At 38.4% G+C, this 144,179-nt stretch overlaps 1 long non-coding RNA gene and 1 other non-coding gene across 4 annotated transcripts; one reads left to right on the top strand and one right to left on the bottom strand.

Moving 5' to 3' along the window:
- The first annotated feature begins 43,751 nt into the window (after positions 1-43,751).
- Positions 43,752-139,683, top strand: LOC140617826 (uncharacterized). Of its 3 annotated transcripts, XR_012017968.1 has the most exons (10): positions 43,752-43,820; positions 52,324-52,406; positions 60,622-60,707; positions 62,194-62,289; positions 66,921-67,014; positions 71,167-71,325; positions 94,557-94,625; positions 99,484-99,594; positions 109,090-109,171; positions 139,022-139,683. It is a non-coding gene; the product is annotated as an uncharacterized lncRNA (long non-coding RNA). The 3 variants fall into 3 exon arrangements; XR_012017967.1 differs by lacking the exons at positions 94,557-94,625; positions 99,484-99,594; positions 109,090-109,171; positions 139,022-139,683 and having other exon boundaries at positions 71,167-71,427; XR_012017969.1 differs by lacking the exons at positions 43,752-43,820; positions 94,557-94,625; positions 99,484-99,594; positions 109,090-109,171; positions 139,022-139,683 and adding an exon at positions 49,795-49,900 and having other exon boundaries at positions 71,167-71,427.
- On the bottom strand, positions 133,089-133,170 carry TRNAS-GCU (transfer RNA serine (anticodon GCU)). Its single transcript has one exon. It is a non-coding gene; the product is annotated as a tRNA-Ser (tRNA).
- Positions 139,684-144,179: the final 4,496 nt, after the last annotated feature.

The following is a 144,179-nucleotide window of genomic DNA, read 5'->3' as shown; positions in this document are numbered from 1 at the left end:
ACATCTGACAGGTAACATTAGTAATACCATTCACCATCAGAAGGCCATGGGAAGCTAGAAATAGAATGTTTTCTCAGGTAAAGCTCATGGTAAGGATAGGCAAAACTGGCATTAGTCCCACCATCTCAAACCATGCATCAAACTTTTGAGGTCAGGCAAAATTGAAAACACATTTGAAGAAGTTAATTCCCCCTTAATTTTGAAACCCATGTGTATTTCAAGGAAAATTTAATCCGTGTGTTTCTAATTCATTTACACTCAACTCATCAAAATGTTATTTTGAAAGAATTATTTCATTTTTGTATCCAGGAAATATGAATCCCTTTAACAAGATTCTTCAAGGTTTGAAAAAATGTCATTCAGTGAAGTAGTCATGTTTGGCCAGCTGTACTTAAGACTTGTAAACAAAGGTAGAGGAAGGCAGTGAGATTTCTAAAACTTGGCCTCTTGTGTTTCAGTGGGCTGTATGACTTGCTGGTTAGTTAAGCACTGGTGATCAAAGGTACCATATAACTGGTGATTCCATCCCTTTCTCCACCATTTTAATAGTGGGTTTCTCAGTGACTATTACACTTGACATAGAATGTGTTGAGTTGACCCTTAGCTTAATTTTCCTTAAGAGGTGGATACATATATCTCCCTCAAGTGTCTAAATGAAGGTATTGTATGGGTAGAAATTAGCAGGACAGCTGATAGAAGCTATGATTTGTGTTGTTCTATAAGAAATGCCTGCGGATGCTAAATCTCTCTAAGCAAGAGAAACTCTGGGAAAGAAGAGAAGAAGGAAGTGGGTAATTTCACATAATTAATTTAATTTGTAAAGAAACATAGTGGATGGGATTAGTTTTAATTTTACATACAATTTCTGGGATGAGAAACAAAGCACTTTTATTAGATCAAAGCTTGGAAATGCAGCAGATAAAATACTAGTTTGAAATATGGAAGAAAAGGGGATTAGCTTTCAATGTTTGTGTTTCTAAAATATGACAATTATTATAAGAGTCCAAGTCAAAATGTGTTCACAACTCCTGGTGAGGTCAGAGTGTGGTGAGAGAAATTCCTTTAGTTTCTGAAAGTAAAGGCGTAAAGCTTTGCCTTGCTTGAGGTGTCTTTTGTTTTATTTTGTTTTGTTTTTTAGTAACCATGAGGGAAAACTGAATTTGCTGAGCTTCCTTTTTTTGGGCAGCTTCCATGGGAACTGCTGAACAATAGCAGCCAAGGCAATTATCATGAGCAATTACCTATTGCACAGCCACCCAAGAGGCCAGCCACCTTTTGCTAGTGATGCATTTCAAATAGTGGTAGGACAAGCCCTTTGGGCAGAGTGCCTTTGAAGGGATTCCCAGAGTTAATTAGCAGAAGAGAGACTAGCAGGCATACTTTCTTTGCACTTCAATTGCAACAGGATAAAGTATTAGTGGATCTTACAGAGCTCTTTAACAAGAAATATGACACTACTAGTTACTTATATGGTAGGTAGCAGTAGTTGGCAGCCAGGTTCCTGTCAAGGCAACAAGAAGACAGGTGAAATCTCTAAAATGATTCTTCCGTGAGTTCTCCTTCATTTGTCATGGTAAATGCTAACTAACTTCATTTCATTTTTTTTTTCCCCTGGTGGTGGTGGTAGCTCTTCTCTAAAGAGGTTAGTGAAAGCACTTGTTTTGGTATTATTGGCTCCCTGTGATGGCTACTAGAGAAACTTGTGAGGTCCGTGTGGAAGGGTGTACTAACACTAAATATCTAGTACAAATCTGGGTTGAGGAAAAGATGTGAGGCAGAGAAATACAGGATATTTTTTGGAAACATGGAAGACAGTTCTGAACCTTTCTGTTCATCTCTAATGCTTTTCTGAGTAGAATGGCAGGAGAATTTTCCAAATATCACATGACAGTAAGATTAATGAGCCCTGGTTCATTCTTGGAGATGACAGTTGATTATTGGTATACTGGGACAATTGAAATGAATTGAAGGTCATTCAGTGAGTCTCTATGGCAATTTCAGTGGAAATAAATATGAGGAAAAAGGAACCATAAAATGTTAAAGTGAATTTACCCACAAAAACATCTTAGTCTCATTTTTTCTACAGTGTAAAAGGTCATGATGATGTGAATTTTTTAAAAAAGATTTATTTATTCATTTTAGGGTGTGGGAGAGGCAGAAAGAGACAGAGAGAGAGAGAGAAAGAGGGAGAGAATCCCAGGTAGACTCCCTGATGAGCATGGAGCCCAATGCAAGGCTTGATCCCACCACTCTGAGATCACAACCTGAGCCAAAATCAAGAATCAGATGCCCAACCGACTGAGCCACTTAGGCGTCCCATGATGATGTGAGTTTTAATCTCAACTGCCTATCTTCATATGTGAATCCAGTTTTCTTACATAGACAATAATTATAACTTTAAATGGTCATACCAATATCTTCCTTCAGATATGATGAAACAGGTAAGTTTACCATGGTAGTTTCTATAAAGACTAGCATATGGCTTAGAGCCCTGTAGATCCTCAAGAAACATTAGCTCTGTCTCAATTACATGAATATACAGATTTTTCAGCTAGATGGTATGGTTAGGATTATGTTTCATATAATTATGTGATGGTTTTGAAAGGTAATTCTGTGTTAATGATTTCATACTCAATTCAGTCTCCAAAATACCTTAATTCCAAATTCAAACTTAATCATAAACATATGGTCTGCTTCTTATTTAACATTATAAAAGAATGAGTATATGATCATAGGTTTATATTTTTGGAACGTGCTCTGGTGGCCATTACAATCAGAATAATTTCTGAAACTATTTTTATGCATCTGCTTCTGGAGAATTGATTGGAAGTAATAAAATGCCCTTGTAGATCTTTGTTTTATTTAGATTTGATTACCTTATTAAAATTGAGAATGTGATTTTTGTTCTCTTCATAAAGCTACACAATTATGCTTCACCAGTGGTTATAAAAAAATAAAATGTGGATTTGATCGCAAGTCAGGTCCTGCTGCTTATGTGGTTTCTGCAAACATACAGTCCCCACTCAAACTTATGAATGCTCTGGGTCATGGGTGCTGAACATTGGAGCAGCAGTTCCAGTTTGTCGTGTCGTGTCTGAGAATCTGTAACTGAACATATGTGACAATATGAAGTCACTGTGCAAGTGACCCTTGATGAAGGGAAGGAGCTAACCCATTGGAAGTCTTTGTTGTGCTCTCAGGATACTTCTCTAGGAGATCATTCACCTTCTCCCCATTTCCCTTGGATCCTCCTTCCTCTGCCATTCTTCATTCCCTTCTTAAGAAGACTCATCCATCGGCAGGTTCTGTTCTCACTGAAGTATGCTGGGAACTCTCATTTTCTGCCTGCTAATGTTGCCCAAATTGACACTTCTTTTTTTTTTTTTTTTAAGATTTTATTCATCCATTCATGAAAGACACACACACAGAGAGAGAGAGAGAGAGAGAGAGAGGCAGAGACACAGGCAGAGGGAGAAGCAGGCTCCAGGGAGCCCGATGAGGGACTCGATCCCGTGTCCCCAGGATCACACCCTGGGCTGAAGGCAGGCACTAAACCGCTGAGCCACCTGAGCTGCCCCAAACTGACACTTCTAATGATGGCCTCCCTCCTCAATGCTAGAACCACATTTCCTGTCCAATCTTCTCTCAGACATTAGTGTGTGTTGACATGTATGGGTATGACACTGGGTACCACTTATGACCGTAGCCCCTTATGAGCGAATGAATGAATAAACAACAAATGGAGAATAAATGAATGCCACGTGATCACTGACACATGATGCTGAGTCCATCATCAAACTTCTCAATTGTTCTCTGCCCTCTTTTACAGCTGTTAAAGATGTGTTTGTCCCTCATGATGACTCACAGAGTAGGGAGTTTGTGTGTGTGTGTGTGTGTGTGTGTGTGTGTGTGTGTGTGTGTTGGGAGAGGTTAATGGATCAGGATTTTCTCCTACTTTTCCCTGAAGAAGTTTGTCAAATAGATGACTTCACTTGATGCTGGCCTGGCCAGTCCTCTGCACATACCCTGAGTCACTGGGGCCACGGGAGTGCTTTCTTTTTCAGTCTGAAGGTTAGTGCTGGTTGGATATTGTTTACTGGCCTAGGACAGGGGGTCAGGGCGAGGAATGGCAATACCTATAGGTAGGGGATCTTCCTTGTAGATGTTCCTGGGTGGGGGTTACCTTATAGAGTGATGACACTCTAGATTGGTGATCTAGACACTCATCAGATATATCTCAGATGTCCTCTTTGAAGTGCAAAGCTAGGTACAGAATGGCTCTTAGTAAACATCACATTAACAAATAATAAATTAATAAATAATTTGTAAATTGAATAAATAAATGTTTGATAATTTTGTCAGATTAGATACATTTCGAGAATGGATCACTGTCCCATCATTCAGAAATGAAAGAGATATTTGACTTTCTGTTTATCATACATGAGCCCTTACAGATAACTTCAGAAAAATATCAATGGAATTCACACAGGTTTTGAGGGCCTTTGACTCTACATGGCAAAGACTTCATTGCTTACTACACTGGCCATTAGCCACATGGCTTTGAACAGTTGAAATGTGATTAGTTTGACTAAGGACCTAATTAGTAATTTTATTTAACTTTAATTATTTTAAAATTTATGCTTAAGAATGGGTGGTTGGTTTAATCATTGGAAAACTTTAAAGTAGTTTTAGAATAACTTTTGTATGTGAATCTACCTTTTCAACTGTAAATTTTATGCAATCTCAATATGGGCCAAATATTTCCAATGAATCCTAATTGAAACATAAGTGTACAAATCTTACTAAATTTCCAAGACTTAGTTTGAAAATAAGAATGTAAGAATATAAAATCAATAATTTTGGTGTTGATTACATGTTAAAATGATAATATTGGGGGTATATTGGGTTATATACCATATATTATAAATTAATTTACCTGTTTCTTTTTCGTTTTAATATGGCTCCTGGAAAAGTTGACACTGTCTTTGTGAGCATGTTGTATTTCTGAGACAGCATTGCTCTAGGATTTGTATGAAAATGCCTTTCTGTGAGGCCATAACAGAATTTCAGGGGTGGCTTTGTCCTCACCACAGACCATTTTCAGTTAGAGGTTTGCTCTAGATTGAAGCAGGAAATTTCTGGCTTTTTGTTTGTGTGTGGAATGAGAATGAGTGTAGTGTTAGAACCAAGCAACAGCTGTAAGTGAGACATTCGTGCTCTCAAGGTCATTACCATAGGTTAATTTTTACAAAGTACTGGTGTGATGGTTAATTTTATGTGTCAAATTGATTTACTTAATGTGTGCTCTGATAGCTGGTAAAACATTTCTGGGCATATATGTAAGGGTTTTTCTGGAAGAGATTAGCATTCAATTCAATAGATTGGTAAAAAGATTCACCCTCATCAATTAGGGCAGCATTAATTTGGGACCCCAATGGAATAAAAAGGCAACAGAAGGCTGAATTCTCACTCTTCTTAAGTTGGGACACCTATCCTTTTTTTGTCTTCAGACATGGAGGCTCCCACTTCTTGGGCCTTCAGACTCTGGGACTTACACTATTGGCCCTTTGGTTCTTACCTTAGACATCAGACTAAATTATGTCACTGGCTTTCCTAGTTTTCCAGTTTGCAGATTGCAGACTGTGGGACTTTTTAGCTTCCAAAACCAAGTGAGCCACTTTCTATCATGAATGTCCTCTTCTGTCTATCTATCTCCTATTGGTTCTGTTTCTTTGATTAATGCACTATGCCAATGTTCTAAGTTCAATACAGCATTGTGTCCTCTCAGCAACTAACCCTACAAGATAGGTTCTATGGTTGTTATTACACAGAAAAGGAAATGGAGAGTTAGAGCAGTTAAGTGAGTTGCCTAGGACTCAAAGCTATAATTTGAACTCAAGTTTGTCAAACCCCAATTTTTCTTTTCCCACTTCTTCCACTGGAGGGAGATGGACCAACTGGCCCTACACGATGGCACAGGCATTGGGCACTGGCCCAATGTCCAGCTCTTTAATTTCACTCTTACCCTTGTCCTGAAACCCAAGGTTTGGGGTGAGACTGACTTGGGTTCAAATCCCAGCTCTGCCCTGTTCTAGAAAATTGTTTAGCCTTTCTATTTTCATTTGTCTTGTCCTGAAAAAGGGCCAAGGAAAACCACAACTTGGAGGAATACATGAGTGAGTTCATGTGGACTGTCACAGTCCTGGCTTATAACCTGTTTGCTCATTGTTTCCTGCAATGAGGTCAAAAGAGACTTCCCAGAATGTAAGTGTATTTCTATACTATTTCTAATGTCAAATTTCCATTTTTTAGACTTTGAAGTTAATGACTAAGAAGGCCACCGTGCATGAGGTCAGCTGCCTCCTTTTTCCTGCACTCTGGCGCTAACAACACTGTGTTATGCTCTATCCAAGAGAAAACGTCATCATGGGCCTCATACTTACACCAGATGCATGGGAGAAAGCTCTCCTTCACACTGCACAGACCCTGTTGGAGGCAGCATTGGTATTAGAAGTCACTCCCATCCCTACATTTTATCAAGAAGAAAGTGAGGGACCTCAGGGCCAATCGCTCTGTGTACAGATGAACAGATGACCCAGGACCAGACCCAGGGTCAGGAGGTCTCTTGGGCTCCTGGTCCTCTCATCAGTGCTCTTTCCTCCACATCCTTCAGGCTGCCAGCTGTGCAGGTGTGTGTGCACCAGTGTGTGTGAGAGAGAATGTGTGTTAAAGAGTACGAGTGTGACAGTTTGTGACAGAGTATAAGTATGACTGTGTGTGAGAATCTGTGAGCATGTGTGTGTGCACAGTGTGTGGAACTATGTGTTCATGAAAGTTTGTGTGTCAGAGTGTGTGAGAGTTTTGTGGGCTGAATATTAGTGTTCCCTCAAATTCATATGTCGAGGTCCTAACCCCCACTAAAATGGTATTAGGATATAGGCTTTTTGGGAGGTAGTTAGGTTAGATAAGGTCGTGGGAGTGGAGTCCCCACGATGGGATTAGTGCCCTTAAAGGAGAAGGAAAGACAACAGAGCGCTCTCTCTGCTGTTGAGGACACAGTAAAAAGGCCACTGTCTACAATCCAGGAAGAGAGCTCTCACCAAGAATGGAATCTGCCAGCTCTTTGGTCTTGGATGTCCCAGCCTCCAAAATGGTGAGAATAAAGGTCTGTCATTTAAGCCTTTGGATCTAGGGTTTTGTTATATTTTGTAATGAATGCCTGAGCTAAGACAGAGACAGTGTGTGAGTGTATGAGAGATAAGTATGTAAGAAAGTGTGTGTGTTTATGTGCATATTCGAACCTTTTAAAAAAAGTTGGAGATAGCATACCCTTTTACCCACTAAATACTTTGGTGTGTGTGTTTGTTTTAAAATATTTACTTATTTATTCATGAGAGACAGAGAGGGAGGCAGAGACACAGGCAGAAAGAGAAGCAGGCTCCCCGTGGGGAGCTTAAGGTGGACTTGATCCCAGGATTCCAGGATCACACCCTGAGCCAAAGGCAGACACTCAACCTCTGAGCCACCCAGGTGTCTCATTTGGTGCATATTTATAAAGAAAAAGGGCATTCCTTTACATAACCACAACAGAATACCAACATTAGTAAATTTAACATCAGTATATTACTATGGTTCAGTTCACAGATCATATTTACATTTTATCGGGTCCTCCATAAAATAATGCCCTTTAGAGCTTTGTCTCTTTAATTTTGGACACTCCTTGGTTTTGTGTATGTGTGACTTGATGTTGGCATTTTTGGGGAGTATGAGCGAGTTCATTTGATTAAATATTTATCCATTTGGCTTTGAACATTTGAGTATCTAAATGAATAGTGACAGGCTCTGGTCCCAGGTAAGATGGATTGAGCCCACTTCATCTCTCCCTTGGAATGTGACCGTGATTCCTGGACAAATGCACAGAGCAGCCTCTGAAGACTCAGAGAAGTAAATCATAGAAGGACATCAGAATGTAAAGTACCACTGAATAGGAGGTGAATTTACCATCAGTTAAAAATCTCTGTTCCAAAAAAAAAAAAAAAAAAATCTCTGTTCCTTCTTCTGCCTGGCCCTGGCTGTAGCACAGTGGCAGAAGTGCACATTAGAGCAGGACAACTGAAGTCCCAGCTTTGTCCTCAGTGAGCCAAAACAGGAAGCTCCAGGGAACTGGGAAACACTGGAGGTGATAGTAAGGGAGGAATTCTAGAAAGCGATCCATAAAGTTGACATGGGTTTCTTGTAATCAGCACGAAGATACTGAGAGCTGACCAGGGAGACAGAGCATCACCCAGTGCTGGACTACCACCTGGTGACACATATGTGTGTTGAAACACTGCCAAAGTTCTTTACTGAGTTTTGATTTTTTTTTTTTAATCACAGACTTTATTTTTTGTAGAGAAGTTTTAGGTTAAAAAAAAATTGAGCAGATAGGACAGGGAATTCCCTTATATCACCTGTCCTCCCTTCATAGTTTCTCTTGTTAATTATATCTTGCTTTGGTGTGGCACATCTGTTAAAATTGATAAGCCGATATTAAAACATTATTATTAACTAAATATATAGTTTATATTAGGTTTAATTCTTAGTGTGGTACATTCTGTGGGTTTTGGCACAGAATAGTTTCACTGCCCTAAAAATTTCCCCTGTTGCACTTATTCATCCTTCCTCCTCCCCCTAATTCTTGGCAACTGATCTTTTCACTGTTTCCATAATTTCATTTTTTCCAGAATGACATATAGTTGGAATCATACAGTATATAGCCTCTTTAGATTGGCTTCTTTCATTTAGCAATATTCACGTAAAGTTCTTCTAGTCTTTCCTTGGCTTTAGGGCTCATTTCTTTTTATCACTGAATAATATTCCATTATATGGATGTACCACAGTTTATCCATTCATCTTTTCTGAAGTGGCTGTACCATTTTGCATTCTCACTAGCAGTGAATGAAGACTTCTTTTTATTCTACATCTTTCCCAGGATTTTGTATTATCAGTTTTTTTTTAAATTTTAGTAATTCTAATGAATGTATAATGGTATCTCTTGCTATTTTAATTTGCAATTTTTAAATGACATAGATTGGTGAGCACCTTTTCCTATACTGATTTGCTGTATGTATATCTTCTCTGGTGAGATATTTGTTCATATCTTTTGCCCATTTTTAGATTGATTGTTTTCATATTGTCCAGTTTAAGAGTTCTTTGCATATTATAGATATAAGGCCTTTATTATAATATGTTTTACAAATATTTACTCTCAGTTTGTAGCTTGTCTTTTGCAGAGCAAGTAGTTTTTAATTTAATAAAGTCCAATTTATCAATTTCTTTCTTTCATTGTACTTTTGGTATTGTACTTAAAAACTAATTGCTGGGACACCTGAGTGGCTCAGTGGTTGAGTGTCTGCCTTTGGCTCAGGGCATGATTCCAGGTTCTGGGATCGAGTCCCACCTCAGGCTCCGTGGGAAGAGCCTGTTTCTCCCTCTGCCTGTGTTTCTGCCTCTCTCTCTCTCTCTCTCCCTGTGTGTGTGTGTGTGTGTGTGTGTGTGTGATGAATAAATAAATAAAATCTTAAAAAAAAAACCTTATTGCCAAACTCAGGATACCTAGATTTTATTTTATTTTATTTTCTAGAATTTTTATCATTCTGTATTTTACATTTAGTCTATGATCCATTTTGAGTTATTTTGTTAAAACTGTAGGCTCTGTATCTACATTCTTCTTCTTTTTCCTCCCCTTTCTAATGCCCTTCTCCTCCTTCTTCCTCTATCCTATTCTCCTTCCTCTTCTTGTTCCCTTTCTTCTCCTTCTTCTTCTTCCCTCCTCCAATTTCTTCTTCTTCTTCTTCTTCTTCTTCTTCTTCTTCTTCTTCTTCTTCTTCTTCTTCTTCTTCTTCTTTCTTCTTCTTTCTTCTTCTTCTTCTTCTTCTTTTTTCCTTCTTCCTCTTCTTCCTCTTCCTCTTCATCCTTCTTCTTCTTCCTCTTCATCCTTCTTCTTCTTCTTCTTCTTCTTCTTCTTCTTCTCCTCCTCCTCCTCCTCCTCCTCCTCCTCATGCCCAATTGTTCCAGCACTATGTGTTGAAAAACTATACTTTCTCTATTGAATTGCCCTACAAAAGCTTTGAAAATGGAATTAACATTAGTACTGTAGCATACAAGAGACAAATTGAAATATATGGGTTAATATAACCTGATCAAATACTGCTAAAATATAACATCAACATTTTCTGTGGGATTAGAGAAGATCCAGAATTTTGTAACAAAATAAAATGTGTAAGATATATTTCAAAATTCCACAGCATGTGAAGAACTGGGGAAATTTCTGGTGCATGGGTAAAGACAACAGATGACATTACACAGATGCTGGGACTGTCTAACAAAGATTTTTAAAAGCAGCTAATATAAAATTGCTCCAATAAACAGTTTTGAAAAAAACAAAAACAAAAACAAAAAGCAGTTTTGAATGCTCTTCAAATGAACAGAAAAATAGAAAGTCTTAGTAAACAAACAGAAGTTATAAAGAAGACACTAACTTAATAGATTTAATAACAGTAAGGAGACAGAAGAGAAAAGAGACTATAAAATTAAAGATAGATCAAAGAAATTATTAAATCTGAACAACAGAGAGAAAATTTAAGATAAAAAAGAAAAGCATCATGCGCTTTGGGACCATAACAAAAGGGCCAACACTCGTGTCGTCAGAGCCTAGAAAGAGAGGAGAAAAACTGTGGTGCAGAAAAAAATATTTGAAGAAATAATGGCTGAAAACTTCTTGTGTTTGATGAATGCAAAAAACTTACAATTTCAAGAACTGAGCAAAGCCAAACCATGATGAGACCAAAGAAACTCATGCCCAGGCCCATTATAATTGAACTCCTAAATAGTAAAGGGAAAGAAAAATCTTAAAATAGCTAGTGAAAAGTAATGTGTCAAATATTGAGACACCTGAGAACTACAAAGTGTAGAAGGAAGTGTGACACATTTTTTAAATGCTAAGAGAAAAATACTGTAAAATCAGCATTTTTTTAATCCAGTGAAAATGTCCTTTGGAGATGAATAATAACTAACAATATACTTAGTTAAAGGAAAACTAAGAGAAATTATTGCTATCATATCTGAACTAAAAGAATTGCCATTAAAAATTTCATACAGAAGAGAAATAACAAGAAATAGAACTCAGCATTTCAGGAATAAAAGAAGAGATGGTAATGGTAGAGACCTAGGTAAATATAACAAGCTATTCTTCTCCCTTGAGTTCTTTAAAATATGTTTAATGGTTTAAAGCAAAAATATAAATATCTGAGTAGGTCTTCAATGAGTATGCATGTAATATATAAAACAACTATAATGTGAAGGATGGAAGGTAAAGGACACTACATGGTGATACCCTTTCTACATTTCATATAAAGTGTTGAGTTTTGGGTTCTAAGTTGATTATGGAAAGTTAACCATGTATATTATAATCTGCAGAGGAACCATTAACTTTTATGTAAAAAGTACAGTAAAAAACAGAAAAGTTAAAATGGCATACTAAGAAATATTTAAACAACCCAAAGGAGAAACAGGAAAGGGGAAATGCAAGAATGAAAAACAGAAAATAACTAAAATATATCAGTAATTACATGAAACCCAGATGATTGAAACACACCAATAAAATGACTACTGTTAGAATAGATAAAACACATGACCTGGCTATCTGCTATCTCCAAGAATATTTCTTCAAATCTAGATAAGGTAAAAAGATGAAAGTAGATATGCCACCAAATGCTAATCAAGAGAAAACTAAAATGTCTATATCCATATCTGAAAAAAGTACAATTCAGAGTGAAGAACATTACCAAGGATAAAGAGAGACATTATACAATGCTAAAAATGGTCATTTGACAAGTAGTTGTCAAAATGTTAAATGTGTATGTACCTGAAAACAAAATCTGCAAAGTATGTAAAGAAAAACTGAGAGAACTGAAAAAACTAAATCGGCCAACCTACAATTACAGTCAGATATTTCAATAGCCCTTTATTCATAGTTGATAGAACAAGAAGGTACAAATCATCAAGGTTATGGTACACTTGTACAACACTACTGACCCATTTGATCTGATTGCTACTTCTACAGCACACCACACAGCAACAGCAGAATATATGTTCTCAGATGGACATGGAAAGGAACATTTACCAAGCCCAATCACATTCTAGACTAGCAAACGAACCCCTATAAAGTTAAAAGGACTGAAGTCTTACAAAGTGTGTTCTGTGACCACAGTGGTCACAGTAACATAAAAATAAGGGGAAAATGTCCCCAATTTTTGAAATTAAGCAGCATACTTTTAAATAAACCCATGGGTCAAGAGAAAGTTTCAGAAAAATGTAAAAAAAATTTTAACTGAACAAAAATGAAAATGCAACATACTGAAATTTGTAGGACACAGGTAAATTGGTACTTACAAGGAAATTGGTAGCATTGAATGTTTAAACTAGAAAAAGAGAAAAAAATTCAAATCCATAAGTAGAGAAGAGAAATAATTTAAGGCTTGAACTCAGTGAAATAGAAAAGAGAATAGAGAAAATCAATGAAAACAAAACTGGTTCTTCAAATACTAACACATACATAAACTTCTAGACAGATGGACACAGATTAGCAATGTTGGCAATTGAAGAGGGGGTGTCATTACAGATGACACAGATATTAAAAGGAAAATAAATGGATGATATGCATATCTCTAGGCACAAAAGTTAGACATCTTAGAACAGGATAAAGTTTGGTTCTGGACATGGAGATCCCATGCCTTCTTCTTTTGTACTCATATCCCAGATCCCCTCTAGGTAACCAATCTTCCTCACCCCTCCTGCCACATGCTTTGGGTGGATCCCATTCTCTGGTCCAGAACTTGAGCTTTGTTTGACTTAGGTTGGGATAATCCAAGCACTGCATTCACCTGGCTGTCGAGCTTCTTTGAGGAGAGAGAGGGAATGGACATAAGAATCCAAGAGAAGGTTGGCATGATAGAGCCCTGTACTGAGGGAGAGCTGGGAGTCCAGAAATGAGTCCAACAAGGGTAAGGCAGAGATAAGAGATGGAGAATCACTATGTCATGTCCTGACACCAATTTGGAGCATTTGAGTCTATCCCCCACCTACTCAGTTATATGAATCAATACAGAACTTCCTGTTTCCCTTCACTTTCTTTCTTCTCTCTCTCCACCCCCTTAAGCCCATTTGAATAGAATTTTCAGGGAATAAACACTAGAGTGATATGGTGGTCTATGCTTCTTTAGGTTTTGTTGAATGCAGAAATCTTTCAGTGTTGGTATGGGAATCCATTATTGTCTACTTTGAGTGGTTAGAGCCTACTAATAATGTGTCCACTGTGGTGACTGATTTCTATTTTCATGGAGAAAAGGTTTCGCAAACTTTTTAAAAAGTACTGTTCATTTCTCATTTTGTTTAAAAATGAGAAAAAGATATAGCAACAGCTACTAGTAGAGACACTGCAGTTGAAGTGCAATCTTTGGGTTGGCTTGGTCTTTCTGCCTCTTTTCCTGCCTGCTCCTATGTCCTCCCTCAAGCACAGTTCTAGAATTTATCATCTAAACTAGGTCATTTTAGAGAATAAAAGAAGACACCCATAATAAATTTATTCTGATGAGAAAGGCTTACAAAGAGACAACTCCAGGCAAAACTGGGACAATGATCACTCTGGTTCTATATGGTAGGAATTGAAAGGAGAACAAAGTATAGTGAAGTCAGAACACACAGGTTCCAGCACCATTTCTAACACCCGCCAGCTGTGGGATCCTCCACAAGTGTCTTAACCTCGACCTGAGCCTCAGATTTCTCCATTAGTGAATTGGAAAGGGCAGCAAGTGCTACCTCACTGGAGACTGTGGTAGGATCATAGTTATGAAAGTCTTTGCCAACCATGAGGCTCAATGTAATGGTGGTTTTTATTATATGAACTAACTGATATAATTAGGTTGACTCAAACAATGTGCTTGCACTTAATTGCACACAATGGATGAGTTCTCAGAAAAAAAGCCCAGTATGAATAAGAGCTTTGTAAACTGCCTCTTATTCAGAAAGCTCACTGTTAAACAATATTCTCTGAGAAATTCTTCTGTAAACTTCAGAACTTTCTGAGGAATGAACAATCACCCACGCTTACATATTCTAGGTGGGGATGTGCTTTACTCAGAAGCACATCCCCAATGCTCTCAATGTCTATCTCTCCAGCTAGACCTGGAGAGCGAGGGTTTTCACAAATGCTAGATTATCTGGCCAAGATGCAGCCTGGAGGGAAGACTCCAATGAAAACTTCTTGGGGGCCCAATATGACCATGAAGAAAAAAACACAACATACATCCTTGAAAAACAGGGCCCCATCATTAATTTATTTCACATTGTGCCTCCATGGTACCAGGCTCCAGTGAGCTAATGTATATAAGACACAGCTGTAGACAAGAAGCAACCTGCACATACTGGTTGCATGACCAGTGCTCAAATAGCCGCACTCAGTTGTTCATTGTCAGGTTTCTAGTACCTTCTATGCGTCCGTAGTCCTGGTAAATCTAGGCCTGCCCAGCCTCCTGGAGGGACAGTCAGAAAATGCTTCCTATTCACATTAGCACAGTGCCAAACTGGTTGCTCCTTCCCCATGTGTGTGCCGCCATCTGGGACAACTTAGCTATTGTCTGTTGGGGCCTTTGAAGCTTGATTATAGGAGAAGGGAAAACATCAGCTACAATAGAGTTGTCTGCCCTGTTTGGGGACACCAGTGCAATCTTTTTTCTCTCTCTCTCTCTTTTAAAATTCACATATTTTTGATCATCTGCACATAAGGCCAAATATTTGGTAGTAGAACGTCATCTTGAATCCTTTCTCTTGAATGGAATGAGCCCCACATGCGGCTGTTTTCCAGCCCCCATAAAACCAGTTTTGTGAACATGATCATGTTGATAAAAGATTTATTCCAATCCTCTCATTCTATTTTTACTCACTGAATGCCAAAAGGATCTGAAATTTCAAAGCATAAATCAAAGTATAAATGCTGATAACATAGTTTTCCCGCTTCCTTAGCTTCATGTCCCCACTCTGCCTCCTTTCTCCTTAGGAAACAGTCATGGTTGTAAATAACATTTGTTGTTTTCAGTGGTAAAACTTTCATGTTCTGTAATAGGAAATTAAGTCAAAAAAGTCCTTAAAATGATATCTTATATTGCATATTAGCATATTCCTGCATAAGTGTTGTTGTATTAAAATAGGACCAAATCTGTGCTATACTGTGAAGTGAGGGTGGGCATGGCTAAATCACAAAGTCATATCTACTTTGGTAAAATAATAACAAATGTGTACATGATTCCAATGATATATCCCAAGTAATTAACAGCCATCATTTTCATGAGATGGAGTTGGAGAACACCTTTATTTCCAAGTTCTTTGTCTCCTTCTATCTACTTAATTGGATTTTTGAATTATTTTACAATGAATTTGTGTTACATTTGTAATAAAACATGCTGATAAGTTTAAAAAAATTAATGAAAGCCTAACATTACAGAAACTTAATTTATACCCAGAAATTGAGTGTCAGGGTAGGGCACAATGAGGGTAACCATGGCAATGTCACAAAACACCAAATAACCCATACACACTTAATGCCTTTTTAGGGCCAGAATTTTGTACATATATTCAAATATCTTTCATATTCAGGTATTGTTAAGTTATGAAATCAGTGTAGCCACTGTAGTGGAGGTTATCGAATGTCCCTCCTCTTCCTTTTCTCTTAGTAATATTTTCTTTCCATTAAGCAGAGTGTGTCCCTTCATCTGTAGGTCTAGGTGTCCAGACACTCTTGAGGAGGGGCATAGCCATCTGAGGGAATTCTGGTCAGGTATGTGAATGGTGGTGGTGAGAGCCATTTCTGAATATGCCCTTCTCCTTCCTCCATCTCTTGGTTCTATGTATGGTCTTGGGAGCTGAAGCAATCTCTTACACCCTGAGATATAATCCATGTCACAAGAACTAAGGCAGTTGGGACCTTGACGCTGCTGAGCCACCATATTAGCCCTGAGTTGCCTATGCATAAACACTGAAGCAAGAGAGAAACAATAGCAGCTGAACCAGTGTCCTAATTAATAATAGCATAGTATACTAGTATAATTTTATAATGCATAATAATACATAGTGGGTAGACCCCCTTCTGCTGCTCATTCTTCCTTCCTTCCTTCCTTCCTTCCTTCCTTCCTTCCTTCCTTCCTTCCTTCCTTCCTTCCTTCCTTCCTCCATCCCCTTGCAGGAAATAGCACACCTCACTTCCCAGTCTGAGCAGGTGCAGGGCACTGCTGGGCCTTGGCACACCTGTAGATTCTCAGTTTCCCTGAAACACAGATATAAGTTTCTAACCTAGAAGATACTTGAAGAGTCTCTTAAAGTCACTGTACAGAGACATTTCCTTTGTTTTAGCAATTTAATTTGATAAAATTTGGGAAATGAAATGTTAGTAACTGGGTATGACTCTAATAGGGTCAAAGTTGAATACCTGGTGGTCCATGAGGCTCACTCAACTTGCAAGTGCAAGTGAACAGCACAGATAAGAATACTACGAACACCATACAAAGGAAAAATCAGGGACAAGGAGACAGGACATTGAAGATATAGGAGAGTTCAGGGGAACAAGCAACCCAAGAGGGAAGAAAAGAAAAGGAATCTATCCCAGGGAGTATTATAGGCAAAGGTACAACAATAGGAAAGAGTGTCATACAGTGGAGACCATGACAGTGGGGACAATTGGCCTGGCTGAGCCAAGAGATCATGTGAAGGCAAAGGCTCTGGAAAGGTGAAGACAGGTATTGGGCTATCTTAGACAGAAGATTTTATTTCTTTGACACAAAATGCAGCTCTGTCAAACAGATTTGAGTTGTGATAGAATGTTAGACTATAAAATTTCAGGTATGTCTAAGATCCCCAAGACCATATACAGGATAAATTTCACCTACATGGCATCAAAATAGGTAGGTCATACACCTCCCCAACCAGGAAACAAAAGTCGTTAATAAACTGGTTTTCCACAACTTCTCCTTCACAAGACTGTGGCTGGAGTTTCAACTCTTATCTAAGTCCTCCCACATAAATGATGGAATCCAAGTAATTGGGCCAGTATTATCTATTACCATTGTCTCTGCCCTTGTGTTGTGCCAGGTTGCTAAAGGGGTGCCTCACCATTCCAAAAATGGGAGTCCCAGAACTGCTATCCAGAGTCTCCACAGCCATGTGCTATTTGGCCTCACACCAACCCACTAAAGTGGCTCTCTTTTCCCCTATAACAGACTGTGTCCCTTTCTCTTTCCTTATTAGTCCATAGGAAAAGCCTCTTTCTTTTTAAATATTCTTTTTATTTGAGAAAGAGAGAGAGCACAAGCACTGGGGAGAGACAGAAGGAGAGGGAGAAGCAGGCTCCCAGCTGAGCAGAGAGCAGGGTGTGGAGCTCAATCCCAGGATCCCAGGATCATGACCTGAGCTAAAGGCAGACACTTAACTGACTGAACCACCCAGGTGCCCCAAGAGAAGCCTCTTTCTGATCTTTAAATTTCTCTACTAAAATCATAGGCCAAGTTATATCTTTTGGACAGTTTTGGTTTTACCAGGCAAGGGAACATTGTTAGTCCTTTCTTGATCTCTCTCCATCTGGTGGAGAAGACAGTTCTTTACCATCCTGCCATAGAGTTTCTACTGCCATTTCAACTCTCAGCTCATTTTCCCCTGGTTTTAGTGACCTTTGTGATTTATGTTATGTTGAGTTCCACTGTGTGGATAATTTATTACCCCTGCTTACTCAAAACCACGTTTTGATGTGTGTAATTTTTGCTTTGTTGTCTCCAGTGGTAATGTTTCAAATGGGTAGCCTTGTTAATGCACAGACCACTGGGTCTCTCCCCAGGGTTTCTGCAGGTCTGGGATGGAGCCCAAGAATGTGCATTTTTAACAAGTTCCTGAGTGGACTGCGGGATCCCATTTTGAAAACTGTTCTAGAGTACACTTGCCCTAATAAAGCCTTTATGCCTTTGTTGTGCTATAGGGACTTCTGTGGTACATTCAGGTATCTTGTGGTTCTTCTTTTGCTGTGTTGATTTTTGGATAGCATGTGGAGGGAAGCTGTTGTCACCAAAGTATGGAGAGGAGCGAGATATAGTTGGCATAAGAGGCTCAGGAAGGCCTGACAGGACAGCAATGCCCTTCTCCTCAGAGCACCCCTGTGAGCCCAGGCAGCTGAGTCATTAAATAAAAATCCTTAGGAAACATTGACATTGGATCCCCACTCAATGTTTGTTCTACAAACTTGGAATGCTTGCTCCATCCAGAAACCTCAAAATTACTTTGCCATTAACACCTGTGATGAGTGGCAGGGCTTGCGTCATTAAGATTACCAGAGGAAAACGGCGGCCTCATCTTGAAGTTAGGAAGTATTAAGAATTAATGAGGTATCAGTACTCATAGTTTGATAAACTGCAAAGTGCCTTTCCCATACCTCTACTCCCTTTGCTGCCTCTGTCCTCTGGCCCCTTGACATAAGACATTTTAGAAGACCAAATGGCAAGTGTAGGGCTTTAGATGTCACTAGGAGAATGGGAAAGAGTAAAGATTTTGCAATTTTGGCAGAGGGTCATGAAAACATTATGACTTAGTTCATATGTTTTGAGGGATCAGACCGCACAACACTTGCACTTGCTGGTTACACCAAGTGAGTCAGATTGGATAGAAAGGATAATTTGTTGGAATGGATACATGTCAGTGACCCCATGAAAGAAGCTGTTGGTGATCCCTGACAGTGGGGGTTACAGGCAACCTGAGGGCTGGTCTCAGGAAAACAGCTGTATTGTAACATTGAGAGCCTGCCTCTAGAATGCTGTGACCTGCCACTGGGAAGCTTTGTGGGTCTGGAAATAGTCACGATATTTGTACATTGCCCGTTAAAGAGCATGTGGCCATTCTCTTGTTCATTATGGATTGCATGTGAAACCCTTCAGAGGTCTTTGTTCTACTCTGTTATTGGGATGGGGTAGTTTTGATGAATCATGCAATCCATGTTCAGCAGTGTTTCCTTGTATTGTATTTTCTTCAAGTCTTTGGAAGATACATTTCCCATCGTGATTCACTGTAGCTCAAAGCTCTTTATAGGTGCTCCCCATGGGTATCTTTTCAAAGTTCTTTTAAAGAAGTTGGTAAGTGTTATAATAATATCCCTTTTGGATATGTATTATTATGATATGATATATGACATGAATATATTATTTATTACATGTGGATGTTATGAAGATGAATGCTAATAATTATTTAAAGATCTTTTCAAATATTATTTTTTTTTCTTTTCAAATATTAATTCATTAATTCAAACCAATCTAATGAAGTCATTGCCATTTCTATCCCCATTTTACAGATGAGGGAACTGAGACACAGTCTGTAATTTGCCCCAGGTCACATGGTAAGTGGTAGCCAGGGCTTAAAGTCCACATCAGATCCCATTCCACATCAGATCCCATGCTCTTAACTACTACATGAAACTACTGATTATTTTGCTGATGAGATTTGATTGGCAGAAGCTGCTTGCAAGCTTGTTACTGAACTCACTGGAATCGAAAGCACATGTGTGTTTCTGGACAGAGGTGAAGGGAGGGAGCCCTACACTTCTTTCCATTGTTTTAGAATCAAATACAAATTCTTTATTGTGGCCTTCCTGGGTTACCTACCCAGCCTCCCTTCCCAGCCACATAGGACAGTCTGAAGCCTGCCAGGGGCATCAATACTCTTTACCTTTGCTAATAACATCTCCTCATCCTAGAATGGCTTTCAGTCCTTTGTTTGTGTACCTTTAACTAGGGCAAATTCCCTGCGGAGTTTCCCAGTTTGAGTGCCACACATGGTTGCTAATATGATGAGGTAATGAACACTCAGAACAATTGGGCATAGTCAACAGCTGCTGGAGCCTTATTATGGTTCTTTCCAGACCTACCTGTTTATTTAATGTGCTGTATAAAGATTACCTTTCTCTTTGCCTTTATTTGAGTTACTCTGTGCCCAAGGAGCTGATCTATATGGACTTTCAAACTATGGTCCCTTGAAAAAGATCAGAGAGCAGCAGTGAGAGGTAGAGGTATTCTTCCACTCCCTTCCAGACTTGGTGCCACAGTTCTGGCAGCAGCTGTGTCCTTTCCTTCTCTAAGCTGGCTTCACCTGGAAGCCCCTCCTCTGGCTCCAGGTCTTCAGTGGAAGTAGTAGCTTCCCACTGTGCTTGTCTCTGGCGTGGGGCGGCGGGGGCGGGGCGTGGTTTCCAGCCTTGCTGGATCACGCTGCTTACAACTCTGTCTGCTGCTCTTTCATCAAAATCTCTATGCTTGAACCATTAGGGTACATTCTCTCTCCTGTTGGGACTCTGAACCCTGCAACTCCTTCCTCCCAAACTATTTCTGGCCTTGTTTTCTAACTCCCAAAGGGTCACTACCCACATAGCTCAGGTCACACTTAAAGGAACACAAGGCATCCTTAAAACAATCAGAATTACAATGCAGACTTAAGCATTCACAAATTCTTAGAAAGGTATGGTGTTAGATTTCTTCTACTTCTCTTCCTATCACACTCTTTGAGGTAGGTAGGTCTTAAGTTCATGTTAGAGTATAATGCATATTCTTCCATTATCCAAAACACAACTCAGCAGTCATTAGGTTACTCCTCTTCCCTTAATGTCAGTGTGCTGCTTGTTGACGTGCTTGTCTTCTCAGTAAACCTATTAGCTCCACTGGGGAAGGATAATTATTTTTAGGATTTGTTAAAAAAAATATTTCTTGAATGTGTGCATGTATGCAATACAGTTGGTAAGAGTTGGGGTCCATCTTGCAGCTGCAAGACAAAGATAATGGGTCCCTACCCTGATCCTCTAAACTTCAAAATGGAGCAGCTCTCCTTCCTGTGGTCCCAGTGGTGTACTACAGCAGATTCAGAGGTCTGATTCTCCCTTTAGTTAGTTTCCCTCTGTGCCATGTTAGGAGGACAATGGAGCATTGAACACTTCACCTCAGCTGGGCAAGCTGCTGAGCAAAGAAGTCAGGGTTCCCGACATCCAGCCCAATGCTCTCTTGACTAAACCACATCGGCTGTTTTCCTCTGCCCTGCCTTGGACCACTCAGCTCTTCTCGACTCAGACACCACTGATCCCTATCCTGGGATACACTCCCACCTGCTCCCTGGAGCCAAGTTTTATTAGTCGTGTGGCTTTTCTTGGAATGCTCAGTCACTTTGGAGCTCTGGCTCCTCATCCCAAGGCAGAAGGATTTGCGTAGATGAATTCCCACCACGAGGGACCAGTGTGAATCTCCAAGCCCTCAATGCCAGCCAGGGACTGTGAGTTTTCTGCAACTGCTTTACTCTGTGCACAGATGACAGGAAGTAGAAATCCAAGTTTGTAGAATATAACCCTTCTTCATAGTAGACTATTTTAGAGCTAAAGTTATTCGCTGGTACATAAAAAAAGTAAACAGAAAATTCATAAACTGTAGAATTTGGAGGAGAATTTTTTAAGCTAGAAACCTGAAGGGGGGAAAAAGGTCACAAAAACAGGGTAAATCGTTATGGCAAACACTTTAGACCAAAATAGCCAGTATATTGCACCTGGGATATGGACTTCGCTGCTGGTGAGGAGGCTATAATAAACTAAATTGATCAAAACAGGGTTTGGAGATAGAAAAGTATTTAATTTTTTGTTATTCTTCTGTGAAAAAGGTATGATATAAGGTTAGACTTGTCTGAACAAATATTTGAAATTTTGCTGTCTGATGCTACTGTTTCTGGGCTTTACATTAGATGTCGGTTATGAAATGTGCTTTTCAGTATATATGTATATATACATATATAATATATATTTATACATACAAATATATATACACATAATAATATATATAATATATGTATATCTTTTCTGGTTGATCCATGATAGTAAAAATGATTAGTGGAGTTGAAATCTGCAGCAATGCACAGATCTCTTGCTACAGTGTTTAGGATAGCTGAAATATGCAATAATTGATTTTAACATGTGCTGTAATTGGTTCCATATGCATCGCTGTCAACTGTGATGCATCATAATTAAACTGACATGTTCAAAAACTGGCCACCGAAATGAGCGCTCACTGAATTTTCCAACTGTGCACAGCTGCTGCTTCTTTGCCCCTCGTTTCCCACTCAGGACCCAGATTACTGGGTTTCATTTCACTGCTAGTCTTCTCCATGGAGAGGAGGAGAATTTTAAATAACCTCCTTGAGTGAATTCAGGTTCTTTCCCCAACTTCATTTTTACATGGCCACATATTTTAATAGTGATAGATCGATATGTAATTTCCTAAGTCACCATAAATCAGATCTAAAATTGGTGAATGTGGTAAAGAATTTAGTATAAGACACAGCAACAGATCATAAAAGTTCCATATTTTAGCCCCTTCACCTCCATTCAAACCATGCTTGAATTCTTAGGAGGAAATTCACTTGGAGGAAGAAAGTGTGTGGCACACACCTACTTCTGGTCCTTTTTTTTTTTTTAAAGATTTTATTTATTTATTCATGAGAAACACAGAGAGAAAGGCAGAGGGAGAAGCAGGCTCCATGCAGAGAGCCCCACGTGGGACTTGATCCCGGGTCTCCAGGATCAGGCCCTGAGCTGAACTCAGGCGCTAAACCATTGAGCCACCCAGGGATCCCCTACTTCTAGTCCGTATCACATAAATGAAATGTTCTTACTTGTGACCATCTGCCTTTCTTATTTCTTTGATCATCAGAATGCTTACATGCACTCAGGATGGCATTACCTTGATAGTCTGATTATCTTTCCTTTCTTCTTTTGTAAAAGCAACATGATATAATTGAAAAGGCATTGAATTAGGATCTGGATATTCTGTGGTCAAGTTCCAGCTCTGTTACCTTTGGTAGTGTTGGTAAGTCCTCTGAGTGTTAGCTTTCTGCCTGGAAAAATGGAAGTGATAATACTTTATTATCTCACGATTTGGAATGATGGATGATATACAAACATGACAAGATACAGTAGCTCTTCAGTTCTTGGAATCTGTATTCTGAATCAGCATGAACAATGTTTGTCTTTGGACTTTGTGTTACCATAAGTTGATGCATTAATTCAATGAAGAACTGCATCTCTCCCAACTCCACCCCGTCCCTGAAGTCACACCTCCTCTAATCCATTAATCACTCAGGTAGGTTCTGTGATGGCAAAATATTTAATAACAAAATTAGTTCACCACCCATACATAGTTGATCAGCGTGTCATTGGCCCACAACACTATTTCTGTGATGAGGAGCGTGGTAGCCCTCTCCCCATTATTTCCTTTGGGAGCACAATCCTACTACTTATTTTAATTATGTGACACTCGTAGGGACCCCTAGTTTTCTTACAGTGAATTAGGCCTGGTCAGTCATGATTTCTTCTCTGTCTGTCAATAGAACACAGTCTAAGCTGTGAACTCAGTAAGAGTTCTTCCATAAGTTTGGTTGCCAATAGTTATGAATCAAGCTTCTCCTATCTCCTAGGAAATGAGCCGTGAGGACATAAACCTGGTGAATATCCATCACAAGAAGGACACCATGCTGTCCACCTCATGAAGGAAGATGAGGTTAAGTTCCACACATGTGGAAGAACAGAATTGATAGGAAATGCTAACTAATGGCTTCTGTGAGTGTTAGGAGGGCAGAAATTATTACAGTTCCTATTGTCTTATTTCTTGGCAAAATCTCATAAGAGCCAAACTGTCTGAAGTCAAGGAAGAACTGGATTGAACAGGGATGGTGGTCCTTTAATTCCGTCTTCTCAAGTATTACCATCTGAAGGGGAAGAGCCTCTATTTTGCATCCAAGATCTGTGTGCAGGGTTGACTGCTACTTAAAAGACATCCTTGACTCCTTTGACTACCAGAATGTTTCTCATTACCTCACTCCCTCATTACTACAGTATTGGGGCCACAGACTTGTCTATTAGTTTGAAGCAACATTTGAATGATGTGTAGTATATCTGTGGTGGTTCTCAATCCCCCAGAGAACTTGTGAAAACTCAAATTGCTGGGTCTGACTCCTAGACAGTCTGATCCAATCCATCTGGTTGGAGTGGATAGTCTGCATTTTTACCAAGTTTCTAGGTTAGAATGAGGTTGCTGTAATGAATGTCAAATTAGACTGAACTTGAGTTGAGTGACTCAGGTCTTGGCACTGAGGCAATTCACCAACCCTCTGTGGGCCTCACTTTAACCATCTATAACACAGTGTGTTTAGATAATCTTTAACTTTCCTTTAAGATACTCTAAATGTACCAATAAGTCATCAAGTTCCATTTGGGAGGATTATGCTGTCACGAGGAAGCTTTTCTCCCTCCCCCCCCCCTTAAGACAGCTATTATTTAAAAAGACAATATCATTTCTTCAGAAAGAGTATATTTGGTCAGAGAGCAGCAACAGAATGGGGTACATATTAGATGATATGAATTAAGAGGTCCCCACAAATTGATCTGGCATTATGCAACATTTTTATCTGAAGTTTTACTGTTTATAATAATTTCTTTATTTATCAGATACTAGTTCTAGAATTGAGGCAACCACAGCTCAGTACTTTCTCAACAAGGAAGAGTAGAGAGGGCTGGAGGAATAGTAGTGGGGCAGTAAGAGCTTAGGGGAAGGAAGAGAGAACCTCCCAATGCAAAACATGTTTTCCTACTTCTCCTACTGTTATATTTTGCACTTCCCTAGGAGATCCTCTGTGTGTGCAGGCAAGAGAAGGACTGATAAGCCACATCTAGAACTCAAGAAGAGTTATTATAGAAGAAATGAATTGTGTCAGCATTTAGGAGATCCCACTTAAATTTGAAAAGAGAGAGAGAAAACATATCTGAAGGAATCTTCTGAAGTGGAAAGGAGAGAAAAATTATTGAGTCTGACTTTTCTCTCTCACTCCAAGTGCTGGAACAAGCCACCTATGTCCTACCAGCAACATATAATGGCCATTTTGTAAGTGTAAATGAGAAACTGGCTATAACAAGTCTTCTTTTCCTCTCCCTTTACTTTGGAGGAAGAATAAGTGATGGATGTAAAGAAAAATATCTAATAGTAATTTAGAAAATAATTTCTTTTCACACAAGAGCCACTTAATGATGGCCTAAAGGCATTTAAGCGTAGTAATTGATGAATATCACAGTATAGAAACTAATTCATTCAATATATATGTGTGGGTGGCCTCGTACATCGCAGCAGTGGTGAGACCCCAGAAAGCCAAACCATAACAAGATCATCTCCATCTTTAAGGGGCTTCCAGTCTAGATGGGAAGATAACAAGTAAACAGGCAGTTTTATGAGGTCCAATAGGAATGAGCACAGGGCACACGAGAGAAGTGCAGTCAGTCATGCAGAGTGGGAATGTCAGCAAAGACCCCAGTGGAGAGTCATGGCCCCAAGCATGAGTGGAGTTTAAGTCAGACAAAAAATGCTACTCTTTTCAGACTCTGTAGCAGATACATATTCAAAGAGGTAAATTCATAAAACTTTAATAATTTTGTATGACTGATGGCTAGAATTGGCTGGAAGGGAAAACAGAGGCACCTTTTGAATTTATTTTAACACATTGGCTCAGACAGAACAGATTCTGATTCTCAAAAAGCTTTCCTTTTAGTTGGTGGGGAGGAATGGTGGATCATAGAATGAACTGTGTCTACCCGCAGCTAAGAAACTGGGTAGGTTCTGGGTTCTTTGTGTCTCCTGTTGAAGATTCTTTCTTCTACATATCTCATGTTCTTTTTTGATGTTTTGCCTCATTTTCTAGGCATGGCTATGTCATTACCTCCACCCCTAACTCCTTCTTTTCTACCTTTACTTTGAAGTGAATACCATATAGTCTCCTTCTCTAGGTGAAAATGTATTTTCCAAATAGATAGCATAAGCATGAAAAAGTCTGTAGGGGAGTATGATTTTTAAAGGAAAAGGAGAAGGGAAAATCAGGAGTTTGATACAGGTTACAGAACATTTTTTTTTCTAGTTTTAGAGTACCTAGATCCTTTTCTTAAATGCTGGTTGATGGAATTATATTAGGCCAAACAAATTTAGGTTCTTGGGTTCTCTCCTCTTTGAAGGGGAAGAATTTTTGTGCAGTAGGAGAACCATTCCTGAATGATCTAGAAACCTTTTGGTATGCTTTCTACCCTTATATTTATCTTTAAACTTAATCCATTCTGAGAAACAGAGTAACTACATGGAAAAATCTATACCTTAGAGGATAGATTTCCAACCAATCTTGGGAAACATAAAACCTACATCATGGTGATCATAGCCACCATTATTTCCAACATAATGATCACTGCTGAATATTGGATACTTCTTGGCACTGGGAAGGCAAATAATTTAAAATCATGGCTTCTGCCCTCAAGAGAGAAGTCATATTGTTGGAAGACTAACATCCACATGCAAAGGTTTAATAATAAAAAGTAGCTCTTGGTAAGTCACTATGGACCTATTAATTGCTTCTGAGTTTGAGGCACATCCATTTTATACTTTTTCAGGCTTCAGAATCCAGCAGGTATTGAATGTATCACTGTCTGGGTATGACTAACCAGAGAAATGAGGTTTCTGTTTTAACTCTCCTTAGCATTTTGCTTTCAGCTCTAGAACTTCCAAAGGAACAACCTGATTTGGGACAAATTTGATATATTGTTGGAAATTATCAAGTTACATATAATGTTCCATACATTATTTAGTATTTTGTAAAAAGTTCTCTGGAATTAAGCTGACTATAGCCTATAGCATACAATATGAACATCTATTTATCCTGTGGCCTGTGATTAAAGACAGGCCCAAAACAATAAACAGTCCTCTAAAATAATGTCAGAGCAACAGAGATTTGGGAAATGAACAAAACAGACATGCCCATTAACTGATGTTTCCATGGCCGGCTCTGAGGTAGGGAATAGCTTGGTAAGAATGAGGAGAGCTCCCCTGAGCCCCAGTCCAACAGGCTTTCAAGATATGTGATGGTTGTTTATATCAGTGCTTCTCATACTTCTATGTGCACATGAGTCTCCTGGAAATGTTTGAAATTCACATTCATATTCAGTGGGTCTAGGTGGGCCTGGGTTTCTGGGTGGCCAACAAGCTCCAGCTGTGCTGATGCCTCCATCCTCAGGCTACACACTCTGAGTAGCAAGAGTCTAGAATACAGTGAAAGAGATTAGAAGGGCAGTATGAAAACAAGAGTCTATCTGCTCAACAAACTGCACCAGTGATTGGATGTCCAGATGCCCAGTTAAGGTAGCTGGGAGAGAGAACCAGCTCCTGCTGGAAGGAGCAAAGCCAGGCTCATCTCCTGGAGCTGCCAAAGATGTTGAACCTGGCTGCACATCAGGCCCTTGGGACCTGCTAGGCTCTCCCTGCTTGTACATAATCAGGACTTGGGTAGGTTGGATGCTGTAGCAGAGACAGTGATGCTCTGTCATTTTATGGAGGAGCTCTGGTGCTTCTCAAACTTCAGTGGGCCTGGAAATCACCTGGGGAGCCTGTTAGCAGGTAGCTCCTGAGTCAGTGGTCTGAGTGGGATGTAATTCTTCATTCCCAGCTAGCTCTCAGTAGATGCTGAAGCTGCTGATGCCAGGCTCCATTCCAACAGAAAGAGGCAGGGAGTTTGAATGACCATCCTCAGGTACCTTCTGAGTCAGGCAGGAGGTATCTCTCAGGCCCAAGTGGGATGCCCAGATCTACAGGCTCCAGGGAGCTGGGTAGCTGTGTGAAATTTGAAATCTCAGTGCCAAGTGGGATGGGACAGGGCCCAGTTAAAGGCATCATCTCCTTGTAGCAACTGTAGTAGGCCAGACCAGGTTATATACTGGTGGGTTTTCTGGAGTTTGTGGATTTGGGTATTACTGATTTGTTAAAGGTAGAAGAATAGTGTTGAGTATTAAGAAAGTGTTAGAAACAGGGAAGTAAAGTCAATCCAAATCCCCTCTGCCTCTGACTCCTCAGCCCTCAACACCATCCTGCCTTTTGTTGGCGTGTTATGAGCCCTTAGGCTGATTTCCAAGGTTCCCCAAGTTCAAGTGTGAAAAAGCCAACTAATCTCCTGGAAAATCTCCTAATGCATATTTTTCTTAAAAAATATGGGTCAATTTTAAACTTCATACTCTAAACCATGCTCAATGGCATTATCATTGTGGATACACACTCTTATTTTCCAGAAGAGTCTCCCTTTCCCTGGCTGGGTGTTGATTCAGAATGGAAATTGTCAGGACAAGTCAAGTACTACTATACCATTAACTCAGTGCATTAAAAGTAGGAAGGCTGATTCTTCACTTTTCGTTTTGGCTGTCAGGTCTGATTTGAGCTTATTTCTCATTGAGTATTCCATATCAAAGACTGGGATAATAGAATTACAGAACATTAGGGTATGCAATCTGAAAGACACCCTGGAGATCATTTAGCACTGCTTGCTCACTTTACAAATGAGTGAATTGTATTTTTCACCCTAAAGAGCTTGAGCAGATACTCGGTTTTTGAGATGCATGTTTAGTTGCTGTTCCCATGTAGGGAGTTCTGTGTGTAGGTGAAAGAAGCCAAGAATAGATTTCTCCTTTTTAGTCATCCTTGATATTGGCTTTAGCTTCATCAAAGTCTGTCACATATACCCTCTGGACAGCATGCCTTTCGCAATAATATGCAAATGCCTTGGCTTCTGACATTAGTTGGAAAAGAAGTGTGATGTTTTCACTTAAAGGACATTTTATACAGTTTAATAGCAACTGCATCTCTGGCATTTATAACAGATGTTATCCTAGTGCAGGCAACTTCTTCTAAGTAATGTAGCTGGATTTTAGCTGCTGAAATTTTCTGTATCATTTGGGGATCATATTTCATCTCAGACTTTTGAACGTGACAGATTGTCCACCTGGATTTCATTTTGCCACATTTTATTGATGGCCTGACTCAGATCTTTCAAGTTTGTACTAACTGACCCTGAAGGGGTAGCTTGTTGTTTAAATTTTATGACACAGAGACGTAAACTGCCTGCAAATTATGCAACACAATGGTGATGAACAATGAGTGTTAGAACTTTTTATTAATATTGATTGCCTACAGTTAAGGAATTAGTAATAACTGTTACACTGTACCCATTCCTAGGACAAAAATCTCCAATTAACTTTACTACAAGCACATGTGTAACAAGTGAGAACCACATTTTTGTTTGCAAATCCAAGCTCCATGGAGTGATGCTGTGCTGTTCCCCTTATGCCTTCTGGTTGCTACTCTGGTTCCATAAATAATGGCTCATTTCCCCTTCCTTGTCCTGTTATTCTAACTTAATGCAACTATGCAAATCAGTGTAGATTTATCATTCAAGACCTGGATGACAAAAGTTGGAAGCTACAGACAGAAGACAAATGTAAATGTAGGAACATTCCTACAAGTTCCTAGGCAGCACTCCTCAAAGACTGTCAGATCATGAAAATCAAGGACAGTCCAAAAAGTGGTCAATGGTCTGCAGAAGGTAAAGGTGACATGACAGCTAAATGGAATGTGGTGTCTGGATGGAGTTCTGGGATAGAAAAGGGGCATGACAGAGAAAACTAAGGAAACCTGAATCAAGTATGGACTTTAGTCCATAAAGATGTGTTGACGTGTATTCACTAGTTGCGACAACGTGCCATACAAATGTATGATGTTGCCAATAGGGGAAACTGGTTTGAGGTATACATGTACTTTCTATACTATCTTCACCAGTTTTCTGTAAATATAAAACTATCCTGTAGTGGAGTGTCCTAAAAATAATAGTTAGATATCATGTCCATTCAGCCCCTGATGCTCTTTATTATTGAAATAGAATTATAAAAGTGGATGTCAAGAGAGTATATTGTTCTGTTGGTCTTCACCTCCATCATTGTGTTCAATCCTCAGAACAATTCTATGAGATATTTATTATTATCCTCAATTCACAGCTTTAAAAATGGAGAAACTGAGGTTCAGAGAAGGTAATCTCTTCTATATTTACTGAAGTTCTGTGGCTTAAAAGAGGCAGGGCTGCAATTTGTTCATTTCACTCTAAAGTGCCCATTTATTTTAATTCCCCATTTGGTCCCCAGAATCATGATTTCAAGAGATGGAACAGAGGTCAGGGAAAATGGTGAGGGATAGGAGGATAGGGAGGGCAGGCTGCAGGGAACTTAGTAGCTCTGAGCCAGGCTTCCAGAGCCATTAGAGTTTCCTGAGGAGGCTCATTCAGCCTCTATTTTTCCCAAGGGCTAGGGTCCAGATCAACTCTAGATGAGCTTTCCCGTCCCCTCGAATTTCATGCAACAAATATTAAAAAAGAAATCTCCCCTGCAATGACTGTGGGTACAGTACGCCCCAGTGTGCAGAGGAGCAGTTAATTGCTCTATCAGCAGCTCTGATTTAACTGGAAGGGAGCACATATAACTTCAAGGGATCCAAGCAAAGCTCATATTGCTTCTTCTTCAAGAATCTCCATCTGGAGTTACACAGTTGGGTCATTGGTGAGGTTAAGAATGTTCAGATCCTTGGGCCCAGAGATTCTGACTCAGTAGATAAAAGGAGGGCTTAGAAATCTGTATTCAAAATTGCTTCTTGACGTTGTAACAGTTTTAAGTGTTCTGAATCTGAACCTCAGAAGATCCATTCTTGTTCTTGCCTGAAAGGAGTGTCAAACCCCACTCAACACTGTTGGCTCTTGAGTAATTCACTGTCTGGACTAGGAGTCTAGGAACTAACTATACCTGTGCTAAATAACCCATAGCCCCACCTACTTTGTAAATAAATTTTTATTGGACACAAGCATGATACTCCTTTACTTTAGTCTATGGTTGCTTTACTTGCCACTATGGGATAGTAGGGGAGTTGTGACAGTCTAAGGTAATTATGTAGCCCTTTACAGAGAAGGTTTATGACCTATGATGTAGAGGACAGAAAGGTATCTGGATTAAATAATTAGTCACAGTGAAAGGCAAAGGTAGTCCAGCTGCGATCAAGCCTCATTGTAACTAATATCCTGGGGTGTTTATTTAAAAATACCCAGCCTGAGGCCTACCCTTAAAAATCCTGATTTAGGTGAGGCTGAGGCCCAGAAAGACACATTTCCAGTGATGCTTTAGGATGTGGCTCTAGGCATCAAGAGTATTGGCCTTTATGATGATGAGTGGAGCTGGGTCCCTGACAATCTTTAAAAGCTTGGATATGTCTTGCTGCATATTATAGTGGAGCCTAAATTTATAAATAAAGCTAAATATCACTAGTTATCAAAATGAGGGATTAAAACATAAAGCATTAAATCTGTCACACTCAAGATATGAAAAGGAAACAGAAAATTTGGACAAGAAATAAGTGAACAGATATTTAGTAAATGTTTGATGAATAATGAAGGATTGCATTCTTTCTGACATGCCTTTTTAAAGATTTTATTTATTTATTTATTTGAGATATATATAGAGAAACACAAGTTGGGGGAGGGGCAGAGGAAGATGGAAAAGCAGATGCCCCACTGAGCAGGGATCCCAATACAGGGCTCGATCTTAGGACGTTGAGATCATGACCTGAGCCAAAGGCAGATGCTTAATCAACGGAGCCACCCAGGTGCCCCTTGACATGCTTATAAGAGCTTTTTTGAGACGTTCTAGACACAAAATAAACCATACTTACTTAAAGTGCATAATTTGATTTCCTTTATCATATGAAACCGTCATCACAATCAAGATAATGAACAAATTGATCACCCCCAAAAGTTTCTTTGTGCACCATTGTGCATCCCTCCCTTTACCTTTTCCTGCAACTGCTCCCCCCACACTGCCACCCCCCCACTCTGCAAGAGGCAACCACCCATTTGCTTTATACCTTTATAGACCTGTAAGTTAATTAGAATTTTCTTGATTTTATATAAATAGAACTACATAGGGTATACTCTTTGTTTGTTTTCTTTCATTCATCATAATTATTCTGAGATCTATCCATGCTATCACATGTATCAATATTCCTTTTCCTTTTGATCACTGAGTAATATTCTATTGTACAGTTATACCACAATTTGTTTATGCATTCACCCGTTGAACATTTGGTTTGTTTGCAGTTTTAGGCTATTACAAACTAAGTGACTATGAACATTCATTACCAGTCTTTTTATGGATATATGGTTTCATTTTTCCTGGACCAAATGTAATGTGTATATTTAACTTTTTTTTTATATTTAACTTTTGAAGAAACTACCATTTTCCAGAGTGATTGCATCATTTTATATCCTACCAGTGGTGTATGGGTCCATATTCTTGCCAACATTTGATATAATCAATCTGTAGAATCTGTAGCCATTTTAACATATGTGTAGTGCTTTATCACTGTGGCTTTAAATTGCATTTCCCTAGAGACTAATGATGTTGATAACTTTTCACGTGATTACCACTTATATATCTTCTTTGATGGTGTCTGTTTTGCACACCTGTTATTTTTTTTTAGAGTTGTTGAATTTTGAGTGTTCTGTATTCTGTACAACTCCTTTATCAGACATATGTTTTGCAGATATGTTTCCCCAGTCTGTGGCTTGCCTTTTCATTCTTTTGTGAATGTGACAGTATAATCTGAAAGCAAAACTTTTAATTTTGATGAAGTACAATGACCAATTTACTCTTCATGGATTATGCTTTTGCTGCTATAGCTAAGAAATCTTTGCATAACTAAAGGCCACAAAGGTTTTATCCTATATTTTCTTTTTTTAAAAAAAGATTTATTTATTTATTTATTCATGATAGGGAGAGAGAGAGAGAGAGAAAGAAAGAGAGAGGCAGAGACACAGGCAGAGAGAGAAGCAGGCTCCATGCAGGGAGCCTGACGTGGGACTCGATCCTGGGACTACAGGACTGCGCCCTGGGCCAAAGGCAGGTGCTAAACCACTGAGCCACCCAGAGATCCCCTTAACCTGTATTTTCTAGAAGCTTTATAGTTTTAGGTTTTATATTAAGGTCTACAATCCATCTTGAATTTGTTTTTGTATGTGGTATGAAGTATGGATTTGAAGTTCAATTTTTTTTTGTATATGGCTATCCAATTGCTCCATACCATTTGTTGATATTTGTTATGGGCTTAGTGCCTTGTAAAGAGGCCCAGAGACCTCCCTCATCCCTTCCATCTTGTGAGGACATAAGATGGTCCTATGAACCATGAAGCAGGATCTGACCAAACACTGAATGTGCTGGTGCCCTGATCTTAGACTTCTCAGCTTCCTGAACTGTGAAAAATAAATTTCTGTTTAGAAGAAAAAAATACCAAAAAGCCCTATTTATTATCCAGTGAATTGCCTTTGTACCTTTGTAGAAAATCAATTGTCCAGATGTATGTGGGTCTACTTCTGGATTCTCTGTTCTGTTTCATTCATCTATTTGTCTGTCTTTGCACTAACTATACTATGTTGACTATTGTGGTTTTTATTATTTTTATTTATTTATTTATTTTTTTTAAATTTTATTTATTTATGATAGTCACAGAGAGAGAGAGAGAGAGAGAGAGAGAGAGGGGCAGAGACAGAAGCAGGCTCCATGCACCGGGAGCCCGACGTGGGATTCGATCCTGGGTCTCCAGGATCGCGCCCTAGGCCAAAGGCAAGCGCCAAACCGCTGCGCCACCTAGGGATCCCTAATGTTATGGGACTCACATTTCCCATTTGTTTTTTTTTGTTTTTTTTGTTTTTAATTTTTATTTATTTATGATAGTCACACAGAGAGAAAGAGAGAGAGGCAGAGACACAGGCAGAGGGAGAAGCAGGTTCCACGCACCAGGAGCCCGATGTGGGATTCGATCCCAGGTCTCCAGGATCGCGCCCTGGGCCAAAGGCAGGCGCCAAACCGCTGCGCCACCCAGGGATCGACTATTGTGGTTTTTAAATAATTCTTAAAATTGGCAAGTTTTAGCCCACTACCCATTTTCTTCCTTTTCAAAGTTATTTTGACTCATCTAGTCCTTTGCATTTCCAAATGGATTTTAGCATCAGTTTGCCAATTTCCATAGAAAATGCTGTTGGAAAAAAAAAAAATTAAAAAAAAAAAAAAAGAAAAAAAAAAGAAAAAAAAAAAGAAAATGCTGTTGGGATTTTGATATTTTTGTCAGTGAAGATAATGGCACTTTTGCAAAGGTTCAGTGACTCCTTCACTCAATTATCATTTTGCTAGCCACCTACCATTTCTCCTTCACTTTTGAAAGATAGTTTTGCTGGATATAGAATTCATGGTTGACAGGATTTCCCCACCCCCTGCAACTTTAAAAATTATCATTGCCCTCCCTCTGACCATCATGATTTCTGATGGGAAATCAGCTGATTATCTCTTTGAGGATTATGTTTAGGTGAAGAGTTATTTTTCTCTTGCTACTCTCAAGATTTTCTCTTTGTCCTTGGCTTTTGACAATTTGGTTAGAATGTGTCTTGGTGTGGATTTCTTTCATTTGTCACTCTTGTGTTTCATTGAGCTTTTTAATGTATACATTCAAGTCTTTTATCAAATTTTGGAAATTTTTGGCAATTAATTTCTTCAAATATTCTCCCTTCCCCCTTTTATGTCTCATCTCTTTGATTCCACCATGTACATGTTATACACTTGATAGGATAGTGTCTCAAAAATGTCTTAGACTTTGTTTATTCATTCTTTTTTCTTTTTTTTTAAATTTATTTTTTATTGGTGTTCAATTTACTAACATACAGAATAACCCCCAGTGCCCGTCACCCATTCACTCCCACCCCCCGCCCTCCTCCCCTTCTACCACCCCTAGTTCGTTTCCCAGTTAGCAGTCTTTACGTTCTGTCTCCCTTTCTGATATTTCCCACACATTTCTTCTCCCTTCCCTTATATTCCCTTTCACTATTATTTATATTCCCCAAATGAATGAGAACATATAATGCTTGTCCTTCTCCGACTGACTTACTTCACTCAGCATAATACCCTCCAGTTCCATCCACGTTGAAGCAAATGGTGGGTATTTGTCATTTCTAATAGCTTTCTCCCTTCAGACTGGATAATTTCAATTGATCTATCTTCAAGTTAATTGATTCTTTCTTCTGTTTGCTCAAATTTTTTTAAATTGAAATCCTGTAGTGAGTTTTTTTTAAAGATTTTATTTATTTATTCATGAGAGACACACACACACACAGAGAGAGAGAGAGAGAGAGAGAGAGAGAGAGAGAGACAGGCAGAGGGAGAAGCAGGCTCCATGCAGGGACCCTGACATGGGACTCGATCCCGGATCTCCAGGATCAGGCCCTGGGCTGAAGGTGGCGCTAAACCACTGAGCCACCCAGGCTGCCCCTGTAGTGAGTTTTTGTTTCTGTTATTATACCGTCAGCTCCAGAATTTCTGGTTCCTTTTAATAATTTTTGTCTTTTTATTGATATTTCCTATTTGTACATACATTGTTCTCCTGGTTTTCTGGAGTTTGCTGGATTTGTATTTTTTAAAAATTCACCAAGAGACTTTAATGTGTTTGAAATACTCCTGCTTTATGAAAACTTTTGTATTATCTTATGCATAAAAGATCTCCCAAGGACTTCTGGGAGCTGGAGATGAAGAAACTAACAGATGACTCTCCAAGATTTCCATATCAGTTTCAACAGAGCAGAGTCAGCTTGATTTGTCTATTTTTTAAATTTTTGCTCTTGAGTTCCATAAAAGCTTTATTAAAAAAAATAATTCCAGGATGGCTAAAATCAAAAAGGCAAGAAATAATGTGTTGGAAAGGATGCAGAGAAGAAGGAAACATCGTGTACTGTTGGTGGGAATATAAACTAGTCCAGCCACTGTGGAAGACAGTGTAGAGGTTCCCTCAAAATATTAAAAATAGAAGTATCATATGATCCAATAATTCCACTACTGGGTATTTACAGAAAAAAATAAAAAACATTAATTCAAAAAGATATATGCAGGGATACCTGGGTATCTCAGTCAGTTAAGTGCCTGCTTTTGGCCTCAGGTCATGATCTCAAGGTCCTGGGATTGAGCCCCATGTTGGGATCCCTGCTCAGGGGAGAGTCTGCTTCTTATCTTTCCTCTGCTCCCTCCTAAATGCTTGTGCTCTCCTTCTCTCTCTAATAAATAAATAAGGATATTAGAAAACACACAAAAAGAAATATACAGCCTTGTGTTTACTGTAGCATTATTGACAATAGCCAAGATATGGAAACAAGCTAAGTATCCATCAATAGACAAATGGATAAGTAAGATGTGATGTATACATATATGTATATATATATGGAAGACATGATATATATATATATTTTACATATACACAAATGACAAAGGAAGATATGATATATATATGTATATATATGGAAGATATATATGTCTATATATACACATATATATTGATGTGATATATAGATGAATGGGTAAGATGTAATATGTATATACATATATATCATGTAAATAATACATACATATCACATAAATACAAATAAAATGGAATATTATGCAGCCATTAAAAAGATGTGATTATGCCATTTACAACATAAATGAATCTAGATGGTATTATGCTAACTGAAATAAATCAGAGAAAGACAAATAACCACATGATTTCACTCAGGAATCTAAAAAACAAAGAAAACAAATGAACAAACAAAAAGCAGAATCAAATCTGTAAATACAGAGAACAAACTGGTGGTAGCGAGTGGAGGGGGATGGAGGGATCAGAAAAATGGATGGAGAGTGGGGAATACAGGCTTCCAGTTATGGAATGAATAAGTCATGGAGATGAAAGGCACAGCATAAGGAATATAGTCAATGGTATTGTAATTAGCTTTATATGGTGACAGATAGTAGTTATATATGTGGTAAACATAGCATAGCTTATAGAGAAGTTGAATCACTATGTTGCACCACCAAAACTAAAGTAATATTGTGTCTCAAGTATATTCAAATAAAAAATTTTAATTAAAAATTCCATTTTAAAAAATAAGTTAACTTCACTACTTATGTGTAGCTGGCCTTTTTTTTTTTTCCAGCAAGGGACTTTAACCAACAGGATCATATTTACCAGACAATCTCCAAACCTCAATCAGCCTTAGTGTGTCACCAGCGGAGTCCAGTGGAGAAAAAACTGGGCTAGTCTGGGTGTCCATCTTTCCTACTCAAGAATCTCACTCTCTCAACCCTCTCCATTACTTGATTATGGTAGGGCTCATTTTTAAAAAATGTTTTTACTTAAATCCCAATTAGTTAACATACCATATTATATTAGTTTCAGGTGTACAAGATAGTGATACCATTCCATACACCACCTGCTACTCATCACAAGTGCACTCCTTAATTCCTATCACTGATTTAACTCGACCCCTACCCATCTCCCCTCTGGTAACCTTCTGTTTGTTCTCTGTAGTTGAGTCTGTTTCTTAATATGTGTTTCTCTCTCTCTTCCCCCACTTTTGCTTGTTTGTTTTAGTCCTTAAATTTCACACATGAATGAAATTATATGGTATTTATCTTTCTCTGACTTATTTCACTTTGCATTATACTTTCTAGCTCCATCCATGTTGTTGCAAATAGCAAGATTTCATTCTTTTTTATGATGGAATATATATATGTGTGTGTGTGTGTGTGTGTGTGTGTGTGTGTATATATATATATATATATATATATATATATATATATATATATATATATATATATATATAATATCTCCTTTACCATTCATCAATCAGTAGGCATTTGGGCTGTGTCCATAATTTGGCTATTGTAAATAATGCTGCTATAAACATTGGGGTACACGAATCCCTTTGAAATAGTGTTTTTATATTCTTTAGGTAAATAACCAGTAGTGCAATTGCTGGATTGTAGGGGTGTTCTATTTTTAACTTTTTGAGGAATCTCCATACTGTTTTCCACAGTTGCTTCACCAGTTTGCATTCCCACCAGTAGTGCATAGGTGTTCCTTTTTTTCTCTATATCCTCACCAACACCCATTGTTTCTTGTGTTGTTGAGTTTAGCCATTCTGAAAGGTGTGAGGTGGTATCTCATTGTAGTTTTGATTTGCATTTCCCTGATGGTAAGTGATGATAAACATCTTTTTATGTGTCTGTTGTCCATCTGGATGTCTTTTTTGGAGAAATGTCTGTTCATGTGTTCTCCATTTTTTAATTGGGTTCTTTGTTTTTTGGGTGTTGAGTTTTAGAGTTGTTTATATATTTGTGGTAGAGCTCTTCTACTCAAAGTCACATGTTCTATAAAACTGTTGGGCATTGTGCAGAGTGACATAATCATTTTTATGGCTACATTCATTGAGGGTTGCTTTTTTTAAAAAGATTTTATTTATTTATTCATGAGATAGAGAGAGAGAGAGAGGCAAAGAGAGAAGTGGGCTCCATGGAGCCCAATGTGGGACTCCATCCCGGGACTCCAGGATCATGCCCTGGGTGAAGGTGATGTTAAACCACTGGGCCACCTGGGCTGCCCATTGAGGGTTGCTTCTTAGCATAAAATTAAAAAGTATGGGCTCTGGCCACAAGCCCACTCAGCTCTGACACTTCTTTGTTATGTGGCTTTCAGAGTTACTTAACCTCTCATAAACCTACCTATAAAATTAGAACAGTAAGACCATATACTTCACTGAATAGTTATAATTAAGTTATAAAATGCACATAGAGACTGAGAACTATCCAGGGCATACTATAAGCATTTAATGAATGATAGTCCAATGTGAAAACTAAATAAAATACTAGTTACCTCCTGGAGGGGTTTGCCTTTAACATCAGACTTGATAAAAATGTCAGAAGATTTTAAGTGTGACTAAACCAATATTCATAAATAAACATGCTCATATATATACGCACATATAGTTGCTCCACATCCTCACCAGCATTTGATATTGTCTGTGTTCAAAAATTTCGCTATTCAGAGAAAGATTCATAAGATACCTTATTGTTATTTTAATTTTAATTTTCCTCATGACATATGCTTACTTACTCTTTGTTTATCTTCTTTGATAAGCTGTCTCTTAAGATGATAGGCCCATTTTCAATCAGATTGTTGGGTTTTAAGAGTTCTTTGCATATTATGGATAATAATAATTTATCAGATGTATCTTTTGCAGATATTTCCTCCCAGTCTCTCCTTTTTTTTTCTCAATCTCTTGACATTTTCCTTTGCAGAATAAAGGTTTTTAATTTTAAATAAAGTCTAACTTATCAACTATTTCTTTCATAGATCATGGTTTTGATGTTGTATCTAAAGTTATCTAATGTCGGGATCCCTGGGTGGTGCAGCGGTTTAGCGCCTGCCTTTGGCCCAGGGCGCGATCCTGGAGACCCGGGATCGAATCCCACGTCAGGCTCCCGGTGCATGGAGCCTGCTTCTGCCTCTGCCTGTGTCTCTGCCTCTCTCTCTCTCTGTGACTATCATAAATAAATTAAAAAAAAATTAAAGTTATCTAATGTCATTGAGATTTTCTTCTAATGTGATCTTCTAGAAGTTTCATGGTTTTGTGTTTTATATTTGGGTCATACGATTAATTTTGAATTAACTTTTATGAAGGGTGTAAAATCTGTGTCTGATTTCTTTCTCTTTTTTTTTTAACTTGTGTGTTGTTCCAAGACCTTTTAATACCTTTTTATTACCTTTGCTCCCTTGTCAAAGATATTGGATTATATTTATGTAGGTCTATTTCTGGGCTTTCTATTCTGTTCCATTGATTTATTTGTTTATTCTTCCATGAATATCACACTGTTTTGGTTACTGTACCATTATTATAAAACTTGATATCAGATCATGTCAGTTCTCCAATTTTATTCTTCAATATTGTGAATTTTAGGTCCTTTGCTTCTGTATATAAACTTTAAAGTCACTTTGTTGCTATCCATAAAAAAGCTTTCTGGGATTTTTATTGGAATTTCATTGAATACCTAGGTCAAATTGGGAAAAACTGACCTCTTGATATTTTCTTATCCATGAATAGGTTATTTATTTGTTCTTTGATTTCATTCATCAGAGTTTTGCAGTTTTTCTTATATAGATCTTGTACATAATTTGTTAGATTTATACTTAAGTGCTAATATAAGTGGTGCTGTTTTAAAATTCATATTCCCTTTGTTCATTGTTAGTATTTAAGGACACATTTGACTATTTTTTTTTTACATTTGACTTTTTTATATTAACCTGCAGCCTTGCTGTTATTATTTACTACTTCCAGCCTGTTGCTTTTGTTGATTCTTAAAGATTTCCTACATAAATAATTATGCCATTTGTGAATACAGATAGTTTTATTTCTTCCTTCTCAATCTGTATACCTTTTGTTTCTTTATCTTATTATGTTATCTAGGACTTCCACTATGATATTGAAAAGCAGTAGTGAGAGGGAGCATCCTTGCTTTGTTCCTGGTCTGAATGGGAAATCTTCAAGTTAGTCATCATTAATATGATGTTAGCTATAGACTTTTGTAGATACTCTATTTTGTAGATACTCTTTACCAAGGTGAGGAAGTTCCCCTCTATTTTTATTTTGCTAAGAGTATTTATTATTAATGAGTGTTGTATTTTGTCAAATGCTTTTCTTACATCTATTAATATTATCATATGATTTTTCTTCTTTAGCCTATTGATGTAGGGGGTTACATATTATTGATTTTTGAGTGTTGAGTAAGCCCTCCATAACTAGGATAATTCCACTTGGTTGTGGTATATAATCACTTTTATATATTGTTGGATTAAATATTTTAATGTTTTGCTGATGATTTTTACATCTATGTTTATGAGAGATGTTAGTCTGTAGTTTTCTTTTCTTGTAATATTTTCATCTAGTATTGGCATTAGAGTAATCCTGGTCTTATAAAGTCAGTCAAGAACTACACATTCTGCTTTTCTTCTCTGAAACAAATTACAGAGAATGGATATAATTTATTCCTTAAATGTTTGATAGAATTCACAGTGAATCCATCTTGTCCTGTTGCTTTCTGTTTGGAAGATTATTAATTATTGATTCAATTTCTTTAATATATTTATGACTACTCAGATAGTCTATTCTGTGAATTTTGGCAAATTATATCTTTCAGGGAATTGGACCATCTCAAGTAGATTATCAAATTTGTGGGCATAGAGTTGTTTGTAGTATTTCTTTATTATCCTTTTACTGTATGTAGAACTTATAATAACATCCTTTCATTCTTAATGTTAGTAATTTGTGTCCTCTCACTTTTTTTCTTAGTGGACCTGGCTGATGTTTATCAATTTTATTGATCTTCAAAAAAAAAAAAAAAGCAGCTTTGTATTTTGTTGATTAGCTTTATTGATTTCCTGTTCTCAGTTTCAAAATTAATTTCATTACTTTCTGCTCTATTTTTTCTCCCATTTATTTTAGATTTAATTTGCTCTTCTTTTTTTAATTTCCTAAGGTGGAAACCTAAATTACTGATTTTAGATCTTTTTTCTGATATAGTTATTCAATGCTATATATTTCCTTCTATGTACTGCTTCTACCTCATCAACAATTTTGATGTTCTGTTTCCATTTTTATTTATTTTTAAGTTACTCTTGATATTCCTTCTTTGACACATGTTTTTTATTGTGTGTTTAATCTCCATGTATTTTGGGATTTTTTCAGTTACTGGTTTTTAGTTTAATTGCATTGTGGTCTGATAGCAGACGTTTTATGATTTTTGTTTTTTTACATTTGTCATGGTATGTTTTATGATTCAGAATGTGATCTATCTTGGTGAATGTTCCTGGTGAACTTGAGAAGGATGTGTATTCTGCTGTTGTTGGATAAAGTCATCTACAGATGTTGAGTATTCTCCGTTAATTGATGGTGGTGTTAAGTTCAACTGTTCTTACTGATACTTTGCTGTACCTATTCATTTTTGATGGAAGGCTGTTGAATTCTTCAACTATGATAGTGCATTCCTCTCTTTCTCCTTGCAGTTCTATTAGTTTTTGCACTGTGTAGTTTAACACTCTGTTGCTAGGTGCATACACATTAAAGATTGCTATGACTTCTTGAGGAAATTGACACATTTATCATTACGTAGTGCCCTTCTTTGTCTCTGATAACTTTTCTTGCTTTGAAGTCTACTCTGTCTGAAATTAATATAGCTATTTCTGTTTTATTTTCATTAATGTTAACATGGTATATTTTTCTCTACTCATTTACTTTAAAAAAAGATTTATTTCTTTACTTGAGAGAAAGAGAGAGACAGAGAGAGACAGAGGGTGGGGGAGCAGAGGGAGAGGGAGAATCTTAAGCAGATTCCCCACTGATTGCAAAGCCCAACAAGGAGCTCAATCTCATGACCCAGAGATCATGACCCAGGATGAAATCCAAAGTCAGGCACTTAACCCACTGAGCCACTGAAGCACTCCTCTATCCATTTGCTTTTAAATATTTAAAGTAGGCTTCTTGTAGACAACCTATAGTTGGGTCTTGGTTTTTGATTCATGTTGATAATCTCTGTCTTTTAATTGGTGCACTTATTGATTATTGATATAATTGGATTAATATCTACCATATTCATTACTATTTCCTATTAGTAACCCTTTGCTTTGTTTCTATTTTTGTCCTCCACTCTTTTTCTGTATTTTGTGGTTTTAATTGGGCATTTTATATAATTCCATTTTATCTCTTTTCTTAGCTAATCAGGTATACTTAAAAAAATCTTTTTAGTAGTTGTCTTAGTGTTTGCAATATAAATTTATAACAAATCCAAATCCACTTTGAAATAACAATATAACACGTCATAGGTGATGTGAGTACCCTATAATAAAGTAATATTTTATTTCACTTTTTCATTTCCTGATGGCCTTTCTTTCTTTATTTACCTTTCTGTCTGTATACCATTTATATTTCTGTTCCATATAATTTTCCTTTTTTCTAAAGAATTTATCCTAACATTTCTTTCAAGGCAGGTATACTGGCAACAAATTCCCTCAATTTTTGTTTGCCTGAGAAATGCTTTCTGCCTCCTTCACTTTTCCTGCCAAAATCACAGGTGATTTTTCTCTGATATTTACTGTCGGAACCTGGTTTAATTAACTCTTGGAGGTAAATCCTATCATATATAGGGCCCCTTTATAACTGGATCCCCTGAAGCTTTTAACTCTCAGAGTTGTCTGCACTGAGCTTTCAACAATTCTTCAATTACAGTTCAGGTACTCCATCCCTGGTATTGATTCCCATGGTGGTTTCCACTTGGAAGTCTCTGCTCTGGTAGCTGCATTCACTTTTTCCAGAGCAAGAGATTCAGGAAAGAGAGAGAGAGAGAGAGAGAGAGAGAGAACACAAACCTTTATAACTTTATTTCAGGGATAGCATACCATCATTTATGTCATATGCCTTAGTCACACAGACGAACTCTGGGAAGAGATAGAAGGAGACTCTACAAGGGTAAGAATTCCAAGAGGCAGAGATCACTGAGGACCATCTCAGCTAAGATGACAGTGGCTAAGACAACACTATACAATTATTGGGCTGGGAAGGACCCTGAAGGTCAACTCAAGAAAGTTGATTTGTCCCTGGACCTCACAATTGCCACATTTTGCCAGCAGTTGAAAATGTGGGATAAGGATGAATGTTATGTTCTACTTCTTCATTTTACTGAGAAAGAAATAGGGACACTGAGAAAGAAAGTAAAGCGACTCATCCATCTACAGTCATTTGGAAGGGACAATTGAGGCTTTTATGGTCATTCTTACTCCACTGATCTTCCAATGAGATAAGATGATCTCATAATGCTTTCACATTATGATCACTATAATGATATCCATATTCCACAGAGAGTCCAAAGCAAGGCAAAGGAGTTGCCCTCATGAAACCAAGTTAGTGTTTCAACTTCTATTCTCCCTCTCTCATCCTTGCTGAGACTAGATAGCACATCTTAGTTATAAGAAATAAATAGCAATTTAAATTTTAAACATAATTTCTTCTCTTAGCTATGAAAAGGACACATCTAAGGAAAACTCAAAGCATGTCAGGAGGGACATAAAAACTTTTGCTTCCTAATAGACAAGTTTACGATACTTTAAATGTTTTCAGTCTGTAACAAGTTAAAAATAAATGTGTCCATCTGCTTTTTTTTTTAATCTGTCTTTTTTTTTTGCCGTATGATGTCCTCGCTTTAGGAAGAATTAAAAAAAAACAGTGTGTTTTATGAAAATATAGATTAAAAATGTCCAGGGATGTAATTATTGGACCACTTTCCTTCAAATGCAATAGTATGAAGTTAACAAAAATAGTTGTAATTCCTGAAAAAATACTTTTTATATTAATGCCCTGCTTTTTATCTTTAAAGGCTTTTTTGGACAGTTCTGCCTAATTAAAAAATATATGAAACCTTGCTAGATGCTCTGGCAGAGCCATTTCTCTGAGGTGGTGATATTTCTGTCCAGCTACCACTAAAGCAGGTGGAAGGCATCTAGAGTCAGTGTGCTTTTCAGATTTTAGTGTAGCCTGAAATTAAGTTGGGGTAAAGAAAAATTGCAAAGAAGGCCAAGGACAAGTGTAAGTAGCTCTGACCACAGTGAAGTAAGGATAGAGTAGTCTTAATTTTCAAGACAATCATTGGGGTCAATCGTATGTCTTCTTGAGTTGTATTGGGAAGCCAAAACATTAGCAGAGAAATGTCTTAGGATTCAAAGAAAATCCTGAATAATTTGACAACAGAATATTCTCAGACAGCTTTTCTTTTTAAAATCAGGACTCCTGCCCTGTCACACACTCGCAACCTCACTCTCACTGATATTTACCCCAAGTGGGCCTGTGTTAATTTAGTTCTTAGGTTCCAGTTATTGGGTTCTCTGACTGAAGTCATAACTCATGGGGTTTTACTGATGTGTGAGGTGCTGCCTAACCTGGAGTAGGTTCACCATAAGCGTTTTTTTTGAAACAGCCCAAGAAGAGACTAAAAGTCACAACATGGTATCACAAACAGAAGTCCCCTTTCAATGACCTATACCACAGCCTCATTTAACCTATTTGTCAGTGAGCAGCATAGGGTCAGTCTTTTAGGGTTTTTGAGTCACTATAACAAAATACTACAGACTGGATGGCACATGAACCACAGATTTATTTCTCATAGTTTCGGAGGCTAAGAAGTTCACTATCAAGGCAATGACATGTCAAATTCTGTTGAGAGCTCTTTTTCTGATTCATAGTAGGTGTCTTCTTGCTGTGTCCTCCACATGGCAGAAGGAAAGCCTCTTTCCTAAGGCACTAATCCCATTTATGAAGGCTCCACCCTCATGATTTAAGGCACTTCCCCAGGGCCCCACCTCTAAATACCATCACACCAGGCATTAGGATTTCAACATATGAATTTTGATGGGGCACATACATTCAAACCATAGCAGAGAGATTTTTGAAGAAATGATGGAACAGAGGGAACTGTGGGATGGGAGGTAAAATGTCTATTTTTTGTCTACTATACATCATTTCTGCATATATATGGTGCTTAAGTCAGGATTAGTGTCCAATTAGCCTGCAAATGCTGAAACTACATGACCTGTAAATCAGCATGCTTTTACAGGAATTGTATTTCAGTTTTACATCAGATATGCCTTAATTTGAAACTCCTAATTAACGAGTGAATACTCATTAGTTTTTAGTATGGTATTACATGAAGACAACGATTAATGTTTTCTTGTAAAAAAAAACAGTAACAAAATACAGACCATGAGTCAAATTTTGGCCAGTTTGGCAATAACATTTTTGTGTAAATGGACTTTAAAGTTTAATAGATAAATTGGATAATATATTTTTTTGGTTGAATAGTTCCCTACAAAATCACACAAAAGGATTATACATATGTTGGTAGAAATAACCCAGAGAACCAAGTAACACACAAAAGCTTTCCTACAACAGAAGATGGTTATGCTATAAATAGTTTAAGATGAGCTTTCCTTTGAGTGACTATTTTATCTGGTATTAGGTAGTTTTTATTCAGTAACTTATGTTCTGTTCTCTATTACTGAATATTTATTGTATTTTCACTTAGAGTAAAATTGATTTTAAAAAGAAATAGTAAGAAGTTTTGTTGCTGTTAGTTTCCTTTTGTAAATAAATATTTACCCAAAGCATAAAATTTCTCTTTGAACTAGAGAGGTTTCAAATGAGAGAAATGCTCCAAGTCACAGCTCATGTCTGCATGTGACTGCCCACTCAAATGTCTTTATAACATATGTATAGTCATTTAAATAAATAAATGTATTGTCATTTAAATAAATAAATAAATAATAAATAAATAAAATGTATCAGTGTAATATCAAATACAAATAGATGCACATGTGATATATGCATACTTATTCTGTCCAAGTGTACTGGGACATCTCTTAAAACATTCTGAATTTACTAGGCTTGTCTGTTTTTAGATCAACTAAAGCCATAGGCATTTTTGGGGTTATAATTTGGTTATCTGACATTCATGATTTTTTCTGTGATGAATTAAATATGGTTATTTATGTGAAAAATCCTAACAAGATAATGGAGTATTATACACAAGACTTTTTGTAATTAAGACACTATTATTCAAATATCTATTAAAACTACTTAACTAAAATAATTACCAATCACTCTAAAGCAACATAATCCATGTTAAAAATTTTGTATTCCCATTAATTTAGCAAGCAATTTCTAGAAAATAATCCTATGAATGTTTGCAAAGTAATGCTGTTTATGGAAGCAAAAATTGGAAATGATATAAATGTCCAGAAATAGGGGATTAGTTAGATATTATGTTGTGAGAGACAATGTTCATACTACTATATTAAGCAAAAAACCAGATTACATATGCATCCTTTGACCAATTTGACTGTGTTATTTTCAGTTTCTAAAATATATATATTCAATGTTCATATAGTTCCTAAATGTAAAGAATCATACATGTCATGTCCATACATATATGGACATATATGGACAATACACCTATGTATTATGTACATGTATAGCATGAAAGTGATTAATTGTCATCATTGGGAAATAGCACTTTGTTATCTGAGAATTTATTGTGCTCATACTTTCTGAGGGAAAATGAATTTGTCTATATTTACTTATTTATTTTGCCTGAATGTTTTCACTGATTAAAACGTCCCTGCACCCTAAAGTCTACTCAGTCTCAGATGTTGGCAGTGGCGCAACCCACAAACCTTCATGACCTTTATATGCAGTCATTCTTTGTTTTGAGTATAAAACAAGAAATGTAAAGAAGCACTTGCCTGGGGCCTGAATTGTGTTAATCTCAAGATGGAAGGATCATGTTGTGGCATATGTTCGCTAACCTTGGTTTGTTGGTGGCATTTGGGACTTCTAAAGTGTGATCGCTCCTGCTCAAGTAAAAGGGTAGTAGGGTTTATATATAATATTTAATCCCATTAGCTACATGAGAAATTTTAAAAAATCTTTTCTCTATATTCCTTTATAACTTTTCCCATTCTTTTAAAAAAATCTATTTTTGTCTTTGCATCTATGTGTCTTATAGACAGCATACAGTTGAATCATTTTTTAAAATCTAGTCTGACATACTGACTTTTGATTAGATCCATTCACATTTAATTCTACAATTTATGTAGTTAGGTTTATATCTACCATTTTAGTTTTTCTTTTCTGTCTCATATCTTTTTTGTTCTTCTATTTCTTTTTTGCTGCTTTATTTTTGCTAAATGAATATTTTCTTTTTTTTGTGAATATTTTCTTATAGCTTTTTAGTTCCACTAAGTGATATTTTCACTATATTTTTAGAGATTTTTTTTTTTAAACTGGTCACTCTGTAGGGTTTGTTTTATACATCTTAATTTAGAATTAGCTTCAGATTTATACTTGCATTATTGTAGTTATATATAGAAACATACACTGTATACATTCAATTTCCTTTTTAGTGTTATTATGTGAATTATACCTATTAGTACTAAAACTCAACAATGCACTGTAATTGTTACTTTATTGTCTATGGTTATTTCCTTAGGCACAGTGCAGCTTTGCTACCCCTTATCTCTTTTGTGCTGTCACTGACAAATATGTTATACATATATTACGTTTCTATATGTGAAAAGTCCAATATTATATACATATTACCTCTTACAATTGCTTTTTAAATCACATGTAAAAAGAAATTAGAAAAATATGCATTTATTCTGTTTCATGTAATGACAAAATTACTTTTACTACTGTTCTTTGTTTTTTTTGTGTGTCAACTGAAATACGTGTCTAGTGTTACTTGCTTTCATTATAAAGAACTTGCTTCAGCATTTCTTGTATGCCTGTCTGATAACAAGATTCTCCCAGTTTTATTTTGTTAGGTTTTTTTTTAATCTGAAGATAAATCACCTTTATTGTTGAGTGATATAGAATATCATTTGCTTTGCTGGATTCCTTTTTTTTAAAGATTTTATTTATTTATTCATGAGAGACAGAGAGAGAGAGAGAGAGAGAGAGAGAGAGAGAGGCAGAGACACAGGCAGAGGGAGAAGCAGGCTCCATGCAGGGAGCCTGACGTGGGACTCAATCCTGGGCCTCCAGGTCCACACCCTGGGCTGAAGGTGGCGCTAAACTGCTGAGCAACCCAGGCCGCCGGGACTCCTTTTTTTTTTTTTTTTTTAATTTATTTTTTATTGGTGTTCAATTTACTAACATACAGAATAACCCCCAGTGCCCGTCACCCATTCACTCCCACCCCCCGCCCTCCTCCCCTTCTACCACCCCTAGTTCGTTTCCCAGAGTTAGCAGTCTTTACGTTCTGTCTCCCTTTCTGATATTTCCCACACATTTCTTCTCCCTTCCCTTATATTCCCTTTCACTATTATTGATATTCCCCAAATGAATGAGAACATATAATGTTTGTCCTTCTCCGACTGACTTACTTCACTCAGCATAATACCCTCCAGTTCCATCCACGTTGAAGCAAATGGTGGGTATTTGTCATTTCTAATAGCTGAGTAATATTCCATTGTATACATAAACCACATCTTCTTTATCCATTCATCTTTCGATGGACACCGAGGCTCCTTCCACAGTTTGGCTATCGTGGCCATTGCTGCTATAAACATCGGGGTGCAGGTGTCCCGGCGTTTCATTGCATTTGTATCTTTGGGGTAAATCCCCAACAGTGCAATTGCTGGGTCGTAGGGCAGGTATATTTTTAACTGTTTGAGGAACCTCCACACAGTTTTCCAGAGTGGCTGCACCAGTTCACAGGCCCACCAACAGTGTAAGAGGGTTCCCTTTTCTCCGCATCCTCTCCAACTTTTAAAGCACTTCTTTGAGTATGCCATGACTTGGCCTTCTGTGTTCATTATTCTTGCTGAAAAGTCATCTGTTGATATTATTGGGGTTTCATCATAAGTAATTTTTTTTTTCTGGTTTCAAGATTTCTCCTTGCCTGTGTCTTTCAGCATTTCATTATGGTTTATCAGTTTGTGGATCTTTTGTGTTTGTCCTACTTGATATCCTAAATTGTTTTTTAATAAATTTAGGGAGTTTTCTGCAATTACTTCTATGAATATTTTTCTGCTCCTTTTTCTCTCTCTTCTCCTTCAGGTGCACCTATGTTGGTATATTTTCTGTTCATTTTCCTTCATTCTTTCCTCTCTGTTTTCCAGTTTGCACCATCTCTTTCAGTTTGTCTTCAAGTTTGCTAATATTTTCCTCCACCAGTTCAAATGTACCATTGAGATCCTTCCAGCGAATTTTAAAATTTAAAATTTCCCTTATTGTACTTTGAATTCCAGAATTTCCATTCGATTCTCTTTTAGAATTTTTCCTCTTTAATGATACTCTCTTTGATGTGACATTGTCATCATACACCTTCCTTTACTTCTTTCTTCATGCTTTTCTTTAGTTCTCTGATGTATTTATAATGGCTGCTTTAACATCTTTTTCTTTTAAGTCCCATATCTGACTACTTTCACAGGTAGTTTATGTTACCTGTTTTTTTCCGGTACATAAATCATCCTTTTCTGTTTCTTTGCATGCCTCAGTTTGTTGTTGTTGTTGGAAACTGGATATTTTAGATAACATATTGTGGTAACTCTGGATAGTAATCCTCTCCCAACCTCAGGCTTGTTATTGTTATTTATGTATTTATTTTAGTGGCTGGCTGAATTATTTTGGTAAAGTCTATTTATTCCACACGCTGTAAAGCCTGTTTCTTCTAAAAAGGATGTAGTTTGCGGGGGGTATATGGGGATTGGGATGACAGTAATATTACTAGGCCTCTCCTTTCCACTTTCTCTGTTATACTGCACTAATGCTGGGTGATTTCTCTATTGTTTTCAATAATGCCTTGGGGAAATCACTCTACAAAGTAATCCAATCACATGTGGCTCCTTTGAAGGAATAGTTTCTGATGTCCATGCGTGATATTTGTTCTTACTCCAGGGAGACTCCTCTCAGTTGTCAATTCCTTGTTTTTTTCCAGCAAACTAACTAACCTAAAGTCTAGGCTGTATTTACATTAAATCCAAAATTATTCTCTCAGTTGCTTTCCACCACAGATTCCATTGTTCTGAGAGCCACCTTAGGTTTGAGCTTTTCTCCATGTTCTGTGCCCAATGATATAATTTCTTTGGGAAAAGATGGGGGGCTGTTTTATAGCCTGGCTTCCCTCCTTGTGCAAATTCTCTGAGCCAGTAATCTGAAGCTGATGGTAATGGGGAAACGGAAAGATTCCTTCCAATATATTATCTAAAGTGTCCAGTTTCCAACAACTCCAGTAGGTTAGCACTAGGTGGAGAGTGACAACAGTCTGAGGTCCTCTTGGTTTGTCCCTCCTATCATGAAGCCACCACTTAATGAGCCAGATAAAGGGTGATTATGGTTTCCCTATTTTCAGCATGCAGTGTTCATGATAGAGCTTTCTTTCTACAAGTAGGTGCTTTTCTCAAAAAGGGAGCACTTTCCTGGGCCTTAGCTTCAGCAATAAGAAGCTGGAAGCAGGATGAGAAATGAAGTCTTGCTTCTTTTGGGAAGAGAACCCTCTGACTGGGAGCTGGGGCAGAGAGAAAATCCTGTATTCTTGGCCTTGCTGAATTGGGAAAAGAGAAAAGAAGGTGCAGCCTTGATTTATCTACCACACAGTCACTTTTCTTACTGAATTTTCATAGATTTTCTTCATTTGCTATTTTTCTTTTAGACCTTTTCCAGGAACTTTATATGGTTTTTTAAAAACCATTTTCATCAGTTTCTCTGGGGGAGCATGTCACAAGAGTTCCCTATGCTGTCATCCAGGACTTGTTTTCCCCTTGTCTTTCTTTTTTTAAAGATAGTTTTGCTGGATATAGGATTCTTGGGTGACAGATTCTGTCCCCCACCCCAGCACTTTGAGTATGTTGCCCACTTCTTTCTACTCTCCATATTTTCTTCTTCTTTTCTAATCCTCCATAATTTCTGAGAAGTCAGTTATTGATCTTTTGGGGCTTCCCTTGTATGTGAAGATCTGTTTTACCCTATTGTTTTTAAGATTTCATCTTTGTCTTTGTCCCAAAACATTTTGACTATGATATATCGAATGTGGATCTTTTTGTGTTTATCCTGCTTGGAATTTGTTAAGCTTTTGGTTATACAGATTAATGGTCTTCTTCATATGTGGACATTTTCAACCATCATTTCCTTAGGTACTTTTTCTGTCTTTTTTTTTTTAACCTCTTCTCTTCTTCTAATACTCTTATTACATGTATATTGGTATGCTGACAGGTTTCCCATAACCCTGAGGATTGATTCATTTTTCATCCCTTTTTTCTCTGTTATTCAGATTTAATAATCTTGAATGATCTATTTTCTAGTTTTACAGTTCCTTTCTCTTCCCCTAGCAGAGCAAGTTTTTTGAGCCCTTCTGAATTTTTTAATATCAGATACTATACTTTCCAATGCCAGAATTTCCATTTGTTTTTGTAAGTTTCTCTTTATTGATAATCTCTACTTAATAAGTCATTGTTATCAGAACTTCCCTTAATTCTCTAAACATGGTTTCCTTTCATTTTTTCAAGTTATTATAACAGCAGTTTTGGAGAATTTTATCTCTGCATAAAACAACTTGGACCCTCTCAAAAGCAGTCTCTATTGCCCACTTTTTTCCTCTATAAGGTTCACACTATCTTGTTTATTTGCATGCCTCTTTTTTTTTTTTCTGAAAAGTGAACATTTAAAATAGTATATTGTAGCAACTCTAGATTTGATTAGTGGCCTCTTCTCCTTCCTAGAGGCTTGTTGATGTTGCTGGTTTTTATTAGTTTGTGTAGTGTTTGCTTGGACTAATTCCTAAAAATCTATTTCTTCCAAAGTGAGCTGCCAGTGATGTCACTGCTCAATCCCCCTCACCCTGTTTTTGTTTTTAAGGCTGGATTCCTAGAAGTCACCGCTGCCTCAGCATAGCTTAATGTTTATCCAGTCATTGGTTAGAGTTCATGCCCTTCCAACTGGTAAGAGTTTTGTATTTTGCTGATGGATCTGTGAATAGCTTGGGGAATTATTTGAAGCCCACTCCACATTTAACCAGAGACTAGTGGGAAATATCAGAAAGGGAGACAGAACATGAGAGACTCCTAACTCTGGGAAACGATCTAGGGGTGGTGGAAGGGGAGGTGAGCGGGGGGTGGGGGTGACTGGGTGACGCGCACTGAGAGGGGCACTTGATGGGATGAGCACTGGGTGTTATTCTATATGTTGGCAAATTGAACACCAATAAAAAATAAATTTATATGTAAAAAAAATAACCAGAGACTAGTAGTTCTCAAGTGCCTAATCTGGTTGCGCCTGAATGGATGTAGCCTCATGCATATGCAGAGTCTTCAGAACCTAGGGGATTGAGGTGATCTTAGCAAGGACCATTAAAAAAAAAAAAATCTCTTTTCCTGTTCCCTCTGTTAACTTCAGGCTGGTCAGCTATTTTGTTTTTTGCAACTAGTTTTATTGAGCTATTAGCTTTCTGATCACTAAGATCTCCATTATTTTCAATAGTGCTTTAAGACATGAGTTTCTCCAGGTATTGCTCCCCACAAATGATCCCCATAACAGATTTGTGGAACTACCAGTGTTTCCATGTTGCTTCTTCTCATGCGCAGAACCTCTAGTACGTTACTGGATCAGAAATGGATATAGAGGTGGTGACCTACTTCTTCCGGAATGATACTTTCACCTTAGGAGTGGGATTTGGGAGGGGGAGGGCCAAGTATAGCCAGTAATATTCTCAGCCTGCCCCCTCTCAAGTGGAACTTAGGTCATACAAGCAGCAACTAAGGAGGGGCAGTGATGAAGTCCCCAGTATTCTTGGTCTACAAAGATTTGGATAAATTCTCCTCCAGGGGAGTAGGAGCTGGCTGGGGGAAGGGAACCCTTGTCTTCTTGGCTGCACCTTCCTAGAATAGAGGGAAGGAGACCTGGCAACTCCTATTGGGGTGAAATCATATCCCTATAACTGGAAGCTGGGCTAGAATAAAAGGAACCCCTATTCTCTTGGTCACACCCACAAGGAGTAGAGCTTTAGGAACATAAATGGGGTTGGGGGTGGCTGATGGAAACAAGTACTGATTCAGACAACATAGACACCCAGTCTTCTTTCCAAGGTTTAGTGTATTTTATTGAATAAGTTCTTCCAATTTGCTGTATGAACCTAGGTCAGTTTACAGAGACTTTAAATGATTATGATTTATAATTTTTACAAGTTAAATAGTTTCACTCTGGGGAGAATCTGTGGAAGTGCTCATATAATCATTCCAAAAGCTCTAATTACATCCTTAGTTTTTCATATAATAGTGTATCTCAGGCACTCATTTTTCAAAGGAGCATTTTTTCCTTTTAATGAAAAATGGTATCTAAAGATCATAGTTCAGTTGATAGGTTTGCTTATTTGTTTTGAGCATATCATTGTATCCAGTCCTTTTCAGTTTATACAACTAGGAAAATTTTTTAAAGATAAAATACATCGTGAGGTCATATTGTAAAGTTTAACTCAGGAAAAACCTTTATTTTTTAAAAAGATAAATAGATCATGAGGTCATTTTGGAAAGCCTTATTCTCAAAAAGACCAACACAACACCGTATTTTATCCCTCCAAACACATGCAACAGTATCATTATCACCAGTAATACAATAATAGAAAAAATCCCTTTAACTTGTTTTTTAGTTCTTTTTGTCCTTAGGTGATATCCAACTAGCGATGTACAGTCAAATAATGTGTTAAAGTGGCAATAGCTATTCTCAGAGTGCTTATGCCACTAATTACATAACCAAGTTTGATTTTTAGGGTTCATTTTATTTCTTTGTTTATTCAAATTATGTACAAATATTTACATGCTTTCAAAATCAGATCTATAATACAAAATGATTTCAAAGTAGTTTAATTTGTAACCCTGATCCTCCACCTTATTATCCCCCTCCTCCATAGGTCAACATTTAACTTTTTTCATTTTATTTTTCTAGTGCTTCTTAAAAAGGAAAATCTACATAAGCCTGTATTCCTATTATTTTCTTTCCTGAATATCATGAGAATAAAACACATTTTTTCTGTAATTTGCTTTTTTCCTTTTTAATAATGCACCTTAGAATACAGACTATATAATACATAGAAATATCCCTCATTTGTTATCATTTATTTGCTAGTATTGATTTTCCCCTCCATATTCCTGAATGATTTTGAAGACAGGCATACCTCGGAGATATCGTGAGTTCAGTTCCAGAACACTGCCATAAAGCGAATATTGCAGTAGAGTGAGTCAAATTTTTTGGTTTTCCGGTGCATATCGAAGTTCTGTTGGTATTATACTGGAGTCTATAAATGTGTAAAATGTACATACTTTTAACTAAAAATACTTTATTGCTTAAAAAATACTAACCATCATCTGAGCTTTCAGTGAGTCATAATTACTGATCACAGGTTACCATAACAAATATAATAATAATGAAAAATTTGAGACATTGTGAGAATCACCATAGTGTTATACAGAGACACAGCATGAGCAAATGCTCTTGGAAAAATGGTGCCCACAGACCTGCTTGATTCAGGGTTGCCACAAACCTTCAATTTGTAAAACAACAACAACAACAACAACAACAACAACAACAACAACAAAAATGCAGTATCTGTGAAGTTCAATAAAGTGAAGTGCAATAAAATGAGATATACCTCCATAAGTGACTTGCCGGTGTAGGGTCAGGGAGAATACAGTGCCGTGGGGACCTAAGCCATGGAGATGCAGACTGGTTTCTGGGATCCTGCTGCAGCCAAGCAGTTCACATTAATTTCTTTCACATGTTGGACACCTTATAGTACTCCAACCAACGAAGGGGCTAAAAAAGTTCAAATAGCATTGCATCAGAGAGATAGAGCTAATATTGCCAAAAATTTTTCCCTCTTTAAAGGTAAATTTTTAGTAATTTAGGGTCTGTTTTTGTTTTTGGAATTTTTATCTTTGAGATTTTATTTTCCTTCACCAGTTAATTTAGTATTATTGAAATTCAGAATTCGGGATCAATTAATCTTTGTTATAATCATTAACCACCACTATGGCAAATTTTGACACTTTCATGAGCAAGTCATTTAATTTTTAAAGTCAGTTCAAGATTGAACACCTGAGTTCATCTATGTGTTGTCTGAGTTCAGAGTATGTCTGCAAATTGTGTTCTGCACCTGGAAAATCCCTCCAAATCCCTGCCAACCTTCACTACAAGATTTCTTTGTCCTACTTTGTACTTTTCCTTGCTCTTCTGTTTCAGTGACAATGAAGTTACAGTTTCTACGTAACAGGGATCTCTCAAGCTTACAAAAATCACAAATTTCAAATAATTGAACTCATCCTCTATTAATCTAAATATACTTTAAAAATTAGAGAAAATTTATCTATATAAAAGGAAACACAATATTTCATAGCCGTGCATGAGAAGTTTCTCAGTCATGGAATTTTGTTGACTCATAATTCATCTAAAATACCACTATGAAACTTAACACACTGATTTTTCAAAGAAAAAATTTGTAAACATTAGATGGATATGACCAAGACGGTACCTTTAAAATAACAGAAGTGGGTTCCTCAATTTCTTTCCTAAGTGCTCTATACTTTTCAGAGTAACCTTTACCTCTTTGGTTAGGTTTATTCATTAGGTATCTTATGGTTTTTGGTGCAATTGTGAACGGGATCAATTCCTTGGTTTTTCTTTCTTTTGCCTCATTTTTAGTGTAAAGAAATGCAACTGACTTCTGTGCATTGATTTTATATCCTGAGACTTTGCTGAATTTCAGCATCAGTTCTAGCAATTTTAGGGTGGAATCTTTTGGGTTTTCTACATAGAATATCATGTCATCTGTGAAGAGTGAGAGTTTGACTTCTTTGATGATTCGAATGCCTTTTATTTCTTCTTGTATCTCATTGCTGAGGCTAGGACTTCTAGTAGTACACTGAACTCTAGGAAACAAACATGGTTGCTGGAGGGGAGGTAGGTGGGGGGACAGGGTAACCGCATGATGCCCATTAAGGAGCGCACTTGAAATAATGAGCTCTGGGTGTTACATGCAACAGATGAATCACTAAATTCTACCTTTGGAACTAATTTTAAAAACCCACCAAAAAATAACAGAAGTGGGAATTGATATAGTTGTTTGACTACACTTGTATGATATCATTAATTATTACAATGAGAGTCTGATAAAAAGCGTTCCAGCAAGAAAGCCAAACATGTTTCTGGCAGTCTTGCCTTGTTCTATACAACTAGGTATGTTGCATTCTTTTTTGAAATGATTTCCACTCAATTCTACTTACTCTGGAAATGGGTTCCTCACCACTCTACTCTGTTCTCTTTTTCCCCAATCTGTCCTCTCTCAAAGTCCCTGTGTATTTTGAAGTTCTTGAGCACCCTCCAAATGAGGATGCCCTCCAAATGAGGATGCCCATTACCTTTCACCTGGTACAGCAGGTGGCCTTGGGGGAGAGGCCTCTAGTGGCATTTGTAACATGGGCTCCTTGGCTCTGTAACTGATGTTGAAGCAGGAAAATTAAGGAACAAAGCTTAAGTCACTTTCCCAAAAAGTTCCCTTAGGTTTCTGAGCTATATCTGCTGTGTGAGGAAGTGTAAACATGCTTCAGAGGGCTGAAGCTTTCCATCAGAAGTTTCCTAGCTATGGATCAGTTCTCCACATCAGAGGTCGCACCTGCAGGCACTGGTCATTGATCCTGGAGCTTCATGGCTTCTTAAAGATTTTGCTTTCCTTCAGGAGATTAGATTTCATGTTCCTTTTTCTCATTCTATAGTCGTTTCCACATTAATTAGGGGAAAGAATTCTCTTTGTATTTTGTTTTAATTGATATTACTGTGAGGTCTTTTTCATATTCTTTTTCTTTTTTTGAGTTTCATTATTTTTTATTAAAGTATAATTAACATTCAGTATTATATTACTTCCAGGTGTATAAAATAGTGATTCAAGAATTCTATACAATACTCAGTGCTTGTCATGATAAATATACTCTTATGTCACCCATCCCACCACCTACCCTCCCTCTGCCAAACACCAGTTTATTCTCTGAATTTAAAAATCTATTTTCTTTGGTTTGTCTCTTTTTTCTTTTTTTGTTTTGTATCTTAAGATACAAATGAGTGAAAGATACACATGAGCGAAATAATATAGTAATTCTCCTTCTCTTATTCTCTTTATCCTATTTCACTTAGCATTGTACCCTCTAGGTCCATCCATGTTGCTGCAAATGGCACGATTTAATTGTTTTTTCATGGCTGAGTAATATTCCATTGTCTATATCTATATATTATTTATTATATATTTTTATTCATTTTTTTCTTTTGTAGTTTTATTTTTTTAACATTTAAAATCAATTTGCCAACATATAGTATAACACCGAGTGCTCATCTCATCAAGTATCCTCCTCAGTACCTGTCACCCACTTACCCCATTCCCCCACCCATCTCCCCTTCTGCAACTCTTTGTTTCCCAGAGTTAGGAGTCTCTCATGGTCTGCCTTCTTCTCTAATTTTTCCCCATTCAGTTTCCCTCTTTTCCCTTATAATTCTGAAAGGAATATAGTGAAAGCTATTAGTGAAAGCTACTTGTTATATTCCCCATATGAGTGAAACCTTATGGTGATTGTCTCCAATTGACTTATTTCACTCAGCATCATAATATCCTCTAGTTCCACCCACGTTGATGTAAATGGTAGGTATTCATCCTTTCTGATGGCTGAGTAATATTCCATTGTATATACATCACATCTCTTTATCCATTCATCCGTCAAAGGGCATCGTGGCTCCTTCCACAGTTTGGCTACTGTGAACATTGCTGCTATGAACGTTGGGGTGCAGGTGTCCCGTGTTTCACTACATCTGTATCTTTGGGATTAGTACCCAGTAGTGCAATTGCTGGGTCATAGGGTAACTCTATTTTTAACTTCTTGATGAATTATATTTATTCTATATTATTTATGTGTTATATATTATGTATATTTTTATATCACATCATCCTCATCCATTTATCTATTGATGGACACTTGGATTGCTTTCATATCTTGGCTATTATAATTAATGCTACAATTACATTGTAGGGGTACAAATATCTTTTTGAATTAGTGCTTTCATTTTCTTTGAGTTAATACCCAGTAGTGCAATTACTGGATCATAGGATAGTTTTATTTTTAACTTTCTGAGGAACTTCCATACTGTTTTCCATAGTGGTTTTTATTTTATTTGTATTGTCCCAATGATAATAGTATCTTTTTGTGTGACTGTTGGCCATTTGTATGTTTTCTTTGAAAAAATGTCTATTCAGGTCCTCTGCTTATTTTTTTTAATCATTGTGCGATCTTTTACTCTATCTGTCAACACTAGGCATCTCCTCCGCTGGCTGAAGACAGTCAAGTCTGAAATGTCCTTGGTCTTCAGTGTCTGCACAAAAGTGGGAAATGAGTCTTACTGGCCTCAGGAGGTCATATGCTTCCCTATTTCTCTAAATTTTTCCCTAACTTTGGCTTTGGTTTTCAACAAATCTTAGCTGGTAGCCAAGAAAAATACTTTTAAGAACACCCCTTCAAAACTGAAAGGGACAAGAATCATAAATTTTAAAATAATTATAATGAAGCAGGAAGTCTAATCTCATGCTCTTCTCTCCCCTTGTCATCTGTAAAGGGACCTTATAAGCAGAAGGTGGCTGTTCATTTCCCTAAATGCTGTACATACATCAAATCTATGTGTTGCCCTCCACCTTCACCAGAAACACATTCCTGGACATTGGACATCATGCATGTTTCATCAGAGGAAAAACCCTGGCTTTGACTTGAGGCCTCTCACTCAAACTTGAGAGGAAAATCTGTGTGTAAGTCTTGGTTCCCCAAAGGAGAGAAAATGAGAAGGCACTTCCTATCCATTAAAGTATCCAAAACATTGCCAAGGGAAAGTTAAGCCAGTCCAGATGCTAAGCACGTTAAGTCTAAAGAAGCTCAGAAACCCTACAGACTGCCAAAAAAATGTTAGGGTCGTACTTCATCTAGGTCGTTTCCAGTTGGTTCTAGGAGCAAGCAACTAATTTACTTGTAGAGATCAAGCACTAAGCTCAAGCTCAAGGAGGTGGCCCTTTCTCCTTATTCTGGTTCACATGAGGAACATTCTGGAAAAGACATGGATGGGAGTCAAAGAGGACAAGAACGCCTCTTCCAGAAAGGAGAGCATCACAGCCAGTGGAAGCAGCCCACTGTCTTGAGACACAGCGATCCTTCAGAGTTCCACATGTTGCCCTTGAAGACAGGGTTGTGAGGAGAAAAAGCCAACAAAGCAATAAATCAATACAAATAAGCATTTGGTATTTTAGTAAAATAAAGATTTTCAATACAAACACCTAGATAATACATAGTCCCTTCTTACCCTATCAGCATAATAAATGAGTAGGATATTGAAATCTTGGCCAGCATCATTGACAAGGACCACAATACATAGCTTTTGTTTTTTATGCTTAGCTATGAAACTGTCCTGCAAGTCCTACAATTGTGCTGCAAGAGAAAAAAAAAACAACAACCCTGAAACATGCTGTAGGCATGTTGGAAACATATGTGAGTATGCAAGCAGGCAGTGAGATGCTAACACTTTTTTTGAATTGTGAGAACACTGATATCCGTTTCCTCCAAGAGAATTTCATATTATAAAATATAATATATATAATATAAAAGAGTGCTAAGTTAAATTTAAAAAACAAAATTTCACAAAATGCCTATAGTAAGAAATGCTAGGTAATTCATAGTTCCTCTTATTTGCTAATAAGATTCATGGCCTTACCAAGGAATAGCTTTTTTTCAATGATGTTATTTTGCTGCATCTATAGGGGACTGTCAGTTAAAACCTTAATTTTCGGTTTTTATTTTTTTAATTTTATTCATTCATTCATTCATTCATTCATGAGAGACCGAGAGAGAGGCAGAAACACAGACATAGGGAGACGCAGGCTCCATGCAGGGAGCCCGACGTGGGACTCGATCCGGGGGACTCCAGGATCACACCCCGAGGGGAAGGCGGCGCTAAACCGCTGACTCACCGGAGCTGCCTCAGTTTTTATTTTGATAAGATGAATGTTCAGATTGTTTTCTCCTTTCTAAAAAGTCAAATCTTGCAACTTCTCGGAAGGAGAAAGTTTCTTTCCTTTTCTTTCTACAGTAGATAGTGTCTGAGCAGTAGAGGCATGAAGTGTACCACAGGGACAATCACAAGAAGATGTGCTGGAATCCCTATGGCCATAAAAGGTATCTGCTTTCCTTCTAGCATGCTGCCTTCTGATTCCTCTTAATTAATGCTTTTCATCAGAAGAGATGACGACCTAGGATTTCTGCCTTAATTGAATTGGTGCTCATAGTGGACTGTATCATGTTCAAAGACTGAAAGATTAGATATTTATTTGTGCCTGGTTTTAAAGTGGAGCTTTTTTTGTTCAGTATTCACTACAGTTGAGTGGATTTTGGGGGGAAAATCTGTATTATATTTGTGTAAAATTACAAAATATCAGTGGTCTAGATCTGATGTTATACTCATATGTTTTCCCTAATTTTCTTTTTATTACCCTTTGCATAATTGCAAGGCAATACAGCCTTCCAATTACAGGGACCACTGGCAAACATAAACAGCAACCCAGCACCAGCGGGCACACATTTCCTGCAGTGCATGCCACTGCACCATTCCTCAAAAATGCACCCACAACTTATTCACAATTATAGATGCCGCAGGAACAGGGAAACAGATGCTGGGGGAAGAAACAGTGGTGGCTGGACCTACTGGCCAATCTGTGAAAGCCAGTCCATGTGGCAAAAACGAGAAAACAAAACGTATTCATGGTTGAATCTATTGGCCACATTGCTAAGGTCAAAAATCTAACCATGTAGGGCCAGATTCAATAAAAGTCTGTCTGGCTTTTATGCCAAGCCATGCAAGCCTGGAAAAATCAATTTTCTGGAACTCGTAAAGTCTTCCATAGTCAAGGCAAAGTCAGCATTCCTCCCCATTCTTATTCAGAGCAGGGTTGGGAGGCACTCTGGAGGCCTGGGTCTTGGCTGCTTTTGAGCAGGTTCTAGCAGAAACATGCAGGAAAGAAAAAGAGTGAAGCATGAGCATGTGGCCCATTGGCAGACTCTCCATTTCCATGCCCAATATTGTCAGGTATCACTCATTCATTCATTTTTTTTCATTTATTCATCATTTTGGAAGCTCCAACCCTGTGCCCAGTGCTGTGCTACAGGTTGGGAAAATCGAGATGGAAACACATGGTGCCTCGTCTGAATAAGACCGCAATTAAACAATTACAGTACAAAGAGATTCCATAAAGGATGTATAGTATCTCACAGAAGCAAGGAAAGGGGCAAAGGGGCATCTAATTAAGTCTGGAAAAGTTAGAGGGTCTGTCTAGGAATGTTCTTCCCAGGAGGCAACAAGTGAGATCAACCTTGAGGTTTGGATATAGAACAATGACAACGGGAAGGACCAGTACATTTGACTGAAAGCATCAGGGGCATTAGGGTGGAGATGTGTGTGGGTGCGCATGTACACATGCATATGTGTGAGAGAGAAAAGGAGATAGACACAGAGAAAGAGAGAGATGAGAGAGACGGGCAGAGAGATGGTGAGGGGGAGTTCTCAATCCTGTGTAGTAAATAGAGATGAGACAGATGGACTGGGACTGAAAAGCCAAAGCCACCAACAGTTTTAAGCAGGAGAGATGCATGCTATCCTTAATTTCAGAAAGAACCTGGAAGTGTGTAGAAAATGGACTGGAACAAAGATGAAGCCAGATGCAGCAGCTGGCTTAGGGTGCCACCGAAGTGATCACATTGAGAAGTGAGTTGGGGTAGATGAACTGAAAACTCTTATGGCTATAGACCCATGGGGCTCAGGGCCTGAGTGGTAGGGTGGAGTGATGGAGGCATATAGGACAAAATCCCACTCTGGCTGATCAAAGGACAGGACCAGGCATCTGGCTGGGAATATGGAGGGAAGAGCAACTGTGGAGGGCAAGCGAATAAAGTGGGATGTGTGTTTGGGTTTGGAGGGTTGGCGGGCATCTTGGAACATAATTCTGGGCTGAAGTGTGGAGTGGGTCATTAATCTGTGGGTGACGGTTGTAATCTGGAGTGTAAATGAGGCAAACATACCAGAGAGAAAAAGTTGAGTGAAAACAAACGAGGCTTGGGGACAAAGCCTTGGATAGTACTGGGATCAAGGTAAGGTGAAAAAGGTGGGAGAAACTCAGAAAACCATTAGATGGTGGCACAGAGAGAGGAAAGCCAACAGAGGACAAAGTCCCAAATGCAAGGGAAGAGAAATTTCTAAGGCACATGGAGCCAGTTTTATAGACTGCAGATTTGTCAAGCAAGACAAAGAGTCCTCCAAGGGTATGAGTTTGAGGCTCAGTAATAAACAGCCCTGCGACACATAGATCTTATGGAGCTTATGTTTAGTGTGATAAGCATAAAAGAGAGATTATCTGAAAAAGGTGCCAGGAGATATCAAGCTGGACAAGCTCAGTGAGTGTGGCTTCTTGAATCTTCCAGTTACTCAAGGGGAATAACCTCTAGTGGGTTGTGTCCTACTAGTCAAGGAAAGTCTTAAGTGAGGGATTATTAACCTTGTATATCTCCAAATTTATTGCTATGTAACTCTAGCATAATTACCTCTTGGAATGCAAAAATTGCCTCTTCATGTTCCCTGAGTAAGGCTCCAGGTATCATTTCTCACTGTGCCATCTGCCACCTGGCTACATGGTCCATTGGTGGAATAAAATGTCACGTAAGACCATGCAAAGATGATTGAGATTCGTTATCCTCTTGGAGATCTCTTTCCTTTTTTTCCCTTGTCATTTTGCTACATTGGATCTGAAAGTGGGGGAAAACACACCTAGAGTAAACTGATGACATGATCTATACGTGCTCTGGGATTTTAATGGGATGTGATTTAGCCCTACTAGTGTTGATGCTGCCAGTGCTTTGTCCACACCCCTTTGACACACACTCCTTCTGTACCATTGGTGGCTTCTTACCTCAAACACTGGAACCCTGCCTGAGAGGTTTTTCTGCCCCAGAGCCTCTTAGTCCATGCTTGGGGCAGGCCAGAAAGGCTGGAAAGTTCAATCTATCTGCCAGGAGCAGATCTCAACAGTAACTCATGGGAATTGATGGATTTGCCAATGTGATTGATGGATTTGCCAATACTGAGGCACATTTGACACAATCTTCCCGAGGTCTTCAGCAGGATTAATGTAGAAACAGGTTTGATCTACACCCTTTATTTGCTACCTTCCCTTCCCTATTTCACTTCTATTCTCCCTTATGAGTGATTTCAGAAACCACTCCCAATTAAGTACTGGCATTCAAATCCTTGTCCCAGGGTCTACTAGTGGGAGAATCCAACCTAATTGCAAACCAAATTCAAACTCAAAAAACCCAAATGTATTTGAGCTGTTAAAATTCAGGACCTGAGAGAGGAACTAGGACCATTCCAGATATGGTAGGAATGAAATTTTCAGGCCGCAAATCCAGGTATGAAAAAAAAAAGAAACTTTATTTTTCTAGGTTTAACTATTGTCTAGGGCCTCATTTCATCAAGTAGCAAGGACTTAATCTCAACCAATTGTGGGTAATCTCCATTGATTGAGTCATCTCCTCTCCCATCTCTGCTTCTCTCTCTGAGGTTATGTTTAAATTCAAGGAAGCTTATATAGTATTGACTTCCAGGAGTGGGAGGTGAGGCCAATGGCTAGTACCTGTCCCCTGCAGTTGCTGAGCAACAGCGCCTGTTTGTGTCTTCACTCATCAGCATCCCTTCCAGCATCATCCAGTAGTATGCTTATGGCCCCACAGCGACTTCAATCTGCCTGCCATGTGGGTTTTCACTCTGCTCTATCTTCCTGCCTTTAAGGCTTCTTGCAGTTCATTTCTATCAGTTGCTTCCACATGTCATCAGCCATATGGAGATGTGACTGGCCTTTACTAGGACCACTGGGGTACTTGGAGGCTCTCTGAGGGTTCTCACTAGCTCATCTATCTAAATACCATTGGAAGCCTTTTGAAAATTCTGCTAATTTCATATCTTGCCAAAGGAGTCAGAAGAACTCTGGATCTTGCCACCTACTCAGGCCTCCACTTGGGAAGCAAAGTCCAGGCAAGGCAACTCTCTGTTCTTCTTTCTTGACTTCTTTTCCCTGCCACCAGCAAGTTCTCCACTGGTTTGTGGACAGGAAAAGTGAATGTCCTGTTCAGCCCTGGAGCATCCTTAAACCACTAAGAGATGGGAGTTTGGGATAAACTCCCCAGTTTCCTTGAAGCCTCCTGGTGGGACAATAGAATTGTGTTCTACTGCTTCTGAGGTATGTCCTGTCCTGGGGAGACTGAAGTCCAGCTGCTTATGGCAGCAGCACTCTAACATCCTCTTTTTCTTTTTAAGATTTATTTATTTGAGAGAGAGAGAAAGAGAGAGACAGTGCACACATGCTTAAGGTGGGGGGAAGGGCAGAGAAAGAGAGTCTTCAAGCAGACTCCCCCCTGAGTACAGAGCCAGACACAGGACTCAATCTCATGATCCATGAGATCATGACCTAAGCCAAAACCAAGAGTTGGATGCTTAACTGACTGAACCTCCCAGGTACCCCAAGATTAACACCCTCCTTATTGGCATGTTCCATCATCCTTCCTAATTCCCCAACTTCAGATAACTGGGATCATTTCTAAAATCAACTATCTGGCCCCAAGTCCTTGTTTCAGGGTTGTTTTGAAGATTGCCCAATTTGAGACATAGTTTCTCCCACTTTTGGTCCTTGCAAACACATGCCACCAGCTCCCCATGCATTCTCCTCCATTTGCTGTTTACAATGTGAATTCAGGGTCCCCAGGATCACACCCTGGGCCAAAGGTGACGCTAAACCACTGAGCCACCCGGGCTGCCCCACTTGAAAGAATTTGATTGGCATTGTGAGATATGCTCCCTAATGGCTGCAAGGTAAAATGGCTTTGAAGGGGGAGGATGCAGTAAGAGTCTCAGTCAGTTAGTAACCCGGGGGGGGGGGGGTGGGAAAGCAGAGGAAGAACAGGTAGGTGTGTGTGTGTGTGTGTGTGTGTGTGTTAGAGGCATTTCATAGTGAAAATACATGACCATTTCAGACATAAAGCTAAGTCAAAACACACAAAAAGCCAAAGTGTGAGGTGCTCCACTGGTTGGTCTAATTCAGTGAGTGAGCCAGCCACAAAGACCAAGAGTAATTACAGAAACAGTGAAGGGCCATCATCTTCCTGTCTCTTACAATCAAAGTTTAAAAGGCAGGCAGGGAGCTGGTCAGAAGAGCACGCTTGGAGTGCCAGTCTAGAGCATCAGTCTCCTCTGATCCATGAATGGAAATCATCCATTCTATAGGCTACCCTCCTTCCATGGTTCTTGCCTAGTTTACCTTGAAGGTAACAAGAACACTTTGTCCTTTTTCATCTGGGAGGTTGGTGCAGGGAGAGGAGCCCAGGGCAGACCCCACCACAGTCAATAGAAAGGCTCCCTGCTGATGGAAAGCACTGATGCCCTTGCCACCCAAGTGGGCTTACTTCAATTCGTCACAGGAGGTGCAAGGCCAGTAACTCACCATGAAGTCAGCAGAGCAGAGAAAATATTTGCCTAAAGATTAGTAGGGGAAGCCCCTCTGAATTTCCAACATGCTGGGCCTGACAAACTCCAGGCTTTCAAATACCAACCAGAGAGGGGGAAACACAGCTCAGGGGTGTGTGTGTGTGTGTGTGTGTGTGTGTGTGTGGTGATGGCACACATTCTACACACAAAGCCAGCTGTCCCAGAAGAGGCCCTTCTTCAATTCTCACATAAGTACCTGAAAGTGCCACACAAGCTGTGCCACTAGGCACTGAAAATCTTGGTTTTATTAGCATGGAGGACTCTTGCTGGTGCAATGGAAAATCAGGGGTGTTTAGCATGATGCCCCACAAAGAGGAGCTCTGCAGATTGAGCCATTGGTTGAACTCCCATTATGTTGGCTATATGGTCCCAGGGCCTTGCAACATTTCTAATTGAGAACTTGCAGAAGGGAACAATGATCTTTCACTCCTGGGGCACCTGAAGATATAGTTCCAAGTTACCCTGAAAAGTACGAATTGTCTTTTAAGAGTGCTATTTTTGAGATTGCAAATTCAGGTAAATTTTTGCCTATGTTTATTATTTTATTTTATTTTATTTTATTTTATTTTATTTTATTTTTTTATTTTAATTTTTCGCCCAATGCATTGCTTGAATTCTAGACCCTGAAATCAAGGCCTGAGTTGAGATCAATAGATGCTTAACTGACTGAGCCACCCAGGTGTCCCACGTATGTTTATTTTAGTATAATAAGATATTCAAATTTTTTGTCATGAAATAGTTCCATTGTGTTGTTCTGTGTCTTCATGTCCTTGGCACCTGACCTTGTATCTCTTTTATTCCCACAGTGTGAGAAACAAAGTAAGGGACAACACAGAGGACCCAGGACAGGAACTGGGACATTTTGCCTGGATCTGCACCTGAGTGACCTTGTAAATTTGAGTAAGTCATTGTGGCTCTATTGTCTTCCTTTTCTTCATCAACTAAGAGGTAGGGTGGGGTTGGATGGGACAGTTTTTCTTTGGTGCTTACATTCTAAGACTCTATGATTTTATATATTCTACTTATATTTTACAAACATATTCTCATGTTTAAGTAAACTGAACATATACCTACTAGAGGAGATGAACTGAAAAAACTATTTAAAGAGTAAGAGATTTCGAAGTGGATGACATCATTAAACAAACCGCACCCCAGGGCCTGGCCCTAAAGATATTGACCATCAGGAGAACCCTGAGGGGGAACAGTAAGTAAGGAAAACAATTCACATATTTGCTGAAAGACTGATGTGTGGGTTATTCTCGGTGGGTCTGGCTTAGGTATGGATGTTTTAGTAGTTTGGAGAAGTTGAGTAAGAAGGTGGGTAAATGTGGGGATCCCTGGGTGGCTCAGCAGTTTAGCGCCTGCCTTTGGCCCAGGGCATGATCCTGGAGTCCTGGGATCGAGTCCTGCATCAGGCTCCCTGCATGGAGCCTGCTTCTTCCTCTGCCTGTGTCTCTGCCTCTCTTTCTCTCTCTGTGTCTCTCATGAATAAATGAATAAAATCTTTAAGAGAGGAAAAAAAAAGTGGGTAAATGTAACTTTTTTTGTAATTTAAATTTTGATGTAATTTCAATATATACAAAATTTACAAAACTATAATATGTATTTCCAAATATTTGACAATAAGTTGAGACATGATTTTGTGACACCTGTTCTTCCAGTTACTTCAGGGTCATTTCTTAAAAACCAGGAATTTTCTTTTACTATCCATAGTGCTACTATTGGAATAATTCACATTCAGATTTTTCTAGTTATTCCAATAATTATTTTCTTGGTCCAGGATCCAATCATGGATCATTCATGACGTCTGGTTATTATGTCTTTTAGTTCCATTTAATCTGGAACAAAACCCTAACCATTTTCTATACTCCTGATTTGGATATATATGAAGAGTACTAGCCAGTTACTGAGCAGAATGTTCCTTATTTTAGGTTTGTCTGATGTTTCCTCAGGACTAGATTCAGGTATGAATTTTTGACAAAAATACCACACGAGGTAACATACCCCAGTTGCATCCTACCAGGAGACACATGAAACTGGTTTGTTCCATTTAGGGTGACAATTACTCTATCATTTGGTTAAAATAATTAGAATTTTTAAAATCTGATCCTTGCATTAAATATGCTATATGGTTAAGACTTGTTGCTTCCTCTTGTCTCTGACGTCACCAGAAGAAACACAGCTTTACTGCAACAGTGCCACCTGCTGAAAAAAGAATGCTTTTCTTAGAATTCGAGTCCCCATGGCTTGTATTTTGATGCCTTCCAAATGTTACTTAACTGAAAGTTAAATCTAAACTTTCCAGAGATGGAGTTGGTTAGATAGTGAAGCTTGGGGTAAGGACTTTAGGGAGCACATAAAGTGGAAAGTAAAGCTGCAGAAGAGCAGGGCTGCACAGGTTTCAGTGCTGAGAACACCTGAGGCTGGAACTCCTAGTTCAGAAACGGAAAGCCCCCAAGCTGTGGTCAGGTTCCACCTTACCAGGTAACACCTGGAAGCCCACTGAGCAGGTGGGGATGGGCAGTGCCCCTGGGCACCCAGCACCCACTGGCCCTGCCAGAACCCCCTGGCCCATCATGTCACGCTTAGCATCCTTTCATCTCTATAGCACAGTTACTTAAGAACCTTAACTTGTTCCAATATTTGCCTCATTGTTTGTCTGGAAATAATAACAACTTTTGTCTCGCTCTATAATTCTATAGAAAGCCTGGCATTCCCCTCCCACCATGAAAAAGGTTCAGGAATGATCTCTATCATCTTCCAATCATGCTGCTCACTGACTAAACTGTTTTGTTCAAAGAGTTTTTGTTTTTTTTTTTTTATCTCCTCTCTACTAGTCAGAAAGCTGGACCTGAAAATCATAGAAGATAAATGGAGTAGTCCAAGTCAAATGTGTTCTGTTTAATTGCCTGTGTCTGCATTATTTCTTGAAGTATTGAAGGACATGAGATCTATGGCTGACATTCAAATTTGGTCCAAGTTTTTTCTTATTATTGATATTTTTTGACTATCAAAAGCTCACAACTGGTCTAAAAGTGGAGAAGAAGGGGGAAAAGGAGAGGTGATTTTGGTTTTATAGTTAGATTTGGAAGAGTGAACAGTGCAATTTGAGTGCTAAAGCTAAGAATATCAAGTGTGATCATCTTAGTCTTTATTGATTATATCTAGTGTCTAGGCAATTGGAGGGGCCAATGGACTGCTTAAATTGCAACTGGGACTCTGGGACTCTGTATTTAACTGAACAAACACAGACGGGAACTCATCACAGGAGAATGAACAAAATGAAAAGAAACTGAATGCCATGCCACACAGGATAGGATTGGGAACTTAGGAAGCCTTGGACTTGGGAAAGAGTTAAAATAAAGGGGACAGACAGCTGCATGTGATTATGTCTGATATGGAGAAAGTTCTGAACTTAACTTTCTTTGTCTCAAGCAGTAGAATTAATACTAGCAAATTAAAGTTTCATAAAGATAGATTCTACCTTATTATGAGGAATAAAACAAATTTCTAGCAGTTCAAAGTGTCCCAGTATGGTTTGGGATGCTCTGGAGAGTGGAGTTGCAGGAAAGGTATGTGTGGCCAGATTATGTGACCTTAATGACCTTGAGGAGAACTTGCAATCTAAAGATGCATTTAGCATATGATCCATGGCTTGGCCTAATCCACAGTCAACTTCCTAATCTTTACATTTAAAAACAATGAGTAAAAAAACATATTGATTAGATTCTTTCATCCAAACCAAGCCTAGAGCCATGCAATTGACATTTAATTCATGTGTCCTACAAATTATGTAGCACATGGGGAAAACATATCTGTAAACAAAATGAAAATCCTTTAAGGGAAGCACTGAATAAATGCAATATCTCTGCTATATGCTTAGATTTGATTATTATGCACTGAGTAAATGCAATACTTTTGCTAAATGCTTAAACTTAATTATTGTACAATTGGGTTTAATTATTCCTAGAAAAATTCTCTACCCTTATAAATTATTTAGAGTTCATAAAGTCAGGCTTTCTGAATTAGCACTGTATAGCACATGGAAAAATCCACAAGGAGAAAAAAAAATTATTTGTTTCTTGAACATTTTTGGGTGCTATTAGGTTGTATAATGTGAAATTATTTGATCATTTTTATTTTATTTTTTTATTTGATCATTTTTAATTAAAAATTTTATTGTAAAAACATACATTTCTCACAATCTGCTACTTTGAGAAATAATACAGAAAGATTTTATGTATCCTTTAACCACATCTTTACCCTTTAGTGGTATCAATGGTAATATCTTACAAAACTATAATACATTTTTGGTGTCCAAATTATAATTTTTATACAGTTAATTTAATACGTTATAAATGGATGCCCAAAATCACAAATTTGAGTGGATTAGGTTATGTGGCTATATCCTAAATTCATAAAGCATTCAAGTAACTTTGATGACATTGAAACATGGACCATTAGTAGTAATCCATGTGCATGTAGGTTGTGAAAGATCTAGCAGTAGGACAACAGGGCTGGTGACTAGATTTTTTTTCAAGTTTTTATTTAAATTCCAGTTTGTTAACATATAGCATAGTATTGGTTTCAGAAGTAGAATCTAGTGATTCATCACTTACATACTTGAAGATATGCTGTAGAGAGATCAGGACAATGCACATTAGGAATAGGTGTGATGCAAAAAAAAAAAAAAAAAGGAATAGATGTGATGCTTTTGGGTGATGAGAAGACACAGAGTGGTGGGCACAGAGGCCAGAAAGAGCAAGGGGAAAGAGAAGCAACTTGGGGAAGTGCCAGATTAGAGTGGACTGTATAGTTTTTAGGTTGAGAGAAAGATGCTCAGAGAAGGAAATCATAGATGCAAGAGAGGCTAGAGGGTATGGAACAGGGGACGGTCAATAGAAGATTCATGTCAGAAAGGAGAAGACACCCCCTCCTCCAAGTCTTGCAAAAAAAAGAGAGAGGGTACTTGGATATTTAAATGTAACTAAGTGGAAATTGTTGTGAAATTCATTTGGTCCCTTGTCTTTTCTTACATTATATCTCATGCAGAATGCTGAAGTACACAAAACTAGGAACAGGGATCGTCCTGTGGGGATGAGCGGAAGACCCATCTTTAGCCTCTCCTGCCTCAAAGTGACCCAAGCTTCCCCTTCAAAAGCCTGGAGAATGCATTAGAAAACTAATGGCATCCCTGATGGAATGAAATGGGTAAAATATTCAAACCCTCATCATCCTTATTTTATCAGGCTACAAAACTCAATCCTCACATCATTCTGTCATTTGGCAAATAAACTGCAATTTTGCAAAGGGTTTCATTGATTTCAGAGACTGAAAGCTACAGGGTGAACTGTAACAAGGATAAACAGGTCATTTGAACATAATGGCAATAGTGATTGGTCCTGTGAGTCCAGAATGGGAACAATCTGGACCCTGGTATATATCTAAGAGGGTTCCATTGGTTGGGAGCACATCTTGAGCTGAAAATGGGAGGGTCTTCCCCAGTGCAAGTTACTTTTGCCTGGATTAATAAAGACCTCATAGTCAAGTAAACATAACTGCCCCACTGTATCAGCTGGCTACCATGTCTGGAGTGGTATTTCTGCTGTGAACCCCATATTTGAGGGGAATGAAGACCAAGTAAAAGAATGTGTGGATGAGGGGGAACAGAACAGAAATGGCCACAGAATTGATTTGCTATAAATATTTGTTCAAGAAAAGAATGGGGAGAAGCTGAATGACAAGAGGAAAAAGGTCGAGAGAGAGGGAAGGAATGAGGAAAGCGTGTAAAGTGATGACATGTGGTTATGATTTAGAGAATTTTTTTTCAGAAATGGAAATGAATAAGTTTAAAGGGAGACAAGAAAATTTGTGAAAGGGGATGAGAATCTGGAAGTTAAGAGAAGCAGATACAGCTTGTGATGGCACCACCACTGTAAATGTCATTGGGGTGCAACCCATAATTTGTGGTTGTCAAGGTTTAAAGCTTTAACTCCTGCCATTACCCCAGATGCTTAAGTAGGAATTCCAGTACTCTGAACTCCAGTTCTGTATCCCCACCCCAAATTCCCTTGGGTGTAACACACATGTGAGAGTTCCAACATAAATATTTATAGGGCAAAGGACCTCAGAAAATGCAATCCATGTTTTCCAAATGGTATTCCAGAAAACCAACAAACCCACTTGCCTCCCCATTCCCCCCACTTCTCCCTCTTGTCTCCTGCCCTTCCCTGTCTCCTCCTCTGTGTCTCTCCCTTTTCCTCACCTTATTTCTTTCCTTCTTTCAACATAAGCTTACTGACTACCACTATCTTCCATACACCTCACCTACAATGCTGAACAAAAACAGATATATGGCCCCTGCCTTGATGGAGCACATGAGCAAGTGGGAAAGGCAACTGTGACTTTCATAAATGGTAAATTTGACTTCCTTCATTACTGTAGAAGTTGAACTTTTAGTTTCATATCTGTGGTGGGTATGATGCTCATGGACATTTTAACCCAGGTATGAAAACCATGTGTGTGTGTGTGTGTGTGTGTGTGTGTGTGTGTGTATGTATATATATATATATATATATATATATATATATATACTTTAATTCCTTACTTCCTGTTGCTCAATGAAGAATTTGATCTTTCAAGTTTTATTCTGACTGTTTATTTTCAGTTTTAAAAATAAGCCCAATCCAGGAATTTCTCCTTCCAATTCAGTGATGGAAACATGATCCATTCTTTTTTTTTTTTTTATTGGAGTTCAATTTGCCAACATATAGCATAACACCCAGTGCTCATCCCATCAAGTGCCCCCCTCACTGCCCATCACTCAGTCACCCCAACCCCCCCACCTCCCTTTCCGCTACCCCTTGTTCGTTTCCCAGAGTTAGGAGTCTCTCATGGTCTGTCACCCTCTCTGATATTTCCCACTCATTTTCTCTCCTTTCCCCTTTATCCTCTTTCACTATTTTTTATATTCCCCAAATGAATGAGACCATATAATATTTGTCCTTCTCCGATTGACTTACTTCACTCAGCATAATACCCTCCAATTCCATCCACGTTGAAGCAAATGATGGGTATTCGTCCTCTCTGATGGCTGAGTCATATTCCATTGTATACATAGACCACATCTTCTTTATCCATTCCTCTTTTGATGGACGCTGAGGCTCCTTCCACAGTTTGTCTATTGTGGACGTTGCTGCTATAAACATTGGGGTGCAGGTGTCCTGCTGTTTCACTACATCTGTATCTTTGGGGTAAGTCCCCAGCAGTGCAATTGCTGGGTCATAGGGTAGCTCTTTTTTAAGTCTTTGAGGAACCTCCACACAGTTTTCCAGAGTGGCTGCACCAGTTCACATTCCCACCAACAGTGCAAGAGGTTCCCCTTTCTCCACATCCTCTCCAACATTTGTTGTTTCCTGCCTTGTTAATGTTCACCATTCTCACTGGTGTGAGGTGGTATCTCATTGTGGTTTTGATGTATATTTCCCTGATGGCCAGTGATGCAGAGCATTGTCTCATGTGCGTGTTGGCCATGTCTATGTCTTCCTCTGTGAGATTTCTGTTCATGTCTTTTGCCCATTTCATGATTGGATTGTTTGTTTCTTGGCTGTTGAGTTTAATAAGTTCTTTATAGATCTTGGATACTAGCTCTTTATCTGATAGGTCATTTGCAAATGTCTTCTCCCATTCTGTAGGTTGTCTTTTAGTTTTGTTGACTGTTTCTTTTGCTGTGCAGAAACTTTTTATCTTGATGAAGTCCCAATAGTTCATTTTTGCTTTTGTTTCTCTTGCCTTCATGGATGTATCTTGCAAGAAGTTGCTGTGGCCAAGTTCAAAAACAGTCTTGCCTGTGTTCTCCTCTAGGATTTTGATGGAATCTTGTCTCACATTTAGATCTTTCATCCATTTTGAGTTTATCTTTGTGTATGGTGAAAGAGAGTGGTCTAGTTTCATTCTTCTGCATGTGGATGTCCAATTTTCCCAGCACCATTTATTGAAGAGAGTGTCTTTTTTCCAGTGGATAGTCTTTCCTGCTTTGTCGAAGATGAGTTGACCATAGAGTTGAGGGTCCATTTCTGGATTCTCGATTCTGTTCCATTGATCTATGTGTCTGTTTTTGTGCCAGTACCACACTGTCTTGATGACCACAGCTTTGTAGTACAACCTGAAATCTGACATTGTGATGCCCCCAGCTATGGTTTTCTTTTTTAATATTCCCCTGGCTATTCGGGGTCTTTTCTGATTCCACACAAATCTTAAGATGATTTGTTCCAACTCTCTGAACAAAATCCTTGGTATTTTGATAAGGATTGCATTGAATGTGTAAATTGCCCTGGGTAGCATGGACATTTTCACAATATTAAGTCTTCCAATCCATGAGCATGGGCTATTTTTCCATATCTTTCTGTCTTCCTCAATTTCTTTCAGAAGTGTTCTGTAGTTTTTAGGGTATAGATCCTTTACCTCTTTGGTTAGGTTTATTCCTAGGTATCTTACGCTTTTGGGTGCAATTGTTAATGGGATTGACTCTTTAAATTCTCTTTCTTCAGTCTCATTGTTAGTGTATAGAAATGCCACTGATTTATGGGCACTGATTTTGTATCCTGCCACGCTGCCAGATTGCTGTATGAGTTCTAGCAATCTTGGGGTGAAGTCTTTTGGGTTTTCTATGTACAGTAAACATGATCCATTCTTGTTCAAAATTCTCTCTACTCAAGGTTCAACCCCTTTCTCTCCCTTCTTGATATTGGTACCTAAGATTCTGGGAGGCTAGATGTATTATAGCCTCAGGACCATGGCTGGTGTAGGAAGGCACATGGGGTCTGGCACTGTCCTGGGGCTATGACAGGATACAACTCACCTCATCAGCTTCCTCATTGGGGTGCTCTGATTCCCACAGCCATGTACATCTTCATGTACTTTAGATCAGTGTTAGTGATTCTTCTAATCCCCTGAAACACTAGAACTCATTTATAAACTTTATTATCCTTTGGTTCACTAATTTTAGCATCTATCTTCATTAATTCCTTTTCTTTCCATTTGGCTATTTATCTCTTCTAGCTTCTTAAAGTACATTTTGATGTCATTTACCTTTCTTCTCTATTTTTCACTAATAAAAAACATTTAAGGTTATACATTTTATTCTGGGTACAATATTTACCAGGTGGCATGGATTGAGATTTATTGTTTTCTGAGTATTATCCTAAGGGAAGGGGATTATAATTGAATTTTTTATTTCTCTTTTAACATTTGCTTTAATTTGGATTTTTAATTTTCCAATATCCAAAGGGTTAGATTTTGTTGTCATTAATGATTGCATCAATGTCTGTGTTAATTGTATTTATAAACAAGTGCTTATAAATTGCTACTTTCAGGAATCTATAAGGATGCTACCTAGGAATTTCATAATTTTAAATTTTCATTAATGTTTCTTGTACATGAAAAAAGTTTGTCCTAGGTTTGATATTACAAATATATATCTAATATATTGATATATTTTGTAAATGTTTCCTCCCAAGCACATCCCAACTCTGACAACCTTATACTATATACATTTTACAACTCCAGGGCTCCAGTGTCAGAGCAGGGAGTGTCCTTTGTGCCCCATTTATCAGCTTCTCTATACTCCCAAATCAAGTAGGTCAGTGGCTGCCATTGGCAAGAGCTAAGTTGAGTATGTCCTTCCACCCCCCACTGTCTAAGCGAGCCCAGCCCATGTGGGGTCCACTGTATCATGGAAGGTATAGGTCCAACAAGGTTAATATTTTCTTTTCACTTATCCTTTGTCTCAAACTCCAACCAAAAAGTAAAAGTATTAGGAGAACATTTTTGACATTCCAGCTTCCTCTCAGTTTGCATTTGTATGATTATCTGCTATCCACATTTTGTTTTTTACAGTTCCATGCTGTTTTGTGTAAAGCATTGCCTTTATAGACAGAGAAGTCACGTAGAGCAGTTTAAATCAAACCAAAAAACTTTTGTATTAGTAGAAGTATTTACATCATTTTGGTCTGTTATCTAAATTAATAATTTGTCCTCTATCACTTAGTTTTCAATCTCTTTGTAACGTTCTTTGATGAATCCTTTGTTTTCTTTCTCTCTGTTTTTTTTTTTCTCTTGGTACAGAGAATACAGCCTCATCTTTCCACCATCAAATCTCCCAAGTTTTATGCATGTGTGCTCATGAACTCTACCCTCTGCTTGATCACTGCATTATAAGGAAATGTACCTTCTGCTAGTATCTTCAGTATGAGAACATGGAGGCCCTAGATGTACTGCATTTCTCTGTCCTCCCTGGATATAGTCACTGTCTGCACTTCTGCACCTTCCTCTCTTTCTTCCTGACCTGTGCCAGTTGGGGTTTCTTCTCTAACACTTCAGTGAAACAAATCTTACAATGCACACCAGTGATCTGCATCTTGCCCAAGCCAAGGGACATGTTCCCATCCTCATCTTAGTGACTTATTCACTGCCTTTGACCGGGAAACTGCTGTATTCTTCAAAATTCTTCTTCTGAAAGTCCCAGTGGTGCTACTTCTGTCTAGTTTTTTATTCACACCCTCATTATCTTACCTCTTAGTATTTTTGCAGTTAACTCCTCCTCTGATCACATCATTAAATTTGTGGTGTATACTTAGGGTGTTGCTGTTGGTTCTCTACTCTTTTATGTTCTATCCCTATGTGATATTACCTGGTACCATGGCTTTAAAAACCATCAACTATACACTAATGACTCCCATGGCAATATTTATATCTCCAGTCTCCTCAAACCTCAAACTCATCTTCAACAAACCCATTTGGATGTCTAAGATGTATCTTAGATCCAACATGTCTCAAACTTGGTTCTGGATTCTGTGCTTCCAAATATTTCTTGGATTTTTTTTTCCATCTCATTAAATGGTGACACCTTCATCACATAAGAGTCTTCCTGCACTCCTCTCATTTCCAAAAGGCCTATATCTAACTCATCCATACATCCTGTTTGCTTAACATCCAGATACATCATAAAGCTGACCACTTCTCTTCATCTCCACTGCCATAAACCAAGCTCAGTCCAACATAATTTCTCATTGTGCTACTGCTAAAGAGTCCTACCTAATTAATTGTCCTTAGTCAATACTGTCTAAGTTCTTACTGTGTGCCAGATGTTTTATAGGTATTAGGGATAAATAAGTGGACAAAACACATAAAGATCTCTGCCCTAATGAAGCTTACATTCTAATGAATGGAGACAGACAATAAAAGTGTGTTTGTGTGTATGTGTGTGTGTGTGTGTGTTTGTGTTAGGTGGAGGTGATAAGTATTATGGAGAAGAAAACAAAGGAAAAGAGGTGAGGAGGAGGTGGCTTGAGGGAGTTTAAATAAAGTAGTCAGAAAGCCATCATTTTGAGGATGATATTTTTATGAAAACATAAAGTAGACAAGGGAGTGGGATGTATGGAACCCAGATACAGGATATATGAACACCATACAGAGTGATTGTGGTTGGCATGCTGGAAGAACAAGCAGAAGGTTCAAGTGGGTGAGGTAGAGTAAAATGAGTAGAGGGGTGGGTGTGTAAGAAGGACAATACAGTCAGTGACATGGGGCCCTAACAGCCATTATAAAGACATGGATGTATTGTAGAATGAATGAAGAGGCAAACCCCAGGAGGATTTGTTTTGTTTTGGTTAGCTTTCTTAAAATTAAAATGACTTCTAAATTTTAGAATAGTTTTAGATCTACTCAGGTATAGTAAAGATAGTGCAGAAGCTCCATATAACATTCACCTGGTTTTCCCTATTGTTGACATCTTACATTGGCCATGATATAATTGTCACAACTAAGGAACTAATGCTAGCATATTATTATTTTTTTAATATATTGTTTTGATTTTTTTTTAATTTTTATTTATTTGTGATAGTCACAGAGAGAGAGAGAGAGAATGAGGCAGAGACACAGGCAGAGGGAGAAGCAGGCTCCATGCACCGGGAGCCCGATGTGGGATTCGATCCCGGGTCTCCAGGATCGCCCCCTGGGCCAAAGGCAGGCGCCAAACCGCTGTGCCACCCAGGGATCCCAATGCTAGCATATTAATGCTAACTAAACTCCACTCTTAATTTGAATTTCACTAATGTCATTTTTCTGGTATTCCATTTAAGAGACCTCATCACATTTAGCTGTCATGTGTCCTTAACCTCCTTTGAACTACAACAGTTTCTCAGACTTTTCTTGTTTTGTATGATCTTGGCAGTTCTGAGGCATACTAGTCAGAATTTTGTATAATATCCTTCAATTTGGGTTTGCCTGGTGTTTTCTCATGATGAGACTGGGGTCATTTCTCATGGCTAGATGGGGTTTTGAAGGGAGAACATTGACCACAAAATACATAAAATTAGAATATAACAAAGAATAGCAAAAACACCATTGAGAAATTAGATAAATAAGATATATTTCTTAAAAATATCTTTCATTAAAGAGTAAATCTAAAGAAACATTATAAAATATCTGAAACAAAAGCACCCTATATAAAAACAAGTGGTAATGTACCACCAAGCTGTGCTTAAAGAAAAATTAACAGTAAGTGAACTAGGATTTTAAATCCAAAAGATGAAAAAAAGGAAGCAACACAGAAATCTAAATCAAATAGGGCATAAAAGCAGAAATTAATTAAATAGAAAATAAACAAAAAGTACAGTAAATTAAAAAAGAGCAAATACTATTTTGAAAGAGCAGTAAAATAGACAACAGAGAGAGGGAGGAAGAGAAAAGAGAGTATATATTTATACTAATATAAATAATATTAGTAATGAATAATGGAATACAAACATATGTAAAAAAATAAGCATCAATAGGGGTGACTTTATACTAATAAATTAAAAATCCATGAAATGAACAATTTTCTAAGAAAGTATACATTTCAAGATTGGTCTTAGAGGGAGACAACAAAGACTCATGATCAGTAAATAATAATAATAATAATAATTATAATTGAAATGGTGGCCCATGCTATCTCATCCCAAAAGTATTAGGCCATGATGATTTTTCTAGCAACTTTTTAGCAGAAATCAAGACAAATTTATTTCATGTTATATCTTAACTGTTTGTGAAAGAAAATATTAAAGCACAAATTATTTTATAAGGATTGAAGCACAGTCTTATGAAAATTGGAAAAGAGACACACAAGGATGTACACCTTTGTTTAAAAACATAAAGAAAACAAAACTTACTTCCTTTCTGGTTTCACTTCAGGGAAATACTGACTCATCTTTGTGGTTAGTACAAATTCATCTTTAAAAAAAAAGATTTATTTATTTATTTGAGAGAGTGAGGGCATGAGCAGGGGGAGGGGCAGAAGGAGAGAATCTCAAGCAGACTCCATGCCCAGCACAGAGCCCAATATGGGTGTTGATTTCATGACCCTAAGATCATGACCTCAGCCAAAATCAAGAATTGGTTGCTCAACTGATTGAACCACCCAGGCACCCATACAAATTCATCTTTGTGGTTTAAGGGGGCTTTGATTTTAAGTGCACAATATGCTAATATAATACTCCCCATTCACTTCTTCTATACAGGGTGGGCAGTTAAAACCATTTTAAAAATGGTCATTAGGGAGAGATTTCCTTCTAAATGTTGAGAGAGATGTGTTTCAGGGGAAAATAACATTTACTAATTCTTGCATGGCAAATTCCGGGTTGATCCTTTAGATAATATTTTGTGGTGAGAAGCAAGATAAGACAGACTATCTTTATAATTTGGTTCATTCTACCTTGGCTGTGAAGTTGTCCTAACTTACCACCACAGATTTGATACAACTTCTTTATCATAAAATAAACTCCTACTTGTACTTGCCTCTATTTGCTAACCAATTCCATTCCATGGATCTGATCCCATTCTCATCTCAGAACTCACTCTTGTCAGTTAAGAATGCTTTCAGCCAACTACAGAGGCACTAAGAGGCAAGAGGAAGGTGATTGCTGGTCCCCTTTCTTTAGTTCATTTCTATTTCTTTTGGCTTGAATCTTTTGGTCTTTTCAACATGGTGACAGGATACCCATTGTGTCCTCATTCAAATCAAGAAGAGGGAAGAAAGAGGGCAAGGGCAGCATCAGGAGGGTCTGACCCATAATATGAATCAAAACGGGGTCTTCTGACTCTCTCTAATTTCAAGTGACACTCAGGTAACTATCTGTAATTTATGGTAGCTCTCTACATTTCATAGCATGAGAGAAAGGTTTAGGGATGGCTTTTCCAGTTTCAAATTAACATGCTTCTTTGTTACTATTAGTAATTCCTTCACTTTTCTCTTCATTGCTTTCTTTCCCTCCTTCCCTTCTCTCCTTCCTTCCTTTGTTCCTTCCTTCCTCCTTCCTTCTGAGCTGAAGGCCGATGCCCAACCAACTTAACCACTCAGGTAACCCAATGTTTGGGAGTTTAAAATGAGCAACCATTTTGAAAAACTAATTAGCAATTTTTAATAGGACAAATATATACTTGCCTGAAAAAGAAAGAAAAATTAACAGTAAGTGAACTAGGATTTTAAATCCAAAAGATGAAAATATTTGGCTATTAGGTATACACCAAGCTATTTGGCTCTTAGGTATACACCAAGAGAAATGAAAAAAAAATACGTTCATAAAAAATGTTGCACAAAACTATCTCTTATATTCATACAGTTGATACTGTACAACAATAAAAATGAACAGTTTATATACATAACAAAGTGGATGGATCTAAAAAATATGTTGAGTAAAAGAAGCAATATACACACAGCTACATATTGTATAATTCTATTTATATGAAATTGAATAGCAATTAAAACCATTTTCTTATGATAGAGGTCAGAATATAATTACCTTAGAAATTGCTAAGGGACACAAGGAAACATTATGGGAGGTCGCCATGTTCCTTAACCTGGATAGAGGTTCATGAATAGGGATCCCTGGGTGGCTCAGTGGTTTAGTGCCTGCCTTTGGCCCAGGGTGTAATCCTAGAGTCCCAGTATCGAGTCCCGCATCAGGCTCCCTGCATGGAGCCTGCTTCTCCCTCTGCCTGTGTCTCTGCCTCTCTTTCTGTGTCTCTCATGAATAAATAAATAAAATCTTTAAAAAAAAAGAGGTTACATGAATATATATGATCAATAAAAACTTATTATACATCTTACTTTATGTAAAATATACCTTAATTTAATTTTTTAACAAAGCCTAGGTCTCTGTCCTTTCTATATTCTATCTCCCTGATCTGACAAGAACTAAGAGAAGCTTCCCATTATTGGTTTAAAGTTCTGTTTCTTTCCCTTTCTCCTTGTAATTCCTGCAGCTTTTACTTATATATTTTGAAGTCAGGTTATTTGGTGCATAGAAATTTCTGTTTTCTTTTCACTGTGAAAGACTGCCACCGTCAGGTTACAAAGAAGGCCTCTCTCTCCAAATGAAATCATTTTTCCCTGGGTTTGTCTGATATTTATTTCTTGGCTTTTACATTCTCTTTACTTCTGATTTACATGTTGTATCTTCTCTTTCTTTCTTTTTAAATTGTGTCATTAAGTATATTTACATTGTCATGCAATCATCAGCATCATCCACCTCTAGAACTTTTTCATCTTGCAAAACTAAAACACTGTAACGATTAAATGATAACTCTCCATTCCCTCCTCCTTAGCAACCATCATGCTACTTTCTGTCTCTATGAATTTGACTACCCTAGTCACTTCATGTTAGTGGAATCATGCAGTATTTTTCCTTTTGTGACTGTCTTATTTCACTTAGCATAATGTCTTCAACATTCATCCCTGTTGTAGCATGCATCAGGATATCCGTCCTTTGTAAGGCTAAATCATATTCCATTGTACATATATACCACATTTTGTTTATTCATTCATCCATAGATAGACACTTGGGTTGCTTCTACCTTTTAGTTATTTTGAATAATGCTGCTATGAGCATATGTGTACAAATATCTCCTGTGGCTTACTTCTTTCCATTTTTTTTGTGTTTATATGTAGAAATAGAAGTGCTAGAACACATGTAATTCCATTTTTAATTTTTTGAGGAACAGCAATACTATTTTCCATAGTGTCTTACCATCTTATATTCCTACCAACAATGCACAAGGATTCCAATTTCTTCATCTTTTCATGAATACTTGTTCTTTTCTGTTCATCTGATAATAGTCATCATAATAGGTTTGAGATGGTATCTTATTGTTTTAAATTTTGCATTTCCCTAATAATTAGTGATACTAAGTATCTTTTTCTGTGCTTTATTGGACATTTGTACATTTTCTTTGGAGAAGTGTCTATTCAAGTCCTTTGCCCACTTTTTAACTGGGTCATTTCTTTTCCATTGTTGAGTTACAGCAGTTCTTTATGTATTCGGAATATTAACCCTTTATCATAAATATGATTTACATATATATTTCCCATTCCATGGGTTGCCATTTCACTCTATTCTTTGTGTCCTTTGATGCACAGATTGATTTTGATATTCATCCAACTTCTTTATTTTTTCTTTTGTTTCCTGTGCTTTTGGTACCATATCTAAGAAACCAGTGACAAATCAAATGTTATGAAATTTTTCTCCTGTGTTTTCTCCTAAGAGTTTTTTGGCTTTAATTTGCACATTTGGGTCTTCAATCTTTTTTCTATTCTTTTGCTTGCAATTTTTTCTAATCATCTACGGGCATGTACTTCATACCACTGATCTGTGCACTGAAAAATGTCATTTGTTTCTGTATTCAACTTGAGAATAATTGTTTGTTTCAGTAGATTTATTTTTTAAATTTACTATCATAAAACACATGCTAAGTTTTATGTTACTTTGCTATATTTTTATTTTTCTGTTTCTTTGATCATTCTGCTTCCTTTTTCAACTCTTATATAGTATAGATACAAAATAATTCACGAAAAATGAACAATGATAGACATTATGATTCTGTTTCACATATTTGAGGAAGGATTTCTGTTGCCTTTATATGTTAAAAATATAATGGAATCTTTACTAGATTTCTTTGGCTGATTTTTTTCTCCTCAAAGTTTAATATATCATTATAATATCTTCTGGCATAAACTCTTTCCAGATATTAATGAATCCAACCTGGAAGCTTTTTCTTTTGCAGATAATCTTTTCTGTTTGTACAATTGTTTTATTCTCTCTGTATCTCTTAAGCTCCAGTTGAAGTTTTTCAACCCATGTCTTGTTTTTTTTTTCATCAATAAATTCCTTCAGTAGTTACAATAATTATTTATTGAGCTGACATTCTAATAGGACATGAGGATAAAACTAAACAGAATGAAGACAGTCCCTACCTTCATGGAGTTTACAGTCTAGTGGGAAAGACAGATATTCATCAAATTAGCACACAGATAAATGTAATATGATCATTTACAGCTTTAACAGGAAGATGGAATCAGAGAACAATGAATGGGAATCAACCCATTAAAGTAGGGCATAGGGGGTGGATGCTCAGGGATTTAGGCTATAGTGATTCTGTATGTAAAGACCCTTAAGCACAAGGGAGGTTGAAGTCTACAGAAAATTAAAAACTTTTCTGAAACAAGAGCATCTGGAAACTCAGGCAGGAAAGTCAGGCAGCTCAGGGTCCTGTCGCTCATATTAATGATTTGAATCTTAGTTATAAGAGCAATGAAAAACTCCTGAAGAGTTCTGTGTTGGCAAATGATCAGATCTATCTTTTAAGAAGACCACTCTGACAACATTGTGGAAACGTGATTGGAAAGGGTATGAATGGATGTGGGTTTAATGGAGGTAGCATAGAGAAATGGCTGTGTTAGGTGGAGAAAATGGATTGATTTTTAAACATACATAGGAAATAAAATTCAGAGAAGTCAGTGTTGTGATGGCAGAAGAGAGCAGGGTTTTCAAAGGTGGTGCCATTCAGGGAAATAAGGGCACTGGAAGAGGATAGGTTTGGGGGATAGGAGATCATAAGTTTAGTTTTAGACACGTGGAGTTTCATCCACTTATTTATTAACTCATTCAACCAAAATGTGCTGATTGCCTGCTGTGTATCAGGCATTGTTGCCAGTCCTAGAGATTTAGCAATACATAAATTGATGAGCAAGTTCTCAGTATCTTCACACCATCCAAGAGTACCTATCAGGTGGTCACTTGGACATACATGGTCTGAAACTCAGGATGTAGATCTGAGGTCTCTGTTGGAACTATATGTTTATGCATCATTTGCATGTAGGTGATAATTGAAGCTGGGATAAAAATGAGATGATCTGAGTCTTAGATTCTAAGATGACAACACTGAGTAAGAGGAGGAAAAGGAGCCCTTGGGATTATACCTCTTAAATGGCTGGGATAGAAAGAATATGTGAGGAGCCAGAGAAAGAGCTGGTAGAGAAAAAGGAGGAAAACAGGAAAAGCTGATTCAGACTAAAGAGAAACAGGACAAAGAAGTCAATAGTATTGAGTTTGGCCAACAATTTGATCTGATGTGGCCTGAACAATATCCCTTGTGACATGGAGGTTACCCCTGACCACCAAGGGCTATTTCATTGGAATCATGGGTTCAGAGGAAATGTGGAATTGGTGGAAGGTGAGTAGGAGGTGAGGAAATTGATAGATCAAGAATGGAGGCCTCTTTCAAAGGAGTAGGGGGTGACATGGACTCTGGAATCAGGAGCCCAAGTGTAAATCCAACCCTACCATTTATTATTGACACCATTATCTCATGAGTAATAATAGGACAATGTAGGACCTGCCACATAGAGTGTGGGTGAAGATTACATAAGACAAATCGTAGTAAGTACTTAAAACAATGCCTGGCTTACAAAGGCTTAATAAATGTTAATGCTTAGTGTAGCTATATGTGGGGTCAGAGGAGACTTCTGTCTTTCCTTTCTTCCATTCCCCTTCCCCTTCCCTTTCTCTTCCTCCTCCTCATCCTTTTCCTCCTTCTTCTTGCCCCCTTCTTTCTTTTTTTTTTTTTTTTTTTTTATTTATTTATTCATGATAGCCACACAGAGAGAGACAGAGAGGCAGAGACACAGGCAGAGGGAGAAGCAGGCTCCATGCAGGGAGCCCGACGTGGGATTCGATACCGGGTCTCCAGGATCGCGCCCCGGGCCAAAGGCAGGCGCCAAACCGCTGTGCCACCCAGGGATCCCAGCCCCCTTCTTTCTCTCTCTCCTTCCTGCACTTCTTTTTTAATGAGGCACTTGAGTATTCCATATGTCACATTTTTAATTATTCTAGGAAATCTAACCCATAGATTATGTGGGAAGTACTGATGATTTCACACACATGCATACACACACACACACACACACACACACACTCATATGGACATTTTTCCAGCAAAGAGGCTGTATGCCAAGTAAAAAAGATACAAGAAAACAGTCAAATGGAGCTTGGAAATTGATGATAAAACATGCATACTTAAAAATAACTTTGTTACTATAATGGTTACTTCTGAAGCAATTTTTTTCTGAAAAATATTGGTCTTCTATATAGAAAAATGAAAAATATGAGCTGCTTCTCACGGTGAATTAAGAGCTGTGTGCCGAGTCTCTTCTTCCAACTGATTTGAAAATTTTTACATAATAAAAATAGTATATAAATTTGTATGTATGTACTTCCACCATTACATTATCTTTATTAATTTAGCAAATGCTTCTTAACCTGGTACTTTGCAGAGGGCTAGTGATACTAAGGAGACTAGGTTGCAGTAGAGCTCAATGCTTCAGCTCTACAGCAGCTGTGGAGCATGTTGCCGGTCCCTAGAAAAGTGGGGGGAAAGGCAGGCCTGGAAGGTCTGGAAGGATGAGTTCTTAAGCTGGGAAGAAACAGTGAGCTCCCTGGGCACTTGGAACAACATGTACAAAGACTCAGATGCACAAAGGGAAATGTGAATTTGGGGAACCCTGAAAGGATTCATGCAACCAGAAAGTACCACTCCTGGGGGAGAAGAGGTTATAACATCAAACCTCAATCTTAAAAACCATTTCTCTCCAAGCATTTTGGGATACTTTGAGACCATTTTTTTCTCCTACTCCTTGACAGTTTAATTTTCTAGGACATTTTTCACCCTAGTGCATATTTAGGTATAATACCTAAATAATAAATACGTTTATTTAATAATCATACATTGGCTGCAGGCCAAAGCGGGGCTCATAAACACTTCTATTTAAAAAAAAGGAAAACCTTTTTTGGTTCTTGAAAGTACTAAACCTGTCTTATGCAAGACCAATTTTAAACTTACCCCAGCTATTCTGCTGCTAAAGCTGAGGTCAAAACTCTTTAATGTAAGCATTTGTGATAAAGTTTTAGAGTAGGGAATTATTAAGCTTGAAAAACAATAATAAGTTATAAGAGCTTTTGAAGAAATTAGGGTGTTTTTTCCAGATTAGGGAGAAAATTGGCTGAATAGCCAAAAGAGTTTGAAAGTAATATTGCACACTGTGTTGTGATGTCTACAGATTCCACTTCCGGGGTGAGCTCCTCTGGTGGTTTAACTGGAAAAGCCATATACTCAGTGCACCAAAAGGGCTCTGGCTTGGTTTTCATTGAGTCAGAAATGACATTGCTGAGCAACCCACAGATTTTTCTGGAGAGAGGCTGAGTTGAAGTGACTTTGCATGCTTTATGTTGCCGAACAAATGTCAAGTGGTGGTGGTGGGGCACCCAATGAAAGTTCATAGCTATGCCATTCTCTGTAATTGAAAATGCTATGTAAAAAAATAAAATATGTCAACAGTTCCTGCTGCCTGCCTTGCATCCCAGAGAACCATGTACATTTTCAGTTATCCCTGCAACTTAAAAGCATTATAACCACAGAGATTGTGAAGGAGCAGCTGGTTTGCAAAGCTGCTTTGGGTAAACCTGTCAGAGTTCATGAGAAAACAGAATCTGAATACAGACGCTGCACATAGGGGAAATCAATTGCTTTTTCTACAAAATAAAAAAGAAGAGTTTTGCTTAGGGCAATGTGACGATGCCTTGCAACTGTTCTGCATTAGCTGCAACTTTCTTCTCGCTTTCTTACCGCCCAATTTTCCTTTATTCTACAGCGAACAGTTGAGGTTGTGTGTTGCGCACTGGGAATATCTAAACTGGAAATAATTAAAATATATATTTCATTTATAGTGGGCCTTATGTGAGGAGAAGTAAAGATTGCCACAGCTTCCTGAGTATATGAGTTAATGATGTGTTCTGCATTTTCTCAATTTTCCACTTTTTAACTGCCTCTGTTCCTTATTTGGGGGTAGGGGCCTTTGAGAGGCATGGGATACAGACCCACTCGAGCACAAACTTAACAGCACTGAAGAATGGGGAGGATGCCGTGGAGAGGCTCAGGCTAATCTTGTAGTTTCTTGACGCCATTCTCCTCCAGTTTCTTTCTTCAATGTCAGAGCTAGTGTGTTATCAAGGAGATTTTCCCGCCAGAGATTGGTTTAAACCCATTGTGGTATTCCATTAGGGTATGTTTTTAGAACATAACAAATAAGTGGCTTAAATGAAGTTCCAAAAATAATTATTAAAAAGGGAAAATACAGAATCACTACATGAAAAAAAAAACCCCACACATCTGTGTGTGTGTGTGTGTGTGTGTAGTAGTAGTAGTAGTAGTAGTAGTAGTAGTAGTAAGTACATTCGATACATATTTACAGCAGAATGAAGTTCATTGGGAGGATAAAGGGAAATTCCCATTTTTCAGAATTAATTTGGTTGTCATTTTGTTTTTTTTGTTTTTTTTTTGTTGTTGTTTTTTGTTTTTTTTAGTTTTTTTTTTGGTTGTCATTTTGATGAAGACTAAGCTAGCATAAACAAAGCCAGAAATGGGATACAAAGACTAAATTGATTATAAATCTTGAAGCTTGTTTGTATGACTGGGTTGCATGAAGCTTGAAAAGGAAAGAGTGTCTTACACAGAGTTACAAGTGTGCTTTTGGTCATGGTTAACTATAAAGAGAAGAAATATGAAAATCATTTCCAAAATGTTTGGAGATAGAAACTTTATGAAGGAAAATCCAAGAGGTCGGGATGCATTCTTATTTATCATGTTATTTTTCTATTGCAAAGAAATATTATTTCTAGAAGAGTTGGCTCAAAGTGATAACTACAGGCAATGAGTTGAAAAATACAGCATGAAGAGCACGAAACATTTTACCCAAGATGATTCCCATAAAAAGTCATTGACAGGATAAAAAAGCATCTTTCTTTATGATTTGGCTCACTGTGGGGCCTTAAGGGAGGAACATTTTCCAAACTGCCTGACATTCTAGCACTAGACAATAGATTTCTTTGAAATTACATCCTGACATCTCGGCAATCAGGTGATTATGAATGTCCATCTCATTGAATGGAATCTGAATTTACTAAGACCAGTCAGAATAGAGAACATTTCTGATGATTGGGAAAAGACGAGGGGAGTAAACATAGAAAGAAATGAGTGGAGTTCTGTCTTGAGGTTGGAATCTCCGGAGACAGACCTTGAGAAAGGACTTGAGTATAAGCAACTTGTTGGGAAGTGATCCCAGGTAAAGTGAGGTCTGACAGAACAGGGAGGAGAGACAAGGAAGGGGAGGAAGCCAACAAGTATTCTATTGTGGGAAAACCTGCAGGGTACCCCTGGGAAACTGTAGAACACTCCTCAGAATTGTCCCACTCAGAGGAGACTGTGTGGGTCAGGAGGAAACAAGGGTCAGCCCTCCCTGGCTTCCCACCTGCTGCTTCTACAGCTGACAAAATGTTGGTTAGGGCATTATGAAGTTATTCCTTTGAATGGGTGAGCACAGCCCTGCCCACCATGAGCACAATGCCCATGGTTGGCTCTGGTTGGTTGGCCTCTTTTGACCATAAGCAGCATGATGCTAAGACACAATTTGAATATTCATATAAATCTATCATGACCCCTTCATGGAAGGGTCCCATAAAAACAGACTGCTGTACCCCAACTCAGATCTCTTGTGTGCTATTTGCTTCTTTCAAGGGATACCAAGCAAGAATATTGAACAAGTGTGTAAAAATGTTAACATTTAGTAAAATGGTTTCTGAAACAACTAGATTGTATCTGACACATGCTTTACTGACAGTGAATCAGACATCAGCTTTGTTCAAAGATAACTCATTTTTATTTTCTGATCACTGCACACAGTTCTGTACAAGGTACTTTGCTCAGGCTTCCTTACTTAGAAAAAAGAATGCTAGTACATCATTGGAAGTCAGAGTGCCTTTTACTTTCCTGGATTCATTCTGTGCTCCCTCCCACTTTATTCTTAAAAGTTTGTGAACTTCTTGTCACCAATAGACACCTTAGATCCAAATATATGCCAGTATTACTCTGAGCAGAAAATAATGGTATGATCTCCAACAAAAAAGGGCTCTGCTTGATACTGTAGCTTCTTAGGTTTGTGTTAGGAATATATTCCCCAATGTCTGGGAAAAAATGGAGAGAATCACTTGTCTCTCTCAGATTAACTGTCATTCCCATCACCTCCAAACACATGCATGTTTCTAAATATATTGATAAAAGATTCAGAGACTCCATGGTGAAAGTTGAGTGCGGGCTTGCAATCCAAGAAGCCTACACTCATGAAGGATTAAGATGGCAAGAAGTCATCATCATGCCTGGGAGGCCTCTGTGAACTTGTCAGCAGATTGCTTTCACTTCAGAGCTCCCTTCAAACTGTCTCTTCACTTTCACTCACTTGGACGACAGGCACAAGAAGCAGAATTGTCAGGAGGGACTTCTAGAGATGCTGTTGTTTTGCTTTTTACACAGGCTCCTGTGTTCCTGTATGTAAATCTAAATGAGAATCTGCAGTTCTTACCTGGGCAAGTGCTAGCACACTTCCTGGTGTGAAACCAAGAACTGAAACATCATCATCTTCAGTGAACATTCCTCAGGATTATTATTTCTTGTTTTAAGTGGTGGAAAAAGCCCAGGCTCTGACTGCCAACGGGAGAGACTGTAAACTTGTAATTAGCCCTGCCTGGTGCCCAGGGCTTCACACATAGAATTTTATTCCGTCCATCCTAATGCCCCCTCTCTGGATTTGGTATCTTGATCTTGATATTACAGGTTGCAGGGGTTTGGACTCAGGTTCAACTTATTCCAAAACACCGCCCTCCTGCCCCCCACCCCCTACACACACAGTATTTTCTTTAGGACAAGACATTCCCCTTACATGTTTTGCTTTTAGCAGTTTACAAAGTGCTTTTGCATATGGGTTCCTTTTACCTTCATAACAAGCTGAGATATTTTGTACTATTTCCCCTATTTCACAGATCAGGAACTTGAGGTGTGTGAGATAAGGGCATGTGGAAGGGCAGTAAGAGATGGAATCATCTGGCTCCAAATTTTGCACTATGAAGACAGACTAGCTTACACCACTTTCTGAATTTTGTACCCAAACAGCAAAGCAAACACAGCAGATTCCCTGCACACACAGTGAGATTCTAGGATTTCCTTTCTCACACACATACTGGGTTTGCTATATTAAAAGTTGCTCTTCTGTCTACTGAGAGGTGGGATCTAAGGCCCCTCCTCTTGAACCTGCACTTGACCAATAGAATACAGTGGAACTGATGCTCTGCAATTTCTGTGGCTGGTCATAAGAAGCCCTGCAGCCTCCTTCTGGGCTCTGGAACACTGTGTTAAAGACAGTTCACTCTCAGGCAAGCCAGCCGCCACAATCAAAGTTGAACAGCCTTGAGACAATCATGCTGGAGGAGCCCACACCTGGGAAGGGTGTGACACTGTGAGGGAAGAAATTATCCTGGGAGTGGGTCCTCTAGCCCAAGCCACCCTGGTGGTCAGAGGCAAATCGTCCAACTGACAAAATCATTAGAAAAATAAAATGGTTATCTTAAACCACTAGGTCTGAGGTTGTTCTTGCACAGCAATAAAGTACTGGGACACACTGTGTTCAGGGCAAATTCTGAGCAAAATTTTGAGCAAAATTTGCTCTGAGCATCCCATATGAATGTTTTTTTCTCTCCTTTCTCCATTTTAACTCCTTCAGCCCCAGCTTAGCACACAGGCTCCTTTATTAAAGAATGATCCCTCCATGGCTGGCTTGGAAACTGGGGCACCTGTGAGGGAAATGGATCTGTCTTCTATTCATGACCTTGCCCTCGCCTGTGAATCTAGGGTCTTGCTCACTATTGGAACTGATAGAGGGTCCAGACCACTTTGTTATGCTCACTGGATGCCACTCTAGCACCAAAGAAGAGCATTAAAAAATGTCTTAAATAAAGTCTGTCAATCAAAACTGCCCTTAACAGCTACAGGGAAAAGAACTCTTGTCCTTGCCTCCCTTGAGCCAAAGAAAGCTACAGAAGCAACTTGAAGCTAATGTCCTTCTGGTGTTGAATCTGTTTCTTCTCTAAACAAGGCATATAAGATCTGAATCTTACCTCTGTGCCCTAACACTATGAATTCTATAAACTTGCTAAATGGGTGATGGAAACTTGTTACCATCTTGCTACTAGAAGAATCAGCCATTGTGGTCCTCAGCAGAGGGCAGAAAAAAGGTGCCAAAGACTGACTTTGATTTATGCTTTTCTCTAGGCTTCACCATGGCAACGAGGACATAACACAGCTATAAAATTGAGGAAGTATTATTTGTTTTAATTCCTGACTTTATTTGTGATTCAGTAATGTTGCTGGTCACGCTGTATGGATTTAAGATATTTTGGCTTTCCACACTCAACAGTACTTAGCTGTCCACACCCCCTGTTATGGACTGGTTTGAGCCTCTCCCCTTAAATATTTATTGAAGTCTTAACCCCTAAGCCAATTGTTTTAGGAGATGGGGCCTTTAGGGACATAATTAAGATTAAATGAGGTCATGAGAGTGGGACACTAATCCAATGGAACTATTCCTTAAAAGAAGAGGAAGGGTCACCAGAGATCTCTCTCTGCGTGTGTACAGAGGAAAGACATGAGGACACAGTAAGAAGACGGCTTTCTACAAGCTAGGAGAAAAGGTTTCACTGACACCAATCCTGATAGCATCTTGGACTTGAACTTCTAGCCTCTGGAACTGTGCAAAATAAATTTCTGTTCTTCAATCCACCTAGTCTGTCGTATTTTCTTTCTTTTTTTTAAATTTATTTTTTATTGGTGTTCAATTTACCAACATACAGAATAACCCCAGTGCCCGTCACCCATTAACTCCCCCCCGCCCTCCTCCCCTTCTACCACCCCTAGTTCGTTTCCCAGAGTTAGCAGTCTTTACGTTATGTCTCCCTTTCTGATATTTCCCACACATTTCTTCTCCCTTCCCTTATATTCCCTTTCACTATTATTTATATTCCCCAAATGAATGAGAACATATAATGTTTGTCCTTCTCTGACTGACTTACTTCACTCAGCATAGTACCCTCCAGTTCCATCCACGTTGAAGCAAATAGTGGGTATTTGTCATTTCTAATAGCTGAGTAATATTCCATTGTATACATAAACCACATCTTCTTTATCCATTCATCTTTCGATGGACACCAAGACTCCTTCCACAGTTTGGCTATTGTGGACATTGCTGCTATAAACATCGGGGTGCAGGTGTCCCGGCGTTTCATTGCATCTGAATCTCTGGGGTAAATCCCCAGCAGGGCAATTGCTGGGTCGTAGAGCAGTTCTATTTTGAACTCTTTGAGGAACCTCCACACAGTTTTCCAGAGTGGCTGCACCAGTTCACATTCCCACCAACAGTGCAAGAGGGTTCCCCTTTCTCCGCATCCTCTCCAACATTTGTTGTTTCCTGCCTTGTTAATTTTCCCCATTCTCACTGGTGTGAGGTGGGATCTCATTGTGGTTTTGATTTGTATTTCCCTGATGGCAAGTGATGCAGAGCATTTTCTCATGTGCGTGTTGGCCATGTCCATGTCTTCCTCTGTGAGATTTCTCTTCATGTCTTTTGCCCATTTCATGATTGGATTGTTTGTTTCTTGGGGTTAAGTTTATCCTAGAGAAGAACACAGGCAACACCCTTTTTGAACTCGGCCACAGTAACTTCTTGCAAGATACATCCACTAAGGCAAAAGAAACAAAAGCAAAAATGAACTATTGGGACTTCATCAAGATAAGAAGCTTTTGCACAACAAAGGATACAGTCAACAAAACTAAAAGACAACTTACAGAATGGGAGAAGATATTTGCAAACGACGTATCAGATAAAGGGCTAGTTTCCAAGGTCTGTCGTATTTTCTTATGGCTGTGTCAGCAGACTAATACACCTCAATTCTGGTTTTTTTTTTTTTTTTTTGGTTGTTGTTTGTTTTGTGGTTTGTTTGTTTGTTTTTGTTTTTTTTTTTTTGTCAGATTTTATCCTCTTGGAGGGTCAGGGATGAGATGTTTATAAATTCAGTTTTGTCTCTTTTGCTATTTTGGGATCTTCTCTGAAAATATTTTCTTTCATGATTTTGCATGATGCTTGGGATCAAAATCTATATCTTTTAGAAAGAAAAATCAATTCGGTAGACTCGTGCAAAATAAGCATTTGGTGGAGTGGGGGGGGTGCCTTCAAACATGAAAATATATGGGAATCCCAGATAATTTCAAGATCTTTCTTTAATTTTCCCTAAGCTAGGAGCAGGCACATGATGTAGAGAAGCTCATTACTCACTGTAGAGCTGGTTTCTGTTATGTCTGGGCACTTGCAGATATTTGATTAATCATCCTTTCCTCCTAATGGTACCATCATTTCAGTGAGTTGTGGACATGTAGAATCTATAGCAGGAGAGTGAAGAGATCAGTACGCCCTACTATGCTATCTCCCCACGCTGTTTTTGAGATACATTGGGGCCAGAATGAACAATCAGCTATAGGATACTGAACAGGATGGTTTGAATCAAGGAAGGAAATGTTTGGAGACCGTTGTGTGATTTGCTTCATGGGGATATGTTTTTATGACTCAGGAGTGGCATCAAGAAGCTGAAAGACTAGTTAATTGCCATGGTGCTATGATCTTGGCTGAATATTTGTTACTGCTAGCAGATGTGTGAGTGTGAAACTCAGGACAGCTGAGGTCATTAAATTACAACATCAGTGTTAGCGAAGAGGATGCTACCCACTCAATTGATTTTCCAGGACTTAGTAACCAGAATCAAGACATAGGACTGAATTCTAGTCATTTAATATTGCAATGATTTATTAAACTTTGTAAATATCAGCATGTAATTTTATTTAAAATACTGTAGGGCAGGCATGGGGTGAGCCACTAGGATATTCCTTTAAGAAAAAACTTGCTGACCAGCTGTGAGAAGAACAGATAGGAGGTAATCCTCAGCTGCAGTATTTTTGGAATGTGCCACTGCATTTGCACTGAGGCTTCACACTTTTCAGGCAGCCCCTGGTCAAAAAAGGAATATTCTAGGGTCTGGTTGTGTTTACTCAACACTGGAACTTCCTTGTATTTTCTCAAGACTCCCTACAAGCTGAGGCTTTTCTTACACAGTCCTCCTTTCTCCCTTTACTTTTTTCTCCAGATATGAGACCTGCATCATGATCTGAAGACTTTCCGTTCCTACTTCTTTGCTCCTCCCCATCATTTGCAGGTATTACCCCCAATAAACCTCTTGCACTTATAATCCTCCTTTGGCATTACTTCCCAAAGGACTCAATTGACATACACTGAATAGGGTAAAATGACTAATATTTCACTGCTTTCTTAATCTCCTATCTCAGGTCTGCCAAGGGCCAAGAGAACTATGGAGCAACCCAGAAATTCGGTTGGGGCTTTTGTTACTGTATTTGAGAACCAAAAAACAGACTTCTTTTTTTTTTTTTTGTTTAACTTGATCTAACTCTCTAATTTTTAAAGAAACTAGGTTGTTCAAAATTTATTTTGCATCTAAAGTATTATCATGATTGTTTTTTTGTCTCTTCATAGTTATACGACCAAAGAACTCTCTAACTAGCTTTAACATAGCAATATTTTAAGCATAAATTTCATTATAAAGGAGCTTCACCATGGAAAGACTTATTAATCCTGTTATTGCTGTTTTTAGACCCTTGTCTAAACCAAAGCATCATTTGTGAATAAATTATGAGGTCTTTAGAACTCAGTGACAGAATTTGATGTCTTAGAAGTCTTATAGCCATCACATCTAACACCAAAGCAGGGGCATGGATGATTCATACTTCTTGCTCCATTGTGCAGCCTTCTTCTCTAAGGAAAGAGAAATCCTTGAGATGCAAGGAAGTTGAGCTCTAAACACTATCATCGGTGGCTGCTGCTTTGAGTAATGGCAGCAGCCACTCCTGGGAAATCAAAGACAGCATATCAACTTGCATTGTTGGGTTGACCATTAAATCAAAGGGGAAAATTGTGGGTGTATTAGGCCTTGAAGTTATCCAGGGCTTGATTATTATTAAGGGTTTGATCTGTGTCTTGTAGTCTTTTTAGCATCCAGAAAACCACACCATTTGCTAAGACGTTGAAAAAGAGAAGATAGTTAGGCATCTAAAATTACAATTAAGAATAATCAAGATACTTGACTATAGGAATCCTCTCTTGTTTAGGTGGATTGTAGAGAGTAATTTTGGACTGATGATCAGTCAATATTGCAACTGTTAACATGTGATTTAATATCTAAAGTTTGCACACAAGCTGATGGCTTCCATAGTTTCCCAAGACTAGATGGAAGTAAAACTCCTGGAATAAAAATCTTGTCTCTTTCTAGCTGTGTGATTCTGGACAAGTTAATGAACCTCTCTGAACCTCTGTTTTCTAATGAGTAAAGGCAGTGACCCTGGTATGAGCTCATAGAACTGCTGTGAGAAATATATGCTTCAAATAAACTTTGCACAAAGAATTTCAGACAGGAATAGCGGTAATAGTGGCAGTGAATGGAAAGCAAAAATGTATACAAAATATTGGGAAATTACTTGAAGCCTTATTACAGTACCCATTTTGTTTATTGAAACATTTTTTAAAACTGAAAATATAAGAAACTCTAGCCAGTCAAGTAATAAATGTTATTATAAATTCTGAATTAGTAGGATTAATTGAATATGGTAAATAGAGTACATTGAAAACCTTTAAGATGATCACTAAATTTACTTGAAGTATTTACTGTTGCCTTTGGTACATAATTGTGAATAAAGGTATGTTTCTCAAATATTTCTAAAGTAAATACGGTTAGCTCCATCCCCCTAAGCCTCAAGTGCATTAATAAATCTACTCAGTGTTGCTTTTTTTTTTAATTCTGAGAAGAAATTTTGAAGATCACATTGAAATAGAGCCAGATGGTCAGATGTGATTTCACATTAGGTGAATGTTCATAATTTACTTTATCCTGAAGCAACCACAAGAGCAGAAATCATGGTGAATGGCCTCCAAGAACATCAGATCCAAATAATCTCAGGGGTTTTATGTTCTGTCAAACATTTCATCAAATGGCATGAGAAACATATCTTTCATGTCCTTTTCATTTTTAAAACGGCTATATCTTTTACATTAGAGGAAAGTAGTTTTGATATGTGTTTTAAATTACTGCATATAATAACATTCTTTTCTAGAAATGTATCTTTTCCTTGTTTGAGCCAATGCGAAGGATTTTTTTTTATAAGTAGAGTTGATTCATTTAATTCTCTTTCAAATAAAACTTTTAAAATCTAAAATCACTTCTTCTATCTTAAATAAAACAAAGAAACAGTTATGATTTCAGGTGCCCATGACATTCTCAGTGTTTTCTACTGGATGGAATTTTTCAAAATTGATGAATAGGTAACATATAGTAGTCAAGATGATAACTAATCTGATTAAAAAAAAAGAAATGTGGGCTTGTGTAGCAGAAGAATTGGGAAATGTGTTATCTAAATATGTCATGGAATATATTGACTTTAATCTGTAACATATGTGAAGTTTAATCATTAAGCAATGAATTCTTTTTCTGAGGTTTGTATGGTGAATATCAATGAATATAATATTTTTTGACCTGAATGAAATGCCCGAGACCAATCTCTCAAGATTTAATTACGCACTTAAAAATCCCTAGGGTTTTTGCAGGAAGGCTTGAAGCCCATAGATCATGATCTTTGAGCATGATCTTGAATGTATTGGAAGGTGAGGCCAGTACTCAGGGCCAGCCCTATGTAGATTTTTGGAGTGGGCATTACCCACCCTCATTTACTGCTGCCCATTGCAGATCACACAAACCCAAGGTAACTTACTGCTTCCTGATGATGATGATAATTTTAAAAATAATAATAGAATAAAATACTAACATTAACTTTTAATTGATGAGTGTTTGTAAGCATCACGTGAAATATTTAAAATGAATGATTTCAAATTTCAATCTCCTTCTTTCTTCCTTCTTTCCTTCCTTCCTTCCTTCCTTCCTTCCTTCCTTCCTCCCTCCCTCCCTCCCTCCCTCCCTCCCTCCCTCTCTCTCTCTGTTTCTTTCTTTCTTTCTTTCTTTCTTTCTTTCTTTCTTTCTTTCTTTCTTTCTTTCTTTCTTTCTTTCTTTCTTTCTTCTTTCCTTTCTTCTTATTACAACCTACTACAAGCCAGGCCCTGGCCAACTTCACAGCAGTCAATGAATCCCTCACAGAACTGATGCTATAGTGGAGTGGGGAAGCAGCCAGTAGCCCACAGAGAAATAAGCCATAACCCACTGTGAGTCTGGCACAGTGGTGGAACCAGACAAGGTCATGGAATAGGGAGAAGTGGAAGTGCAAGGTGGGTCTATCTTAGATAGAATAATCAGGAAAGGCTTTTCTAAGGAGATGCCATTAGATATAAGGCTGGAAGGACACAGAAAGAGCAACCCTGAGGGAATAGCAGGTGCCATTTCCTGAAGGAGGCTGGAGCTTGCAGGTGTGAGCAAGATAGTTGAGTCCAGGGAGGCTGGAGGGTCATGTGTAGGAGAGATGGTGTGGCCAGGTAGAGCTCAGAACTTTGGATGTTCTTTAAAGAGGACTCATGGGATGCACTGAAGGATTGATAGCTGGGTGCTGACATGAGCTGACTTAGGGTTTTAAAAGATTCCTCCATCTGCAATCCAAGATGAAGAGCAGGGGAAGGAATGGCAATAGTGGGGAAACTTCTAATCAGAATAGCGCTGTAGTGCTGCCAACAATGATGGTGGTGGGAACAATGGGGCCGTACAGGAGATGGTGGACCATACATGGTTTGGAAGTTCAGCTGACTTGATTGGCAGGTGAAGTCAACACAACGGATGCCAGAAGAAAGTGTTTTAGCCTTAGCAATGTGGCCAGTGAATAGTATGTAAAATTTGGGTGAAGAAGGGATTTTAGGGATGAAGTACAGGGGATTTAGCTTAGACATATTAATTTTGAGATATTTGGACCTCTACTGTGAGATTTCAGGCTGCATATTAGATATGAGTCCACAATGCCTTATCCACAATTCAAGAACCCATAAATCTCCAAGAAATGAGAACTTCTTCATAACTCTTTGACAGCAGAATCTGACTAGAACCAACATGAGCCTCCTGACAGCCCTGGTTTATCCCCCTGAGAATGTTCATATATTCAAAGCAGTTATTGATATAGTTGATTACAGGGTGGTTACCTAGACCCCAGTGGGGATACAACATGCCCTGTTCAGCAGATTAATTTTCTAAGAGCCCTAAGGTTGAAACATCTTTGTGTCTCCCTGCCATGCCTCTGGATTTTGCATAGATCTGTGGATTTCTATAGAAGTCTGCAAGTCAGTGGTAATGGCAAACATTGAGATGCATGTTTCAATGTGGATCCCCAAGGGACAAGGATAAGGGGGATTTGGAAAAGTCATGATCACTTTCTTAAGTTTTCAGTGAGATTTTTAGCAAGAAAGACTTGACCCCTTGAAAACTCCAGCATGCCCTGAAAGATTGGTAGGAGGATGTAAGCTTTGCTTGGGATCTCTCTACAGAGTATCACCAGCCCTGGCAAACAGTCTATTAAGCTTAGTGCCTGTACTCTGATTTGGCAGGAGAAATCATGCCTTCCGATTCAATGATCCTGATTTTAATGGTTTGGCCTATCTCTTTGACCAGAGCTTTCAGGGACTGCTTTTTATGATATCTGGTTACTAATCCATGTCTTTCAACTGTCAACCAGTGAGACATTTTGGAAAGAAATTGAAACGATGTCACCAAGTTGGATAAATCATATGTGGTGTTTTTTTTCTAAATATGCTTCCCCACCCACACTTAGTATGTGCTAATTGTGGGGCAATTTGAAAATACATAAAAGACTACAAAGAATAAAATGAATATTGCTTACAGTCCCATGATGGAGAAAACCTTTGTGATGTTTTTGATATTTTCCTTACAGTTTTTGTCTTTAAATGTTGGCTCTGTATCTATGTATTTCTGTATTCACATAGCTGAAGTATTAGAGTATATTCGGGTTTGTGTTCTGTTTTTCTTTCAATATTCTCAGATTGTCATATTTCATTCTCAGGAAAGAAGCCTAAAAATAAAATGATGGTGCCGATCTGTTAGTTCACACTGAGAAATGGATAAGCAGGCCTCTCCTCCCTGAGCCAGCGCACACACGCTGCCAAGAAGCCCTGTGAGTACAGAAAAGACAGAATAGAACAGGAACACAAACATCATTTCACAATGGATCTTCTGGACCTACGCCTTCCTTAACTTTTTCTCTCCCTTGGCTTTGTTTCCTATCTTTCATGGTTTTTTTTGTGACTCTCTAAGTCATGTCTGACTCTACTTCTCATTTTTTACCTTAGGATAAATAGTTTGAAGTCAAAGACCTAGGTCATAGAACATGAACTTTTTGTTTGAATTTTTTCATTACAGCATCTTTCTCATGAAATGATATATTAGCATTATAACATTTGGAAAACATAGAAAAAGAACATGAAAAGATAAATCCAAAATATTCCTGTCACCCAGAGAAAATGGTCACTTCTGTGCCATGTATTGTCCCATCTGATTTTGTGTGCCTGCACTTCTGCTTCTTTTATTCATATTACTTACTGTTACATTGTTTTTTTCCCCTTTATCATTAGATATTATTTGAAAACATGATTTAATGGCCCTTGTTCTCCCAGCTCGTAATGTATTTGGCCATTTCTCTTCCATTGAGTCTATTGAACTGTTTTTTAACTTTTTGCTATTTCAAATACTACTACCATAAACATCCTCACATTGACTCTTTGAACCTCTTGTAGCCTCATCCCACAGTCAGGACTGAGGACACTGAATGAAACCAGGGACATGGAGATGGGCTTCTTTAGGTTGAGGTCAGCACACTTGTATCCGCTGGGCAATTGTAACTAAAGAGGTGCTTCTCTGGGTGGATGGATCTCAAAGACATGTTTCCCCTGAGAGGACTGATAATAAAACAATGCCCCCTTCTTAGGGCTGGCACAGCCTTGCCAGGCACACAGCCTGGCAGAACGTGGGCTAGATTTCTGGGCCCACCTTCCTGGCCAAATGCTTTTGTTGCACTAGACAATCTGTCCAGCCTTACCTAACTGCTGTGGTGCATGTGACTTTTTACCCAAAGGCACAGAGCTAGTAAGTAAATGGTAGAGCTGGTTGGGAGATCCAAAGTTGATCAATTCCAAATCTATTGTTCCTTTAACTATCTATAGCCACCCTCCTGACCAGATCAAGAAGCCAGCGATCTAGGGTTTCTGTACTTCTTTACGCGTGGTATTCATGACATGGCACCAGGATGTTCATAGTACCTTTAGTTTTTGGAAAAGCAGTCACCGCAGGATTACCTAACATTCCATTCAGGCAATCACCTGTATTGTCTGGCTTTCTAAATTCCCCCAAACTTTGTAAAATAAAGTGCCTGAATTTATGGACTCAAGTTAAACACACACACACACACACACACACACACACACACACCAAAAAACAACTAAACTAACTGTGGTCTTTAGGATTCTTGGAAAATGTCCCCTTCACTAATTCAACTGGAAACAGCACATATTTTGAACACGATCTTAGCATTCACAATACATAGAGTAACTCAATTACTGGAGGGATCACTACAGTTTCTGACATTCCACCAGGATGTTCCAGAATCTTATCTCAACCTTGTCATGGTTTTCCTTGCAGAATTTGGAAAGTAACTTCTACCCACAGGCAGATCGAGGATGAGAAAATGACAGTGCAGTGAGAACTGAAGACTTAATGTGTCCATTTTATGTCTTTAAACCAATCCTCTCTGTTGCATATTTTGACACATGGTTTTTAGATATACATTCATCAGTCTTTGCAAAGTTGGAAGTTGATTCAAAGCCAGATGTTCAGAAATAGAATGCCAAGGCAATTGTAATTTTCTATCCTTTAATTTTTGTACAGTAACTTCATTGTAAAAATTGTTCTAGCCTGATGGGTATCATTGAAAACCAGGCAAAAAGCATGGGTCCAGGAGAGAATCCCTCAGATTATTTATTAAACAGGCGTACGCAGCACTAAAACAAACATTCCTTCGGGTCTGGCACTGGTGTTAGGTGGACTTCCTCTGCATTCTCTTTGAACTTTTTACTTCAAAATAATTTCAGGCTTAAAGAAAGGTTGAGAAAACAGGGCAAAGAACGCTCCTGTATCTTCACCAGTATTTTCAAAATTTTGACACATTTCCTATATTGTTCTCTATCTCTCTTCAGTGCATACTTTCTAAAACCAGGAATGTTCTTGCAGGTAACCATGATATAATATCAAAATTGGGAAAATAATGTGCCTATAATGCTATTATTTAATCCCTTATCCTTATTTTAATTTCACCTGGAGGACACGACCCCAATCAGGGAGTAAAGTTAACATCACCCACCACGGGGCCAGTTGACCACCTTAATCTGTAATGTGATGTCCTGAGAGGGACACAACGTCACATCTGTGATGTTCCTTCAAGAATGCATCAGCTGTATCTCTTCTTAGGGAAACAGACCCACGGTGAGGTCTGGACAGGACTCCTCACAAGTGCCAGCGTCACCAATACAAAACAAGTAGCCACTTCCACAAAGACATAAGGGACAAGTTGTTCCAAAGGAACAGCCACAGCAGCTCTATCATTAGGAATTGTTGGAGCAGATGATTAACCAAATGATCAACAACTGGATGGGGTCCCAGGAAATCAATCCTCACTCATTCTTAAGGAACTGAACTGGCACTTAGCACAAACACGCGCACACTGGCCCCCGTGGGGCGGCGCAGACGGCCCGACGAGCCTGTAGACAGTCCCACGTAAGCAGTCAGCCCCAGGGTTAGGCCGGCGGGTTAGCCCCAGGGTCAGGCCGGCGGGGACCCCCGCCCTGGAGCTGGAGAAGCCCGGGACAGCGCGTGCCCAGGACAGCACGCAGCTCAGGCCGCAGGGCCTCCCTGTTCCCATCCCCGCGCTCTGGGAATGAGCAGATTTGTCCAGCGCAATAACCAGGAGATTTAGGGGCATTTATAGAGCACTTGGCGAGATTTTCATTACATGTTCTTTATATTATATAATTATGATAAGAAAAATAAAATACGACCCTTTTAGGGAAATATTAAACATAGATTTAGTATAAACCTTCTACATGAAGGTTTATACTCCCACCGCCCTCCCCCAACTCTTTAATGAGAAACTTGAACTTGCCCCTGTGATCTGACTTTGTCAGGTTTTATGCTTGATAGGGCTTTATGAAATTCCTCCTCCACCTCAGAACCAGGTTTCTTGGGTCTGAAGCTTATACAGTTTCAGAGACTGGGGAGACTTTAGGAGAATAGAAAATAGCAAATAGCAAACCAGGTAGGAAAGTTAGTATTTACTTAGAATGAGAAAAGTCATAATAAATCACTGGAGGCTTATAGATAGAGGCCTGCATCAGAACTGCTCATATGGAAAGCTTTCTGCTTGATATCTGGCTTCCCCTCCCAACCTAGAATATTCTATAACTCCCAGCAACCCTGCCAGCACTCATAGGGTCTGGTGAAAGCAAGGCACTCTGGACCTCAAACCTGATCAGCTCCACAATAATCACACCATTCTATAATCACCGTAACGGAGACCATTTGTTGACTCAAGTAGGTAACATACAATGGCCATTGGACTTCCATTCAAAAATGAACAACAGTTGAAATATTAGACTCAAAAGCTCCTGCTTTTCTTTAATGGAGAAATGAACTATTATAGTTTCTTATGATAAGGAGTATGGATTTCCAATCCACTCAATTTCTATGTATCAGGCAAGGACTTTGAAAGAGTAACAAGGCTCTATTTTGTAGGACACACATGTCTAGTTATAGCAGGCACCCTGCAGCTGGTTTGGATCAGAAGGGTACTTCAGCCACTTGGTTTCTGATGTACTAGAGCTGAAGTGATACTAGAGAGGACGCTCCAAGACCTCCCCACTCCCAGCTACCTGGGCTGCACTTCCAGCCCCAAGGCCTCCTAGGGCACAGCAACACAGCCTCTCCCACAGCTGCCCCTGTCCTGCACTCAACCTGCACAAGTACCCGGCAGGTGAATGGGCATAGACTTGGCTCTAGCAAGGATGCCATTCATCACGAGGGACTCCAAGGTAAACCAAATCCTACTTTCCTAATCCTCTGTCCTACAAGCCCTAATCAGGCTGCTTTGGGGTCAGATCCAACCAGCCACACTGTCAGTGGAGGGTATAGAAGCACAGCTGGTTTCCTCACACAGGCAGTGGGCAGGTCTGCTCTAGTGGTCAGGGTGCTCCGTGGTCACAGAAGCTTAGGTCAAAATCACAGATAATGTACATGAAAGGGGTTTTAAAAATGGTCAGTTAGTCTCAGACAGATTTCTGGTCAAGCTTCCTGGAGTAGAAACTCTAAGAACAATGCCTCTGATGTGGAGAAAAAGTCAGAGGAGCAGCAACAGAGCAAAAGAAAGAAGCTTTACACAGATGGCCAAACTCTGACAGGGAAAGAGAGATGATATTTTCCAGCAGTTTTCAACCCTCTGTTGCAGTATGGCATAGAGGACAGTATGTGACTGAGGGCAAGTATCTGCCAGTTGGGCAAATCACTTTGGTAAGTCTGTTGCATCATTTGTAGAACCAGCTTCACAAGATTCCCATCTCAGCCATTATGAAGATCAAATGTGAGGCTTTCTTTGTAAATGACTGGGGAAGGTTTGTGTTTATTTTTCTCTTTATGTGACTGTAGAAATGTCTGATGTTCAAGTTCACCTATAGTAGACCATTGATAAAAGCCACACATTTTTATTATCACAACTCATTTAATCTCAGAAATAAACACATACACCCGCTGAATCCCTTGAGAAGAGCTGAGAGAATAGTGTTCTGTCTCCACCTCTCCATTGTGGTGATGGAGGTTTTCACACAGGTTTACCTGAGCATCCAAACCAGACTAAAAGGAAGGAAAAGTTACAAAAATACCACATAGTTGCAGCCTTAAGCAACACTGTAAGGATGAGAAAATATTTGTAGAGAGGATGGTTGAGCCCCTCAGAGATTAATGGCACCTATCTGTCTCTGTATTATTTTATTTTATTTGATATGCATCTACTGTAGCACTAGCTGGGGGAGTCACTTTTCCTTTTCCCTAATCTTCCTGGATTTCCATCCAGCTCCTGCCCTGGAGGCCCCCCTACCCCACCCCACCCCCAAACCACATGCCCAAAATGGCTCCTCAATTTGCAGTTCCCAAGGGGGTATCTCAGAGCTCGGTTCTCATTTCTTCCCATGTCAGCCTGGATTTATACAGCCTTCCTGCAGGGTTTCCTGCTCCATGCTGCTGCAGAGTATTCACAAACTTGCCACAGTTTAATGGCCAAACCTCATATTTAAAATATTATAGATACAAAGAGAGGAATAAATAATTCTCAGTAATGGGCCATTGAGGCCTGGCGGTGGTGTCAGCCTGAAGCTGTGGACAGTTGAAGTCTCAGGTCTTGGCAGTGGAACATAAAGAGTAGCGTGGCTTTGCTTGGGGAAAGCCTGTTTGTGACTCTCCTGCTTCTTTTGGGTCTGGGGTGAAGAAGACCCTCAGAAAGAATTTTGGTTAGAAACCTGAAGCCAACAAGCAGTCATGGCCTCCCAAGATCATTCCCTTTGCCAAAGGTGAAGTGAAAGTGCAGGAACTCCACATTTTTGGGAAACTTTGTTCCAATATGTTCACTGATCACCACCTAAAATGAAATAACAAACAGTTTCCTCCTTCCCTGTCAATGTCTCGAGTATTTATTAGTCATTTAGCTGGGTTTCCAAATTGTCATGTTATAGTAAACCAAACACCAATGGGAATAAAAAGTGTGTTAAAAATAAGAATTTTAGGGATCCCTGGGTGGCTCAGCGGTTGAGCATCTGCCTTCAGCTCAGGGCGTGATCCCGGAGTCCTGGGATCGAGTCCCACATCAGGCTTCCTGCATGGAGCCTGCCTCTCCCTCTGCCTTTTTTCTCTGCCTCTCTCTCTGGATCTCTAATGAATAAATAAATAAAATCTTTTTAAAAAATGAGAATTTTAAAAAATAAGTTTTTTTTAATTGAGGGGAAAAAACACACAAATGAAAATAGAAAACAAGCTTATTGTGAATCAAATATAAATTTTGTCTAGATAGATTAGGTATTTTCTTTCAATTCCTAAATCCTTTTTTTCAAAGATTTTATTTATTCATTTATTTGACAGAAAATGAGAGAGAGAGAGAGAGAGAGAGAGGGAGGGGGAGAGAGGAAGAAAGAGAAAGAGAGAGATAGAGCATAAGCAGGCAGAGAGGCAGGCAGAGGGAGAGAAAGAGGGGGAAGCAGGCTTCCCAGGACCATGACCTGAGCCGAAGTGGATGCTTAACCCATTGAGCCACCGAGGTGTCCCTAAGTCCTATTGATGTATATTCATTTAATATCTATGATATAATTTGTAGCAGGAGTGTGTGTATATGCATTGTTAGAACAGGAAAAAATAATATACCGAATGTAAACAGAATGAAATGATTTTTCTTAATTTTTTGAAGTAATTTTTTGGTACTAGCTCTCCTGCAACAATTTCCATCTGCAACTTTATCTTTAGAAGTTTTAATTAGTTTTTAATTTCACCACTTGATTTTGATGAATGCTGTTGGCAGTGGATTCAGATGGCAAGGGACAGGTTTAATCAATTGCAAGTGGCTCCTATAACCTTTGGTTTGGGAAGTAAATAGGAGGAGAGCAGAAACTCAGTGGCACATTCTCTTCTCTTTCAAACATATGTTCTTATTTAATAAATTCTCTCTCAAATAAAATAAGCCTATAGTTATTGGCGGTCAGTTTCATGTAATAGGAGCTACTACAGTTTCCCATTTAAAAAAAAATAACAAGACTGCAATAAAACAAGCAGTGAGTCACTTTATTGGGTATGAAGTAATAAACCAGTGGTTATAATGATAACTTCTATGACGTGCTTTAGAGGAAAACAACCTTGATTGTTTTGTTCAGTTGGAGGTAGGACTTCTTAGCTTCGTGGCACAGAAAACCGGTAGGTGATCAGATTCCGTCACTGTGCTGTGTTCTCACAGCTACTGGAAGTCTTGGCTCTCAGCAATTATCACAGCCATAATCAATTCATAATGAAGTGTGTCATGTGTTGCTTAATGTCTCAGTCTTTCATAAAACTCTGCATCGGGGCAAGAACTACTGGGCTTCAGTAGCTGAATTCCTGTGTGCATGCATGAATGATTGGCATCCACGGGTGGGAGAAAGACAAAGAGAATGGGGGAAGGAAATGGAAAGAAAGAAGAAAGGAAAAGACAGAGAAGGCAGCTGAAAAAGAATGGAAGAAAGGAATGATAAAGACAAGAAAGGAGAAAAAGGAAAGAAAGAAAAAAAAGAGAAGAAAGAAAGGTCTTATTTATTCGAAACCTACCATCTGGAGATTGTGTCAAGCTTAGTTTACTCTTCACAAGATCTATATCAAATAGGTATTTCTAGCCGTGCTTATCTGTTAAAAGCAAGCAAACCATAGCACTGGTAAAGGGTTCCCAGCGCCTGCTTCCCAAGCTCCCTCTGCTGCACCTTGCCGCCAGCCTCCCACAGCCTCCCAGGACGCAGAGGCAGTAAATGAGAGCAAAGGCATTTCAACCATCAAGTGCTGCTGAGTGCTGGGTGCTCGGACACACCTCATCCCTGCAAGTTCACACGGTTGGGAACCCACAGGGTGACCCATCCCGGGTACCAGAGATGAAGCCAGAACGTCATTACTCCTGGCAGGAACCATACTTTGCGGACAACCTGAGAACTGTGGCTGGACATGGGTTCTAGTCCCCTGGAAATGATATTGAACGCCCGGGGAAATTCTCTTAAAGAAGCAATAATTCTCGGCTGGATATTAACCAGGTCTATGACATACAGAGCTGCCACGTCATCTTCTCATTTCGCTCGCTCTAACCCTGCAGAACGTTTCTAATACAGCAAGGGTGTTTGGTGAAATACGACTTTCTGATTGAGTGAATGCCTGCAGGCCCCGTGATAAACAGCAGTTCAAGCACGCTGTGGCTTTTAATGAGGGACAAGTGCCAAAGCCTGCAGATGAGTTTGTAGCATGCATGCCTTTGTTTGCAACTCCTTTCCCCTCCCCTGCCCTCCAACCCGATTATCTGTTTATTTTTCTTCACATCTATGATCGGTAGCTTTTCTATAGCGAACTTCAGTGTTTTTACCTGCCTTGTAATCATTCTGTTTTTTTCTCTGTCTCCTTGCTCTCAGATGCCAGGTTATTTTTGACTCCAAGGCAGTTTTATAGAAAAGAAGTTTTAAAGAAACATTTACTGTGTGGCAGGATTGGTGTAAGCCCATTGGCATGGAATAGTTGGAAGTCTATACACCTTATCACTTTGGTCTCTCCCTTCTTTTTATTATCCTTTTTTGGTTTCTATTACTAACATATTTCATTTTCTTCCAGTGTATTTTTCCAGTACTAAAGCTATGCTTTTTTTAGGTCTACCTAGAAAATTTTCAGTTACATCATTTGCACAAATATGTTGATGTTAACATTGAAAAACCTCTTTGCTTGCAGTTGTATATTTTATTTGGCTAAAAATGGCTCATGTCTAATACATTACATGTCCTTTGGTGATACTATTTAAGCGAGAAATTCCAAAACTCACAAATACCGAATAGCCAAAAGCTCCAAAGCTGTGCATGAACACTAAACATGCCATATATCTCCTCCTTTTCCAAACAGAAATAGATTTCTCTCTGATTTGTTTGATAAATTTGACCCAAGATTTCCATTTGGAGTTATTGGAGTTCCTACTGTTTTTCTGTGTGTTGGTGGGCCAAGGCCTAATCACCCCGAAGCCCCACGGAGGCCATAAATTATAGCGATGAGGTGAAGCTTTGTATTCCTTCGACTACAGAAGAAGGGCCATTTTGCTGCAGCCTATTTTGACAGGCATGAATTTAATTCATTGTTTTATGACAGATGGGAAAAGTGTACATGCTCATAGTACTGATTTATGGTCATTTGGGTCTGGAGGATTCTATAATTTGCAACTAATGTGAAAACAGATGGATAGGCAGACACCAAAGGTTAGGCTGACCCGTGGGTTCTCTCCCCTGGTTACAAATGGCGTCCATATGCGTCCAACCTCTCTGGGTGAGGTCTTCGCCGGGAGGACCAGACTCTGTAGAGCCCGCTGCACTTCTTTTTTCTTTTCCTGAGTAAGTCAGTGAAAGTGAAATTTGGGGAACGTTTCTAAGCCTCAGTATTTCAAGAGTCCTTAGGTGCCTTCAGAACCTGTGGGATTCTTCTTTTTCTTTTGTTTCTTTTCAAATTAAAAGGCACTTGCCTAAGGTGTACACAATAGGTTCATTATTATCCAAACAAATAATACCATCTAAAGGCTTCAGTGGCTGTTTTCATTCCAATTGACAAATTTATTTTAATAGAATGATTGATTGAAAACCAGCAGTTGGGGAGTTTCAAAGGAAATACCTTGAGCTGGGTCCGGGTGTGTATTTTTGTGAGAAATGAGTTTGGGCTTAGATAAATGAATTTCTACTTTACAAATGATTTTTCGTTTTTAGAAAATAAGTGGATTATCAAGAGGAATTGCTAGGTTGATGCTAAAAGTATTTAATGCATTTTTGACTATTAGATGATTTCGCCAAAGAAGAAACAACAATGATTGTATCTCTTTTTTTGAAGAAAGAAAGAAATTTTAGACCTTCAGTAACAAGGTAAATCCATAGTTAATTTCTGTTGAATTGGTACTAGTAATCCAAAGCTGTAATGTTAAGAAATTGTTATTTTGTTATTGATTACCATCTTCAATCAGAATAACATTATTATTAACTTCATTTTTATAATATTTCAATATTAAAACTAAACAGGTTATTAATTTTAGTTCTGAAGATGGAATAAAGTTATGTTTAATTCCATTTCATTTTGAAAATTGGAAATGTAGATTTCCATTCCCTAAACCAAGAATACAAAATTCAGGTATGATTAAGGACTGGTTTAGTCTCGATGAAATCAACATTTTGGCAATAAAAGCCAGAAGACATAATGTTTTACAGTGTTAAAATATTGCTTTGTTTTATTCTGATTTAAAGCTACATGTTACACCAGTGCAAGGGCTGCTCCTGAGGTTTAACCAACACAAAACTATCTGTTGGTTCAATTAACAGGACATTGGCAACTTCGCAGGGCTCCGTGAAGATAGCAGTATTAACCTCACTTCACATACCCACTTTTGTACATTTACCCTGGGAAGGGGAAAATTTAACTCACTGGTAACTAATTTTAAGTGGCATCTAGAAAAAAATAAGCCAAGTAAACCAAATTAAGTGTTTTCTTACAGTTGTCTACTTAACCGTAGCTCCTCTTTAATCACTGAAAGAAAATCGTGTGCATGTACTTTTAAATGCTTCACTTACACAAGGACCTTCAGGCTGGGGCTGCCTATGTTAGACAGTAGCTACCACCATCTCATTGCTGGGTCAAATGTGGGTGGCCTCATCAGAAGATAACAAAAAGAATCATATGAAAGCCGGTGAGATAACAAAGTCCAATATCTGACCTTAAAAACTTTCTCCTGGTCCAAATGTTTCATATTTAGTAAACATTCAGATTATTGATATAAGAGCAGCCTAATTTACAATGTCACTTGATAACAAAACAGATACACACTGGGTATTATATGTAAGTGGTGGGTCATTAAATTCTACTCCTGAAAGTAATATTACACTATGTTAACTAACGAGAATTCATTTTTACTTACTTATTTTTTTTAAGATTTTATTTATTTATTCATGAGAAACATAGAGAAAGGCAGAGACACAGGCAGAAGGAGAAGCAGGCTCCTGTGGGGACTCGATCCCTGGATCCTGGGATCATGACCTGAGAGTTAAAGGCAGATGCCCAACTGCTGAGCCACCCCAGTGCCCCAACTAACTAGAATTTAAATAAAAACTTGAAACATGAAAAAACAACAGGTAGGAGAGACATCTTTTTATTCTGTACTTTTTTAAATGGCTGTGGTAAATTTCACATATGTATTCATGTCAACTGCATGGATAGGGTCATATCTCAACCCCACCAGGGCTTGAGATATCTCACCTTGTTGACACATAACCTGTCCCTGCTCCCAACTATCGTGCACCACACCTGTCGCTGCCTGTGCTTCATTTTCGTCCATCATCCAGAGCCCTATCTCCTCTCCAACCTCTTCAATTACTCAGCAGTATCAGTGCTAGGGATTGGACGATGATCAAGAGTTCCAGGACCCCTGCATTGTGGGGTACATGATCTCCCTGGAAGAATTTAGCTCTCCCTCTCCACGTTCCTCCAGTTCCCTAGGGCATATCTCTTCTAAGCACTTGCCCTCTCGGGAGGTTGGTTATTCTTATCTTTCTCTTTTATTAAGGACCTCACTTGATTATATTAACTTTGAAATCTATTACCTACTTCAGTGCCTGGGACAAATAGTTGTTCAATAAAAATTAATTGAAGGTTAAATATGTGAAAGAAAACTGAATTCAGCTCCATGATGATAGCAAACAGGCTTCATGAAGTAAAGTACAAGTAAATCCATAATATATACATACTAATAAAATGATTTCAGTAATAACTATATGCAAAGAAACCAATTTTATAATTATTTTTAAATTTTTTAAACTATTGCTTGCATTATTTTATTGCTCAAATAATGTGTATTTACATCCTTATTGGCAGCATTCCTGCAATTCATATAAAATAAAAGTCAACTTCTTTGGCTTCTTCCTCTCCCCATATATTTCTCCTGAGGGCACCAAAGTTACAGTTTATGAATAATCTTCCATACTTTCTCCTTTGTATTTACAAAAAGTTATATGGAATATATAGGTAAATCATTCTATCTTGGTTTATATATTTTTGTTTCTAATAAATAGATAGCGGACACTGGCAGTATGCCTGGGATTTTTCTGTGTTTAACATGGTTTACTCATTTGATGATCAGGACAACCTTACACAATAGGTACTGTCATTGCACTTGTCTTACAAATGAGAAAACCAAGGGCAGGGAAGTTAACCGACGTGCCCAAGGCAGTGAATGATGCAATGAGGGCAGGGAGGCAAGCAGTCTGCACCCGGAACCTATACTCTGAGACTGTGCCAAATGAATTATTTGCAGCATTTTTTCTCCACTTGATAATATGTCTTGGATTTTTTTTCTCCATGTCTTTACATATAGATGTAGATCATTTTAAAAATTACTAACTAGTAGTCTGTAACATGGGTGTATTCTAGTTTATTTTGCCATTCCCACATCCATGATGTGACTCCTGCCTTTTATTATTATAAATTTCAAACGAATATTCTTATATACTCTGTGCAATTGTGGCAATATTTCTGACTGACATACGTAAGTAAAATGCGAGGACAAGGGGAATGTGTACTATATTTCAATAGATGCTGCTAAATTATTATCCAAAAAGACTACAGTTACTTTCATTAATTAACATTATCTTTTTTGTTAGTATTGTGAGTGTGAAGGATCTAAAAGAGATAGTTAATAGTTCTAATTTGCATTGCCCTAATTGTATCAGGTTTTTTATTTTGTTATTGATTTATAGAGATTCTTTATATATTATAGACACTGGATACTTTATATATTCTGGATACATGTGACATACATTATTAATATATTTCCTAATTCTGTTACTTTTCCCTAAACTTTGTCAACTCCTATTATTCCATTGCTCTAAACATTAATGGGAAAAAACACTTTCTGTGCTTTTTATGCAGCTTAAGAAGTTCTCTTCTACCAGACAGTTTGTTTGTTTGTTTGTTTGTTTGTTTATTTATTTTTAAAGATTTTATTTATTCAGGAGAGACAGAGAGAGAGAGAGAGAAGCAGAGATACAGGCAGAGAGAGAAGCAGGCTCCCTGCAGGGAGCCCAACATGGGACTCGATCCCAGGACTCCAGAATCAGGCCCCTGGTGGAAGGCAGATGCTTAACCACTGAGCCACCAGGCATCCCCAGACAGGTTTTTTTTTATATATATATTTTATTTATTTATTTATGAGAGACACACAGAGAGAGAGGCAGAGTCACAGGCAGAGGGAGAAGCAGGCTCCATGCAGAGAGCCCGATATGGGACTCGATCCTGGGACTCCATGATCATGCCCTGGGCCGAAGGCAGACGCTAAACCGCTGAGCCACCCAGGGATCCCCGCCAGACAGTTTTAATTAGACATTTTATTACAACACAATTACATTGATACTTGTTTTACTTTTTGTTTGCTTATTTACCTGCAGACATTCTTCTAGAATTTATTACTGTGCATACTCTTCCCAATACCAATTGTTGAGTAATTCTTCTGCCTCTTACTGATCTGAAAAGCTAATTTGTCATAAATTTAATGAACATTGCTTTCTTCTCATAATTGTAGGAAAATTAGCACATAAAAAACATACAGATAAGACAAAAATTACTAGTAATCATAATACCTTAAACTACTTGTAAGAGTGCCTGGGAGGCTCAGTCAGTTAAGGGGTGGGTCTCCCTTTGGTTCGGGTCATGATTTCAGGGTTCTGGGATCCAGGCCTGAATAGGGTCTCTGCTCAGCAGGGAGTCTGCTTCTCCCTTTCTCTCCCCCTTTTCATGTGTTCTTTCTCTCAAATAAATAAATAAGATATTTAAAAATAACAAAAAATAAACTACTGTGTAGTATTTAGGTGATTTCTTTCCATGCATAGTATCAGTTTATATGACTGATATTTTATTCAGCTCCTTCTTACCATATAATAAACATTTTAATATATCACTGTCTTAGTAATTAAAATAACAATAAGGTACTCTGGTATCAAATTAACAGAAACTTCTAAAATGACAATATAAAATAAAATAAAGTAAAATAAAATAAAATAAAATAAAATAAAATAAAATAAAATGGCAATATGCAGGGTGAGTGAAGTTGGAGCTTGGATTGTTTACATTGCTACCAGTAGCAAATTTTTCTGTGCAAATGCTCTGGAAAAATGCATAAAATAATTTAAGGGCACTACAAGGTTTATATGCTTTGATCTGTAGTTAATTTTTAAGATATATATGCAAAGGGAATAATCACACATGAAATAAAAAATTAACATATTATATGGTGCAGGTATATTTTGTAAGACTAAAAAGCATGTAAACACTAAAATGTCCCACAATGAGGATGGTTGGATAACAGAGGGTACATTCCTGGGATGGAAAACTATTGACTTAGTGCAATGGGGCTTTGTAGGCCTGGCTTGGCAGTCATTGGTGCTTTTTGCCAAATGTTCTCAGGTCTTTACCTCCTGGGCATGTGGGAGGCTCACACTTCCTGGACACCTTGCGTTTGGGTGGGGCTGTGGGACTGCCTGACAATGAGTCATGAGCAGAAGCGACACGCATCATTTCCAGGCCGGAACATTTAATTGCTAAAGGGAAACACTCCAGGTTTAGGAAAAAGACCAACAATATTTGAAATGACATGGCTGAGTGATAATAATAAGTAGAGATCTTCTGCTATCCAGAAATGTAACTATAGATTAGATGTAAACAGACATGTGTCGTTTTAAACCACTAAACACTAGTTAGTAGCCATAGCCATTGATTAATACAGATAATACATTGATTAATACAGCCATTAAAAAGGTTCACAAAACAATATCAGCTTGAAAAATAGGGTAGAAATGTGTTGCATATGTATGAAGTCAATCTTCTGTATGTGTGTGTATATATGTGTGTGTGTGTAAAATAATGTTACAAATAGTGGCAGGGAAAGCTGCATCAGAATATTAAGTTTTTACCTTTGAGTGTTGAAATCGTTTAGTTTTATTAAATTTTTTCTGTATTTTCCAAAACCAAGGCATATTATTTTATTATTATAGAGCTTTTATTATTATAGAGCTTGATCTTTAAACTTTTATAAGTATATAAAATGGTTATGTAGTGTTTCAACATGTGAATACATACATAAATTTAGTTTCTTCTTATTGTTGGGAGTTTTAGTTATGATTTTCTACTATTTTCATAAGACAGTAGTTGTTGTATGTAATTCTTACTCAGCAGCAAATATTATCTATCAGAGTCATAGAATTAATTATTCAATGATTATAGATAATTTTAGGTGTACATAAATTCTATTAAATTGCTTTCATTTCTTAACTACATATTTATCTCTAAGTGCTCATCCACATTCTAGGAAGCTAGAATGGAGGGAGAGGCAGAGAGAAAGGGAGAGAGAGAATCTTAGCAGGCTCCACACCTCTGATGTTTAACTAACTGAGCCACCTGGTACCCCTGTAAAGCTTTATATTTTGACAAGGAAATTCTTCTAATCATGTTTTTGTAATTGAGTGTGTCTTAAGCCATCCAAGGCAAAGCACCGATAATATACTTTACTTCCAATCTGCTGTGGACTGTAATGTGAACCTACTGCACATGACTGGGGCCTACATGGGGCCGCTTGTATATATATCATGTGAATCTGACATCACTTGAACTTGTCTTTGAATTCAACAAGTTCACTGATGACACTTATGAATATGAAGACAATGCCAAATTACTAGAAAAATTTTAAACATGTACAGTCAATATCTGCATTTGTGTGGCTTGATAATAGTTCATTGACCAACACCAGCCATGATCAATACTAGAATAGTATTTCTTTAATTTTAATTAATTTTAATTAAATTTAATTTTTACTTCATTTTTGGCAAGTTGTCCTTTCATCATCTTTGTTCTTTTGTGTGTTGGATTCTTAGTTCCTATCATCTATATGAGATTGACATCTGCTAAGGTTTTTGACCCTTTTTGATGGCTGTACATCTTATGTGTTTGTGGATTCTTTGTTTATATCTTATCATATTATAGAAGGAATTTGAGTGTCTATCTTTTCATCTTGAATGGAGGAAGAAATATGCCATGCACTGTAATGAAAAGACAACCAAAGTGGCCATACTAATTTCAGACAAAATAGTCTTAAGTCAAAAATCATTTTAAGAGATAAAGAAGAACATTATATGTTATAAAAGGGTATATTCATCAAGAAGATACAACAATTTTATTTATTTATTTATTTATTTATTTATTTATTTAGATTTTATTTATTTATTTATTTATGAGAAACACAGCAAGAGAGAGGCAGAGACACAGGCAGAGGAAGTAGCAGGCTCCCCACAAGGAACCCAATGTGGGACTCGATTCTGAATCCCAGGATCACGGGATTCTGAGCCGAAGGCAGACACTCAACCTCTGAACCACCCAGGCATCCTAGATATAACAGTTTTAAATACATATGCACCTAACAACAGAGTCCCAAAATATCAGAGGCAAAAAATTGAAAGAATCAAAGGGAGAAATAATAGTAGTTGAAGATTTCAATAATGGATAGAACAGTAAGATAAGATTAATAAGGACTTAGAAAACTTGAATAAAAACATAAACAAATGGGACATAATGAACCTCTAAAGAAAATTCCAACCAAATAGCAAAGTACACATTCTTTTGAAGTACACATGGAACAATGTCCACAACGAATTGTTAGGCCCTAAAAAAAGTCTCAATAAATATTAAAAAATTAAAATAATACTAGTTTTTTCTCATACTACAATAGGATATTAGAAATCAGTAATAGAAGGAAATTTGGGAAATGCACAAAAATGGAAATTAGAGAATACACTCAGATAATCAATGGCTCAAAAAAGAAATCATGATGAATACAGAGCCATACATCCTTAGCAAATAGTAGAAACCAAATCCAACCTACATAAAAAAGATTATACAGCAGGACCAAATGAGATCTATCCAAATGCAAGATTAGTTCAAATAATAAAAATCAATAAAAATAACAATGTTAATAGAATAAAACAAATCCACAAGATCATTTTGAAAAATGCAGGAAATGTGCTGAAAAAAACCTATTCTTTCATAATACCCCAAAACCCAAGAAATAGAAGAAAATTTCCTAAATTTGATAAAAAGTATTTATAAAAACTAGCATTGTAATTAATAGTAATAATAGTAATTGATCAATCAATCAATCAATTAGTACTCATTCAGCTTTCACTAAATTAGAACATAAACAGCAAGGTCTAATGAGAATGGGGAGATGGGCCTAGGGGTGGGGAATTACAGTGAGAGGTACAGTCAGGCTTCGAGTCTTGTCTCTGCCTCTCAAAAGCCAGTGAATTTGGGCATCACTTAAATTGGCTGAGCCTCAGTCTTCATACCTGTATAATAGAGAATACTGAGACTTTCCCTATAAGATTTTGGGGATAATGGCATCATTTGAGGTATGCAAACTACCTGTAGGACTTGGCATAAGGTTAGAGTAATGTTGTTTTCCTGAGAAGTTTCTCATTTAATTATAAAGAAAATGTGTAACCATTTCTATATTAAGCTGTTTGGGTTGTTGTTTTTTTTTGTTGTTGTTTTTTTTTTTTTTTTTTTGCTATTGAGCTTTAGACATTATTTATTCTGGACATTAAAACCCTATCAGATACATGATTTCTAAATATTATCTACCATTGTAAGTATGGTATTGTCTTGTCACTTTCTTTTTAATATCCTTTGATTTGCAAAATTATTGATGGGGTCCAAAGTATTTTTTCCTTTGGTTATTTTTGTTATGGCATCATATACAAGACATCATTGCCAAATTCAAATTCATAAAAGATTTACTCCTGTATGTCCTTCTAAATTTTAAACTGTTTTAACTTTACATATATTTAACTTTTATATTTAGATTATTGATCTAATTTGAGTGGATTTTTGTGTATGGTATAAAGTAGGGATTCACTTTTCTTTTTCTTTTTTTGGTTGAATATCCAGTTCTAGTACCATTTGCTGCAGAGACCATTCTTCCCCCCAGCAAGTTGTCTTTTATTCTTGTTGAAAATCAGTTGGCTGTAGATATATAGTTTTATTTTGGACTCTCAATTTTAGTCTATTGGACTATGTATCTATCTTTAGGGAAGTACCACATTGTTTCCCATACTGTAGCCTTGTAGTAAGTTTTGAATTCAGGAAGTGTGAGACAACTAACTTTGTTCTTTTTTTTTTTTTTTTTTACCTTGCTTACTTTACTCATTTATTTGAGAGAGAGCGAGCACATGTACGCACAAGTAAGCAAGCTGTGGCAGGGACAGAGGGGTAGGGAGAGGGACAAGCAGACTCCATACTGAGCATGGAGGCCTACATGAGGCTCAATCTCATAACCTGGAGGTCATGACCTGAGATGAAATCAAGAGTCAAGATGTTCAGCTGACTGAGCCACCCAGGTCCCCCATGTTCTTCAATTTTAAAGATTTTCTTTATTTATTCATCAGAGAGAGAGAATGAGAGAGAGAGAGAGAGAGAGGCAGAGACACAGGCAGAGGGAGAAGCAGGCTCCATGCAGGGAGCCCGACGTGAGACTTGATCTCGGGACTCCAGGATCACACCTGAGGCTGAAGGCAGCGCTAAACTGCTGAGCCACCTGGGCTGCCCTGTTCTTCAATTTTAATATTGATTTGGCTCTTCAGGGCCCCTTACAATTCCATATGAATTCCATTTGAATCCTCAGATCAGCTTTTCCATTTCTGCTCCAAAAGATCATTGGAATTTTGGTAGGGATTGAATTGATTCTGTAAATCACTTTGGGTAGCTTTGCCATCTGAACAATATTGTATCTTCCAACCCACAAATATAGATGTCTTTCCATTTATTTAGATCTTTAGTTTCTTTCAGCAATGTTTTATAGTTTTCAGTTAACAAATCATTTGCCAGCTTAGTTAAATTTATTCCTAGGTATTTTATTCTTTTGGATCCTATGATAAATGGAATTGTCTTCTTAATTTTATTTTTGGATTGCTCATTGCTGGCATGAAGAAACACATCTGAATTTTGCATTCTGATCCTATATACCACAACTTTGCTAAAATTATTAACTATAGTAGTATGTGTGTGTGTGTGTGTGTGTGTGTATTCTTTAGATTTTTCTATTTATACAATCATGCCTTCTGTAAATAGAGATAGTTTCATTTCTTCATATTCAGTTTGGATGCCTTTTATTTCTTTTTCTTGCCTAATTGCTTTGGTTAGAACTTTGTAGTACAATGTTGAATGGCACGGGTGAAAGCAGGCATCCTTGTCTTGTTCCTAAACTTAGGGGGAAGCTTTCAGTATTTCATCACTGAGTAAGTTAGCTTTGAGTTTTTCATAAATGCCCTTATCATGCTGAGCAAGTTCAACTTTATCATTAGTTTTCAAGTGCATTTTGTTTTGATCATGAAAGTGTTGGATGATCTCAAATGCCTTTCTGAGCCAGTTGAGAGAATCATGTGTGTTTTTACCCTTAATTCTCTTCATGTGAGGCATTACATTGATAGATTTTCATATGTTGAACCACTCTGTATTCCTGGAATGAAGCCTATCTTGATCATAATGTATAATTCTATTAATATGCTCTTGGACCTGCTTTGTTATCATTTTTTGAGGATTTTGCATCTGTATTTATGAGGCATATTTGTCTGTAATTGTTTTGCATATTTGCTTTCTGTATATCTTATACCTTTGTTGTTTCTTATCTCCCCCATTTGACTTGTTTGTTCTTAGTTTATTATTTATGGTACACCATTTTCTTACTGGTTACCATGGGAGTTAAAATGAAGATCCTAAATTTATAAAAGTCCAGTTTAAATTGATGCCAATTTTGGTTCAATAACATATGATAACTCTGCTCCTATACAGTTTCATTCTTCACCTTCATGCTGTTCTTTACTCCACAAATTACATCTTCATACATTATACACCCACTGACATAGATTTATGATGGCATAAAGATATATATATATATATATATATTTTAAAATCATATAGGAAATAGAGGAGTTATAACCAAAAATGCAATAATACTGGCCTTTATATGAAATGACCTGTATCAGAGTTCTTTATTGCTTTGTATGGCTTTTTGTATGGTTTCAAGTTACCATCTAGGTTTCTTGCACTTCAGCCAGAAGGGATCCCTTTAATATTTCTTGTTAGCCAGATATGCTAACAATGAACCCCTTCATTTTTTGTTTATTCTGTTGTGTATTCATTTCCTTCTCAATTTTTAAGAATAATCTTGCTGGTTATAAAATTCTTGACTGACACAGTTTTTTCCATTCCTTTATTAATGCTATGTCACTGTCTTCTGTCTTCTATGTTTTTTTTTAAAGATTTTATTTATTTATTCAAGAGAAAGAGAGAAAGAGAGAGAAGAGGCAGAGACACAGGCACAGGGAGAAGCAGGCTCCATGCAGGGAGCCCGACGTGAGACTCAATCCCAAGTCTCCAGGATCATGCCCTGGGCCGAAGGCAGTGCTAAACCTCAGAGCCACCCGGGATGCCCTGTCTTCCATGGTTTTAGATGATAAATTAGCTCTTCTATTGATCTTATTGGTAATAAAATCAGTAATTCCATTGATCTTATCCCTGTATGCAGAGTTGCTTCTATCACTATTGATCTTTTCATGTTGTTTTTACATTGTTTCTCTGGTTTCTTCTAGTTCTTTGATTATATTTAAGGCAGCTGATTTAAAATCTTTGCCTAGTAAGTCCTGGGCTTCTTCAAGTATGGTTTCTGTTGATTTATTTTTTCCTGTAAATGGACCATACTTTCCTGTCTGAATGCCTTATTAATTTTTTGTTGTTGAAAACTAGACATTTTAATATTATAAGGTGGTAACTCTAGAAATCAGTGTCTCTCCTTTCCCCAGAGATTGCTGGTGCTGATTGTTGAGGTTTGTTAAAGTAGTTGATTAGAGAAGTTATGTGTTTTTTGCCTTTTCCAGACTATTTTCACTAAGATTATACTTCTGGTTGTGTGTGGTCTCTGAAGTCTCTGAATTATTGTCTCAGTATTCAACCAGTGACCTGATAGAGATTCCCTTAAATGCCTGCAGCCAGAGGGAGGGAGGGAGGGAGGGAGAAAGCGAGAGAGAGAGCTAGAGAGAGAGAGAGAGAGAGAAAGAAGAGAGAGAGAAAAGAGAGAGAGAGAAAGAAAGAAGAAAGAAAGAAAGAAAGAAAGAAAGAAAGAAAGAAAGAAAGAAAGAAAGAAAGAGAGAGAGAGAGAAAAGGGAAAAGAAGAAGGAGAGAAAAAAGGAAAAAGACAAAGACAAAGACTTCTCTCCTCGTCTCTGTGGCTTAGCACTCCTTTACGACTAACCCAGGTCGTCCATAACTCTGCCTTATCCTTTAAACCACCTGATTTTGTATAGCCCAGTGATCTGCAATGTGAGTATGTGAGCTCTTCAACTTTAAAGAACCTTGTTCTTCTTTTTGAATATTGTGTTGATGAGGCTTTTGCTTTCTCAGAGGTCAAAAAATACAGTTTTAAAAGTACACACACAATTCTGGGTGATAGCAGCCTTTTCCATAGACCCACCACCTCCTTATTTAGCTGGCTGCTCTTCACAGCTTAACAAAGCAAATCTACTCTAGGGAGTGTAGCAGGCTGATACTTCATTTTTCTCTAAACTTTGGTATATGGAGATAATATTGTAAATTCCTAGCCTAGTAAATGGAACTAGAGATCAGGCTGAATGTTGGGTAGCCAAGAGGGGGAGTAATTTCTGGACCATTTCTGTTAATGGCACAGTTATGACTCAGATTCCACTGACTGTGGCCATGTAAAAACATAAGCCCAATTGACCAGGTATGATAAATTATACCTTGTAGAAATGATAATAACAGCATTGAAAAATCCATATGCTCTTCAAGAACTTTGTCTTTCCTCATTAGGAACTGGAGTCTATGGCTCCTCCTTTTGAAATCTTGGGGGAGAGATTCTATAAATAGACTGGCAGAAGCGATATTATATGATGTCCATGGTTAGATCATAAAAGGTAATACAACTTCTTTTGGCTTTTTCTTGGGAACATTCATCCTTGAGAGAGTAAGCCTAGTATGAGTAAGCTCAGAACACATAGGGGCCCATGTCAAGACAGAGACTGAGGCCCCAAAACCTCAGTTTTGGATGAGTTCCCAGCCCACAGCCAGCACTAACCTGCCAGCCATGAGAGAAAGCCATCTTAGAAGTAGATCTTCCAGCCTCCAGTGAGCTACTATCAGCTAATATGATGTGATTTGAGCAAATGACCTTTCCACACTGAGCTCCGTCCAAATTGCAGATTGGTGGGCAAAATAAGTGATTTTGCTCTTTTTTTTTTAAGTCATTAGATTTTATTAGATTTTTGTTAGACAGCAACAGAAAAACCAAAACAGCAGGTCTTCCAAATTTTTAAGAACAGCCTAATATCTAAATTTTCAAGTGAAATTTCTAAATTTTAAATGTTAGCAACTAATTACAAATTTAAAGTACTTTCTGCAAGTTAATGTGAAATATTTTTAGGTCATTTTTAGCCCTCTGGCTACATTGAACAGTTTATGCAGTATCTCAGTTAATTATCACAGTAATGATAAGGCTGCCAGGTAATTGTTATTATATTCATATTCCAGATAACCCAAGAATCACAGAATAAACCAGTCCAAAGTGACACAGCTGGTAAGAAGCATAGTCATGATATGAACTCAGCAAAATCTATCTGCTTTTCTCTATGCCATACCACATTTTTAAGCTTAATATACAAGACAGATTATTTCCTGCTCCATTTAATCCTCGAAAATCTACCTTATTTAGAAATAGTCCCAAGGTGATGTTGTTTCTTTCACTTTCTATCCTTTTGGAGCTAGCTGTTCCTTTTTCTTATTCTTCATTTCTCCCAGATCCCTCACCTCCATCTTCACTCTTTCTCATGGGTTCCAGAAAGAAAATGATTAAGCCACAGAAGGCGGCAATGACTCTGTAACACAGAGGATTTGCACAGCAGGGCTGCAGTGAGGCAGGGTTATGGTGTGAGAGAGCCATACAATCAGCACAGGTCAAGCTAGACTAACACACATCCCAGCCAATTCACTGGGCACAGAGTTTACTCATGCCTTTTGAGATTACCATTTTGTGACTTGTTTTCCTTATTTATTCTTAAGAACCAATTATCATTTTCCAGATCCCTTTTGCTACAAGAGTATAACCAAGATGCAACCCAAGATTGAATATTTGGAAGTCTGTGTTGGTATATCTTCTTTTCTTTCTTTTCAGATTTTATTTATTTATTCATGAGAGACACACACACACACACAGAGGCAGAGACACAGGCAGAGGGAGAAGCAGGCTCCATGCAGAGAGCCCGACGTGGGACTCGATCCCAGGGACTCCAGGATCAGGCCCTGGGCTGAAGGCAGCGCTAAACCGCTGAGCCACCCGGGCTGCCCCTGTGTTGGTATATCTATTTGGCTATAGGTGAAAGACAGAAAAACAGGTTGTGTTTTTTTTTTTTTCTTTTGTCACCTTTGAAAGATAAAAGGAGGAAGATAGTGAGAGCCACCATTATTTCCTAGGTGATTACAAAAAAGGAAAAGGAAGAGAAGCCTATCGTTATTTTTTGGACAGCAACTTTATCCTTGGGACAAACTCAACTGGATTAAGAAAAACTTTTATACTTCAAATATAATGTGATAAATAGGTTTTCAGGATAATAGCCTTATTTTCTTTCTAAATATCTAGACATTTCTTTGGTTCTTCCTTAGTGTGTTTTATTCTGGTTAGTATAGGTCTAAAACACATTTTAGATCAACTCCATGCAAAAGGTGATCTTGTAACCTCTAACCTTACTAAGTGCAGCTTGTATCTTTTTATCACCATTGAACTCACATAACTATGGGGCATGTTTTTCCAAACTGACTGGGGGATGGAAATCTAGGATTTTGCACCAGTTCTACTGTTTTAACTTGGAAAATTCCAAATATCTATGGGACTCAGATTTTCTACTTGTAATAAATAGATTATAATAATTTATCCATAGGCTGTTTTGAGAATAGAACAAAAATATATCACTATGTCAGTCAATAAAATTCTTTGAAGTGAGGAATCTTTGCAAATTCAGCATAGTACTTTACAAATAAGAGATTTTTTTTTTCAATTTCCCCAAATCACCTCAAATTCTGCTGAGGGAACAGTCACATCTTGAGATTTGAAGAAAACAAAGTTTTTAAAAAAGAAGAGTATTATGTGATGGTATAAGTTTGTGACTTATATGATCTTATATGGAATGTATTAATGTTAAGTAAATATACACATCTTCCCTCCCTGCTCCATGGGAGGAGCTATCTCTTCACCCCATTGTTGTTGGGTGACTCACTTAAACCAATGAAATGTGAGTGGATATGATACATGCCACATCCAAGCAGAAGATTTAAATTCAAATCATATGTATGGTTTGACTTGGTCTCTTGTACTTCTGCTCACCATCATGAGAAAAGCCTTCTCCAGGTAAGCACTTCTGCTTCAGCCTGGCTCACTGAAAGATGTACAAATGCACCAGATCTGTGTGTGACCTGCAGTTTCCTCCTGAACCAGCACAGCTAACCTGCAGACTTGCAAGAAATACACGATAATTGTATGCTGTTGAGATGGGAGGTGTTGTTATGCAACATTTTTGTAGTAAAAACTGATTAATTCACATATTAAACACCTTCTACCTATAAGACTTCTCAGGACATATATTATGTTAATGACCATTGTGGATCCCAAAATTAATTGGCCCTAGGCTAGACTTACGGCTTCTGATGAAGTACTATTTTAAAATACAATTTTCAGTATTTTTTTTTTAGCAGCAGAAAGGTTTTCAAAAGCAAAAAGGTTTAAAGTTATATATAACCTATTTTGATATAATTCAGTAAGAGCCATGGCGTTATTGTATGGTTGTATCCCCTAATACAGACTCGTAATCTAGTATAGTGGGCAAGAGCAATGGCTTTGGAGTAAGACAAGCCTTACATTTAAATCCTAGCTCCTTCACTTAGGATTTAAGGAACTTTGGGGAATTCATGTACATTCTCTGAAACTTAATGTCCTTATTGGTAAACCTGGAATCATAATAATCATGGAGGTGTGAGAATTAATTGAAATAATAATAGTTTTTACACAGTGCCTGACTCAGTGCATGGACTTAATAATAGTAGCTAAAGCCACTATTTTTTTAAAGCCCAGTTCTATAAAATTCTGTTTATTCCAATTCTGTTTATTCCAATTCTGATCAATTGGAAGTAGAAAAATATTAGGGCTAAAGAATATAGAATATAGTTGATTTTTATTAAAAACACAGATTATTCAGGGGAAAATATCCTCTGCATCATTTAGGGGCCATTTTTGACTGACTTCATCTGTCTAGCTTCCAGGGCACGTTTTCATATTACAGAATTCAGGTTTTCCTAAGGTGCGCCCTCCTCCATGAACAGCCTCCTCCCTGCACTCTCTCTGCATGGTAGAAGCCTGGCAAGACAGGGACAGTTGGTATTCTGTCTGCAAACACTTACGTGAATGGAATAAGTCTCCCTGCTCCAACCACCCTGGGCGCTTCCCAGGACTTCCCATTCCTATAAACCACCTGCCTGGGCCAAATTAGCAATTTCTGCTCCTATTACAATCCAAAGGCAGAATTTGGAATCATATGGAAACTTACGACATTCCAAAGATTGAAGTAGAACTTCTCTAACCCCTGCTATGATTACTCTGCTCTAAGTGTCGGAGAGGAAATGATCTTTTAAAAGGTGGAATAAGCAAAAGGGGCAAACAGTCTCTTCTGGCCTTTCTTTGGAATTTTTAAGGCATTTCCCCAAAGAGCCCTGCTGGCATCTCTAACTTTCTAAGGCTTGTTCATTGTGCCAGAGAAGGAAATGTACCTAGAATTGCTCATTGGGGTAATATTTAAGTCAAGGCTAGATTTCAAGCTCGGTTTAAACACAACATTTTGATTTTTTTAAGAAGAAAAATTTGCCTGTAAAAAGACTGCTTTTCGTATAGAGAGATCCATAAACATGCTTTGACAACTTTCAAAATGGGATAGGAGTAGGCCTGTATTTCTAAATGTAGATGCCTTGAGTCAGGGTGAGTAAGCTAAATGAATCTGTTCATTTTAGATATATTTAAAATTCTCCTCATCATGCACTGAAATTCTCCATAATTTCCAGTGATTCTTTCTCATATTTGGCATCATTTTAATCTTTCCTCTCCAAAAAACAAACACTAAAGTCAAAATGTGAGCAAATAGCATTGCGAATTTTATAAATGTTATATATAACATTCTGAAGTTTAAAAAATAGACAGTTCTGAAGGCAGACATTACTAATCAAAAATTATTTAAGGTAATGAGTAGCAATATGAGGGTGACTTCAACTCTTATCAGAGCTGTTGGTTAACAGATTATCAATATCTGCAATTGACATCTCCTTGCTACTCTTCTTGCTGGGAGGAAAATTCATAATATCAATGTCTACATGAAGACAGTGGAACATTTATAAGACATTCAGGCAAGCCCGTGGCAGTTAGGATGTGTCAGAGTACAGAGAACTTGTGATAAAATATACATAATATAAAATGGATCATTTTGACCATTTTTCAGGGTACAGTTCAGTGGCATTAAGTGCATTCACATTGCTTTGTACCATCACTACCATCCATCTCCAGAACTTTTTCATCGTCCCGGACTAAATCTCTATATCCATTAAACAGCAACTCCCCCTTTCCCATTCCTCCAGCCCCTGAAAACAAGCATTCCACTTCTGTTTCCATGAATTTGACTATTCTAGGTACCTCAAATAAGTGGTAGAGATATCTTACTATATTTGTCCTTTTGTGTCTGGCTTGTTTCACTTAGTATAATGTTTTCAAAGCTCATCCATATCATAGCATATATCAAAATTTCCTTTTTTAAAAAAGCTGAATTATCCATTTTATGCAATACCACATTTTGTTCATCCCTTTATCTGTCAGTGGACACTCTGATTGCTTCTACCTTTTGACAGTTGGACATAAACATTGGTGTACAAATATCTCTTAAAATCCCTGCTTCCAGTTCTTTGGGGGTGTATACCAAGAAGTAAAATTGCTGGATCATATGGTAAATCTACGTTTAATTTGTTTAGGAACCACCATACAGTTTTCCATAGCAGCTGCATCATTTTACATTTCCACCAGTATGCACCAGGGCTCCAATTTCTCCACCTTCTTGTTATCACTTGCTATTTTGTTTTTTGTGTTTGTTTAATTTTCTTTTGTAATAGCCATCCTAATATCTGTGAAGTGGTGTTAAGCTGCACTTTTGATTTGCACTTCCTTTATGATTAGTAATGAGGATCGTTTTAAGTGCTTATTGGCCATTTGAATATCTTCTTTGTAGAAGTTGTCTATTCAGGTCCTTGGACCATTTTTAAACTGGGTTGTTCAGTGTTTTGATTGTTGTCAAGTTAGCAAAATATAGATTCATAGCCAAGTTATGACGGATTTGTCATCTCAAAAATTGTAAAAAATGGAGATAAATATAATGGGTCATGTTTTCATTGTTGAAAGATTATTGAATAAATATAATACATTTTTAGTCAGTGAAGGGAGATTTATTTTTCATGGAACTCATTCCATACAAATCATATACTTTGATATTTAGGGGAATTCTCCCCTTCCACAGGTATTTCTTTTGGACCTCTACAATCAGAGAACACAGTCAAGAGAAGTGTTTTCCTATGCTATTTCTCCTCTCATCTCTTTCCTACCTTCTTTTTGCTCATTTCTTCTTGCTGTGAAATAGCAGTGTTACCGGCAGCAAGATCTTCTCTGTTTGTTTTGGGAACAGACCTCCCAGCCCAGGTGGGGTGTGATGGAGCTCCATTCAGCATCCTCCTGGCCACAGCGAATTCTGTCACCGTGCCCTTCACCTCGCCACTTGTTCAACCGGGCCTTGGACAGGTCCCCTTAGCTCTCAAAATCTCTTTACCCACATGTAAAGCTGTATCTGACATTGCTCACAGAATTAATTGCTGATAACCTGAGGCCTGGCCTGGCAGCTCTGCAATTGCCTAGACTCCTGGTCCTTCTCAGTTCCACCCTCACCATTACCGCCACAAAATGGACCATCCGTCCAGCCCACTAACTCCCTATAGTAGCCACAGCTTCACTGGAAATTTGAAACAGACACTTACATAGCACTTACCCTAAGCTAGGCATTTATACAGAGTATAAAATAAATGCCCTCTGCATTTTATGCACAGTAACTCATAGATATCTTCTAATAACCCTATGCATCCTATTATTATTCCCATTTTACAAATGTGGAAACTGAGGTAAGGATAAGAAAAGCAAATTCCCAAGGGCCACATAACCAGTAAGTGGTGGGAGCCAGGGAGTAGCTCCTATGACTTCTTAACCACCACTTCAGGCTGATTTGGGATTTGCTTGGCCCCAAGGGAACTGTGTCCAGGTCCTTCTACCTCCCAGTCTCAACACCTGCCACTCACCAACCCTTCCCCCCACTTTAAAGCAAGTCACCAGAAGAATTATTGCAACTTTTGAGTCTTTTTATTGAAGAATACACTTTTAGACTAAAACATAGAACTTGCCAATAAGGATATTATTATATTCATCTCTCAGTTTCATCCAATTTGCTGTCATCTCTCTTCCTCATATTCTTGATTGATGGACTGATACACCATTGAGGAATTGCTAAATTGAAGCAAAACAAGATCAGGGTTGAATCAATCTCACAGCTGATTGCTACGTAACTCTCATTTCTCATGAGATGAGAATCATAAAGATAAACCATGAGGATGCCTGTATGTGGCCATAGATCAAGACCAAAATGCTCAAATTATGATTTATCTTCTTTTTGGAGAGAAATTATTAGGAAGGGAAAACATTTGTAAATAATACAGTGATCATAGTCTGTGGTCAGGAATCTAGAATATTAATATGTGGCAGCATTATAACTGAAAATCCACTGCTTATTCATCACAGCTTATATTTGAAGTTACCTCAAATCACTGAATCCAAAGCCAGACCATGTCTTTCCAGAATTTCCTGCATTGAAAATCTTTGCAAGATACCTCAATTCTGAATTTACCAAACCACAAAGGAATTTCAGTTCTTCCTCTCAACCCCTCGCCTGGAACTGAATCTCAGGAGGAGGCTCTCAGCCCAACAGTGTGGACAGGCAACACCTGTCCTCTGGTGAGAGAGGAAAAAATGAGCAGTTTCAGAGAGATGGTAAAACCTGGCCCCAGAAATAATCGCCATCTGAGGGACTCACTGTAAAAAAGAGGGAAGGAGTTTAGGTGGAAGAAAATTGTGAAATGAATAGAGAAGGAAGGAGAGCAGGTATAGGCAGATGCAGTAATGAATTACAGAAGGTTGATCAGCAGTGAGTTACCTCTTAGGTAAGTGCTGTTGATATTTACCTTAAACCAATGTAGAAACTGAGGCACAGAGAAGACTGGATGTGAGATTGCTCAACATAGGAGCCCCTGGGTGGCTCAGTGGTTGAGCATCTGCCTTTGGCTCAGGTCATGAGCTGGGAGACCTGGCACCGTCCTACATCAGGCTTCTCCCTCTGCCTGTGTCTCTGCCTCTGTCTCTCTGTGTTTCTCATGAATAAATAATAAAATCTTTTTTAAAAATTGCTCAGCATATAGGCAGAGATAGAAAGTAAGAAAAAAAGGGCTACTCTGCAGGATGACTTCTGACACTACTGTTTTCAGTATTGTTCTGGGTGTTGTAGCTGATTCTCCAAGATACATTAACAGAGGAGAGGCATGCACTGTGGAGAAGGGATGGCATAGTTTTTATTTGCAGATAATATAACTGAATTCTTAGGAAGCCTGAAAAATCAGTTACAATTTTAGAATACCAACAGAGCAATAAGATAATGTTGCTAGATACAAAACAAACATACCAAAACTAAATAGCTTTCATTTATTCACAAGCAATCATTTATCCAAAAAAGATAAAATATATGAAGCCCATGAGCAAAAGAACAAATGGCTTTAAGAATAAATGTGCAAAAGTAAAACATAAACACCACAAAATTTGCCTGAAGATCATAAAATCTTGGTAACTGACAGAGGTTGAATGATTATGCCACAATGTCATATTAGTTGAACAATCAAAATATCGATGGGATTTCTTTTAAAAATGTTAGAGGAATTTTTCTTAAAAGATAACCACCAAAATAGCCAGGACTTAAAAAAAGAGAAGAACTCTGGGAGTGGCTCCTCTTGGCAGCTACAAAATACAACACATAACAGTAGCTACCATTTGTAAACCACCTGTGGTAAATACCATGCCATGACTTTCCTGAATGGCACATTTCCCTTCCTCCAACAACCTTATGTAGAGGCTAGGGAGTTTGTGTACAACTTCACAAAGTCACACAATTAATGGCAGGTTTTTGCACAGCACCATCTAATTCAGTACCCACTTGCTTAGTCACCATGCTTTAAGCTACAAAAAGTCAAACCAGGTAGCATCAGTGCCTAATCAATGATAGGTCAGAAATGGGTGGCCTGGATTAACTGTTAAAAGAACCACCTCTGATCAAAGAATATCTTTAAAGAGATGCTGAACAATTACTTGCTCGTTTTAGAAAGAGAAAACAAAACATCATCACATTATGTGACCTACAGAGCGAAATGGAAAAAAATGAAAACAAGTAGAAAAGAATTTACAATACAGAAAAATATGTGAAAATCTAGCTGCTGTCATGTTAGAGAAATGCTTTTCTATGAAAGAAATCTCAAGGTGAAATTAATAAGATGTAATGACTCAAAATGTCAAAGATGTCTTAACCAAATATCTTAAATTGGTTAAAATTATAATCAAATGTAGAAAAGTGCTCGTATTTTGTGAAGGAAGACTAAAAATATGTATCAAGCTGACTAAAAGTTCTTGTGCTGTGATTCCCTATTTTTGTTCAAAGACTTTATTCTGAGGGAAATCACCAGCAATGATGCCAAAGATGAGAGTCTGCCCAGCAACAAACTTGGTTAAAAGGTGTTAAATAATCTAACTGGAGAAACAGATTCAATAGGAAAAAAAGATTAGCTAATTCTGGTGCATCTCTATGATACATATGTCACAATTAGCATAGTATTTTCAAAGAACATATAATGACATGCTCTCAGGACAAAAATTTAAGAATGTATGTACATCAGGAAAAGAAAAATAATTGTCAGATTATGCACCAAAACTTCAAAGATAATTATGGGAGGGGGTGGGAATTACTAGAAAGTCTTTTTTCTTAAGTTTTTATGTAAATTCCAGTTAGTAAACATACAGTAATATTAGTTTCAGGTGTACCATTAAAAGTGCTTCAACACCCCATACAAGGCCAGGGCTCACCACAGGTGCCCTCCCTAATCCCTGTCAGCTGTTTAACCCATCCCCCCCCTTTATAATGACCAGCAGTTTTTTCAGAATCTGTTTTTTGGTTTGTTTGTTTTTTTTTTTGACTCTCTGCACATCTGTTTTGTTTCTTAAATTCCATATACAAGTGAAGTCATATAGTATTTGTCTTTCTCTGGCTGACTTACTTCACTCAGCATAATGCTCTCTAGCTGTATCCATGTTGTTGCCAATAGCAAGATCTCATTCTTTTTTATGGCTGAATAATATCCCATCCAGTCAATGGATAGTGGACTGTTTCCATAATTTGACTATTATAGGTAATACTGCTATAAACATAAGGGTGCATGTATCCCTTTGAATATTTTTGTATTCTTTGGGTAAATACCCAGTGGTGCAATTGCTGGATTATAGGGTAGTTCTATTTTTAAGTTTTTGAAAAACTTCTATACAGTTTTCTCCAGAGTGGCTGCACCAGTTTGCATTCCCACCAACAGTGCATGAGGGTTCTGCTTTCTTCACATCCTCACTAACACCTGTTGTAGAAAGTCTCACTTCCATATTTTTTTAAATTTTGGCAATATTTTACTTTTGCATACTAAAAATAATCCACATTTGAAGTTGGAAAAGGACAAGAAATTCAAAGCTAAAACACTAAATTCAAAATTGCATATCAAATGTGATTATACATTTTTGATTTACATTATGATATACATTATACATAAATGTAGATATATTTTTAAAAATCATAGTAACTATCAGAAAGGAAGCATGATTGGTAACTTTCTACTTCTTTTATACTAATTTTTATACTTCTCAAAATCTGCCATGTATTATTTCATTGTTTTAATAAGAAAACAATAAACAGTGTGCTTATGTAAATGCAAATCTCAAAATTGTTCAGCTTTTTGGCTTTCTGCAAAGCAGATTTCTGTGTGTTGTGTTATGGCATGTGTGGACAAGCCATTCCATGTACTTGTGTCTCTGGTTTGAATTATATAAAAGGCATCTCATTTTCCTTTGTGAGTGTGTCACTTACATTTTTGGGTGTTGGTGGGTGTAGGTGAGTGTGGTGAAGAATGCACCCTTCCCTGTCTTATATTCTGCAGTAGTGGCAGAAAGTTGGCTTGTACGAAGCCCGGGCGGGGTGGGGTGGGTAGAGTGGAGACGCCCCTGCTGGGCTGGGGGTTGCTGCCAGGACCTCCAGGGCTCAGAAGGATGTGCGAGCTGGATACAAGCCCTGCCCCCAGGCAGCCCTTCTGGACGGAGACTGAGTAGAAGTTTCCTTCTTCTGTCCTAGGGATAAGTCAGCATTGCTGGCAGCATCTGGATCTGCAGGTGAGACATATGTGAACACCGATGGGATGGGAGGTCCTTTACTGAATTTTTTTACACTGATGTTCCTATTCGAAAACATGGCTTGTTGCTGTTAACTGCTGCAGGTTCTCTTCCTCCCAGCTGACGCCCCCAGAGTGAAATGAGAGAGGTCTGAGGAATTCTGTAAACAGCGAAGTGCAATGAAGGTAGGAGTAGCTGTTCAGAAAAAAGACGGGCCTGTCGATTTGCCCAGCACTTGTCTCTCAGCATATCAACATCCCTTTTCTTGCAGAACATGTTTTCCTACCTCCTCACACCCTGGACTCCTTTTACTGACTTTTCACACCATGCTAATTCATGCCTTGCGTGCCTTTTTTTATCCTGCTGTGTGGCTGAGAAACCTCAAAGGCAGTAGGTGGTCATGGAATTGTGCCCCAAATCCTGTAAGGGAAGTAGGTGCAGAGTTGACATGACTCAGGACAGGATCTTTCAGCACCAGTTCTGGGAGCTTCCAGATTCCAGAACGCAGGTCCTATCAACCGCTGAACCCACAGGAGCCCCTCATTTGGGCCCCAGGCATGCAAAGAGGCCAGACAGCACCTGTGTTCCACGAGCTGGGCTTCCTCTGTACCCTCAATCCGCTGAGCCGTGTCCGCAGGCCTGGCAGCCTACACAGGGCAGGAGGTTTCCAGACATACCCTTCCATTGAAGAAATCGGTTCTATTTCATCAATGGAAGGGGGGGTGTCATTGGCAGCCAGCTCCCTGACTTCAGCTGATACGGTGCTGTGGCAGGCAGCCAAGCCAGGTTTGGCCAACTCAGAAGTCTGGCTGAGGTTTCTGTGCCTCTTGAACACCATCAGGAAGGAGCTGTTCTTTGGCATTGCTCATTAGTTGGCAAAACACTTTGTTTTCTAGCCTGATTTGGGTACTAATTCCAAGGCACAGATGTATATTTTTAGATCCTCTTATGTGACACTTGAATCTGCTTGCCATAGGGATTCTTCTTATATCCACTAGAAACAGTTTGCTCACAAAGCACTAAAACTTCACACAGACAGTCAGGAGATCAAGCGATGAGGATGGGATTCGAACCCACGCGTGCAGAGCACAATGGATTAGCAGTCCATCGCCTTAACCACTCGGCCACCTCATCTCATACATTTGTCTTTGCTTTTATATATGATTTAAAGAATAGTCAGAAGAGCTGTGTATTACTCCAGTCCCGAGAGGATGGAGGCCCAGCAGTTGATCTGAGGAGATAAAAGATTGAATAGTGGATTATTTAGATAGAATGTTCCCCTCAATATGCAGAATATTCCAAGTGCTTTTGTTAGATTTTTTCCAAATGAACGGCGGAGAAATAAAAAAAGAGCCAGGCAGTAGGTTCGAGAGTGCTTTAATGGGGAGCGCTCCAGGGCGAGGTTCCGTGACTCAAGAGAGGTGGCCTGAGTCAGGGAAGTCGCGCCTGGGTTGGGGAGTGTGGGGGGTTTTAAGCCCTTATTGGTTCTGGGTCTGGATCCCAAATTAGGCAAGGGAACACCGTGTCCCTAGGTGATGGGGATGGGGATAGTACAGATGATGGAGGGTGGCCCCTGGCTGGAAAGTCCCAGATGGAAAGTTTTGGTTTCCCGTCTAGATTTCGATTTACTGGAGATGACGTGGTGGTCATGGCTGCCTTGGCGGGAAGATCAGCCATTTTGACCCAATTTGAGATGTCCGCCATTTCGGGTGCCCCTGTCTCTCAGCCAGCCCAACAGCTTTAACCCTTTGTCAATCTGTGCAGCATGCCTGCAAAAGTGATACAAGGTATATAAACCTTTTTGTTCTCCATGGAAAATGCAGGAAAAATAAAAGGGAAAGAGAAAGAAACAATCATTGACTTGGGCACAGCTGAAAATAACTGTCTTGTTAGGTGATTTTCTGGGATGGGGGTGGGAGCTTTTATTTTTTTATTTTTTTAAATAAATTTATTTTTATTGGTGTTCAATTTATCAACATACAGAATAATACCCAGTGCTCATCCCATCAAGTGCCCAACTCAGTGCCCGCCACCCAGTCACCCCCACCCCCCGCCTATCTCTCCTTCCACCACCCCAGAGTTAGGAGGCTCTCATGTTCTGTCTCCCTTTCTGATATTTCCCACTCATTTTTTTCTCCTTTCCCCTTTATTCCCTTTCACTATTTTTATATTCCCCAAATGAATGAGACCATATAATGTTTGTCCTTCTCTGATTGACTTATTTCACTCAGCATAATACCCTCCAGTTCCATCCACGTGGGAGCTTTTAAATATCCCCAGGCCCAGGCCACGCCCAAGACCTAGAAGTCACAATTTCAGGAATTTGGCCTTGCAGACAGCTGTAGTGGACAAGTCCGAGAATATCATTCTGTTAAGCTTTCAGGTTGTTTGATCTGTTTATGTGAGTGTTTGGAGGGGATGCCACCTCAAGCTGGCATATGACCTGGGGCTTGGAGGCAGAGTGGGGAGTTGGTGTAGAAGGGCACATCAGCACAAGCACGGGGACCAGAGTTTGCTTTGTCACGGTAATCTTGTGCTCCAGTAACTCCCAAGTATTTGCAGACCACTGCTAGGAGCCCCTCATGGCTCAGCTCATATCACCTCCAATGGGAGGTCTCCAAATGGCTCTGGGTACCTAGTGACATAGGCCATATTTGATCACTTCTCCCCCACCTGCCCCACCCCCCTAGAGATTGCCATGGGGGACAAGGACATCTTTCTGTATAGCCTCTACATCAGCTGCTTTAGGATCCACTAAATATTTTTAAGAGAGTAGGTAGATGAATTAATCAATTGATATACATATTCACCTGGCTTGTTATTGATTCACTTCAATTCAGTACCTATTTATTAAATGCCTTCTATGGACCTGGCACCCTGGTGTAGACTCTGGGGCTATACTTCTAAACAAGAGAAGAGTCCCTGAAAATCTTGGGTGCCCAAAGTTTTCCCTGAGGATCCCTCCATTGCTGGGCTCCTCTGTCCTATAATGTGCTGTTAATTCCACTTCTTCCTTCAGTTTCTCTCACACTGGCCCCCACTTTTCCATTGAAGGCTTTGGATAGAGAGAAGAAAAGTGTGTTTAGGATTGAACCAGCTCCTGGGGCACCCAGGTGGCTCAGTGGTTGAGTGTTTGCCTTCGGCTCAGGGGGTGATCCTGGAAACTCGGGATCGAGTCCCCGCATCGGGTTCCCTGCGTGGAGCCTGCTTCTCCCTCTGCCTGTGTCTCTGCCTCTGTCTCTCATGAATAAGTAAATAAAATCTTAAAAAAAAAAAAAAAAAGATTGAACCAGCTCCTGCAAATAGGCGCTGAAAGCCGTGCTTATTCTAGCACATGTGTTTTACACCAGGGCTACCTTTAGGAGTCTCTCTCTAACCGGCTGGGAGGGGAGTACTTATTCAGAGAGGAATAAAATTTAATATAAACATTCCTTGCCCTCCCTCCCACCCACCCCCAAAATTACCTGACACTGAAGGCGAAAGCCTGGTCTCCAATTGTCTATAAATCCAGCTGTTCCAGTATCTGAACTTACAGAACTGCCCTCCAGTTAATTTGGAGATTGGATTTTAAACATGTTTCAGGTTTTGCCCTAAATCAGCCAGCCAGTAGGTATTTCAAGGCCCTTCCTAAAGTATAGGCCTGGTGCTGTACACTTAGGTTTTATTTCTCTGGAGCCCAGAAAGGTGAAATCCTCAAAACTAATCCACAGATTACGACAAACTGTATAGATTGGTGTGGCTCCTTCCTTGTGTAGACTCTATACCTTCTCCTCCTGTAGGATACATGCATTGTCTTTACTTAACAGAACTTTGCACCAATCCTGTAGGTGCTTTCTTTGGCAATAGATGAATGCTTATTTGAGAAAGAATTGCCAAAAGTTCCTGATATAGAGCTGCCATCTGAAATGCACATGGAAGCCAAAGATTCACCTGGCCATGACTTTGAAGGAAAAGTCTTTGTCTGAATCTTTGAATATTGTTTATGCCCTTACTTGTCAGCAGAGATTTCCAGAAAGCTAAATGTCACGTACTTTAAGATACAGGAAATATAATCTTGTTAGCAAAGGCTTGTGTTTAATTTTATCTTATCTCCCATAATGAGAAGAAAGTCACCTTATGTTACATAAAAACTCTCCTATGTTATTATAGATCTTAGAGCCTGTCTTACAACAGCCCCATCCAGGAAATTCTAGGTCAGGGATAAACGCAGTGGGGAGTGGCCTGAAGTGTGATGAGCTGGTATGCAATAGATATTTCATTTCTAAGAAAATCGACCCATTGAAAGTACAATAGGTTGTTTAAAAAATAATGATATAACTTGGAGATTGAGTGCCCCTGTTGACATTTTGACAACATATATACAACATGTATGCAATTTATAATGAGTCATTGTAATAGTTGTGGTTTCTATGAATTTTACACGGAAAAAGTGGAGAATGCTTGATACTTAGCTAATCCAGTGTGGAGGGCCCTCTGCCATGTAGCAAGTGCCCACAAGTGTAGGTGATTCAAAAACACTGAGGGTGTCTTTAATAATCATCCTGCAATAATTTTTATTTACTTAGCAATCATGTGGGTCGATCTCAAAGTTTAGACATAATGTTTCTTTTTTAATTTATTTTTTATTGGTGTTCGATTTGCCAACATATAGAATAACACCCAGTGCTCATCCCATTAAGTGCCCCCCTCAGTGCCCGTCACCCAGTCACCCCCACCCCCCACCCACCTCCCTTTCTACCACCCCTTGTTCGTTTCCCAGAGTTAGGAGTCTCTCATGTTCTGTCTCCCTTTCTGATATTTCCCACTCATTTTTTTCTCCTTTCCCCTTTATTCCCTTTCACTATTTTTTATATTCCCCAAATGAATGAGACCATATAATGTTTGTCCTTCTCTGACTGACTTACGTCACTCAACATAATACCCTCCAGTTCCATCCACGTTGAAGCAAATGGTGGGTATTTGTCATTTCTAATGACTGACTAATATTCCATTGTATACATAAACCACATCTTCTTTATCCATTCATCTTTCGATGGACACCGAGGCTCCTTCCACAGTTTGGCTATTGTGGACATTGCTGCTAGAAACATCGGGGTGCGGGTGTCCCGGTGTTTCATTGCATCTGAATCTTTGGGGTAAATCCCCAAAAGTGCAATTGCTGGGTCATAGGGCAGGTCTATTTTTAACTCTTTGAGGAAACTCCACACAGTTTTCCAGAGTGGCTGCACCAGTTCACATTCCCACCAACAGTGTAAGAGGGTTCCCATTTCTCCGCATCCTCTCCAACATTTGTGGTTTCCTGCCTTGTTAATCTTCCCCATTCTCACTGGTGTGAGGTGGTATCTCATTGTGGTTTTGATTTGTATTTCCCTGATGGCCAGTGATGCAGAGCATTTTCTCATGTGCGTGTTGGCCATGTCTATGTCTTCCTCTGTGAGATTTCTGTTCATGTCTTTTGCCCATTTCATGATTGGATTGTTTCTTTGCTGTTGAGTTTAATAAGTTCTTTATAGACATAATGTTTTTTAAATGCATGGTTCATTTCAGTGCTTATGAGCCGTAATTAGAAAGAATATAAGGTGTTGTATTTTGCTTTCTTTACTACGCTCTTTTGTTTCCTGAAATTTAAGTTGGGCCCATATGAACAAAATGGGATTGTTTTCTTGGTGGAGCATCAGGGTGACAGAACCACCATGACAAAAAAGGCCTCCCGGGATAGTATTTGGATAACTGAATTCTAATGTAAATGATGCTGTCTGCAACCTTCAATTCCAGCCCTTAGAGTCCCCCTTCTATACATAGCAAGTAGGCAGGTAGTTCAGTAGCATGTACCTAACCCTGGTAAAAAATAGATTTTCCCCCTAAAACAATACGCATAGATCATACATACATATTCATTTCCTTTTAATTCTTTGGCAAAATACAATTTTAAAATGCTATAACATCAGGGCACCTGGGTGGCTCAGTAGGTTAAGTGTCGGCCTTTGGTTCAGATCATGATCCTGGGGTCCTGAGATTGGGCTCCCTGCTCAGTGAGGAATCTGCTTCTTCTCCCTCTCCTCCCTGCTTGTGCTTTCTCTCTCTGTCTCTGTCTCTCTCAAATAAATAAATAAAATCTTTAAAAATAAAAATACTATAACATCCCCAAAGTACAAAGAAAATACATCTTTTTCATTGGAGAAAAGCAAATGGAACAATCTTTTCCTTAATTCCTTTAAAATTTCTCAGTAATTCACATGTTTTGAGACTGCATTTCCTTCTAGAATTTAAAATAAGTATGAAGCTATCAAAATATGCTGCATTGAATGTATATTTGTATTTCTGTTTTGGTGGTTCTGAGCTCACTTTATGGACAACATAATTTTGAGAAACTCACACAAACCACATGAAAAATACTTTTAAAATTTATCCTATTTTGGGGACGTCTGGGTGGCTCAGTGGTTGGGTGTCTGTCTTTGCCTCAGGGCATGATCCTGGAGCCCCGGGATCAAGTGCTCCCTGCAGGGAACCTGCTTCTCCCTCTATGTCTCTGCCCCTCTTTCTGTGTCTCTCATAAATAAATAATAAAACATTTAAAAAATGTATCCTATTTTGATATACTTAATAAGTGAATTTTTCAATGTAAACAACAACAAAAAGATATGGAATATCTCCTATATGCATCTAATCTAGGGTTAATGTAATTTTTGTAATCAAATTTTGTGGGTTTGGTTCCCAAAGCCATCTTTTAAATTCCTTTTCCTATGCCCTCAAAGTCCATGTACAGGTTCTGGCTGCAAACGCCACCAACCATGCCCATCACTGTATGTCTTAGAGTGAACATTGAACCACTTAGTAATCTTGAAAACCATCAAATGTAAGAACTACCCAAAGTATTTCTATTTCTCTAGTAAAAGAATGTTAGAAAGTAAACAGAGATTCTGAATCATCACCAGTTTGATTACAGTTTCTATTTCCTTAGATTTGAAAATTTTTTTCTTCCTAGGTCTCAAAAAGCTGCCTGACATAAATGTATCTTTGTCGAGGTAACGCTTTATGTTGTGGTCCTTGAAAGGTGGTGGAAGAGTTACTGGAGGAGAAAGAGGTTGACACAAAATACAAGTGTCATTCCCTGGGAAAAGAGTGTAACATCTGGCCCCATGATTTTTGGCAGTGACAGCATTTCAAAAGGACACCCTAGAACTGCAATGGGCCTTCTGGGTTTGGAACCAGGTGTGTAAAGCTGAGGCTGCATTGCCCAGGCTCTTTCACTTTCATGCATAAACAGACACAAGCGGTTCATCAAAGAGACTGGGTCCTCTCTCTGCCAGCCTTGCTGGGGACACAGGCTTCAGAAAACAGAAAGGTGGCCCTGGGCTGGCTAATGCTCGGATGTCTGAGAGCCACCGGGGTATATCCACACTTTTTTTCCTTTATTATGTGCCCTACATTTCCCATGGATGAGGACCCAGTTCAACCTTTCATTTATTTCAGGAGGAAGGTATCAGAACCACAACAAATAGAAAGAACTTTCCTCTACCTGCCTGGCATTACAAAATAATCCAGTGAATTCCCTGTGTTTTCTTTTCTTTTCTTTTGTCTTAAGAACTATGCCCCCTCCCCACCCCTGCCACGAATGTACTAAGTGAACTAATTGTTGCGTTGTTTTTCTTGGAGTGATTTTCGTGTTTTATTAGTTTCTCCACTTCACATTGCCAGTGATTTAACTTCACCTCAGCATCTGAAATGTTGCCATTTGATAAAATAAGTAAATTAATAAAGTCTAAAGTGCTTCCAAAGCAGGCAGACACCTTTTTTTGTATGCTGTGATTTTACTGCTCTTCCCAGCTGATATTTATAACTCGGCCATATGTGGTTATAAAGATTTATTATGAGCCTGTGGAATAAGTTCTGTTAATGTGTACGGTAAACGTCCAAGTTTTGACTCTATAAGCCTCAGGGATTTCTAATAAGATGAAGCCATTTTGATTGCCAGCCAAGCAGTGTGCAGTTGGAGTGAGGCCTCGCATTGACAAAGGGCTTAGCTATGTGCCCTAGACTATACGCGCCCTGTGTGTGGGTTTGCTAAAAATGTTTGCAGAGCTCAGGTAGGTATTTTTCTTCTTCATCACCATCCTCATCTGCGAAGAGTTGAAGTTTGAGAATCTGTTGACTAAAAGTTGGAACGGAAAATTTTAAGACGATGAATAAAGGCCAAACTAAAAAGGAAGGGCAGAGTCACCCGGACGTATCGTAAATAGGGCATTTGTACCAGATCCCTCCCCTCCCCTGGTCTGGCTAATGAACAGTTACTCTGAGTTCATCAGGAGGGAGAAAACTGCAGGCACCAGCTGGGATTAACCTCACCTTCTCCCCTTCCACAGCCAGTGGAAAAGGACTATGGCCTTTTCCTTTTATGCCTTCTTCCATTTTCTGAAATTTCTCTTGCCCTTAATTTATATTTCCCAAGCAAATTCATGCCTTTTGGGGAAGAGAAAGGTCTCAAAATAAAACAACAATAAGGTGGTGTCAAAAAGTATATAGCAGTTTTCTCAAGCTTGACTGCATTAGACTCGCCTGGGGAGTGTTTTTTGTTTGTTTGTTTGTTTGTTTAAATTTATTTTTTATTGGTGTTCAATTTACTAACATACAGAATAACCCCCAGTGCCCGTCACCCATTCACTCCCACCCCCCGCCCTCCTCCCCTTCTACCACCCCTAGTTCGTTTCCCAGAGTTAGCAGTCTGGGGAGTGTTTTGAAGATACTGCAATGTCCAGTTTGATTTTCCCCCATCATGCTGGCTGGGCTTTTTTTTTTTTTTTTCTTTTGAAGATCCCCAGGTTAAAGAAGAAGAAGGAAGAAAAAAGAAGAAAGAAGAAAGAAGAAAGAAGAAGAAAGAAGAAGATCTCCAGGTGATTCTAATGTAAAGCCTAAGTCACAACCCACTGGTTTAAGCCCCAATTCTAAGTGACTTTTCATAGAAGTGTTGAAAATAAGTAACATTTGTCTACTTCCAAAATTTGACAATCTCTAAAGACAGTTTGAGGAGCAGTATTCATTAACACGGAAGAGCTCAGGTCCTGAAAAAAATCTGTGCGGACAAAAGGAAACCAATCACCTAAGAGAAAGTATAGGACCTGAGCTTGCCAGAGAGGGTGTCTTGAATTTTCTGCAGGGTATTGTGAAATTTCTGCACAGCACCATTTTTGAAAAAAAATTTATTTACTTGAGAGAGAGCACACAAGTGGAGTGGGGCACAGGCGGCAGGGGTGGGCAGCAGAGAGAGAAGGAGAAGCAGACTCCAGCTGGGCCGGGGGCCAGTCAGGGCTGGCCTCCAGAACCCTGATCATACCCAGAGCAGAGGACAGCAGACGCTTTACTGACTATGCCACCCAGGCACCCCTCTGCACAGCACCATTTCCCCTTTGTGCATCCCCTCCTCAAGTGCCCATAAGGTTCTAGATCTTTCCCCAGTTTTAGCTTATGATTGAATTGCTCCCCCTCTCTCCCTCTTTCTAGCAGATCTGTGAAGTGCCATATTAGATTGTGCTTAATTAACTCATCCCCAAATATCTATATATAATGATTTAATCTATGATTCTTTCCATTACCATCAACATTACAAAATGATTTTGGTATTTATCCTAAATAAGCAATGAATATAGAATTCTGGGTATTCAAGAAATCTAGACTGACAGCACACTAATTCTTAGTACTTCCCTTCGGTATACTTCTGACCAACCAACATTCTTCTCCGATGGTTATTGTCCTTTAATAGGCAGGGAGCCCTGGACTTTAGAGTCCTGTTCATGACTGGACAATGTGATCTTTCCTGTCAATTTCCTGCCCAAAACATGTCTGAAATCCATCCGTCTGCCCTATTCCTACTGTTACCACCACCTATCCAGGCCACTGTTGTTTATGGAGTTGGTTACTGTAAGCTTCTACTTTGTCTTCCTCCAAATTCAGTTTTTGCACAAGCTAAAGGTCACCCACCTCACACTGGCCTCCAGTCAAAGCTTCTTGATGCCTTTCCATTTCACTAACAGTAAAATCCAAACTCCTCACTTGCCATGAGCACTTTTGGGTCTTCTCAAACCCACTTGACACGCTCTCTGACCTCAGTGTGGCCATTCAGCCACCTGGCCAGCCCAGGCTCTTTCCCACTGGGAGCCTTTGCCATGCTGTTCCTTCCACCAGGCAAGCTTTCTGCCTGTTTAAGCCTTCAAGTCTCTGATTAAATGATACCTTTACACACAGGAAGGAGCTGTTCTTTGGTATTGCTTATTAGTTGGCAAAACAAATGTTTTGTTTTCTAACATGATTTGGGTGCCAGTTCTGAGACACAGATGTATATTTTTAGATCCACTTACGTGACACTTAAATCTGCTTGTCATAGGAGTTCTTTTTCTTTTATTATAACCACTGGTGAAATTGTTTGCTCACAAAGCACTAAAACCTCACACAGCCAGTCCAGTGAGGAAATTGAATAATGAGGGTGGGATTTGAACCCATGTGTGCAGAGCACAGTGGATAGCAGTCCATCGCCTTAACCACCGAGCCACCTCATCTCATGCAGTCCATCCCTTTATTATCCTCTATCTCAGCCTGCCATTCACTCCTTCTTAACATTTAAAATTTGCAGTCACCTTATTTATTTTGTCTATTTAGCTGTTCTATGCCTGCCTCCTCCACTAGGAGGGAAGTCCTTTGATGACATAGACCAAGACATTTGCCATTTTATTCAGTGTCTGGAATGAGTCTGGCATATATTGAGCACTCAAGAAATATTTGCTACTGGCTGGCAAAATAAAAGGAAATTAGCTCTCTTCTTTCTTGTCTTTTAACTTATCAGTCTTTGTTCTGCTTTTAGTGCAGTTGAGATGGGATCCAGGTGGCATCCTCCACTTTACCTTCTTCTGGAGGCAGCTCAGGGACATTTTTAACTCTTAGTGTGCAGACTTGGGAACTAGAAAAGACATTCCAGATGGTATAATAGTACCAGCAGACACATGCTGAGCTCTATGTGACATGCATCGTTGTAGACATTTTAGTCTTTAGTCTCACAATGCAGTGGATCAGGAACTGTTCTTCCCATTTCATAGATTAACTAATAGACACTGGGACTCAAAAAGGAGTGCTTGCCCAAGACTGTGCAACTGATGCATTGGAAACAAGTGTTTTAACAGCAGATCTTCCATGCTAACCCACTGTACACTCCTCAGGAGACAGTATACTTTTATGAGTACACTTCACAAACTGGCTAAGATGAAGGCACCAGATTTTACATTATGGTAAAAGGGTGGTTACATTAAGAATGCGAAGTACTCCAATCTTTCCAATCCTGCATTTGCACAGTTGCATATTTTTTAACCAAAATTAAAGGGTTTTACATTTCTTTCCTTTGAGTAGCATCACATTTATCTCAGTGAATCATTCCTCAAGTTCTTTTAAATGTCAGTGGATGTTTAGAGTGAAAAGGACATCAATCCCAGAGCAAGACAGGCCTGAGTTCAAACCCTGGTCCACAAGGGAGGGGTGTACAATCTCAGGCTACTTAACCTTCTTGAACATTGGTTTGCTCCTTAGTAAAATGAGAGTGCCAAGGCATAGCTTTATGTGAGGGCTAAAAAGATGGTACCGGTAAAGCATGTGGCCATGCACTTCACAGGCAGGCTCTCCATCATTGTCAGCTCCTGCCCCTTGGTCTGTACATCAACTAGCTCTTCCAGCTGTGTTATCTGAGCTTTGCAGACAGTAGACCCTTGTTCCATAGATTTTCAGTCATCCATCAAGTAAACTGCTCCCAGAGGCAACAGGCTTTTAAGGGAAGCTGTCTCTTTCCCTATACACTGCCATCATCCCAGGGATCAACCCACACATACTTGTGATCAGAATTGCCTTGATTTATAAGAAACACGAGCAACATTACCCTACTGCAGCTGGGAATTTTTTTCTCTTGGTGGTGTTAATTGCATTACATTCTATCTTAAGCTTCTTGGACATCTGAATAAATGTTAGTGTTAAGTGTGGTGAAATGAATACTGAAAAATACTGAAAATGAATCTGTCCATCAATATGAACAGTAATTCAAAGGCAGGAGAAGTGAAAAATTTGTAAACTCACTTCCGATGCTCAGAAATGACTTCATACATAGGACAGTC

Source organism: Canis lupus, chromosome 26 (genome assembly GCF_048164855.1).
Source record: "Canis lupus baileyi chromosome 26, mCanLup2.hap1, whole genome shotgun sequence".
In the NCBI taxonomy this organism is placed as follows: domain Eukaryota; kingdom Metazoa; phylum Chordata; class Mammalia; order Carnivora; family Canidae; genus Canis; species Canis lupus.
This window is presented reverse-complemented; position numbering and strand designations above follow the sequence as displayed.